The 143,314-nt window shown below is 44.4% G+C and overlaps 4 protein-coding genes, 1 long non-coding RNA gene and 2 pseudogenes across 7 annotated transcripts in view; 5 read left to right on the top strand and 2 right to left on the bottom strand.

Annotated features, from left to right (window-relative positions):
• Window positions 1-280: 280 nt before the first annotated feature.
• On the bottom strand, window positions 281-53,007 carry LOC113927502. The gene is made up of 5 exons (XR_004820234.1): window positions 52,889-53,007; window positions 4,556-4,667; window positions 4,134-4,402; window positions 3,730-3,894; window positions 281-466 (listed from the first exon to the last, which is right to left on the bottom strand). It is a non-coding gene; the product is annotated as an uncharacterized LOC113927502 (long non-coding RNA).
• On the top strand, window positions 16,416-18,044 carry LOC118357227 (annotated as a pseudogene).
• LOC113927501 (UL16-binding protein 1-like) lies at window positions 52,699-58,796 on the top strand. The gene is made up of 5 exons (XM_035728715.1): window positions 52,699-53,070; window positions 55,193-55,456; window positions 55,693-55,968; window positions 56,647-56,773; window positions 58,028-58,796. The coding sequence occupies exons 1-4, from the start codon at window positions 52,950-52,952 to the stop codon at window positions 56,769-56,771; spliced, it is 786 nt and encodes a 261-aa protein (XP_035584608.1). The 5' UTR covers window positions 52,699-52,949; the 3' UTR covers window positions 56,772-56,773; window positions 58,028-58,796.
• A 2,504-nt stretch (window positions 58,797-61,300) lies between these two features.
• LOC113928129 lies at window positions 61,301-61,399 on the top strand (annotated as a pseudogene).
• Window positions 61,400-66,756: 5,357 nt separating this feature from the next.
• Window positions 66,757-73,062, bottom strand: LOC113927500 (UL16-binding protein 1-like). 2 transcript variants are annotated; one of them, XM_027603374.2, is made up of 5 exons: window positions 72,672-73,062; window positions 70,286-70,549; window positions 69,774-70,049; window positions 69,025-69,135; window positions 66,757-67,241 (listed from the first exon to the last, which is right to left on the bottom strand). In XM_027603374.2, exons 1-5 carry the CDS (start codon window positions 72,790-72,792, stop codon window positions 67,036-67,038), a joined length of 978 nt encoding a protein of 325 aa, XP_027459175.2. In that variant the 5' UTR covers window positions 72,793-73,062; the 3' UTR covers window positions 66,757-67,035. The 2 variants fall into 2 exon arrangements, with proteins under 2 accessions (XP_027459175.2, XP_027459176.2); XM_027603375.2 differs by lacking the exon at window positions 69,025-69,135 and adding an exon at window positions 69,168-69,276 and having other exon boundaries at window positions 67,115-67,241.
• Window positions 73,063-93,515: 20,453 nt separating this feature from the next.
• Window positions 93,516-105,698, top strand: RAET1E (retinoic acid early transcript 1E). The gene is made up of 4 exons (XM_027604019.1): window positions 93,516-93,711; window positions 94,584-94,788; window positions 95,595-95,723; window positions 105,556-105,698. The coding sequence occupies exons 1-4, from the start codon at window positions 93,694-93,696 to the stop codon at window positions 105,696-105,698; spliced, it is 495 nt and encodes a 164-aa protein (XP_027459820.1). The 5' UTR covers window positions 93,516-93,693.
• A 339-nt stretch (window positions 105,699-106,037) lies between these two features.
• LRP11 (LDL receptor related protein 11) overlaps window positions 106,038-143,314 on the top strand; it is a 46,523-nt gene continuing 9,246 nt past the window's right edge. For both annotated transcript variants that reach the window (XM_027603446.2, XM_027603445.2), the window contains exons 1-5: window positions 106,038-106,982; window positions 113,544-113,701; window positions 127,356-127,497; window positions 131,526-131,651; window positions 132,597-132,803. In XM_027603446.2, the coding sequence (XP_027459247.2) occupies window positions 106,370-106,982; window positions 113,544-113,701; window positions 127,356-127,497; window positions 131,526-131,651; window positions 132,597-132,803 (1,246 nt within the window). In that variant the 5' untranslated portion in view covers window positions 106,038-106,369. The remainder of the gene's footprint in view (window positions 106,983-113,543; window positions 113,702-127,355; window positions 127,498-131,525; window positions 131,652-132,596; window positions 132,804-143,314) is intronic.

A 143,314-nucleotide genomic window follows, 5' to 3' on the forward strand; every position in this document is an offset into this window, starting at 1 on the left:
ATCTTGGAGCTCCGCCTCTGGAATAATAGTAGCCTCCCTGGTCACTGTGACAGGGGATGAGACTGGTGTCACTCACAGACCAGAATGACTGCATGGCCCCACCTAACTGCAGGTCTGCGGGGCTTTCAGGGGGAATTATATGGATGTTCAGTGAGCAGTAAATGCCCCTGAGGGCCACAGAATGAATGAGTTTGAACGAGGAAATAATAAACTTGGTTTTGGATGTTGTGTTAGTCTGCTCGGGCTGCCATAAGAAAATGCCAAAGATTGGATGGTTTAAACAATGGAAATTTATTTTCTCACAGTTGTGGAGGCCCAAAGCTCAAGGTCAAGGTGCCAGTAGCTTTGTTTTCCCCTGAGACCTCTCTCCTTGGCTTACAGATGGCCTCCTTCTTGCTGTGTCCTCACTTGGTCTTTCTTCTGTGTCCAGCCCTGGTGTCTCTGTGTGCATCCAAATTTCCTCTTCCTATAGGAACACCAGTCAGGAGTCAGGTTAGATTAAAGGCTCACTGTACCTTGATCGTCTCTTCAAAGGTTCTATCTCCAAATATAGTCATAGTCTGAGGAATGAGGGGTTAGGTCTTCAACATATGAATGAATCCAGGTGGGGGCCACAATTCAGCCCGTAACAGATGTGCTGAGTTTGACCTACTGAAGCAATTATCTCCCGTTTGCCTTAAGAATAAATCATTTTTGTTAGATGTTGGGAAGTTTTGCCCTAAATCAAATGAGTCCATTCAATCTAAGAAGCAGTGATAATAAATGTTCAGTTTTTGGCAGAATGAACAAGTTAAATATCCTAACCATGCAACAAAAGGAAAAATTCCTGTTATATAAAGAAAGAAAAACCTGACCTCTGGAATATGCACATGTTAGCGAAGAATGGCACTCTTTCACAGCTGGGAAATAAGTAATGGATTTAACCTGGCATTCATTAAAGAACTTGAAACCACACTGATGATTCTAATTAAAGTAAAATTAATCTCCATGTCACACAGTAAACACTGACAGAAGGCAACACCTCCATGCTTATTTCCTTACGGCTTTCATTAACCCATGGCTGGGGAAGCTCTACCAGAGATTTGCCCTGTCTCAGTCTACAGGCTGCCCACACTTGAAAGAACAGTTTAAAATTCAATCATGAGTAATGCATAGAATTGTCTAATCAATACATTGTCACAACTGAAACTAATATAATATCCTATGTCAACTATTCTCCAATAAAATAAAAATTAAAAAATAAAAAAATTCAATTATGCAAAGTAAGCAAAAAAACAGATGACTGAATTTCTCTCCCTTCCTTCACATATTTTGCCATCAGAGAAAAATAGCTGGTAACTAGAATTACAAGAAAAGGTGCCTCATGAACCTTCAGTGAAACTCCAGTCAGGTAAAATATCCTACTTTAGGAAAACCAGGCAAATGCACTGGGTATGTTGTGAGCTATAATTCTAAAATACACTATAAGGCCAGGGTGGTTCCTTTGTAGATCTTTTTCCATGACTGGCTCTCAAGGATGCTGCAAATTCTCCTCCAACAGCCTCTATTTCTGCCCCTACATTTCAGCCCTGCATTCTTTGACCTTGTACTTGGTCCATGTACATAGGTTGCCCCCTGCGCTTTGAGGGGAATATATCTTCCACATTTTACATCTCTCAATGCCTCCACTTAAGTCTGAACATAGCTGGCCCATGGGAAATCCATATTACTGCAACATTAGGCAATCATTTACATGTTAAATGCTTTCCAATAGTCGCTCAGTTAAATCCCCACCCCACCCCCAAGGGAGTGTGACCAAAATCATCTTTTTTTTCCCCCTACTCAGCAAGTGAAACAGGAAATTTCGAGGCCCGGCTAAGAGCCAAGAAGGCCCTGCTGGTCAGTGACTGTCTTCTTTGGGTTGCCTTCCCGTGGTATTTGTGAAGAATGTTTCATGTCGTAGGTCCAATATCACCGCCAGACCTCCAGCTACCACTAAATACATACACAGTCACGTTGCAGCATGTCATAAATGCTTGCTTATGGGGGACCAGAAGCAGTACTGAGTGTCCAAGAACCCACCTCCCAGAAGGTTACAAGTGGATAAGCCAGGGCAGGAAGGAGTGGGAATCACATCACAACTATGGTAGACTTGGTGAACGAGCAAGAGCCGATTTTGGTAATTGTTATAAAAAACCTCAGGTCCCACCTAGGCAACTTCTTTTCTGTGGGTTGAGGATCACCAGACCATGTGACTTCTCCTGTTCCACCCCACCACCCCTGCCCCCAGATCTCTGGGCAGTCAGGGACGTCCTCCCGGACGACTGGCAGAAGAAAATAAAAGCAGAGCAACAGTCAGGAGGCCATTTATGGCTACAACCCAGGGCAGAGGCGATGAACTAAGCCACCTCAGCGAAGAGAATAGACAGGACAGACTTACAGATGGGGACGGGTGGACTTGGGACTTCACAGCTGGTTGACCGTGCGAAGGGGTTCCGGACTTGTGTGTTCCAATCACATGACTGACAAGGCAAGAGGGCAGGACGTTGGTGTGGATTTCTGTCTCCAAGAGGTTGTGTGGTAAGTTCCACTTGTATGATTCTTTTTTTTTTTTAAGATTTATTTATTTATCTGAGAAAGAGCATGTGGGGGGAGGGGCAGAGGGAGAGGGAGTGAGAGAATCCCAAGCCGACTCCACACTGAGCATGGAGTCCAACGTAGGGCTCACTCCCACGACACTGCAATAATGACCTGAGCTAAAACCAAGAGGCAGATGACTAGCCAACTGAGCCACCCAGGTGTCCTTCCTATGGGAAGATTCTTAAAGATAATAAAGTAAATGGACCCTCCACTCAGAAGAGAGGCTGAGATGGAAATTTCGAGATGGGAATCATACAGACATCCAGGCTCTGGATAGGATCTCAGGCACAATATGTGCCTTGTGAGGCACCACCAGGCAATGGCATTCAGAAGTGAGGTTTGTTGGTAAATCTTCAACTGGAACATTGTGTTGTTTTTTCTAGCTCTGAGCAGATATATTAAGAAGACTTTACTGTACTAAGATTACTACTAGGAAGAAACAAAACCCAAGGCTGAAGCCAATGTCTAAATATTTTCAGTCTCTATCTTGCTGACCTAAACATTGTCCCAAGGAATAACCTTGTGTGGTGTTACTGCTTCACCATCTGTATGGGACATTTCTTATTTACCACTTTGGACCCCCTCAACCTCACCTGTCTTTTGTTTCAGCCTCCACTGGGGCACCCACTGACAGCTCCAGTCACTTCCACCTACACCTCAAGTCTCTTACCACCCAAGCCAGCGCCTCCCTGTAGATGCAAAGCAGGATGCCTCAGGAACCCACTTGGTGCCCACAAATCTCTAACTGGAAGATGGGAGAGTTAACATCTTACAGGCAAACCCACAGAAGGTGATGGAAAGTCCTTCCCCTCTCTTCCCCTGATGGGCAGTCTTGAGATGCATTTCAGATGGCTCCTCAGGGGGTCCCCATGATCCAGGGACTAGTGACCCCTGCTGCAGGCAACTCAGTAACACAGCCTTCCTTCTTTCCTGGGAATCACACTCCCCAGTAAAATCCTCAATAAGCCTTCCATTCCTCCTCTGCCTTCTGCAGTCAGCCCCATTCTTCCCCTGCCTTCTACTCTGCTGTCTCACATAGAGGCAGGTCTTGGCCCAGAATGATGTCCTGGCACAAATCCTGTTTTCAGGGATCCCTGGATGAGTCCTCACCTGGTCTCCTCTCTAGAAGGTATTGTCCGGGGACAAGAGCCTCTGTAATCCACTGCAGAGATCTGGGGTCCCTATCTGCGAAACCACCAACTCCCACATGTTCTGCTCCACCAGTCTGCGACCATTCTGTCCCCTGGATTCAGTGACTTCCAGACTTTTTTTATCCTGACCCACAGAAAGAAAAATATTTTACATAGTGTTTAGGAAACTTTATCAATCTAATTATGAACACATTTCAGAGTGTATTTTTACAGTCTTGCCGTAAAGGCCTCTAGTGAGCCATTCAAAGATTTTATTTGTGGCGGGGACATTTTATGGAAAAAGAAAATGGTTATTCTTAGACTAACAACTAAAAGAAAAGGAATGTTTGGATAAAGGTCACTAGATTCCTAACTGATACTCACTGACAGTTGGGTGGATAGGTGACCAGTATCCTTGAGCAAGTCTTAATCCCATTAAATTCAGAAAATCTTCAGTGTTTTATCAGGGATGCTAGTTTCTTCCCAGAAAGAAGTTGTAGATTCCATCACTCTGGGATCCAGGACAAGTGTTTCTTTATTGTTAGTTACAACCCAGAGAACGCTTGCATGTATCATTGAAACAGAAGTCTGAAGATAATGATTCTTGCCCTTACCAAGCTAAAAGAGTTTGAATTTTCCTCTTATTTTGTTTCCTAAAAAAAAAAAAAAAAAAAGTTTTTCTTCCTTTACAACACACTGGTGGTTCCCAATCTGCAGTATGCAAAACGCTGCTGGGAACTATTCTGCTTGTGTGCCAAGAGAAAAATAATGCAGGGACTCACTTTACGAAGTTGCGATTTACTTACAAGAATGATGGTGCTTGAAATGGTCATTGTCCTTGAAGTGTGGAAGCCTTCATTTAAATGTTTGATGTTTCCTATTACTTGTCAAGGTCAAAGTGTCTTCCAGGAGACTCATCTGAAATTATATAACAGAAGCCAACATTAAAAGAAGAAAGTTCATAGCAGTGTTACGTATGATAGGCGAAAACTGGAAATAGCCCAAATGTCCATCAACGTTAGAATGGCTGGTACAGACAGAAGAACTGTGATTAACCAAGGAATGCTCCTCACCCATTTCAAAAACAAACAAACAAAACTACTGGCACCCACAGCCAGGATGACTCTCATAATCATTGTGAAAACATAGCAAGCTAGACATGAATGAGAACACACTGTATGATCCTATTTATATGAAGTTACAGAATGGGCAAAAATAAATCAGTGGTGACAGAGTGGCAACCTCTGGTGGGGGGGAGGGGTATGGGCTCTGAAGGGGCATGATGAAACCTTCCAAGTGCTGGAAACATTGACTTTAATCTGGGTAGCAGTTCCATGGAGATAAACATACATAAAATTGTGTACTTATGTATATTATACCCCCCAAAAATTAAAAAACACAAGGAATATGCTCTAAATTCACTTTAAAGGCAACTTTTTAGGAGCGAGTATACGATCAATTCCTAAGTTTCATGAACAGCATCTCATGCTTCATAATGCCACGTGCCTTTGCAGCATGCTTTCCCTGTGGTCCCCTCATATAAATATGCATGGCTTGTTACTGGCTCATTCCATCCTCACCTTAACTCTGCATGGTGCAAAGAGTCAGGCATTCTCATTCGGATTATATAAATAAACAAAATCAGGCTCAGAAAGATGAAAAGGCTTGTTCAAAATGACAAGCCTCCTCATGACCAACCAGAACTACACCTCAGTCACCTGAATCCAAATCAAACAATCCTTCCACAACTACCACCCATCTCTCCTCCACCCAAGAATGCAAGGAAGACCCTAGGAAGACCCTCACTGTCATCTCCCTCTGATTCGCCCTGGACTCTTAAAGGAATGATTGCTGGGTGGCAATTCTCTGACAACTACTCTGAAAATGAGTAAAGGAAACCTCATTTAAAGTGGAGTCTGCAAGCCCTGAGGGCGGAGCTTTAACGCGCTAATCCTTGCCCAGAACCCAGCAGGAAGAAGCTTAGCTTGCATTTCTCAGCCGGAAGAAAGAAAAGTTTCTGCTGACCCAGCAACAACCCAGCCAATGAGAACTGCCATAACTCAGCCAATGAGAAGTCACCACAACCCCAAACTCTTGCTCTCCTCCAATGGACTTTCCTCCCAAACAGCCCCTCCCACCTATCTCCTTTCCTCTATAAAGCAAGTCCCTCTCTTTTGTTCTCTGGATTTGCCTATGGGTTACCGTACTTTGCCCGACTTGATTTGCAAATTGCTCTGCTTTTCGTGAATAAATGCATTTTTCTGCCAAATTAACTGGCTATTTTATTTTTAAGGTTGACACTATAAATAAAGCTACCACGGGTTACACACATATTCAATGCAAATAATATGTTTCCCATTGTCATGGTTGGTTTACTCCTCTCAACAAACTTATGGGTATGTTTATCACCACTTTATAATGGAAGTAACTGAGATCTACAGACACTGAGTAACTTGCCCAAGGTCATACAGCAGGTAAATGGGAGGCCCAGGATGATTCAAATTCAGGTCTGCCTGACTTCAAAATCTGAGTTTTGTTTTTGGGGGGAGGTTTTTTTTGTTTGTTTTTTGTTTTTGTTTTGGTTTGTTTGATTTTTTTTTTTTTTAACAAATCGTTTTCCCCACGGGATGAGGAAGTTTTTTGTTTTTGTTTAAGATTTTATTTTATTTATTTATTTATATTTATTTATTTATTTGAGAGAGGGAGCACAAGGGTTGGGGGTAAGCAGGGAGTGCAGAGAGAGAAGCAAACTCCCCACTGAGCAAGAAGTCTGACACAGGGCTTGATCCCAGGACCCTGGCATCATGACCTGACCCAAAGGCAGATGCTTAACTGACTGAGCCACCCAGGCGCCCCCAAAGTCTGAGTTTAAACAGTAATGCCCCTGCCTCTATTAGGACACTCCTGGTTCCTCTACCAAGTTTTAACAGGAAGCAATTTTCCTTAAATGCACACAACTGTGTCCCATCTCAAGCCTGTTTGTTGAGCTCCCGGTCTTCAGCCTGTGGACAAACTGTCACCTAGTAGATCTCTGGTGTTTGGATGCCAAGAAAAGAAATCCCTCTTGATGCACCACAAAGATATTGATGGGGTTGGAAGCAACAGAGAACTTGAGAAGGCAACACTCTTGTCAACATTTAAGTAAACCTGTTTATTTGTACACAGAGAAAAATTATTCCGTGTTCCCATACAGGCAGAACTGTTAAAATGTTAAATGCAAATCTTACCTTCCTAAAAGAATATTTATGTGTTAAAAATGGAGCCTATACTTTAGTACTGAGAGTTTTGAGGTGAGACTTTTCCATGTGCTGCTCAAATAACATCCACCTGGCTCCTGTAGGTCGTCCAAATCATGGCAGAGGCCTCCCCTCTGTGATTTGTTGGTGGGAAAGAGTGAAGCTCTAGACCTTCAGGAGCTGGCCTGACATGCACAGCTAGGCCCCGATGTTCTTCTGTTGGACATAAACAATTTCACAGAACATGGATACCAGACAAAGCCATTGTGTGACCAGGATGGAGCAAGACAAAACCAGGACCACCTCATAATCATGTCTGAACACAGACAAAAATAATAACACTGTTTCAACAAAAATGACCACCATCTTCCTGTCCCAGGTAATGTCAGTGACTGTTGCTTCCTTACCAGTCAACGCTCCAGCCTCCTCTGTTCTTTTTGCCTTCTCCATGAGAATTTTTAAGATACACAACCACAGAATTGTTCCCACTTCTTAATGACAGCATCCAATGCAAAGCAAAGCTACCCTTCATCAAACCCTCCCCAAAAAGCAATGAATGCAAGACCAAATGCTATAATTCTTTCTCATGCCCTCTCACTGAAACGCCTCAAGATTCCCAAGGTGTGGGTCCTCCCCACCACAATGAGTAACAAACCCAACCTGTTCAACCACAGGTGGGTTTCTGGTGGTCTTTGGCCAAAGAGCAATGTCATCACCTACCTGCCTTCCCTTTTCCACCATTGCAAAGAATAATAAATTTAGAAAACAAGATGAAATTATATTTCAGTATACGTATAAACTTTCTTTAAAGATTGAGACTTCGCTATAACTACATTATAAATCAATGTCAAAGGGGGTCAATGAACCAGCAAGTGCTTTTACCTATGAACAAAAACCTTAATGAGGACCTATAGAAGCAGGTTCTCCTTCCAGCTCTATGTTATGTAAAGCTCCAGATCAGATGAAGGACAGAGGGGGATGATGAAGAGGGTTCACATCTGGAGGTCAGACGCCAAGGAGGGGCACGCAGAAAGCCTAACCCAACAAATGGGCAAAATGTAGGTCCCCCACTGTTCCCCACAAGTGTGAACACAGCAGTGAGCCAGGTGGAAAATTCCTGCTCACTGGAGGTTTACATTCTCATGAAGGGTCAGATAATCAAGAAGCAAACAAATAGGTTAATGTAGATAATGAAAGGAAAATGAGATTAGGGGATAATGAGAGAGGGGCTCCCTTACATTGGGTGGGCTCATAAAAGATCAGTTCTAAATAGCTGAAGAGTTATCAAAAGATGATGAACTGTATCTTTTCTTTACGATGCATAGATGCTGGCTGGATGCCACCAGACTTCTGGGAATTTCTATGAAAAATTCTAAATAACAACACTTTTTAAAACCATACCTTATCACATGACTAGTTGGAGCTGGTTGCCCACTGGGAGCTCAGTTGGTGCCATCAACCCGGGACCCAGTCTGATTGACCACAGTTTTAAATACATGTGTTATCCACCCCTCCTCAAAATGGGTATGGGTGATGGCATGCTGCCCTGCCCTGTGACTACACAAATATTCAGCATCTAGATAACACTTCATGGTACTACAGAATTGCTCACCCTGTGGGAAAAAAACCAACACTTAGGAACACAAATGATTTGGTCATGGTTATCTGGGGTTGTACTTTTCCACAAATTTGCTCAGAATCACTTCATGTAGTTCTTCAGAATTCCAGTGTGGAAGGTCAGTGGCACGGGGCGGGGGGGCGGAGCTGCCATCCCAAGGACAGTGACAATGTGTGGGTTTAACGCGTATGCCCTACCACCCGGCAATTCCCTCACACTTACCATGTAGTCTCCTCACAAAAGGGGGTTGTTCAGCTTCCAAACCCTAAGCGAGTGAAGTCCTAACCAGAGCAGGATTCAGAGCAAACCACCACTGAGAAGCGGTGATGGGGTCAGAAGAACCCATTGTGCAGCATCACACCAAGTCGCCTCACAAGGGCCCTGACTTTTGTAACTTTCTTACTCGGAGTTCTTTTATTGGCAGTGGCCACAGCAGCCCGAAGAAGCCCAGTGGCGCCTGGTCACACTGCTGATTACCTGGATAATGTCATCATTTGCCATGAGCAGGGGGAGGTGGGCTTCTGCAGGCACCCTAACTCCAGAGTGTTACCCACAGCCTGGCCACCACTTCTTCCAGCCACCTATGGACAGGCCCAGGGCTCCCAGTGTCTCTTCATTGACCAAAAAGGAATTCCAGAACCTCCAGATCTTGGCTCAGAACTTCATTCCAACATAATTTTCTCCCAGTCCACATCAGGCCTCCCTTCGGCCAGGCTTTCTCCTCTCACTGAGCCCTGCCCTGGCTCATGCTGTGCCTTAGTCCTTGCTGTTCTCCCCACCAAGGACGTCCCACCAGGTTGACATGACCAAATCCCACCTGCCATGCTTCAAAGCCTAGTTCTCAGGCTTCCTTCCCCCCAAGGCTTTCCCCTACTGTCCCAGCCGAGATGGATCCCGCCTTCTCTGAGCCCCCGTGGCACCGGCTCTGGACCTCACTCTCTCACTTGTCACCACCTGCCTCTGTTAGGTACTTCAGCTCCGATTCCTATATGCCTCCTCCAGAGCAAATAGTGCGGTTCCTAGGCATGGTGGAGTATTTAGTAAGTACTTATTGAATAAGTAGAAGACTGCAAAGTCATTGCATCTGATAAGACACATGACACTGGAATAACGTATCCATATGCTCTCTTTACTGTTTCTTCCCTTCTTCATTTGTTCTGTTTACTTACTTGTGGTTGTCTTCCTTCTAAACTAAAATTAGCCTCTGTTCCCAAAGCTCCGCCTTTAAAGTCCACCTGTTCCAAGAAGTCTGTTTCCTTCTTCTCTCCACCTTAGTTCCATATAAAACAACAATCTTTGACAAGAACAGATAAAAATAGAAGGAATGAAAAAGCCACAGTTCAGGAGGAGGTGGGATGTTAGTAGGGGTATGTCAAGATGCCGTGAACTTTACTAAGAGTTGACAAGTGTGTTGGAGACCACGCTGGGATTCATATCAACTCTCCCCTGGTCTTTCCACCCCTGAATGTCAGGGCCCTTTCTGAGACCCCAAATCACGTCGCACGCTGCTGTCTCGTCGTTAGTTCAGGTGGCCGAGACTCAGGCTGCCTCCTCCCCTGACAGAGCAGCCTCCTCACCTGCCCTCAGGACTATTATCCCCCCAGGATCCTAAGATTCAGCCATCACCCTGCCACCTCCTCTTCCTCATCCTTTTTGCTGCCCAGGAAGCAAGCATAGATAGACAGCCTTTCTTTATAAAGTATTTTTACAGTGAGAAAACTAAGCAAACCCAGAACATCCACAGAGATTCCAGAAGTTCTTACAGCCATGGTTCCTGGTCTCTGGGACATGGCCCTTGACTTCTGAGCTTGAGCTTGGGGCTCACCTCTCCCCTCACCCTCCTCTCTCCCATGAAGGCCCACGCACCCTTGCCTCCCCCGCAGCCCCTGTTCCTAAGACAATAAAGTGGAACAGCCATCACCCCCTCCACCAAGTGGGCAATCCTTTGTCCATTTCTACTTAAGGAAAAATAATTAGAAATGAATTGACGGTTGAGCTTGAATGGGGGCGGTGGTGGAATTTGAGTTGCTACTAGAAATAATCACTCAGCTCTTACACACCGGTTACAGGGAAGAGTGGGGTCTCCTTCTCCATGAATGCAGGGGAGGGGCAGAGGGAGAGAGAGAATCTTAAGCAGACTGTACACCCAGGGCAGAGCCCGCTGAGGGGCTCCATCTCGTGACCCTGAGATCATGACCTGAGCAGAAATCAAGAGTCAGACACTTAACCAGCACCCCACCAGGAAGCCTTTTAACCTGGTAGAATGTCATGTCTCTGGAACCATTAGAGATGTCTGCCCAAAGCCAGGGAAGTAAATGAACCAGTTGTGCTATCCTCCCACTTCTCAGCAGCACCTTTTATGTTGACAGTTTTCTCTTATTTCTTTGAATATCCATTCCAGCCAGCCCAACACGGTGTCTTCTCCATCGCTGACTTGTCATAACACACGTCAAAGCTGTTGGGACTATCCCAACAGAAACACCTTCAGGAAACCAAGAGCCACACAGTGATGATTCACCTTGGCAGAGGGGCCAGTGGGTGGGCTGGCAGTCACTGAGGAAGCCGTTCCTGCCTGGATGGCTTCCCAGGGAATCAGGCAGAACAGTGCAAAAGAGGGGAGACTCTGCCCCCAAGAAGGGGAGGGTCTACCTAATCACTCAAACGTGGACTCAAGGTTCCACTACCCACCAGGTTGCAAGAACAGAGGAGCTCTGTACCCAGAGAGTCAGTCTTCTCCCTTGTGAGCAAACATGTGGACACGGCTTTAGAGAAATCTGCGGTAGGAACGAGAAATTTGAAAAGGGGAGAGAGCTTCTGTAGCACCGCAGATAAGAGTTCACAGAGCCTTGGCTGGACTCCGACTCCAGCCTTACTTCGCACCTCATCCCAGTATGAAACCTCAGGAAGCTTCATTATCCCATTTCATAAGTAAGAATAAAACAGCTCCCACTTGACAGCATTGTCATGGGGTTTTAAGGCCAGGAATCCCTGTAAAATGCTTAGCCCAGTTGCCTGCACAAAGTCCGGCTACACAAATGTTGGCTGTTAGTATTGTCATGATTGCTATGGTTATGATTTTGTCACGTATATGAGGTTCCCTGGAAGTTTCAGCTTTTGGGGGGTGGAAAGAAAAGGAGGTTTTGTCCTTGGCCTAAGCTGGGAAGTAGCAGTGAACTAAGAGAAATCAGGGGTGCCCGGGTGGCGCTGTCAGTTAAGCATCCAATTCTTGGTTTCAGCTCAGGTCTTGACCTTAGGATCTTAGGATCCTGGGACCCAACCCCTCAGCAGGCTCTACACTTAGCACGGAGTCTGCTTAAGATTCTCTCTCCCTCTCCTTCTGCCCCTCCCCTTCACTTGCACACACACCCATGAGCTCTCTCACTTGCTCTCTCTCAAATATTTTTTTAAAGATTTTATTTATTTGAGAGAGAGAGAGAGAGAGAGCACAAGTGGGGGGGCAGAGGGAGAGGAAGAGCAGGCTCCCCCTTGAGCACTTGCCAGAGGCAGGGTGGAGGCCAGAAGAGGCAGGCTAAAAGGTGGAGGCTGGTGGGGGTGGGTGGGATGCAAGCCTGAGTCCTGGGAGGTGGGGCCCCAGGCAGGGCTCGATCCCAGGACCCCTGGATCACGACCTGAGCCAAAGGCAGACGCTTAACCTACGGAGCCACCCAGGTGCCCCAATAAATAAATTTTTTTTTTTTAAAGTCAAAGTGGCCCTACACGCTCATATACAGGCCCCTGGTATCTCAGTCCCTACATTCCTCAGCTGGACTTCGTGGGACTAATGATGTCACAGTGTGATGAGAGGAAGACCTGACCTGGACAATAGCCCCAAACCTCTAAAGAACTTTCTCAGCCTTTTCTTCTCAAGGCGCTAATTCTCAAGTTTTAAAAAAAAATAACACAGTTGTAATCAAGCACCACGTTAAAAGCCTTGCATTAGGCTAGACCTCAGAGTCTCAATAAATAACCTAACTTTACACTTACCCCTGCGAGATGCTAGCAAGCCTTGGTTGGAGTAGCTGTCTCCTTTCCAGGGTAAGCAATAAACCCAGCTTTGTCTTATAAGAAAAATAAAGCAGACTTCACACACACACACACACACACACAACAGTTGGGTGTGCATTAACTCTAGGGCATCCCTGTTTCCCCGACTGAAGAGAGTCGGGTTGCCACAGCCTCCTGAAATGCCCCTCTTTGGGGCCTTGTAAAAAATATTTCCACATTCCACATCATTTTTGACAGTTTAACTATGAAATGTGTGGGCAGATTGAAATGGAGCCCCAAAACTGGTTGACTTCCAAAGAAAATGACCATAAATTGGATACCTGAATATAGCTATTCATCCGCGGGCCTTGGGATATGAATGGATCATTAATTAGAGCCAGAAAAAGAAATGGCGCTGTCTCAGACAGGATGGCAAAAAGGAAAGACTTTCCCTAACCAGCAGGAGTTCCTTGCAGGCAGGGACCATGGCTGGTGCCCGACCCTGCTCCAGGCACATGGAAGATGATCCACAAATGCGGAATGAATGAAAACAAGGTAGGTGTGCAAAAGATTTGGGTTTGAGCCCCTGCTCTACCTTTTCCAGACAGCACAATCCTAGAAAAATTCTTCCAAATTCCAAATTTTCACCTCTCTAACACAGAAACGAAAAGCAACACACATCTCTTAAAAATCATTACGAGAATTACATAGGCTAATTCAGATGAAATTTTTTGACAAGCCACCAAAAAACTTTGTAGACGAAAAGGAGAAAGGGAACTAACATTCCCTTAATGCCTGTTACTTGCCAAGCTTACTGACAAAGAGGTTTCGTGTAGGTTACCTTGTGTCGTAGTAGAACACAACGTGAATGACTACTATGTATTCATTAGTGAGTACATCTTGATTGACTTATTTTCTGAGTGGATTCAGTTCTTTCCCCAAAATTCATCATCCCTTTGCTGGTGAAGTGGCCTCAGCTCCTCGACTGGTACTGCTCAAAACCTGCCCATGGCTCCCATTACATGGCATAAGCCGCATCCGACAGTGGGGGTGCTAGGAGCTGGGGGCCTCGCCCGGGTGTATCAGGCACCCGAGCATTGGGAGGCGAGGGATAATGTGGGTAACTCAATTCAGGGGAATTGTATCATGGTTTCTCATAACATGCGGGGGGGCCCTTGGCTTCTGATGGCCTCTTTGAGATCTAAATTTGTCTCGGCAGGTGTAATGAACAGGTCAAAGTAGCTGTGAACAAACAGTGCAATAATGAGCCTGGAAAAAGATAACCCAGCTTACCTTTTAGGCTCAAACAGAACTTTTATAAAGATCTGTTTGTCTTCCTCCTCATCTCACCTGCTTTCAACCACACCCACATTCCCCTTCTAGAAGGTGGTAAAAGGATGTGCCAGCAAGTAAGATTCCTAGACTTATTCAAGAAAGGATAACTGCCCCCCACCTACCAGCAACGCTGTAAGAACTAAACGAGGCAATATATTTAGATAAAAAGAATAACTCCCATGTACGAAGCTCTTGCCATGTGCCAAGCACTGTGTGAGTTACTTTATGTGTGCCAAGGGAACCTCCATGAAATAGCTATTATCCCCATTCTACAAATAAGGAAACAGAGGTTCAGAGAAGATAAATCATTTGCCCAAGGTCAGAAAGGTGTATTAAGTAACAGACCTAAATATGAAATCAGATCTGACTCTCCAATCTGTTCTTAACCAATACCCCCACTTCTGCGGCCTGCCCAGAGCCTCTTGCACTTACAACCACTCAGTAAACATTATGTCTGCTCTGTCCCCTTGGAAATGCCAGCAAGGGAAAGCTTAATCAATTTCCCTCATGAAAACCTGCCAATCAACTTGAACGTGTGTGTGTGTGTGCATGTGTGTGTGTGTGATCACTATTGATCTCTCTGATCACTGATGTACTTGGAAATCCTTTTTCTCACAAACGTACAAACTAGACAGGGTTTGGCAGTCACTCAGATTCCAATCACTTTCTTGGGTATAGAAGAATACATAATGGTTTACAGAATCTGAGAGACCCGTTTGAATTCCGGTGCTACCTCCTCATGGCTACATCAGTAGAGTTTCCAACCACACACAAGAAAAACCATCTCTCGCAGAAAGAGCCTGTTGAAAGGGAGTCCCTCAGGACCGATGGGAGGGCTGGAAATCCAGGCTTGCCAACCGCAGAGACCAGACTGGGCAAGGCCCAGCCAGGATCCCCCCCAGAATATTCTGCTTAGGAAGCCACACTTTCCCCACTGGGCACTCGCCCCAGGCTGCTGCCGTGAGTAATCCCTGACTCTCCTTGCACTCAGGGGCCTCTCCTTCCAAGTTGGAATCCCAGGCAGAAGTATTAGTCAGCTGACTCCGGCCACAAGCCTGCCTCCTCGCTGCCAGAGAACAGGAAGACAGAACACTGTCTCCACTCTTCCCACTATGGAGCTGGATAGGTCGCTGGTGTCCCATAAACATTAACTCCCTTCCCACCTCTCCCCTCCTGGGCCCATACCAGACCCCTGCAAACAGCCCAGCCACCGGCCAGCCTCTGGGAAGAACAGGCTGGTCGACAGAGAGCCATCCCCTCTTGACACATCTCCCCTCTTAGCTAGAGTGGCCGCAGGATGCAAGATTCGCACGGTCTCTGAACAGTTTTAAACCACTGGTCACAAAGGATGTTATTAGCGTTCTGCTAGAAGTTTAATAACAGAGAGGGAGCAAATCAGTGCAGGAAGCCTCCTGAGAATTTCTTTCAGAAGTAACCAGGAATGCAGAGAGAACATTACATTTGACGTCGAGCAACGGGAGTTCAAACCCACCATCTCTGATTATCTAGCGTATTCTTTGACTTTTCATTTCACCTTTCTGTAGAGTAAATGGAGACATGGAGTAAATAATTTTCCAGACCAACTTACAAGACAAGGGCTAAGTAGGTGCCATAGAAGGAACAGCCCAAACAGGAGTTTGGCTTTGCAAGGGCGGAAATAGGATTGTGTAAGGGAAGGGCAGAGAGGTGGAAGGCACTGAAGCGTCTCTCCTCAGGCCAAAGGCAGATCCGATATTGGTTTCCCCAGGCACGTGCCCCAGCATGCCTGCATGTAAAGGCTCCTCCCTCCCCATAAACAGTGCTGTGCAGAATCCTGCCTCCTTACAAGGCTCACTCTCTCCACAGAGCTTCCAAGGGCTGGTCCTGACGCATAAGCTTTAAAAAAAAAATGTATCCTTTTGCTATTTCTTTTCCTTTCACTCAGGATATATCATACTGGGTCTCACTGTGTAATAGTTCATGTGGCGAACATGCTATAAGAGAAATTGCACTTAATCGCAAATGACCATTTACATATTCTCACCCATTCTCAGATAAATAGAGGGATCACCTTGTAACAAGAATGAGCTTCTGCCCCCCACCCCATCCTGGAACGAAGTAACCATGTTTACAGAAGAAAAACTCACAGCACCAAGGTTTGCAACTTTCTGAGGCTGGAAAGTAGTTTGATAAAAAGGAATGGCAGCTCAAATTTGAAATGGAGAAACAGCTTAGTTATTCCTAAGCATGCATTGCACTGGAGTAAAATAATATTTTTCCCCTTTTAAGATACCTCGGGCCCCCTTTTTTTTCTAGAAGCCCAACTTTTAAATTAAAAAGTAATAATAGACCGGGAAATTTAAATCGCGCCGGCCGGCTGCACGAGCCACACCATCTTTGGGGTGATCCGTGGTGGACGTTTTGAGGACAGCTGTCCTGCGGCTTGCGCACCCCGGACCGCCTCCTGTGGAAGCCTGAGCCGGCTGTGTAGCTTTCTCCCTTTGTCTCATAACCATGTCCACCAACGAGAATGCTAATTCACCAGCTGCTCGCCTTAACAGATTCAAGAACAAGGGGAAAGACAGTACAGAAATGAGGCGGCGCCGAATAGAAGTTAATGTGGAGCTGAGGAAAGCTAAGAAGGATGACCAGATGCTGAAAAGGAGAAACGTAAGCTCATTTCCTGATGATGCTACCTCGCCACTACAGGAAAACCGCAACAACCAGGGCACTGTAAATTGGTCTGTTGATGACATTGTCAAAGGCATAAATAGCAACAATCTGGAAAGCCAGCTCCAGGCTACTCAAGCTGCTAGGAAACTGCTTTCTAGGGAAAAACAGCCCCCCATAGACAACATAATCCGGGCTGGTTTGATTCCAAAATTTGTGTCCTTCTTGGGCAGAACTGATTGTAGTCCCATTCAGTTTGAATCTGCTTGGGCTCTCACTAACATTGCTTCTGGGACGTCAGAACAGACCAAGGCTGTGGTAGATGGAGGTGCGATCCCAGCATTCATTTCTCTGTTGGCATCTTCCCATGCCCACATCAGTGAACAAGCTGTATGGGCTCTAGGAAACATTGCAGGTGATGGTTCAGTTTTTCGAGACTTGGTTATCAAGTATGGTGCAGTTGACCCGCTATGGGCTCTCCTTGCAGTTCCTGATATGTCATCTTTAGCATGTGGTTACTTACGTAACCTTACTTGGACACTTTCAAACCTTTGTTGCAACAAGAATCCTGCACCCCCATTAGATGCTGTTGAGCAGATTCTTCCTACCTTAGTTCGTCTCCTGCATCATGATGATCCAGAAGTATTGGCAGATACCTGCTGGGCCATTTCCTACCTTACTGATGGTCCAAATGAACGGATTGAAATGGTTGTGAAAACAGGAGTTGTGCCCCAGCTTGTGAAGCTTCTAGGAGCTACTGAATTGCCCATTGTGACTCCTGCACTAAGAGCCATAGGAAATATCGTTACTGGGACAGATGAACAGACTCAGGTTGTAATAGATGCAGGAGCACTTGCTGTTTTTCCCAGCCTCCTAACGAACCCCAAAACTAATATTCAGAAGGAAGCTACATGGACAATGTCAAACATTACAGCTGGTCGCCAGGACCAGATACAGCAAGTTGTGAATCATGGATTAGTCCCATTCCTCGTTGGTGTTCTCTCTAAGGCAGACTTGAAGACACAAAAGGAAGCTGTCTGGGCTGTGACCAACTATACAAGCGGTGGGACAGTTGAACAGATTGTATACCTCGTTCACTGTGGCATAATAGAACCATTGATGAACCTCTTAACTGCAAAAGACACCAAAATTATTCTGGTTATTCTGGATGCCATTTCAAACATCTTTCAGGCTGCTGAGAAACTAGGTGAAACTGAGAAACTTAGTATAATGATTGAAGAATGTGGAGGTTTGGACAAAACTGAAGCTCTACAAAACCATGAAAATGAGTGTGTACAAAGCTTCATTAAACTTGATTGAGAAGTATTTCTCTGTAGAGGAAGAGGAAGATCAGAATGTTGTGCCAGAAACTACCTCTGAAGGCTATACGTTCCAAGTTCAGGATGGCACTCCCGGGACTTTTAACTTTTAGATTGTACAGCTGAGGCAGAAAGTTGTTTGTTGTGTACTCTGTTTGGTGGAAGTTTGTCTTACAGTTTCTCTACTAAGAACTCTTTTTAAATGTGTTTTGTTATTGTAGCACTTTTTACAACAAAACTCTACTTGACCAGTTCCAAACTGTACAACCTGTATGAAGCTCCTCCTCAGTGGGTTTCTTATTTCTATGTAGAATCTCCTCTCTTGCAGTGTCCTGTAAATAAAGATTAAATTCCTAAATAAATAAATAAATAAATAATAAAAAGTAATAATAATTTGTATACCCATCCACATTCTGAATTCCAAGATGCAACGTTCATATTTGCACTTTCTCCTGTGTTGTCTACTGGAATCAAATAACTTGGCAGCTGCACGTCAGAAAGGAAATAGAAAACAAAGGATCCACAATGGTTACTGGGTATCCACTGCCACTCAAGTGTGTTTTTAAAAACACAATTCTCAACAATATGGATCGTTTCAAAACCCAAACTTTAAGAATAAACAATGACCTTTCTCTGACAAGATGATATGTAGAGAGATGGGGGAAAAAAATCACTCACTGGACAATAATTTTATAAATCATCTTCAGAGAAGCTCTGCTATAAAACTTTGCCTTAGGGCAACCTTCTGGGGTCCCCTCCCTCTTCAGGAGCTTTGTACTATCACTTTACTATCGCTCAATAAACTTTGCTTTGCTGTCCTCCAAAAAAACAAAAACAAAAAAACCCTTTGCTTTATACATAGGATCAGAGACTTTCAGAGCCGAATGAAGCCTCACCTCATATCCAGATGAGCAAACTGACTTATAGAGGTCAAACGACTTGTCCCAGTGTTACCGAAACCCATGTTTGGCTGCCTGTGGCTCGAAAGGCCAACACTCAAGAGATGAGTTCTGATTGGGAAGGAATATGAGCTTTATAGAGGAGGCCAGCCACCTGCAGAGAAGGCAGACTTTTTCCAAAGACCAACTCCGAGGTTTCCGCCTGGCCCAGAGACTTAAAGGGGCTTAATCAGTTAAGGGAGTGCAGTGGTCTCTAACATTTCTTGATTACATGCAAATGATGGTGTCAGCTACAGAGTTATCCCTGGGCTCGGAGGTTGTGGGAGAAGTTCTAGTGCCTTGGTACCTAAAGAGGGGTGGGGGGCGGGTAGCGTTATGCAAGAAGGTCTGGTTCCTTGGTATCCAGGGGTTGTGCAAGAGTCCTTTGCTCTTTCTGCAAAGGAGGGCAAGGTCTACAGATATGCAAAGGAGGGTCAGTAAAGTCATTTGTGTCAACTTTAAAAAGAAAAACATTTTGCGAACAGATTGCTGGGCTAATCAGAAAGCTAGGGGGGCTTCAAACACACTTGGGGCCTCTGGCCTGGGGACATTCTGGTCCTTTATTCCCCAAGGCCAATGGTCTGCAAATCTCAAAGAAAGTAAATTAGTTCTGTTATCCTTCAAGAGCCTTCAGTCAGCAAGCAAGGAGTGTGTTACCTTGAAGGAAGGTAACCCTTCAGACCAGCCACACTGCTGTTACACAAGTCCCCTAGCAATAGTGACCAAGGGAGAAAAGGGACCCACCCACCGCTGACACTGGTGTCCCTCCACTGCCCCACCTGTGCACAGCAAGAATTAATTTATTACCACCCAACTTGCTACATGGATGGGGAGATACATCAAAGGCACTGTACCAGGACAGATGAAGCTTACCTAATAAGGAGAGACAGGTCAGAAAACATTTGGCTGGGACAGAGTCATTTCTGGTGGTGCCAGATTTTAGTCTAATTTGTAGTGGAGCAAGAAAGAGGCATGGATTCATCTTCTCTCTCAACTCTGTCAGACCACTAGCTTTTCATTGTCAGATGTACCCATTTGTTGAATGTTCTGGCCAACTCTAATTTGTGTTTATAAGTATTTCAACAATCAAGATCTTAAATTTATTTTGAACCTAAAATTGTTAATATTATTATAACCTCAACTTACAAACAGGTTGCATTCAGTTCATTTGCCTGGCATTTTTATTTTTATTTTTTTAAGATTTTTACTTTTAAGTAATCTCTGTACCCAACGTGGGGCTTGAACTCACAAACCTGAGTTTAAGAGTCACATGGTCTACCAACTGAGCTAGCCAGGAGCCTCTGCCCGCCATTTCTAGAACCTGGAACTTGCCTTCTATCAGAAACCATTCTACAAGTTAGAACTGGAGTCCCAGCTCATTCTTGCCAGGGGTCTAAATCCATATTGCACTAAAGCTGCTCCACCAGCTCACTGAGCAGAGAGCCCTGGAATATGACGCCCTCTCTTTCCCATGCCTTCATTCCTATGGAGAACAATACTATTCCCTTCCTTTCCCTCTGTCAGCCCTCACTTAAAAAAATTTCTTTTTAGGGAGCCTGGGTGTCTCAGTCATTAAGCGTCTGCCTTCGGCTCGGATCATGATTCCAGGGTCCTGGGATCAAGCCCCGCATTGAGCTCCCTGCTCAGCAAGAAGCCTGCTTCCCCCTCTCCCACTCCCCCTGCTTGTGTTACCTCTCTCGCTGTGTCTCTCTCTGTCAGATAAATAAATAAAATCTTTAAAAAGATTTTCTTTAATTAAAAAAAAAAAAAACAGAAACCGGATATGAAATTCCAACCATCTAATCAAAGCAAGAGCCAATTCTACAATGATCATGCACCAATTTTTTTCATTTGGATTCCTCCTGCTGCTGGGTGAGAAGCTCCCCCAAACTCTCCTTCTGCTCAGAAGAATGGGCCATGGACCTTGTGCATTAGAAATTGAGGAAAATTTTGTATTACAAATCTAGTAGACAAAGAAGTTTCCTGAAAATTCCACCACTTTTCTCCTCACTCCAAGATATTTAGTTAAATAGCTTATATTTGCTGCAGTGTATACAGGTATAAACCAGCATATACAGGCTTCAGAGTCAGACCAAACATGAGCTTAACTCCCTGCCCTACCGCTGTCTAATGTGCTATGTACGGACGATATTGAACACTTGGAAGCACTTAGGTCTGGCATTTGGTGTTTCCTATGGTTTGGCGCCAATCTCCCTTTCGAAATTCACCTTCCATCACTTTGCTACAAGGAGCTGTTACAAACTTTTCCCCAAACATGCTCCGTTTCTGGTGTCATTTCTTTACTTTGGCAGGAATCCCTGCCCCATCATGTTGACTTGTTGCCCAATTCCCACTCCAACTCTACCTCCCCCTAATCCTTATCTGATTTCTCCAGGCTCTCATGTTCCAATTGCATTCTAGTTGTTTATGTTGTTCATGGTTTGTTCGTTTTTGTTTTTGTTTTTTTACTAAATATCAGTTCCTTGAAGACAGAGGCTATGGCTCACATACCTTGTTCTTTCTGTAGTGGCTCGCACATGGTCTTTAATGCCATGGGTGTTCACTAAATAGCTGTTGAATTGAATTGAATCATGAATTAAAGACTCCTACTTTACACTGCAACTGGTAAATGCCCTTCACCAATATGTTCATTCCAATTAGAAAGTAGAGGAAGACCTTTTAAAAAGTACTCACCAGGGGCACCTGGGTGGCTCAGTCAGTTAAGTGACTGCCTTCAGCTCAGGTCATGATCCCAGGGCCCTGGGATTGAGCCCTGCATCAGGCTTCCTGCTCATCGGGGAGTCTGCTTCTCTCTCTGCCTCTGCCCCTTCCCCCCACTCATGCTCTCTCTCTCTCTCAAATAAATAAAATCTTAAATAAATAAATAAATAGTATTCACCAAAGGACTAGAAATTTTTCAAAGATTTCTTGCAAGTCTTAATTCTTCATGGTCTCACGGGGTGAAGAAAAGGAGTGTCAGCTCTCTTTCATAGGAGGATGGAGCAAGAATGAAGGAAAGGCAAGCTCTGGTATCCCACCCTGACTAGGACCCCTTGCTCACCCAGCCTTATTCTCATTACAGATTGGTTTCCCGAGTATGTTGAAAGGAACCATCACAAATACTTTCTGCACCTAGGACTACCATGAAAACACTTCATCTGCCTATTCTTCATCCTGTCATCAAAAGTACTTGTAAGCATGGGGGATTTTCCCTCTGCTAACTAAGAGGGTCATTCACTGAATCATGTGTGATTGTTTTTATAAACTTATCCATTCACTTCTTCTGGCAAACCCCTCTGATTTGCCAAAACTTACCTTAGATGCCACCACCTCTGTAAGGCTTTCCACGACTCCTCATTCATTCAACAAACATCCACTAAGCACCTGTGATTTGCTGATCACTGCTTAGTGCTAGAAATACAGTGCTGAGCAGTATGGACGCTGTTCTTACTTTGTGGATTTCATATCTAGTACAAGGTGACATAGAGGCTTATAACAGTGAGGTTCAACCTTGTAGGAAATCAGAGTGGGCTTCTTTGAGGAAACAGTGTTTTCTACTCTCTCTGTATTGCCCTTGCCTGTTATAGCAGTAATCACAGTTTGGGGACTAAGGACCCAATCTAACTGTGCGTCAAAGATAGGGCCACATATCAATAACATACTAACCATGGAACCTGGCCTGTGGCAGGGCCCAATATGTGAAATGAGTGACCCAGCCCTGGCCCCTACCCTTCATCACAAGTAGACAATGGTCACCGGGGAAAGATAAATATCAGCACATCACATCCCAACCACATCAAAGAGATGTCATGGGGGAGCTTTTGGGGGGACACTTAGAAACGGCTCTGTGTGACCTTGCAGCAGGCCAAGGGGAAATCGCATCCCAGTTATTTAGCTGTTAGGTCATCAGTCTCTGGTCCTGACAGAGACACAGCCACACAACAATGCCTTCAATTTGAATGGTCCAACTTTGAGATTAGAAGGAACCCACATCTCAAAAACATTAAAAAGCCCAGCATGTCCCTCTCCCACTCATTGCCAGCAGCTAAGGTCTCAGATGCAGAGCTGTTATTCTCTCCACGGCATGACTGCAGGGGGTGAGAAGTCAAGTTATTGCCCTAAGTGACCTTGCAAACTAAGGGTGTTTCTTGGCCTTTCTGGAAGCAGTCACCTTCCCATCCCAGTTATTTTATCCACACAAGGAGAGAATTCTTTGGGGCCATCAGAATCTTCTCTGAGACCAGCACCATCTCCAGAGAATTTGCTGTCTTTCTAAAGAACACACAGAATTAATTAGTACAAAATTACTTATGGAGGGCTGAAAACAATTGCCAACAGATGAGCTGCTTTGCACTGGTTTGTTCATCCTCAAACTGTGTGTTCTTCACGAGACATTGCTCCATCAGGGAACTTCCCAGCATCAGGCTCAGCATCGATTTCGAACGGATTGACTGGGCTGGAGCCAGCAGGATCTGGACAAATTCCCCTTTCTAAATATTGTTTCAGTGATGTTTGAACTCCTACCAGCTGGGCTGGTGCCAAACTGTTAAGAGCTGAAAAGAGGGAGACCTGATAAGAAGTTCTAGAGAATCACAAACCAGAATGAACTTCTCGTTTAGGGACCTACTATTTAAAAACTTTAAACATCACATCCGTTACCCGGTTTGATCTAACAATCATGCCAGGCAAATACAATGGGTATTTTGATTTCTTTATTTTTAAGTGCATGTCTTTATTGCTGAGGGACTGAGAAATTAAATCCCTTGTCCAAGTCACACAGTTGGTTAGTGGCCGAGCAGGGACTAAAATTATGGACAGCACAATGTTCTTCGTTCCCACTATATCATCTTTTTCTGAACTTTTTAATTGGCTATTGCTGGGGTTGGGAGTGGGAAGGAAGAGCCAAGGTTAAATCAAGAAGGAAGGCATATAAAGCCCAAACCACATTCATAAATTAGAAGTTTTCTCTTTGTGCTTTAGTTTCCTTGGATGTCAAATGAGATTGTTAAGCAAGAATTCCAAATGTTTCCCCTAAAGTATCACTAATGGCAGAAAAACGTGAACAAGCATTTGCTTTATATCTAAGGAACAAGAAACCCAGCCCAAAGCAGGCCTCTGCAAGATAGAAGCTTCTTTGAAATTCCGTGTGTTCACTGAAAAAAAAAATCATGTGCAGGTCTGCATTTTGCTCCATAATATACTGGATTTGTTTTTAATATTAGGAAGCTTATCCCATACAAATTTCTGGCTAAAATGATTCTCCAGGATGATACATGGCCTTTTCTTGTGTTGTGTTTTTTTTTTTTGGTTTTTGGTTTTTGTGTTTTTTTTGGTATTCCTTGTCACTCAGCAGTGTACTAACAGGTGCACACACCCCAGCATGAGATGCAAGCAATTATAAATCTCCATCCCCACATCTTATCATCCTATCCTTGGGCTTCAGATAAAAAGTGTGAAATCACACTCAAGTTTGATAATGGGTACTGAGGAGTGAACAATTAAAAGTAATGATTTTTACAAAGAAACACATTGACAATAATATAATAATAGTAGAGGACTTTAACACCCCCCTCACTGAAACAGACAGATCATCTAAGCAAAAGATCAACAAGGAAATAAAGGCTTTAAATGACACACTGGACCAGATGGACTTCACAGATATATTCAGAACATTCCATCCCAAAGCAACGGAATACACATTTTTCTCCAGTGCACATGGAACAGTCTCCAGAATAGATCACATCCTGGGTCACAAATCAGGTCTCAACCAGTACCAAAAGATTGGGATCATTCCCTGCATATTTTCAGACCACAATGCTCTGAAACTAGAACTCAATCACAAGAGGAAAGTCAGAAAGAACTCAAATACATGGAGGCTAAAGAGCATCCTACTAAAGAATGAATGGGTCAACCAGGAAATTAAAGAAGAATTTTAAAAATTCATGGAAACAAATCAAAATGAAAACACAATTGTTCAAAATCTTTGGGATGCAGCAAAGGTGGTCCTGAGAGGAAAGCATATAACAATACAAGCCTTTCTCAAGAAACAAGAAAGGTCTCAAATATACAACCTAACCCTACGCCTAAAGGAGCTGGAGAAAGAAGAGCAAATAAAGCCTAAACCCAGCAGGAGAAGAGAAATAATAAAGATCAGAGCAGAAATCAATGATATAGAAACCAAAAGAACAGTAGAACAGATCGATGAAACTAGGAGCTGGTTCTTTGAAAGAATTAATAAGATGGATAAACCCCTGGTCAAACTTATCAGAAAGAAAAGAGAAAGGACCCAAATAAATAAAATCATGAATGAGAGAGATCACAACCAACACCAAAGAAATACAAACAATTATAAGAACATATTATGAGCAACTATATGCCAGCAAATTAGACAATCTGGAAGAAATGGATGCATTCCTAGGATGTATAAACTACCAAAACTGAACCAGGAAGAAATAGAAAACCTGAACAAACCCATAACCAGTAAGGACATTGAGGCAGTAATCAAAAATCTCCCAACAAACAAGAGCCCAGGGCCATATGCCTTCCCAGGGGAGTTCTACCAAACATTTAAAGAAGAATTAATACCTATTCTTCTGAAACTGTTCCAAAAAAAGAAATGGAAGGGGAACTTCCAAACTCATTTTATGAGGCCAGCTTTACCATGATCCCAAAACCAGACAAAGACCCCACCAAAAAGAAGAATTACAGACCAATATCTCTGATGAAGATATGGACATGGACGCAAAAATTCTCACCAAAATACTAGCCAATAGGATCCAACAGTATAGTAAAAGGATTATTCACCACAACCAAGCGGGAGTTATGCCTGGACAGCAAGGTTGGTTCAACATCTGCAAATCAATCAATGTGATACAATACATTAATAAAAGAAAGAACAAGAACCATATGATCCTCTCAATAGATGCAGAAAAAGCATCTGAAAAAGTACAGCATCCTTTCTTGATTAAAACTCTTCACAGCATAGGGATAGAGGGAATATACCTCAATATCATAAAAGCCATATACAAAAAGCCCACAGCGAATATCATTCTCAATGGGGAAAAATTGAGAGCTTTTTGCCTAAGGTCAGGAACACGGCAGGGATGTCCACTATCACCACTGCTATTCAACATAGTACTAGAAGTCCTACCCTCAGCAATCAGACAACAAAAAGAAATAAAAGGCTTCTGAATCAGCAAAGAAGAGTCAAACTCTCACTATTTGCAGATGATATGATACTTTATGTGGAAAACCCAAAAGACTCCACCCCAAAACTGCTAGAACTCATACAGGAATTCAGTAAAGTAGCAGGATATAAAATCAATGCACACGGGTGCCTGAGTGGCTCAGTCGTTAAGCATCTGCCTTCAGCTCAGGTCATGATCCCAGGGTCCTGGGATTGAGCCCTGCATCAGCCTCCCTGCTCAGTAGGAAGCCTGCTTCTCCCACTTCCACTCCCCCTGCTTGTGTTTCCTCTCTTGCTGTGTCTCTCTCTGTCAAATAAATAAATAAAATCTTTAAAAAAATAAAAATAAAATCAATGCACAGAAATCAGTGTCATTTCTCTACACCAACAACAAGACAGAAGAAAGAGAAATTAAGGAGTCGATCCAATTTACAATTGCAACCAAAACCATAAGATACCTAGGAATAAATCTAACCAAAGAGGCAAAGGATCTGTACTCAGAAAACTATAGAATACTCATGAAAGAAATTGAGGAAGACACAAAGAAATGGAAAAATGTTCCATGCTCATGGTTGGAAGAACAAATATTGTGAAAATGTCTACGCTACCTAAAGCAATCTACACATTTAATGCAATCCTTATCAAAATACCATCAACTTTTTCCAAAGAAATGGAACAAATAATCCTAAAATTTGTATGGAATCAGAAAAGACCCTGAATAGCTGGAGGAATGTTGAAAAAGAAAAGCAAAGCTGGTGGCATCACAATTCCGGACTTCAAGCTCTATTACAAAGCTGTACTCATCAAGACACTATGGTACTGGCCATACTGTTTTTGTGCCAGTACAAAAACAGACACATAGATCAATGGAACAGAATAGAGAGCCCAGAAATGGACCCTCAACTCTATGGTCAACTCATCTTTGACAAAGCAGGAAAGAATGTCCAATGGAAAAAAGACAGGTGCTGGGGAAATTGGACAGCCATATGCAGAAGAATGAAACTGGACCATTTCCTTACACCACACACAAAGGTGTGGATGGATAGATGAAAGACCTAAATATGAGACAGGAATTCATCAAAATCCTTGAGGAGAACACAGGCAGCAACCTCTTCGACCTCAGCCACAGCAACTTCTTCCTAGAAACATCGCTAAAGGCAAGGGAAGCAAGGGCAAAAATGAACTATTGGGACTTCATCAAGATAAAAAGCCTTTGCACAGCAAAGGAAACAGTCCACAAAACCAAAAGGCAACCGACAGAATGGGAGAAGATATTTGCAAATGACATATCAGATAAAGGGCTAGTATCCAAAATCTATAAAGGACTTACTAAACTCAACACCCAAAGAACAAATAATCCAATCAAGAAATGGGCAGAAGACATGAACAGACATTTCTTCAAAGAAGACATCCAAATGGCCAACAGACACATGAAAAAGTGCTCAACATCACTTGGCATCAGGGAAATACATATCAAAACCACACTGAGATATCACCTCACACCAGAGTCAGAACGGCTAAAATTAACAAGTCAGGAAACGACAGATGCTGGCAAGGATGCAGAGAAAGGGGAACCCTCCTACACTGTTGGTGGGAATGCAGGCTGGTGCAGCCACTCTGGAAAACAGTATGGAGGTTCCTCAAAAAGTTGAAAATAGAGCTACCCTATAACCCAGCAATTGCACTAGTGGGGATTTACCCCAAAGATACAAATGGAGTGATCCAAAGGGGCATGGGCACCCCAATGTTTATAGCAGCAATGTCCACAATAGCCAAACTATAGAAAGAGCCCAGATGTCCTTCAACAGATGAACAGATAAAGATGTGGTGTATATATATACAATGGAATATTATGTAGCCATCAAAAAATGAAATCTTGCCATTTGCCATGACATGGATGGAACCAGAGGGTATTATGCTAAGTGAAAGAAGTCAATCAGAGAAAGACAATTACCATATGATCTCACTGATGTGAGGAATTTGAGAAACAAGACAGAGGATCATAGGGGAAGGGAGGGAAAAATGAAACTAGATGAAACCAGAGAGGGAAACAAACCATAAGAGACTCTTAATCTCAGGGAAAAAAAAAACTGAGGGTTGCTGGAGTGGAAGAGGATGGGAGGCATGGGGTGGCTGGGTGATGGACATTGGGGAGGGTATGTGCTATGGTGAGTGCTGTGAATAGTGTAAGACTGATGAATCAGACCTGTACCCCTGAAACAAAGAACACATTATATGTTAATAAAAGTAATGATTTTTAGATTTATATGAGCTCCCAAATGAGCAGACCTCCCACTTGTACCCACACCAGCCTGGCCCAGGACCCGAGTATCTCCTGAGAGAGGATCAGTCAGGTACCAGGTAAAGAGTTGTCTACTTGAAAGTCACATCTGCGCCATGCCGAATGAACGAGCATCCCATTGATCTTCAGTGTAGCATGCAACAGCTAGGACTTCAGACTAAATGTGAACCACCACTCCATCACTTACTAAGCACCCAGCAAGTCTATCGTCAACTTCTTATGAAGAACATCCATGCTTCTTTTGATAACTCTGAGTAACCAAAAGGATTTCTAAACTTGTCCTTCAGCTATTCCTTTCATGGAAGTCTCTAGTGCATGGATAGGCATCTGCTCAGTTTGGGCAATTTTCATATGTCAAAGCTACAGTTATAGTTGCTGAGACATTCCAACTTTCCAATTTTCTAAATTTGCAGCGCTGAGATTAAGATGGAGGGTGATAGTTAATGGAAACCTTTTTTAAACCCATGAGATGTTTCATTTGCCTAGATTTTCATTATTTCTGAACTGTAGGGCAGTTTAGTGTATTATAAAAGGTCATTTGCATAAAGACATTTATTTGTTCCCTTGAAATTATGTTAACTGGAAAAAAGTATAGGACAGTATATAAACCCTTATCACAGAAACAGATACCGAAAGGTAATCTGCAAGCCCTGTGAAACATTTAACATTCATGAGGTCCTGGTCTCTATGAAGTTGCTTATATTTCCCATTTTTTAAAAGTATCATCTCTGTGAGAGTTAAAAACGATTCAATGCAATCATATAATTTTAATTAATCATATTTCAATTATCACCCATCCATCTTTACCCATGTCTGATATTTATTATGGTCAAATGTGCATTTCTTTGAAACTAAATTTTCCTTGGGGACTGAACTGTGCATATCCTGCCACAAGGTTAATTCATTTCCAGGGGTCATCTCCCCTAAGTATTTTGAAAGCCTATAGCGTTGTCAAGACACTGTAAATAAGGACATTTTGTCATTCACCAAATATGAGAATCCTGGAAGCACTTCTCATTGCATGAGAATCCACAGCAAAAAAAAATAAAGTTTTTTCATTTTTGTTTGTTTTGTTTTATTAATGTGACTCATTAAGCTTTATAAGAACAGTCCAGATGAGGGTAACAAAACCATCCACAACCACTTTCCCAAGCCACGCACATGCAGGTAGCTGAGGACTGAAGAGCATTTTTTTTCACTTGGTTGCCATGGAAGACTACTTTCACCTCCAGGCCTCTGCTCACACTCTTTTCTCATCCTCTAAAAAGGAAGACTGGCTACATTCAACCTTAGTGTCTTCCACTTCACCCCTTAACAGAAGGGCCCTCTGGTGTTATTCTTGATTTTAGCAACAAAAATCATTGGCTTCTGTGTCCTGTTTCAAAGTGCTTAATGGCGGTGGTTTCATGCCGTTTCTCTTAAGTCAGCATCTAGAGATGAATTAGAAGTATAAGACTTTGAAAAGGAAGGAAGGAAGGAAGGAAGGAAGGAAGGAAGGAGAAAGAGAACGAAAGAAAGAAAGAAAGAAAGAAAGAAAGAAAGAAAGAAAGAAAGAAAGAAAGAAAGAAAGAGAAGGAAGGAGAAAGAAAAAGAAAGAAAGAAAGAAAGAAAGAAAGAAAGAAAGAAAGAAAGAAAGAAAGAAAGAAAGAAAGGAAGGAAGGAAGGAAGGAAGGAAGAAAGAGAAAGAGAGAAAGAAAGAAAAAGAAAGAAAGGAAGGAAGGAAGGAAGGAAGGAAGGAAGAAAGAAAGAAAAGAAAGAAAGAAAGAAAGAAAGAAAGAAAGAAAGAAAGAAAGAAAGAAAAGAAAGAAAAAGAAAAGTGCCTAGAAGCCAGACTGTCTAACCGACTTACTTAATAAAATGCTGATAAATATCTTTTTCCAGTGCCTCACGCTCTCCGGGAATGGACTTGGAGGTAAGACTACTCCCTCATCCGAAAGACAAAAAAAAATCAGGACCCAGAGAAATCAAATGACTTGCCAAGGTGATATAATGAGTGGGTTTATCATGTAGATCCTCTGCTACCATATAATAAAAAGAGCTAAAATGTCCTAAGTACTTATCATGAGCCAGGCACTATGCTAAGTCTTTGACACACATTCTCTTATTTGAGCCCCACAGCAAATGTTCTGAAGTAGGTACTATCATTATACCTACTTTACAGAAAGAGAAAAATAAGCTGTGGAAGAGGGGTGGAGGAAACTTATATGCTCGGGGTCACACAAGCACAGGTTTTGAATTAGATAGCCTGATTCCAGAATCTATGCTTGAAACCACTACTAATCTCATTGCCTTTACAGAAATGTGTGCATAGATGTAGATATGCAATGATATAGATAAGAGGTGTGTGGTTATGCATATACGTATATATGTGTGATATACCAAAAAGCAAGACATAGTATTATTTTGCATATTTTAAAACTTTAAACAGACAGCATCATATTTTAGAATGAAAAAAGAGAGAAACAGATGAAGGTGGAAACTCATGGATTTGAAAAGGATTTAGTGGACACAAACGGTTTTTTTGAATAGGCAACTCTAAAGGATAATGCCTGTGAATGTTTGCATTCGGGCACAAACATAAGGAAGTGACTACTTTGGGGGAAGGGAGGAGTTTAAGTCAGGATGGGGTATTGGGGGAACTGCTCCGTGGCTGGCAAACTTCTGCTTTTTTTTTTAAAGTGTTTGTTTGTTTGTTTTAAGATTTTATTTATTTGTGAGAGAAAGAGCACAAGCAGGACGATCAGAAGGCAGAGGGAGAAGCAGGCTCCCGGCTGAGCAAGGAGCCCGACTCGGGAGTCGATCCCAGGACCCTGGGATCATGGCCTGAGCTGAAATAAGCCGCTTAACCAACTGAGTCACCTAGGCGTCCCAAAATTCTGCTTCTTAACCCGGATGGTGGATACATGGGTGTTTGCCTTATAACAACTCATTCAACTCATTAAGCAACACCAAAAAATAAGTAAGTAACATGATAACTGCACGTACCTCGGGCGGATGGGGGAAGCCATGCCTAACACCCGGTCCGTCTTCTTCCTAGTGTGCCTGCCTATGCCACGGAGACATACAAACCAAAAACTCTATTTCCCAGAGTCCTTCACGACCAGAGTCCCGGATGTGATTTAGATTCAGTCAGTCCAATGTGGCAGAGTTGGAGCAGAGGCCAGGCTTCTGCTGTTCCTGCTGGCCAGCCTGGCTGTGGAGACGTGTGGTTTGTCGGTAGGAGCATCAGCAGAGGTCCTGGGCTCTGATCAGTGGCTCTGAGGAGCGGAGAGCAGGGCCCGTGGCAACCATTTGTGCGGATGGTTGCAGGCACGGTGTGGTTCTGGAAACAGCCGCAGCGGCTGTGGCCTCTGATTGTGGTGACCTCCTGGTCACAGTAGTTTCTTAGCCTTATCTTGGTGGCTTCCTAGTTGTGGCAGTCGTGGTATGGTAATGGAACCAGCAGCTTTTTGATCATAGAAGGAGTAGCTTGCTTTGTGGCTTCTGTAGGCTTTGGACAGACTCGGGGGGCACAGCAAAGGCATATTGAAGTCCAGGGCTTGCCAAGGGTTAGGGACTGATAAACCCCCTGCTCTTTGGGTGGGAGTCCTGAGAGACTGGACCCTAGGCTAAGGCGGACTGCAGGAGACTACAGTCCAGCTTCAAAGCGTCTACATAGCCAAAAATATCTCAATTCCTACAATGTAATGAAAGCGATTCTGGATTCAGAGCTACCAAGTGCTGATAGAAGTCGTTTCTGGAGGAAGGAAATAATCATCCTAGACTCCTAATTCATTCAGCAACTGTTTTCAAAATGTAATGCCCAGCATATTGACAAAGATAGCCAAGCACCAGGGGAAATAAGACAAGAATGAGAACCAGCAGAAACCTACAACAGAAACCGGAAACACACAGAAGGTCTAGATCAGTGCTCTAGTGGAACAAATGGGGGCCACATATGCAACTTTAAATTTTCTAGTAACCGCGTCGAAAAAGTAAAAAGAAACAAGTGAAATTAATTCTTAAAACTTTTATTTAAATTGGTATGTTTTAATTCAAATTTTTATTTAACCTAAATTTGTATTTCAACATGTAATCAATATAAGAATTAATAGTGAGATTGTTGACATTTTTTTACTAAATCTCCAAAAGTCTAGTGTGCATTTTACACTTAAAGTACATCTCAATTCAGACTAGCCACATTTCAAGTGTTCAATAGCCGAACGTGGCAAGTAACTACTGTCTTGGATCCTGGAGGTTTTAGAATTATCAGGCAACTATACTCACTATTCCTAAGGAGCTTTTAAAAAATGAGATTGAAAAACTTCAACATAGAACTGGAAATTATATAAAAGTGACACAGGCTATTTGAACTATGGAATAATCTGTAATTGTAAAATCCAATCCTGACGTTAAGAACTCAGTAAATGCCTTTAATAGCAGATTATACACGCCTCAAGAGAGAACTGTCAACTAAAAGGTGAGTCAGAGGAAATGAACTAGAATAAGGCACAGAAAGACCAAAGAATGGAATTCCCCATGAAATGACTCAGCCCACATTTAACTGCCATCGTAAAGGGAAAGGTAAAATAAAAGAGGAAAGAAGTCATATTTGGAGAAATAATAGCTGAGAATTTTTCAAAACTGCTTAGAACTCGGTTGTCAATTTGATTGTCTTCCCTCTGAAGGTAATCGTATCAATAGTTGCTTTTAAATTTTTTCTCCTTTCTCTCTTTGAAGATCTTGAAGATTTTCTGCAGTTTCACCATATTGTGCCTTTGAGTGAATTTATTTTTCTATATCCTACTTGTAGTTTCTTGTCTTTCCAGAAATTGAGGATTAATGTCATGAGATTCACGTCATGACATGATTTAATGTCCCTTAAGTCGTGAGTTTCCTTTGGCAGGGCTTCATCTGTAGGAAATCTCTGCAGTCTTTTGGAGGTTGTGTTCTTCTGGAGAAATATTATGTTTGATTTTACTAGACACACATGGATCTCTGCTAGCCAGAAATTATTTTTAGGTTATTTTGTGGCTTGGAGATTCTTGGATTGGTCAGGCAGAGTCAATTCTAAACTGAAAGCCAAATAAGGACAGCTTATAGTTATTAATTCTTAGGGGAGTCTTTTATTTGTTTATTTTTATACATAAGACACAGGCCAAGACAGAGAAATGTGCTTGCTGTGTCCTTTTAAATTGTCTCTTTGTGCTCCTGAGCATATTTTTTTCCTAATCCACCTTTGTCCTATATCTCAGCTTTATATGCCACCTCAGTTCCAGCTCCTCATAAAAAGCCCATAGCCTAATCTCTGGGTCCCTGAGTAGGAGTAAAGCCTATAGCCTAATCTCCGGGTCCCTGAGTAGGAGTAAAATCTAAACTTCTTGTATACTGAGGCCAACAACCTACCTTCCCTACCCTTCACCCCCGACCTCTGGGAAAACCACAGGCTCCACCCTTGGCTTACCACTCTGCTTTTCAATTCCTTTTTTCATGTTTGGCCCTTATAAATTTCCCTCTCATGTAACCTCAGTTGTGCTTATTAAAAAGGATTTATATATCCCGCTCACTCTAAACTCTAAACCTAAAATGTCATACCTCTCAATTAAAAATGGATAAATTCATCCTGAATCTTAACCAGTTAGGACACATAGGAATAGCAGTGATGAATGATTTTCTTATGGTCTTATCCAGGTTAAACTTCAAGAGAATAAAATCTAACCTGACCTATGTCAACTGAGTGGACTCTATTATAGCAACATCAACATTAGACTTTTCTCTGTATTTCCCCCTCCCCTTCTCCCCACCTAAGCAAGTAGCTTTGGAGGCCCTTTTCCTCAGGGGAGATTCATTGCAGAGTAGAAAATAAAAAAGACCCTTTTCTTTTTTCCAAAATCCTAAGCTCTGAGAGAAAGGCCTAGACAGAGTCTTCAAGAAACACCAAGAGACTTCCCCCATACCTAGAGGGAGTCCAAGGGGATGGTGATAAATGAGTCAAAGAATTCTTAGAAAAGTGCTCATGATATGCACTGCCACCTGCTATCTCTGTTTATGATTCATGTAAGTCTGCCACAGATTTCTTCCCTTTTTACCCTCTTTCTCCTCCTTCCACCCCTCCCCCTCTTTTTCCAGGGCATGTCCCTGACCACTCATACTATGGCGCAATCCCTTCTTTTTCCCACCAATGGCTACCAAACAAATGATTAGCCCTGGCTTTGTAAGAAGATGAGCATCATTTGCAGTAAACTTTGACTCAGTCATGGAGTACGAGTAGCTGGTTTAATGTTTTCTAGGAAGGGAAGCAGAGAGGCTATTAAAATTGCAAAGATGAGGGGTCCCTGGGTGCCTCAGTCAGCTGGGCGTCTGACTCTTGATTTTGGGTGGGGTCATGATCTCAAGATCGTGAGATGGAGCCCCTCGTCAGGCTCACGCTGAGCATGGAGCCTGCTTAAGATTCTCTACCTCTGCCCCTCCCCCCCATCCCGCTCACGTGCTCTCTCTCTAAAAAAAAAAAAAAAAAAATGCAAAGATGAATCTTTTTGGCTCAGAATGCAGACCGAGAAGGGTCCTTATAAAAAAAGGGAAAGGTAAGGGAGAATTCAAGTAACATCAAATAAGAACGTTCTCCAAGCAGAAACCAAACAGAAAGCAAGCACACAACTTTGAGATGAGGTTTACTGTTACAAAGAGTTAAGAAATATTTTGACAGTTATTAAAATGGATGGCATTCTCTGACAAGAGCAATTTTTGAAGTATTCAATATTGTGGGAGAAAAAATAAAGGAAAATGTAATACACAAAAAAATCAGAAAAACTGGAAAATAAAATTATCTGATTAGTTAAATAGAGGTGTAATTAAATGTTTAGTACATGCCTGCTAATAAGCAAAACATCTTCATGAAAAATGTATATTACTAGCTTTTCATTTTATGTCATATACCTTTTTATTACGGATAAATATTAATTCCCTCTATTGATAATTTTTATCTATTACTGGAGAAATCAGAGACCTAACTGTTGTCATTGTTGCCGCTGTTCTTTGCTTGTTAGTTTGTTGGGAGGAGCAGGGACCTTACCCAGAATGCTTTGCAAAAAAAAAAGATTTGAAATCATTTGATTTCTTTTTTTTAATTTTTTTATTGTTATGTTAATCACCATACATTACATCATTAGTTCTTGATGTAGTGTTCCATGATTCATTGTTTGTGCATAACACCCAGTGCTCCACTGAAATCATTTGATTTCTAACAGAAAATTTTCGTGGTTTTCTTGCTCCACTGTTGCTGTGCCACGTGGTGTCTGCCACCTGGAGCTGAACAGTCAATTATGCAGTTTCTAGGCAGAAAAATGCTCGCACTGCAAGGAAATGCCTAAGCATCCCATGGTAACTCTGGTAATATGTATTTTCATTGCTCATTTGAACCCTTAAGGGTACAATTCTCCTGACCTTACATATTTTCCTACGGTGCCACTTGCATGTTAAATCCAAAATTAGTGATTTCTCCTCAGATGCAAAGCATTACTACAATTCACACAGTTTAGGTATACTTTTTAAATGTATTTTAACCTATTTAAAGTTATTCATTAAGCTTCTGCAATAGAATTTTTAACCCATAAAAACCTAAATTTCTGGTGAAAATTAAGAAGCAAATAGGAGTGGACTGTCTCTTAACCTAGCACTCCTAGTGGATTGGCAGATTTATAAATACTTTTTACAATTTTTAGAAATGCATGCTTTCTAATAGTAAATTTTTCAGTGTGGCACAAACATGCTTTACCAACAGACCCAAATATCTTGAGTTCCTCTGCAAAAGGAAGCCACGAGTACATAAATCTATGTTCAGTAAATAAATAAACAAATAAATAAATATTTAAGATAGTTCATTAAGCTTCTGTTAAAAAAAAAAAAGCTTCTGTTAGAGCCCTACAAATATCTGGTAATATCTGATTACGTCAGCTGAGTTCGGTTTCTCAAGGTGCTATGGTTCTACAATGCGGCTATTTATTTCTCAAAACCTAAAATTAACGTAAGTGTTTCCAATGACTAAAGGGAATTGGATACTTTATTACCTATCATACTTATAATAAATCTAGCATTATGTGTGCTGATTTTATGCAATTTATAGAATAGAAAAGTGATCCTGAGTGAAAGTGATATAATCTGCCTCAACACTCACTTTGTCTCAGAGCTAAACTGTGGTCCCTGGAAAAAAAAAATCACCCTTTTTTTCCCCCTCTGCAAACCTGAAGATAGTACTACTTGGAAATAGGATTCTCTGTAGAATTTACGGGTTGCTAGGAGGATGCATAGCTAGAGTAATAGCATTCATCATTCAGATGCTTTTACTTCCATAGCCTGAGAACACACCTTAGAATTTGGCCAAATGCCCATGTGCTTCTCCTATACTTCCAAAGATAAGGGACTTGAACTATGTGCATTCATAAAGAAGGGGAGGATTGGATTGCCTATAAATTATATCTCAACAAATTTGGTTTTTATAAAAGGTGGAGGGAAGGAAACCTAGTGGTACCTGAAAAAAAGAAATCCAGCGAACGTGTCATTCCCATAAGCACATCTATGTGTCTAGTGCTTGAAAAAGTGTTGAAAATCTTTCTCCAACTCCATGAAACTACGACTGTCACCCTAGTGTAGTACAGGATCAAGCAGATGGAGGTAACAATTGAGCAGCCTTCTGGCTCCCGCCCACAAATGAACCCCGAGGAACTATAAAGGTACGAAGGAAATAGATCAACAGCAATTTTCTCAACAGCCATGCTGTTTGCAGGAGGTCCAAGAGGTACTCCCTCTCAAGTGTTGGAGGAAAAGACCTCTGGGCCTAGAATTTTATATGCTGTCATATTCTCATTCGAGTAGGAGAGTGTATGTATTCGTTTTTAATGGCAGCCACAACACATCACCACAAACTTAGCTACTTAAATCAAGATATATTTCTTGGGGCGGAGCAAGATGGCAGAGGAGTAGGAGACCTGGATTTCGTCTGGTCTAAGGAATTCCACTGAATAGGGATCAAACCATTCTGAACACCTACGAACTCAACAGGAGATCGAAAATAAAAATAGTAATAACACTCTGAACAGCAAAGCGACCACTTTCTGGAAGGTAGGATGTGCGGAGAAGTGAATCCGAGGCGATATTCGGGAGGATAGACGGCGGGAGAGGGGGCCTCCGTCGGCCACTTCTGGCAAGTGATAGAGCCGCGGAGCACAAAATTGGAACTTTTAGAAGTCGGCTCTGCTGAGGGACGTCGCTCCAGTGGCTAAGCTGGGGGTGGAACCCTCGCGGGACTGTGTGGTCTCAGGACCCTCGGGGTCACAGAAAGACCGGGGGTGCCTGAGTGCGGCAGAGCTCCCAGGTATCGGAGCAGGGAAGCCAGCTGCAGAGACAGAGCTGAGGAGCGGGCTCTCAGCTTGGGGTTACCATAAACTGTGATCGGCGAAACAGTTGGGCCACTGCTCCTCCAGCAGGGACCCAACAAGCGGCAGAGCCGGGGAGACCCCCTTCCTCCCCTGGGAGGGGTGGCACGGGAGCGCACTGCAGGGATCTGCTGGGTTTGGAGACTCCACATGGGGTCGGGTGCCAGAGATAGAAACGCCAGTCACAGGCCGGGTGAGCACGGAGTGCGGCTGGAGACCGGGGACACGGGAGTGACTGACTGCTTTTCTCTGGGGGCGCACTGAGGAGCGGGGCCCCGAGTTCTCGGCTCCTCTGGGGCGGAGATTGAGAGGCCACCATTTTCACTGTCATCCTCCAAAGCTATATGGAAAGCTTGCAGGGAACAAAAGCTCCCGAGAGCAAACCTGAGCAGATTGCTTAGCCTGGACCGACAAGGGCAGGGCAATTCCGCCTCCGGCAAAGACGTTTGGGAACCACGGCAACAGGCCCCTCCCCCAGAAGATCGGGAACAGCCAGCCAAGCCCAAGTTTACCGATCAAGGAGAATGGGAGAACTCCAGCACTAGGGAATACTGCACATAGAATTCATGGCTTTTTTTACCATGATTCATTAGTCTTTCACAGTTAATTTTTTTTCACTTTTTTTTTGAATTTTAATTTTTCCCTTTTCCAACCAACATCTTATCAATCCCTTTTAAAAAAAAACACATTTTTATTTTTCATTTTTAGAGTCATATTCTATCCCTTCATAGTAGTTACCCTTATTTTATATATATATATATAAAAGTTGTTCTCTCTTTAAAATTTTGAGATACAGTTTCTTCTAACAGATCAAAATATACCCTAAATCTCTAGTGTATGGCTATGTTCTAGTCTCCTGCCTGATCACATTCTCTCCCCCACCTTTTTTTTTTCTTTCTTTCTTTCCTTTTATTTTGATACTCTTCTATCTTTTTTCAAACATCTTCTTATCAATTCCTTTTTTAAAATTTTTTATAATTTTCATCTTTACAGTCATATTCCATCCCTTCATTGTATCAACCCTTATTTTGTACATATATAAGTCTTTCTTTCTTTCTTTAAAATTTTAGGAGGCACTTTCTTCTAACAGACTAAAATACACCCCAAATCTAGTGTGTGGCACGGATCTATGAACCAGCCTGATCATATTTGATCATATTCTAGTTTGCTTTTGTTTGTTTTTATCTTTTTCTTTTTTTTTTCTTCTTTCTTTTTTCTTTCTTTCCCTTTCTTTTCCCCTGGTTTCAGGTCTTTCCTGATTTGATTAGAGTATATTTTCTGGGGACATTGTTAACCTGTTAGCATTTTGTTCTCTCATTCATCTGTTCTACTCTGGACAAAATGACAAGATGAAAAAAATCACCTGAACAAAAAGAACAAGAGGTAGGACCGTCTGCCAGGGACCTACTCAATACGGACATCAGTACGATGTCGGACCTAGAGTTCAGAATCATGACTTTAAAGATACTAGCTGGGCTTGAAAAAAGCATGAAAGCTATTAGAGAAACCCTTTCTGGAGAAATAAAAGAACTAAAATCTAACCAAGTCGAAATCAAAAAGGCTATTAATGAGGTGCAATAAAAAATGGGGGCACTAAATGCTAGGATAAATGAGGCAGAAGAGAGAATCAGCGATATAGAAGACCAAATGATGGAAAATAAAGAAGCTGAGAAAAAGAGAGAGAAACAACTACTGGATCATGAGGGCAGAATTCGAGAGATAAGGGATACGATAAGACGAAACAACATTAGAATAATTGGGATCCCAGAAGAAGAAAGAGAGAGAGGGGCAGAAGGTATATTGGAGCAAATTATAGCAGAGAACTTCCCTAATGTGGGGAAGGAAACAGGCATCAAAATCCAGGAGGCACAGAGAACCCCTCTCAAAATCAATAAAAATAGGTCAACACCCCGTCTAATAGTAAAACTTACGAGTCTCAGAGACAAAGAGAAAATCCTGAAAGCAGCTCGGGAGAAGAGATATGTAACCTACAATGGTAGAAACATTAGACTGGCAACAGACCTATCCACGGAAACCGGGCAGGCCAGAAAGGACTGGCATGATATCTTCAGAGCACTAAACGAGAAAAATATGCAGCCAAGAATACTATATCCAGCTAGGCTGTCATTGAAAACAGAAGGAGAGATAAAAAGCTTCCAGGACAAACAAAAACTAAAGGAATTTGCAAACACAAAACCAGCCCTACAAGAAATATTAAAATAGGTCCTCTAAGCAAAAAGAGAGCCTAAAGCAGCATAGATCAGAAAGGAACACAGACAATATACAGTAACAGTCACCTTACAGGCAATACAATGGCACTAAATTCATACCTTTCAATAGTTACCCTGAATGTAAATGGGCTAAATGCCCCAATCAAAAGACACAGGCTATCAGATTGGATTAAAAAACAAGACCCATCAATATGCTATCTGCAAGAGACTCATTTTAGACCCAAAGACACCCCCAGGTTGAAAGTGAGGGGGTGGAAAACCATTTACCATGCTAATGGACACCAGAAGAAACCTGGGTGGCAATCCTTATATCAGACAAATCAGATTTTAAAACAAAGACTGTAATAAGAGATGAGGAAGGACACTATATCCTACTTAAAAGGTCTATCCAACAAGAAGATCTAACAATTGTAAATATCTATGCCCCTAATGTGGGAGCAGCCAATTATATAAGGCAATTATTAACAAAAGCAAAGAAACACATTGACAACAATACAATAATAGTGGGGGACTTTAACACCCCCCTAGCTGAAATGGACAGATCATCTAAGCAAAAGATCAACAAGGAAATAAAGACTTTAAATGACACACTGGACCAAATGGACTTCATAGACATATTCAGAACATTCCATCCCAAAGCAACGGAATACACATTCTTCTCTAGTGCCCATGGAACATTCTCCAGAATTGATCACATCCTAGGTCACAAATCAGATCTCAACCGGTACCAAAAGATTGGGATCATTCCCTGCATATTTTCAGACCACAGTGCTTTGAAACTAGAACTCAATCACAAGAGGAAAGTCAGAAAGAACTCAAATACATGGAGGCTAAAGAGCATCCTACTAAAGAATGAATGGGTCAACCAGGAAATTAAAGAAGAATTAAAAAAATTCATGGAAACCAATGAAAATGAAAACACAACTGTTCAAAATCTTTGGGATACAGCAAAGGCAGTCCTGAGAGGAAAGTATATAACAATACAAGCCTTTCTCAAGAAACAAGAAAGGTCTCAAATACACAACCTAACCCTACACCTAAAGGAGCTAGAGAAAAAACAGCAAAGAAAGCCTAAACCCAGCAGGAGAAGAGAAATCATAAAGATCAGAGCAGAAATCAATGAAATAGAAACCAAAAGAACAGGAGAACAGATCAACGAAACTAGGAGCTGGTTCTTTGAAAGAATTAACAAGATTGATAAACCCCTGGCCAGACTTATCCAAAAGAAAAGAGAAATGACCCAAATCAACAAAATCATGAATGAAAGAGGGGAGATCACAACCAACACCAAAGAAATACAAACAATTATAAGAACATATTATGAGCAACTCTATGCCAGTAAATTAGAAAACCTGGAAGAAATGGGTGCATTCCTAGAGATGTATCAACTACCAAAATTGAACCAGGAAGAAATAGAAAACCTGAACAGACCCATAACCACTAAGGACATTGAAGCAGTCCTCAAAAATCTCCCACGAAACAAAAGCCCAGGGCCAGATGGCTTCCCAGGGGATTTCTATCAGACATTTCAAGAAGAATTAATACCTGTTCTCCTGAAACTGTTCCAAAAAATAGAAATGGAAGGAAAACTTCCAAACTCATTTTATGAGGCCACCATTACCTTGATCCCCAAACCAAAGACCCCATCAAAAAGGAGAATTACAGACCGATATCCTTGATGAACTTGCATGCAAAAATTCTCACCAAAATACTAGCCAATAGGATCCAACAGTACATTAAAAGGATTATTCACCATGACCAAGTGGGATTTATCCCTGGGCTGCAAGGCTGGTTCAACATCGGCAAATCAATCAACGTGATACGATACATTAACAAAAGAAAGAACAAGAATCATATGATCCTCTCAATAGATGCAGAAAAAGCATTTGACAAAGTACAACATCCTTTCTTGATCAAAACTCTTCAGAGTATAGGGATAGAGGGTACATACCTCAATATCATAAAAGCCATCTATGAAAAACCTACAGCGAATATCATTCTCAATGGGGAAAAGCTGAGAGCTTTTCCCCTAAGGTCAGGAAGGCGGCAGGGATGTCCACTCTCACCACTGCTATTCAACATAGTATCAGAAGTCCTAGCCACAGCAATCAGACAACAAAAAGAAATCAAGGGCATCCAAATCGGCAAAGAGGAAGTCAACCTCTCACTCTTTGCAGATGATATGATACTTTATGTGGAAAACCCAAAAGACTCCACCCCAAAACTGCTAGAACTCATAGAGGAATTCAGTCAAGTAGCAGGCTATAAAATCAATGCACAGAAATCAGTGGCATTCCTATACACCAACAGTAAGACAGAAGAGAGACAAATCAAGGAGACGATCCCCGTTACAGTTGCACCCAAAACCATAAGATACCTAGGAATAAATCTAACCAAAGAAGCAAAGGATCTGTACTCAGAAAACTATAAAATACTCATGAAAGAAATGGAGGAAGACACAAAGAAATGGAAAAACGTTCCATGCTCATGGATTGGAAGAACAAACATTGTGAAGATGTCAATGCTACCTAGAGCAATCTACACATTCAATGCAATCCCCATCAAAATACCATCCACCTTTTTCAAAGAAATGGAACAAATCATCCTAAAATTTGTATGGAACCAGAAGAGACCCCGAATAGCCAGAGGAATATTGAAAAAGAAAAGCAAAGCTGGCGGCGTCACAATTCTGGACTTCACGCTCTATTACAAAGCTGTCATCATCAAGACAGTATGGTACTGGCACAAAAACAGACACATAGATCAATGGAACAGAATTGAGAGCCCAGAAATGGACCCTCAACTCTATGGTCAACTCATCTTTGACAAAGCAGGAAAGAATGTCCAATGGAAAAAAGACAGTCTCTTCAACAAACGGTGTTGGGAAAATTGGACAGCCACATGCAGAAGAATGAAACTGGACCATTTCCTTACACCACACACAAAAATAGACTCCCAATGGTTGAAAGACCTAAACGTGAGACAGGAGTCCATCAAAATCCTAAAGGAGAACACAGGCAGCAACCTCTTCGACCTCAGCCGCAGCAACTTCTTCCTAGAAATATGGCCAAAGGCAAGGGAAGCCAGGGCAAAAATGAACTATTGGGATTTCATCAAGATAAAAAGCTTTTGCACAGCAAAAGAAACAGTCCACAAAACCAAAAGACAACCGACAAAATGGGAGAAAATATTTGCAAATGACATATCAGATAAAGGGCTAGTATCCAAAATCTATAAAGAACTTATCAGACTCAGCACCCAAAGAACAAATAATCCCATCAAGAAATGGGCAGAAGACATGAACAGACATTTCTCCAAAGAAGACATCCAAATGGTCAACAGACACATGAAAAAGTGCTCAACATCGCTCGGCATCAGGGAAATCCAAATCAAAACCTCAATGAGATACCACCTCACACCCGTCAGAATGGCTAAAATTAACAAGTCAGGAAACGACAGATGTTGGCGGGGATGTGGAGAAAGGGGAACCCTCCTACACTGTTGGTGGGAATGCAAGCTGGTGCAACCGCTCTGGAAAACAGTATGGAGGTTCCTCAAACAGTTGAAAATAGAGCTACCATACGATCCAGCAATTGCACTACTGGGTATTTACCCCAAAGATACAAATGTAGGGATCCGAAGGGGTACGTGCACCCCAATGTTTATAGCAGCAATGTCCACCATAGCCAAACTGTGGAAAGAGCCAAGATGTCCATCGACAGATGAATGGATAAAGAAGAAGTGGTATATATACACAATGGAATATTATGCAGCCATCAAAAGGAATGAGATCTTGCCATTTGCAACGACGTGGATGGAACTGGAGGGTGTTATGCTGAGTGAAATAAGTCAATCAGAGAAAGACATGTATCATATGACCTCACTGATATGAGGAATTCTTAATCTCAGGAAACAAACTGAGGGTTGCTGGAGTGGTGGGGCGTGGGAGGGATGGGGTGGCTGGGTGATAGACATTGGGGAGGGTATGTGCTATGGTGAGCACTGGGAATTGTACAAGACTGATGAATCACGGATCTGTACTTCTGAAACAAATAATGTAATATATGTAAAGAAAAAAAAGAAGAAGAAGAAGATAGCAGGAGGGGAAGAATGAAGGGGAGTAAGTCGGAAGGGGAGACGAACCATTAGAGACGATGGACTCTGAAAAACAAACTGAGGGTTCTAGAGGGGAGGGGGTGGGGGGATGGGTTAGCCTGGTGATGGGTATTAAAGAGGGCACATTCTGCATGGAGCACTGGGTTTTGTGCACAAACAATGAATCATGGAACACTACATCAAAAACTAATGATGTAATGTATGGTGATTAACATAACAATAAAAAAATTATTTTAAAAAAAGACATATTTCTTATGTCACAGCTATGTAAAAGAGATGTCTGAACTGACTCAGTGAGTTTCCTGCTCTGGGCTTCCCAAAGCCAATGTCAAGGCACCGAGCAGCTGGGCTCTTAGCCAGAGACACTGGGAGGAATCTGCTCATTCGGATTGCTAAGGAAATCCAGTTTCCTGGAGTTTCTGGCCTGAGAGCCCCCACTTCCTTGCTGGCTGCCAGCTGGAGGCCCTCCTTAACTCCTGTAGGGGCCTCCATCTTGCATATGGCCCCCCTCAACTCAGGGCCAACAATAGGGCGCCCCATCTCTCTACCTCTCCTTCTGCCACATCTCTCTTGCCTCCAGTCTGAGAAAGTCTCCATTTTGAAGGGCTCATGTGATCCACTGGGCCCCTCAGATGATCTAGGATAATCTCCCTATCGTAAAGTCAACTGAGTAGCCACTTTAATTACATCTGCAAAGCCCCTTCGTAGCAGTACCTCAATTAACATTTGATGAGTGACTAACATGACACTTGGAGGAACTCTTCAGAATTCTGAATACCACCAGGTATTAAAAATATTTTTGAACATATAAAGCCTAAAGAATATTTTCCCCAGAAAGATCCAACTTGAAAATATCTTTTGAATAAAGTATTCCAATAGTAGGAGAAACACATCCAGGAGATTTAACAAGAGAAAAAAAGAATGAGTAACCAATTTTGCTAAATTTTTTATTTATTAAAGATAGTTAAAATTTTGTCTAAAAACAATTTTACATTGTTAATTTGTTACAGATTATTGCTGCCCGAAAAAGGGGGGGTGGGGCACCTGGGGGGCTCAGTTGTTAAGCGTCTACCTTCGGCTCCCGTCATGATCCCGGGGTCCTGGGATCGAGCCCCCGCATCGGGCTCCCTGCTCTGCGGGAAGCCTGCTTCTCCCTCTCCCACTCCCCCTGCTTGTGTTCCTGCCTCGCTATCTCTCTCTGTGTCAAATAAATAAATAAAATCTTTTTTAAAAAGGGGGGTGAAGGGTGAGGGGAGTTTCTATCACAGAAAAGAAAACGTATAGCAACACCTCAGAAATAAAAATCTGGGTAGTATCAGGGAAATGGAGTAGGAGGAAGCACACAGAAGAGATATGAAAACATGCTAAATAACTTTTTAGGAATGACCAAAAACAATGATAAATAAATGTAAATAAACGTTAGTATGGATCAAAGTTTAAGGGCAATGATTATGAAAAGAAAAATAGAATGAATAATGTTTAAACCAGCAGAAGAAACCTCAGTACAGTAAAAGGAATGCCGGTGCAGAGAGGGAATTTCTTAAAGCATAATAAATGAAAAAGACGATGGCTGAGATAATTTCTACTGTATTAGTAATCACAATAAAGGTAAACTCCTAAACTCTCCAATTAAAAAACTGAAATTTTTAGGTTAGATTTAAAAATAATCCACAGCACACACTGTTTTCAAAAGACACCCTGAAAATGAAAAAAAAAAAACCCAAAGATTAAAAATAAAAGGCCTAACCATCAGGGTACACTAGGTTTATTGCAGAAAGCAGAAACAACGTTCAAAGCTGAGAGGCTTAAAACTAACGTACACTAAAAATGACCCAGATGGTAAATTTTATGTGGTTTGACCATATTTACCATTTACCATATTAATTTTTTAAGTTATTTTTTAAATGCCATTTGTCTTCCTCGGGCCAAAGGTCCAGTGCAGCTCAGGAGGAAGACTCTGCTTATTAAATAGACGAATAGCAGGGCGCCTGGGTGGCTCAGATGGTTAAGCGTCTGCCTTCGGCTCAGGTCATGATCCCAGAATCCTGGGATCGAGTCCCACATCGGGCTCCCTGCTCCTTGGGAGCCTGCTTCTCCCTCTGCTTCTCTCTCTCTCTCTCTCTCTCTCCCCCCACCTCTGTCGCTCATGAATAAATAAATAAAATCATTAAAAAAAAAAAAAGACTGCAACATCCTTTAAAAAATAAATAAATAAATAAATAAATAAATAAATAAATAAATAGACGAATAGCACTGAAAACCTCAAATTTTCTAAGAATTTTACCATGATTCATTATTTCATCAAAGTTAATTTTTGTTGACTGTTTTTTTTTATTTTTCTTTTTCCCTTTTTCAATCAACATCTTATAAATCCCTTTTTTTAAAAAAAAAAAACATTTTTTATTTTTCATTTTTAGAGTCATATTTTATCCCTTCATAGTAGTTACCCTTATTTTTGGCATATATATATAAGTTGTTCCCTCTTTAAAATTTTGAGGTACAGTTTCTTCTAACAGATCAAAATATACCCTAAATCACTAGTGTATGGCTTTGTTCTAGTCTCCTGCCTGATCACATTCTCTCCCTTTTTCCTTTTTTTTTTTTTCTTAAATCTTCTTTCTTTTTTCAAACAACTTATCTTACCAAGTCCTTTTATAAAATCTTTTATAATTTTCATCTTTACAGTCATCTTCCATCCCTTCATTGTATCAACCCTTATTTTGTACATATATGTCTTTCTTCCTTTAAAATTTTAGGAGGCACTTTTTTCTAACAGACCAAAATACGCCCAAAATCTAGTGTGTGGCACTGATCTATGCACTAGCCTGATCATATTTGATCATATTCTGCCTTTTTTGTATTGTTTTGTTTTTGTTTTTATCTTTCTTTTTCTTTTTCTTTTTTTTCTTTTTCTCTTTCTTTTTTCTTTCTTTCCCTTTCTTTTCCCCTGGTTTCAGGTCTTTTCTGATTTGTATACAGTATATTTGCTGGGGACGTTGTAAACCTGTTAGCATTTTGTTCTCTCATTCATCTATTCTCCTCTGGACAAAATGACAAGACAAAAGAAATCACCTCAGCAAAAAGAGCAAGAGGTAGTACCGTCAGCCAGGGACTTACTCAATACGGACATTAGTACGATGTCGGACCTAGAGTTCAGAATCATGACTTTAAAGATACTAGCTGGGCTTGAAAAAACGGTGGAAGTTATTAGAGAAACCCTTTCTGGAGAAATAAAAGAACTAAAATCTAACCAAATCGAAATCAAAAAGGCTATTGATGAGGTGCAATCAAAAATGGGGGCACTAAATGCTAGGATAAATGAGGCAGAAGAGAGAATCAGCGATATAGAAGACCAAATGATGGAAAATAAAGAGGCTGAGAAAAAGAGAGAGAAACAACTACAGGATCACGAGGGCAGAATTCGAGAGATAAGTGATACGATAAGACGAAACAACATTAGAATAATTGGGATCCCAGAAGAAGAAGAGAGAGAGAGAGGGGCAGAAGGTATATTGGAGCAAATTATAGCAGAGAACTTCCCTAATGTGAGGAAGGAAACAGGCATTAAAATCGAGGAGGCACAGAGAACCCCTGTCAAAATCAATAATAATAGGTCAACACCCCGACATCTAATAGTAAAACTTACGAGTCTCAGAGACAAAGAGAAAATCCTGAAAGCAGCTCGGGAGAAGAGATATGTAACCTACAATGGTAGAAACATTAGATTGGCAACAGACCTATCCACAGAGACCTTGCAGGCCAGAAAGGACTGGCAAGATATCTTCAGAGCACTAAACGAGAAAAATATGCAGCCAAGAATACTATATCCAGCTAGGCTATCATTGAAAATAGAAGGAGAGATAAAAAGCTTCCAGAACAAACAAAAACTAAAGGAATTTGCAAACACGAAACCAGCCCTACAAGAAATATTGAGAGGGGTCCTCTAAGCAAAGAGAGAACCTAAAAGCAGCAAAGAGCAGAAACGAACACAGACAACAGACAGTTAACAGTCACCTTACAGGTAATACAATGGCACTAAATTCATACCTTTCAATAGTTACCCTGAATGTAAATGGGCTAAATGCCCCAATCAAAAGACACAGGCTATCAGATTGGATTAAAAAACAAGACCCATCAATATGCTGTCTACAAGAGACTCATTTTAGACCCAAAGACACCCCCAGATTGAAAGTGAGGGGGTGGAAAACCATTTACCATGCTAATGGACACCAAAAGAAAGCTGGGTGGCAATCCTTATATCAGACAAATCAGATTTTAAAACAAAGACTGTAATAAGAGATGAGGAAGGACACTATATCCTACTTAAAGGGTCTATCCAACAAGAAGATCTAACAATTGTAAATATCTATGCCCCAAACATGGGAGCAGCCAATTATATAAAGCAATTAATAACAAAAGCAAAGAAACGCATTGACAACAATACAATAATAGTGGGGGACTTTAACACCCCCCTAGCTGAAATGGACAGATCATCTAAGCAAAAGATCAACAAGGAAATAAAGACTTTAAATGACACACTGGACCAAATGGACTTCACAGACATATTCAGAACATTCCATCCCAAAGCAACGGAATACACATTCTTCTCTAGTGCCCATGGAACATTCTCCAGAATTGATCACATCCTAGGTCACAAATCAGGTCTCAATCGGTACCAAAAGATTGGGATCATTCCCTGCATATTTTCAGACCACAATGCTTTGAAACTAGAACTCAACCACAAGAGGAAAGTCGGAAAGAACTCAAATACATGGAGGCTAAAGAGCATCCTACTAAAGAATGAATGGGTCAACCAAGAAATTAAAGAAGAATTAAAAAAATTCATGGAAACCAATGAAAATGAAAACACAACTGTTCAAAATCTTTGGGATACAGCAAAGGCAGTCCTGAGAGGAAAGTATATAGCAATACAAGCCTTTCTCAAGAAACAAGAAAGGTCTCAAATACACAACCTAACCCTACACCTAAAGGAGCTGGAGAAAAAACAGCAAAGAAAGCCTAAACCCAGCAGGAGAAGAGAAATCATAAAGATCAGAGCAGAAATCAATGAACTAGAAACCAAAAGAACAGTAGAACAGATCAATGAAACTAGGAGCTGGTTCTTTGAAAGAATTAACAAGATTGATAAACCCCTGGCCAGACTGATCCAAAAGAAAAGAGAAATGACCCAAATCAACAAAATCATGAATGAAAGAGGAGAGATCACAACCAACACCAAAGAAATACAAACAATTATAAGAACATATTATGAGCAACTCTATGCCAGCAAATTAGATAACCTGGAAGAAATGGGTGCATTCCTAGAGATGTATCAACTACCAAAATTGAACCAGGAAGAAAGAGAAAACCTGAACAGACCTATAACCACTAAGGAAATTGAAGCAGTCATCAAAAATCTCCCAAGAAACAAAAGCCCAGGGCCAGATGACTTCCCAGGGGAATTCTATCAGACATTTCAAGAAGAATTAATACCTATTCTCCTGAAACTGTTCCAAAAAATAGAAATGGAAGGGAAACTTCCAAACTCATTTTATGAGGCCAGCATTACCTTGATCCCAAAACCAGACAAAGACCCCATCAAAAAAGAGAATTACAGACCAATATCCTTGATGAACATGGATGCAAAAATTCTCACCAAAATACTAGCCAATAGGATCCAACAGTACATTAAAAGGATTATTCACCATGACCAAGTGGGATTTATCCCTGGGCTGCAAGGCTGGTTCAACATCCGCAAATCAATCAACGTGATACAATACATTAACAAAAGAAAGAGCAAGAATCATATGATCCTCTCAATAGATGCAGAAAAAGCATTTGACAAAGTACAACATCCTTTCTTGATCAAAACTCTTCAGAGTATAGGGATAGAGGATACATACCTCAATATCATAAAAGCCATCTATGAAAAACCTACAGCGAATATCATTCTCAATGGGGAAAGGCTGAGAGCTTTTCCCCTAAGGTCAGGAACGCGGCAGGGATGTCCACTCTCACCACTGCTATTCAACATAGTATTAGAAGTCCTAGCCACAGCAATCAGACAACAAAAAGAAATCAAAGGCATCCAAATCGGCAAAGAGGAAGTCAAACTCTCACTCTTTGCAGATGATATGATACTGTATGTGGAAAACCCAAAAGACTCCACCCCAAAACTGCTAGAACTCATACAGGAATTCAGTCAAGTAGCAGGATATAAAATCAATGCACAGAAATCAGTGGCATTCCTATACACCAACAACAAGACAGAAGAGAGACAAATCAAGGAGTCTATCCCATTTACAATTGCACCCAAAACCATTAGATACCTAGGAATAAATCTCACCAAAGAGGCAAAGGATCTGTACTCAGAAAACTATAAAATACTCATGAAAGAAATTGAAGAAGACACAAAGAAATGGAAAAACGTTCCATGCACATGGATTGGGAGAATCAATATTGTGAAGATGTCAATGCTACCTAGAACCATCTACACATTCAATGCAATCCCCATCAAAATACCATCCACTTTTTTCAAAGAAATGGAACAAATAATCCTAAAATTTGTATGGAACCAGAAGAGACCCAGAATAGCCAGAGGAATACTGAAAAAGAAAAGCAAAGGTGGCGGCGTCACAATTCCGGACTTCCAGCTCTATTACAAAGCTGTCATCATCAAGACAGTATGGTACTGGCACAAAAACAGACACATAGATCAATGGAACAGAATCGAGAGCCCAGAAATGGACCCTCAACTCTATGGTCAACTCATCTTTGACAAAGCAGGAAAGAATGTCCAATGGAAAAAAGACAGTCTCTTCAACAAACGGTGTTGGGAAAATTGGACAGCCACATGCAGAAGAATGAAACTGGACCATTTCCTTACACCACACACAAAAATAGACTCCCAATGGTTGAAAGACCTAAACGTGAGACAGGAGTCCATCAAAATCCTAAAGGAGAACACAGGCAGCAACCTCTTCGACCTCAGCCGCAGCAACTTCTTCCTAGAAATATGGCCAAAGGCAAGGGAAGCCAGGGCAAAAATGAACTATTGGGATTTCATCAAGATAAAAAGCTTTTGCACAGCAAAAGAAACAGTCCACAAAACCAAAAGACAACCGACAGAATGGGAGAAAATATTTGCAAATGACATATCAGATAAAGGGCTAGTATCCAAAATCTATAAAGAACTTATCAAACTCAACACCCAAAGAACAAATAATCCCATCAAGAAATGGGCAGAAGACATGAACAGACATTTCTCCAAAGAAGACATCCAAATGGCCAACAGGCACATGAAAAAGTGCTCAACATCGCTCGGCATCAGGGAAATCCAAATCAAAACCTCAATGAGATACCACCTCACTCCCATCAGAATGGCTAAAATTAACAAGTCAGGGAACGACAGATGTTGGCGGGGATGTGGAGAAAGGGGAACCCTCCTACACTGTTGGTGGGAATGCAAGCTGGTGCAACCGCTCTGGAAAACAGTATGGAGGTTCCTCAAACAGTTGAAATTAGAGCTACCGTTCGATCCAGCAATTGCACTACTGGGTATTTACCACAAAGATACAAATGTAGGGACCCGAAGGGGTATGTGTACCCCAATGTTCATAGCAGCAATGTCCACCATAGCCAAACTGTGGAAAGAGCCAAGATGTCCATCGACAGATGAATGGATAAAGAAGAGGTGGTATATATACACAATGGAATATTATGCAGCCATCAAAAGGAATGAGATCTTGCCATTTGCAACGACGTGGATGGAACTGGAGGGTGTTATGCTGAGTGAAATAAGTCAATCAGAGAAAGACATGTATCACATGACCTCACTGATATGAGGAATTCTTAATCTCAGGAAAGAAACTGAGTGTTACTGGAGTGGTTGGGGGTGGGAGGGATGGGGTGGCTGGGTGATAGACATTGGGGAGGGTATGTGCTACGGTGAGCGCTGTGAATTGTACAAGACTGTTGAATCACAGATCTGTACTTCTGAAACAAATAATGCAACATATTTTAAGAAAAAAGAAAAAGAAGTAGATAACAGGAGAGGAAGAAAAGGGGAGTATGTCAGAGGGGGAGACGAACCATGAGAGATGATGGACTCTGAAAAACAAACTGAGGGTTCTAGAGGGGAGGGGGGTAGGGGGATGGGTTAGCCTGGTGATGGGTATTGAGGAGGGCACGTTCTGCATGGAGCACTGGGTGTTATGAACAAACAATGAATCATGGAACACTGCACCAAAAGCTAATGATGTAATATATGGTGATTAACATAACAATAAAAAATTAAAAAAAAAAGAATCAGGGATGCCTGGGTGGCTCAGTCACTAGTTAAGCATCTGCCTTTGGCTGCGTCAAGCATCCAGAATTACAGGGATTGAGCCCGCCTGGAGCCCCACCGTCGCCTCACCGTCGCCCCACCGACGCCCCACCTTCGCCCCATCTTCGCCCCGCCTCCAGTTCCCGGCTTCGAAAACCTTCCACCATCGAACTGACAAATCACTCCTAGACTTAACTGTGAAGCGTCCCTCGGTCAGCCAGCCTCCGCCCTTGCTGGTCCAGCCACCGCCCTGCCTGGGGCTCCGCCCAGTGGGGAGCCTGCTTCTCCCCCTCCCTCTGCCTCCCCCACGCCCCTGCTCGCGCTCTCTCTCCCTCTCTCTCTCTCTCAAAGATTAAAAAAAAGAAAATTGGAAGAATCATTGCGCACTTCCTCCTGGATGCGTGCACGTGCGGAGATCCAGAAACACTCGGATAAAAGTGTCCTGCGCAGCCCAGCCCCGGACAGGAAGCCCGATCTCCTTTCCGGCACCTGAGTTCGTTCAGAAGCCGCTCCGCTCCTCCACTTGGTCTCCTCCAGACTTGGGGTCGAGATGCAGCCTCCTGCCACCACCAGGTTCACGCTGGGCCTCCCGGTCCTGCTGCTGGTGCGCTGGGTCACGGCGGCGGCGGCCGGATCGGTCGTGGGCGCGACGAGCAGCGGGCGAGAGATACGTGAGTCCCGGGGTTTGGGAACCTCGTCGCCCGCTGGGGCCGGCGGCCCGCCGGGACTTTGTCGCCCTCTGGGACGGAAAAGCGGCGACCTGGGGGACTACGGACTGCCACCTCTGGGGGCGTGGCGCGCGGGGGAGGGGGAGGGGCGGCGGCGGGGAGTCTGCGGTCGCCCCCAGCCCCCCGCCTTCCTGTCGGGGAACCGGAGCCCGAGCCTCTGAGCCCCGGGCTATGGGTAGGACAGGGCGATCCCGCAGGGCCTGAACCCCACACAAACCCGCGACCCGACCACTCACGTCACTTCTCCATGAGTCACCATCCCCACTGCTATCCACTGGTAGACTTCCCAGGGCACCTGAGCCAAGGTTCAAGGCACATGCAGCGCCAGGCCCTCCTTCACCGGCCACATCCCAGCACCACCCAGCTCAGGGTGGGCAGCTCTGATACCCCCTGACCAGAGACCTCCTGGCTACAGGTCCCTGGACCATACTGCAGCCTCTTGCAGGCTCACTTTCCCTGCCAGAGTGTCATTGCCTCCCTCGCTCACTAGGTGGTGGCTGTACCTAACATTCCAATGTGAGGATGTCGCCAAAGGCACAGAACATTTTTCTACAGTGTCACAGGGTCCTATGGCCCAAGAAGCAGGTCCAGTCATTCATCCATATATGGTCTATGGCTGCTTCACTTTGCTAAGGCCCCAGATTCGAGTAGGTATCACAGAGACCTATGCAATATTAATATATACAGAGAACCTTTGCACCAGGCTGGCATTTCAATGAAAATAGGATAGGGTTCAAACCCTGCATCCTTACAGAGGTTTTAGGGTTGGTACTCAACTCTGTCATTCCATCCAGGGTAGGGCACTGTTTTAACATTGTATTTGGAGGAAAGAGAAGACAGTGTGAGAATATTGTACTTGCATTTCCCTGCCCCCTAGCCCCCAACCCACAAGTAATTCAACTACAAACATTTTGCACTCCTGTAACGAATGTGGGGAACGTGAAAGGACCACTACGTGGGTGCCTGAACCGATGGTGTCACTGTGAATTCTCATTCTCTGCAGCACCTCGTGCCCCGCACCATTTCAGTAACAGGGGCCATGATAACACTAGGATCCCTGAGGACGATGTCAGCTCACACACGAGGTCCACTGACAATGCCTGCATGGTCTCTGCTCCCCAGTGTATACCTACCCCTACGAATGACCACATGACCCTTTGGGGAAGGCCAGCAGGAAACATTGCTCTTGCTGTTGACCAGAGGGTCCCTCCTGATTGGAAGCTGGCTTCTGCTTCTCCTAAAGGCTTCCAGCTCTGAGAAGTGGCTCAGGTCTGGAGCCTGGGCAGAGGATCCAGACTCTCTGTTGGGTGTTTGCTTTCAGCCTCTTCCTCATCCATCCTGGGGCTTGGTCTTTGTTTGTTTGTATTGTTTAAATCGAGCAGCCTCTGGGTTGGCTGTCCAGCTATTTTGCCTCTAGGATCACTGTGTTCTGTGAGCCAAAGGGATGGAGAGCTTTCTGTGGGGCAGGCCCTGAGCAGCATTCCAAGCTCTAGGATCATTTTCAATCATGGCCGCCTCCCTGCTTCTGACAGTTGAGCGCCTGTATGTCAACTCTCTTATTTCGGGATTTTTCACCCCATTACTCCTGGGCCCCTATTTCTGCAACACCGTCTCCTACCGCCAAGCTGGGCCATCAGAGAGACGTCACTGAGCTTCTTGACAATGAGGGTGCCCTTCTCACGGTGCAGTCTTCATGAGTGCGGTAAAGAGTCCTCCTGACCTCTCCATGAGCATAGTTGGAGGACATGTTTTTAGTTTTGTTTTATGCATTTCTTGCTATATTTGTTCTGTCAAAGGCTGAGGGACGCTGGTATCAGCCTGGTAGACACAGGGGACATTTCAATGGCTATGTGGTTTCCTGCCAGGCAGAGGCCTCCTGATCCTCCTCAAAGCCGGGAAGGGCGCCACCTCTACTGCTGGGCGGCAGGGGGAGGCTGTGCAGGGACAGTCCTGATTCTGCTAGCTCAGCCTGGCACACATCCGTTGCTGTCACGTGGATGGCCGAGCGGTGCCTGCCGGTCATTGTCTTCCAACCCCAACCTCTACCTGTGCTTTCCCTTCGCAGATGCTCTCTCTCTTTCCTACAACTTCAACATCACATCTCAGGCCAGGCCTGGACAACCATGGTGTGAGATTCAAGGCCTGGTCGATGGAAACCAGTTTCTTTCTTACGACTGTCGGAGCAAGGAGGTCCAACCGGTTGGTCCTCTGGGGATGAAGCTGAGGGACACGGCGTTTTGGGAGAGACAAAAGGAAATTCTGGAAGACCTGGTGGAAGAGCTCAGAAAGAAACTGCTGGACATCAGAACAGGGATTTTCACTAAGAGCCGTAAGTCTGAAGGCCCAGCGCAGAAGGAGAACAGTTTGGTAGGGCCGGGGGGCTAGGGTGTTCATGTAAAACTTAGAAGCGGGTCCCACACACGCGGCCCAGCAGCCAGGGCTGACAAGGAGGACCGAGCAGGGCCGGGAGGGCCGAAGGGGAGCTGAGGAGTACACAGCAGGGGGGACAAAGGATTGGTCAACACCAGAGGCTGACTTGTTTCCCACGGTGGGCGCGGGGGGCAGATCCTCTCACCCTGCAGGGCAGGCTGATGTATGAGTGTGGACCGGACAGACAGCCCAGAGGATCCTGGCAGTTTGCCTTCAATGAGCAGATAACCCACCGCTTTGACCCGGAGATCAGAAAGTGGACAGTGGTGCATCCTGGAGGCCAACAGTTCCAGGGCACATTGGACAAGGACGGAGAGCTGACCGGCTTCCTCATGAGGATCTCCAACGGAGACTGTAAGGGCTGGCTCCAGCAAGTATTGGAGCACTGGGATGAAATGCTGGAGAAAACAGGTAACTCAGAAGACTGGATGGAGTGCTGCTTCTCTTGAAATGACCTCCACCTTCCCCAGTGTGTATGGGGGCGCTCGCCGGGGGGGGGGGTTGTCTGAGAGAGAGAAAGAAATTGATTCATCCATGGCAAATTCTTCTTGGCAGAATAATGGCACAGGAATGTTCTAGCATCCTTCCTTTCCCTTCTCACCTCCTGGAATCACTTCCTCGCTGCATACACCTTTGTCCTTGGGTATTGCTTGGATTTCTTGCTGGCCCCAAACAGGGAGGCATCAGACTGTTGCCAGAGATTGTCTTCTTACTGATTCCTTTTTCGGGAATCGTTGTCTTTTTCATGTCACCTGGTGGGCTGCTGGAAATCCTTCAGTGCCACCTGGACTGTTAGCTCCTGAGAGGTGGTCGCTGTCACCATCCTTGTCCTGCATCACCTCCTGTCTGTCACAGCAGGAGAGACTGGTTACATGGCAACCCCTGCTTCCCTGTTGGCTGTAGGAGCCCCCGGGGGACAGAGCACATTCCCCCCCACCCCCGACAGCAGGACTTGTCACAGCAGCTGCCACAAGGAGAGTGACAGACCCCGTCTGCCTGGTAGGGTGGACCTGGGCCAGCAGGAGCCAAGGGAGCCTCCCCCAGTTTGGGGTCCGGACCGGGGCTCTCACTCTTGCGTTTTCATTTCAGCGCCACCAACCACTCAGCAGGACACGGCCCCGGCCAGGAACACGGCCATCGGACCCGGCACCTGGATCCCCACCCTGCTCCTCAGCTGCGCAGTCCTAATTGGCATCCATGTCGGCCTCCTTTAGAGGTACAGGTCCGGAGAGCAGATTGAGAGGGAAGGGAAGGCAAATGGCCTGGGGTGAGCCCAGGGAAAGGTGAATTCCCAGCCTGCCCCCTGGCCACTCCCTGAACCTTCTCACAGGGCAATGGGACCAGGTGAATGAGAGCTCATATCACGTGTTAGCAACAGCTTGGACAAGCTCAGCCCTGAGTTCTGATATGGCCTCACTGTGAAGGCCACTGGGAAAGGGGAGGGGCCCACACCACTGCTTAAGGCCTGTTGGTGCTAAAGGGATGTAGGGAACTCAGGCCTGGCTCTCTGTAGAGAGTCAATTTGGGCCCAGGGTGGGTGGTGTGGGAACAGCAGGGACACACAGCATGAGCCGGATTCACCTTTGAGTGAGTGCAGCATGGCGGCTTCATGTGACGTGTCCAGGAGAAGGGGACTCCATCCGGGCAGTTACAAGGAGAGGGGCCAGCGTCCAACCCCAGGAGGAGGGTTGTGGGAAGGCCTCTGCAGACCGCTCAAAGGGCTGGAGAGTAGGGCCGTGTTCCCCCAGAACGTGGCTTGGGTCTTCGCATGTAAGGCAGGAAGTGAACAGTAGAGACCGTGCCTGACGGGACTAGATGGAGGCCAGTTCTCCGTGCCACAGTGGGAATCCGGGCTGAGGCTGGTGCCGTCCCTGGCGGCTAGCTTCCCGCAGACCTCAGATCCTGAGCCACTGAGCAGCCCCTGCTTTGAGCAGAGCTGGCCTGGAGATGGGGGGGAACTGAGTTGCGCTGTGTGCTCCCAGCGGAGCCAGGCCAGGAATGGATGGGATGGGGGAAGGGATCATCATACTAAGCTCTGTGTGCTGCTCGCTAGGAGGCTGACCGGGAAGGGAAAAGAAGGATCTCTGGCCACCCTGTTCCCCAAGGTTAGATGTGTCAAGGGCAGGCCTCTGTCTTCTGTCGGATGCCCCAGCAGGTCCTTTAGGGCCTGGCATGAGAGGGAGCATTAGAACGCGAGTCACGTGAGCACATTGATTTCTTACTCACTTTAGTCCTGAGCCCAGACCCTTGGTAACAGGGCCTGGGGCTGACTCAGTGATTTGGTTCAGGAGGGAGGAGGTTTGTAAAGGTGGCTGGACCCAGGGCTGGGGACATGGCTGGGGGGAAATGCATGCCCCTGGGCGCGGGCTGGGCTCTGGGGTAGGGAGTGCTGGTGAAGGGCAGCCCCAGGACAAGGGACCCAGGATTTCCTCAGCCACGGAGACAAACACCTGTTCTTTCATCCTTGCAGGACAAGGATGGTGACAGCGACCACCTCTCAGGAGCTGACAGTCCAGGTGGCAACTGAAGGATTTCCAGCAGCCCACCAGGTGACTTTTCTTAGGCTGCTGAGGCTACCAAGAAGCCCCTGAGGCGGGGACCAGCTCAGCAACTCTGCCTTGGGGCTGGCTGCCTTTGGATGAGCTGCTGTTCATTTTTAGACCATCAGCGCTCTCGAGTTTACAAATCCAGAGACCTCAGTCCGACCACGTGGTGCAGGACAGGGAACCTTCCATGTCCCTTGCATGTGGTGGCGTTCCTGTTCAGTACTTTCATTTGGCATATTTTATGCCACTTTCTCTCTTTGGTGCTAGGTGATGGTATTCTTGTGCTGAAATATTTAAATGCTTGCCCAAGAAATCTCAATGAAGAAAACGTTTTCCATCTTGTTCTTGGTTATGGAATGTCAGATTTTTCTCTGTGGGATGACCTTGTTCTTGCACAGACTATTGCCAAAAAGATATCCTTTGGAAGCTATGTAAACTCAGGGATATTTTCTGTGTCCTCACTGTTTAAAAATTTTTTAAATACTTTATTGAACTATAGTTTACATTCCTTAAAATCAACCCATTACCTCATTGCTTCTAAATGGAATCCTTTATAATGTGATTGTTTTCGGGGGCCTGGGTGCCTCAGTCGGTAGGGTGACTGCCTTCAGCTCAGGACATGATCTCAGGGTCCTGGGCTGGAGTCCTGTTTCTGGTTCCCTGCTCAGTGGGGAGTCTGTTTCTCCCTCTGCCCTCCTGCTTGTGCTCACACGCTCTCTCCCTCTCAAAAATGAATAAATAAAAAAAATCTTTAAAAAATATATAATGTTATTATTTTCTTCAGTAATTTATTTCCATATACATATATCTAAAGAAGCATATCTCTTATAAAATATTTAACTCGGAATTTGTTTTATATCCCATAAGAACTCATGGAATTTTGTTTTTCCTCCACTGTATGGGGTAAATATAAGTGTGATTCTGCTAGATTTCTTGTGGAGACAGAGAATTTAAAGATCACTGAGAAGTCAACTTTCAGGCAGTCATCTGTCAGTGTCAAATATGATCCTGACATGTCGGCATTTAACAGATATTCTGGGAATGAAGCAATTGAGAACCTTCCTGATTTCCCTAGGTCCCCCACCACAGCACTGTCTCTCCTGTCATCCTCCTTTGGTGCACAGTGAGTCTTCACAGCAGAAACAGACCTGCTTCTAACAGTTGATTTATTCCGCTCTGAACAAAGGATTGGTATCTAATATATACAAAGAGCTCCTGTGAATAAATAAGAGGTGTAGTTCTCCTAAGATTTGTGCAAATGCTTAGAGCAAGCAACAGATGGTAAATCAGCCTATGAAATCATTGAACATACCACAAATAATCAAGATAAAGAAGAAAATAGGATGCCTTACACCCACATCAAAGTGACAAAATTTTAAAGATAAGCTATAGCAAGTGCTGGCCAGGAAATGGAATAACAGCAGTTTTCTTACTTGTTGGTAGGAGTTTAAATGTAATCATTCATTTGCCCTATATTTCACCCTATCCAGACAGTGGTTGATGTGTTCATCCTACTGCATGGTAATCCTGGTGTTAGTTTCAGGCTAGAAACACATGGGAACCAAAAAGCAATGGAGATGTATGGTTGTTTACTGTAGGGCTATGTGTCATAGCAAAAACTTAGTAATATGATATCCAGCTGATGTACAATATATACAATATGTTAGGAGATTTCAATTTCTCTCTACTTAAGACTAAATCTGAACTACTGTCAAAAAATGACACAAAGATGGGTCAAAACACCAGATGAACAAAGCTTTCAAATAAATATTTGAGAAATTCTGGACAACATACACTCACAGTGGCCTCCTAAATCTAAATCTCTTCACCTACATTTAAAAATTAAACCAATCAACCAAAACCCTCATCTTCAGCACATCCAGGAGATGGAAAACACCTACGTCCATTGATCTCTTTGACCGTATTGGACATTGCTGGAACAACTTGAAGCAGAGTCTGAGGACGAGGAGGCATTCAGGTACCGTGAGACCTACTAGGAGATGATCCTGTGGTGACCCAGGAGAATGTCCTGGTTTGTGGGAAATACATCCTAAAGTGTGTGGCGTTAGAAGACCTCACGGAAACTGGGAGGACATCTGTGTGACAGCTCACTGTCATATGGTTCAGGAAGAAAAGTGTTCGGTACTAGACTTACAACGTCTTTAGAAGTTTAGGCTTGTTTCAAAAATTTGTATGGTTCTGAAAAATGGGGACATAAGAAATACTTCAATTTCAGGATTTGATGTAACAAGATAAATGACTCCAAAAAGCTCCTGGTCATTTTTTTAAAGGCAGGTCCTCCTTCTTTGTTTCCTTCTCTCTCTCTGTGCTCCAGCCTTCGGCAGCCTCTCCCTCCTCTACCTCATCAGCATGGTCAGCCCAGGCCCTTCTAGAGAGGAGAGCAGCTGAGGACTGGAATTGGGACGTGTGCACACTTAATCTCTACAGACCCCGGCCCTCACTTTGGTGGAGATGGCAGGCAACTGAATCACCCTCTAAGTCTTCTGTGAACAATGTGTTCCCAATGATTTTTCTGCTTGAAACTCATGACTGCTAAGGGATTTCTCACACAACCTCCCTGGCCCATTTCACCTCCTGAAATCTCTTCCTCTCCAAAACTCTAAGGTTCTCACCATCAACCTCCAGGCTTTCTGTTCTAGAACCTTCCTCTGTCAGGTGTTCTGGATCACACGGGCCAACAGCCTGTACCCCGTGAAAACTGGGCACAAATATCACCTGCCATTAATCTTCCTTACCCCTCTTTTTAGTCAGACTTCTCCAGAGAAATAGAACCAGTATGACGTGTAGACAGGCAGAGAGATAATAAGGGATCGACTCATGTGCCTATGGAGGCCGTCAACTCGACATCTGCAGTGTGGGCCAGCATACTGAAGCCCAGGAGACTCAATGGTGCAGACGGAATCTGAAGGCAGTCTGTGGGAGAACTCCCTCTTCTTTGCGGGAAGTCATTCTTCTTGTTCTCTTTAGGCCTTCAACTGATTTGACAAGGCCCAGCAATGTTCCGGAGGACATTCTCCTTTACTTGAAATTCACCAATTTAAATGTCAATTTTATCCAAAATACTAAGTGACCAGACAAAATTAACCATCCCACATCCTCAGACTAAATTAATCATCCTCTCTTTCCTTCTGTGGGTCCTCACAACGGAGTCCAGAGTAAGTATATCAACCTGGTATTTGCTTCAGCAGCACATATACTAGAATTGGAACAATAGAAGGTTAGCATAGCCCCTGCACAAGGATGACATGCAAATTCATGAAGAGTTCCATATTTTTGGGTCGTTGTTGCCATTTTAGTACTTTGTTCTCTTGTTCATCTATTCTTCTCTGGACAGAATGACAAGACGGAAGAACTCACCTCAGAAAAGAGAACAAGAGGCAGTACTGACTGCCAGGGACCTAATCAGCATGGATATAAGTCATATGTCAGAACTAGAGTTCAGAATAAGGATTAAAAAGACACTTAGTTGGGTTTAAAAAAAGCATAGAAGACACTAGAGAATCCCTTTCTGGAGAAATAAAAGAACTAAAATCTAATCAAAGGGTAAGGGAAGGGAAAAATAAAGTAAGGGAAATCAGAGAGACAAACTATTAAGAGACTCTTAATCATAGGAGACTGGGGGCTGCTGGAGGGGATGGTGGGGGGGGGGATGGGGTAACTGGGTGATGGGCATTAAGGAGGGCACTGATGTAATGAGAACTGGGTATTATATGCAGCTGATAAATCATTAAATTATGTCTGAAACTAATAATACACTATATGTTAATTAATTGAATTTAAATTAAAAAATGAAGAAAAAATAAAATGACATTAAATGTATGTATAATAAAAAAAAACAAAAACAAAGGCAAAGAAGCCTGTTATGTTACCTGCTCCTGAGAGAAATGGCTTTATAAAGAGGAGGTAATATCCTGTCCAGCCCCGGGAGCTTGAGGGGGTGTCTCTGGTGTGTGCCCACTGCACTCCGGCTGTGGTTTGACTGCTCTCTCCCTCAGGTCAGGCTTCTGTTGAGTTTCTCCCTGCCTGCAGTGGGGAGTGTTTGGACCTTGGCCAGAGTCTGTTTTAACTTTTAACTGGGTGTGCCTGGGTCTACTTGTTAAAGGGACCTCATGCTATTTCCACTAGAGCTGAAGCTTACAGCCCTCTAGGATCAGTAGACTTGGTGCGTGTGGGGGTTTGTGCTCGTTCTAGTGGGGGGCCCGCTGCTCTGGTTCTCAGGCACACTTGCCCTAGTGAAGAAGCACCTGCAGAGTGCAGGGGGTGGGGCGAGGTGTAAGGGGCTCAGGCCTCCACCGTGCTGCTCCCTGAAGTCAGTCCCCCTGATGGGTGGGGAGTAAAAATGGCTTCAGCCCACTCCCTCCTCCCCAAAGAGGGGAGTTTGCACCTGCCCCTGTTTGGGAAGCTCTCGCAGAAGAGTGAACAATCTCCCCTCGTGTGTCCCAGGCATCCCGCAGACGCCTGCCTTCACCCTGTCAGCGTCCAGGGCTGTCTGCCCCCCCAGAGGGGCAGCGCACCTGTGCTCTGTGCCAGGCACACCGGCCAAGTTTCAAAACTACAGACTTCAGGGACCTGGCGTGGCAGCTGATCCCTTGGGGGAGGGTCTCCCATGCTGGGACTGATGAAGCCTATCCCAGAAAGGAAGCCACACCATTGTGCTCCCCTGCCCCTTAGCATAGTGGCAGAGACACCTCCTGAGGGCCACTAACCTTGACGCTGGCTTTTGGCTGCACTTTACTCCAAACCCCAAGCTCTTTTGTGCCCTCAGAGACAAGGCCACTTCTCTCAGATGCTCTCTAAGGAGCGAGGACCCTCTTTCCCAGTGTGTCCCAGCAGATGCTCAGATTGCACCGTCATCTTCCGGGTTACCGGCCCTCCTTCACAGAACCACCGCTATGCCTGTCAGGCTCCACACCAGCCACACTGCCGACTTCTAAAACTCCAGTCTTTGAGCTCTGCTGGTTGTAAAAACTCACTATCATCAACTCATCTCGTTTTCCCAGTCAGTGGCTTTGGGGAAGTGTTTTCCTTGTGTGACCCCCTGTGTGCACCTCCTTCCCTCTGCCTCTCTCTCTCTATCACTTCTCTCCGTAACCAGGGCTCCCTCCCCTCTGCAGGGCCTGCAATGCTTTTCTACCCCAGATCAGGCCTCCGCAACTCCTACCTTCCACCATGTGGCCTCCTCTCTCCCTCTTGTTGTGTAGTTTGCTCTGTCGGTCCTCAGATCGCTGTCTTGGGTGTTCAGAGTGATTTGATATTTATCTAGCCGTGTTCGAGGGATGAGGGAAGCCTAGGGTCCTCTTACTACCCCACCACCTTAGCTCCCCTCTCTAACATTGTTTTATTTAAAAGACTTGAGGTTGTCTCTCAAAGGAAAGAATCCCCGAGGTTCTCTAATGTCATATAGTATTTTTTTAAACAATGAACAGGATCATGATGCTGACAAGTATCTCATTTCCAATACCAAAGGAGAAGTTGCACAATAGTCTCTTTGTGTCAGAATTCTTGACCTGCCACGCCGGGCCCCTAAAGTCTGTAGTTTTGAAACTTGGCCGGTGTGCCTGGCATAGAACACAGGTGTACTGTCCTGCTTGCGGGGGGGGGGGGGCAGACAGCCTGGACACTGACAGGGTGAAGGCAGGCGTCTGCAGGATGCCTGGGACACACGAGGGGAGATTGTTCACTCTTCTGCGAGGGTGATGCTTAACCAGTTAGAAGGCAAAGTGCAGGAATCCCAACAGTTAGCACCAACAGAAAATAGCATTAATGTTAAGAAAAAGTGCAGAGGAGGATTATCATGACCCGGAATGAAGGCAATGAAATGTTCCGTCTCCTCCATAATCATGATGATCTGGAGGATTCTCACTTTGCCACAAGGATTGAAGCTCCCGTTGGTTGACATGAACAGCAGGTGCAAGAAAGGCCACCCACCAGAGGGGAGAGTGGGTGAATGAGAGCACATCCTCTGGGGCTTCTTGTAGCAACTTCAGCCCCTAAAAGAGAAACAGGAGCTTATTCCAGTGGCTGAGGAAATCCTGGGTCAGTCCTCCTGCCCTCCCCCCCACTCCCCTGCAGTCACTCCTTAGCTCAAAGACTTGCCCTCACTGATGGTCACGCATCACAACCACACCTCCCCAAACCCTGGGTCCAGAGCCTGAACAGACTCTTCCCTCATTTGCACAACACAGAGTCAGCTCCAGGCTGAACAGTGGGGCCTAAGACTAAAGCCAGGAATGAATCGTCTGTTTCCTTTCCTTAGAGCTTGACCCGCCCTTTTTTTTTTTTTTAAAGATTTTATTTATTTATTTGAGAGAGAGAGAGAGAGAGAATGAGAGACAGAGAACACAAGAGGAAAGAGGGTCAGAGGGAGAAGCAGACTCCCCGCTCAGCCAGGAGCCCGATGTGGGACTCGATCCCGGGACTCCAGGATCATGACCCGAGCCGAAGGCAGTTGCTTAACCAACTGAGCCACCCAGGCGCCCCAAGCTTGACCCGCCCTTTGATCAGAAGCCATAAAGGAAGGGCTAGGAGCCCTACTCAAAGACAGGGACCTGGATCCTAGGTCCTGTATCACTGGAAAGGGTTTTAGACACAAATCCATCTTCCCCTGTCTTCAGGCTCTCCTCACCATCGTAGCCGAACACAAGTTCCGAGTGTGATGTGTGACTGCCCTTGCCCTGCCTCATTCTTTCCTGGTCCAGTTCAGGTGACGGCATCCAACTCCAACAGCTGCTCAATCCTACCTACCTCCTGAGGCACCTCTGCTCAAGGCGGGGCGGTTCAGCTGGTTTGGGCCCCGGGCTCTGCAGGACACTAGCTGCCAGGTGAGAGCACCGGGCCTGAGCCAGGTACCCCAGGGGTCCAAGGAGCTCTGGCCTTCTAATCTCATCCTGGAGAGTCTCCCCATTGGCCTTCTGTCTTACCTGCCAGTGCCCAAGCTGAGTTGTGTGTTCTACTAAAATCCTCCAGGGAGACCTGAGCCTGCGGCCTGTGGGCAGTCCTGGGCTTCGCCCTGCCCCACGAGCACAGTCCTCTTTTATACCAGTGTTACGGGACCTAGCAATTCGGAGAAACTGTTCCATGATTCTTCTATTTTTTTAAAAAATTATTTGAGAGTGAGAAGGAGAGGGAATACGGGCAGCGGCGGGGTGGGGGGTGCAGGGTGGGCAGCGGTAGAAGGAAAGCAGGGAGCAGCCTGGACCCTGAGCACTGAGCTGGAGGCCAGGCGGAGGCCACGAGGGGAGGTTTGCCTCTATCCTGCCAACCAGGGCATCCTGGGATCCTCACCTGAGCAGAAGGCAGATGCTTAATGGACTGAGCCACCCAGGCGCCCCAATAATGGCTTCTAATAAAGAAATCAGATTTTGTCATAGTCAGTAAATGAGATATCATATTTACTAAGTGACCCTTTGACCTGCATTATGTAAATGTGGAGAGGAATTGGCTTCCAATTTTAGACTAAATTTGATAAGTAAAATTTTAATGAACATTTTAAATAATGTGATATTAAAGATTTACTGTAATAAAAGATACAGAACAAATATACAGTTCAGTAATATTAACTACAGTCACTATGCTGCCCTTTAATTCCCAGAATTTACAAGCCTCATACCTGGAAGTTTGTACCTTTTAACCACCTTCGCCCATTCCCATTGTCCTTCTAAGTAGAGTTTTCTTGATTGTTTGTGAGATTTTCAATCTTTTCATAGGCTTATTTGCCATGTATTGCAGCTACGGAGAACCAGACAAGTTCCAATGTGTTTGTAGGAGCTCTTTATATATTCTGGATACTGATCCTTTGTCCATGGACAAATAAAACAACTTTTAGAAGCAGATGTTTCCTTCATGAAGACTCTCTGTGCACTGAAGGAGGTGAGTCAGAGGGGAGGTGATCAAAGGAGAATCACTCCTAGGGATGTGCGGGCCGGGGGAATCCGAATCTCATTGCTTCATTTCCAGAATTTTTCCTGCACCCAGGGTGTCAGGATCATGTTGGGACTTACAGACGATTACTTGAGTGGTGGTTTCCAAGCAATTCTTAAATTGTTTCCCCAAGAAATCTAGCAGAATCACTAGTTTTTATTTACTCCTTAACATGGAGGGAGACTGAATGCCATTTATTTCCACCGGGTTATAATGTAAACTTCTGAAATAAGTTGACCTTTATTTAATTAATATTTTATTTAAATGCTTATTTAAATATCCATTAAAGGATAAATTACTAAAGGAAACTATCAAATATAAATGTGTTCTATTTATTTATTTATTTTTAAAGATTTTATTTTATTTATTTGACAGAGAGAGACAGACAGTGAGAGAGGGAACACAAGCAGGGGGAGTGGGAGAGGGAGAAGCAGGCTTCCCGCCGAGCAGAGAGCCCGATGCAGGTCCCAGGACCCCGGGACCACGACCTGAGCCGAAGGCAGACACTTCACAACTGAGCTACCCAGGAATCCTAATCTTGTTCTATTTAAAAGACCTGAGTTTCGGGGCGCCTGGGCGGCTCAGTTGGTTAAGCGACTGCCTTCGGCTCAGGTCATGATCCCAGGGTCCTGGGATTGAGCCCCGAATCGGGGTCCCTGCTCCGCGGGAGGCCCGCTTCTCCCTCCCCCACTCCCCCTGCTTGTGTTCCCTCTCTCGCTGTCTCTCTCTGTCAAATAAATAAAATCTTAAAAAAAATAAAATAAAAGACCTGAGTTTCAAAAGAGAGAAATAAGCCCTGAGATTTTACTTTCACACAGTATTCTTTTAACAATGAACAGCTCATGATGTTCACAAGTGTCTGATTTCTAATACCAAAGGAGAACTTGGGAAATATTCTCTTTGTTCAGAATTCTTGTTCAAGGCAAAGTGCAAGAGTCCGAACAGTGAGCACCAGAGCATCAGTGTTAAGGAAAAGTGCAGAGGAGGATCATCATGACCGAGAATGAAGGCAGTGAAATATTGTATCTCCACCATAATCATGGTCTCCTGGAGGATTGGAGGATTCTGCCCTTGCCACGGGGATTGAAGCTCCCGATGGTTGACATGAACAGCAGGTGCAAGAAAGGCCACCCACCAGAGGGGAGAGTGGGTGAATGAGAGCACATCCTCTGGGGCTTCTTGTAGCAACTTCAGCCCCTAAAAGAGAAACAGGAGCTTATTCCAGTGGCTGAGGAAATCCTGGGTCAGTCCTCCTGGGCTTCTTCCTCCCCAGTTACTCCCTGGCTCAAAGCCCAGCTCTCACTGAGGGTCAAGTATCACCTTACGGTTCCCCCAACCCCTGGACCCCCCAATCTGTGGGTCCAGCAGCCTGAACACTCTTTCCTCATTACCACAAACAGTCAGGCCCAGGCCCTACTACTGAACACCCGGGCTCAAGACTAAAGCCACCAATGATTCATCTGTTCCCATTACATAGATCCTGGCTCCGCTCTGGTGGGAAGGCCTAAGAGAGTGGCTGGGAGCCCTACCCGGAGAGGGATGTGGATCCTGGTTCCTGTAGCCTTGGGGAAGGTTGTAGGCCAAGATCCTCCTTCCCCTGTCTTCAGGCTCTCCTCACCCTCGTAGCCGAACACAAGTTCCGAGTGTGACGTGTGACTGCCCTTGCCCTGCCTCATTCTTTCCTGGTCCAGTTCAGGTGACGGCATCCAACTCCAACAGCTGCTCAATCCTACCTACCTCCTGAGGCACCTCTGCTCAAGGCGGGGCGGTTCAGCTGGCTTGGGCCCCGGGCTCTGCAGGACACTAGCTGCCAGGTGAGAGCACCGGGCCTGAGCCAGGTACCCCAGGGGTCCAAGGAGCTCTGGCCTTCTAATCTCATCCTGGAGAGTCTCCCATTGGCCTTCTGTCTTACCTCCCAGCACCCAAGGAGAGTCGTGTGGGAGCAGAGCCCTGAAAGCCAGCCTTTGGTTGGGTCTACAAAGGCCTTCCCACCCCTCTTCTTTGGTTCAGACTCTGGCCCCTCTCCTGCACGCACCACAGAGAGGTCCCCCATCCCTCGGACACATCACGTGCAGGGGCCTGCCACTCTCACTCAAACCAGAGTGTTGTCCATGCCCTGTGTTCCTCCTGTCCCACCACCCCTCACATGGGCGCCTCCCCAAGTGCAAAGCTGCTCTGAGCCAGGCCTGATTTTGCTCAATCCCTTTAGCATCGACAGGACATAAAGCTTGGGGTGGGCCCCTGTGCTTTGCCACTGGCTTTTGACAGTGAGGCGCTATCAGAACTCAAGGCTAAGCTTGCCTAGGTAATTGCTATCAAGCAATGTGAGGTCTCGGTCCTGGCTCCTTTTATAGGTCAACTTGACTGGGCTAAGGGATGCCCCAATAGCTGGGAAAACATTCTTTCTGGGTCTGTCTAGAGGGTGTGTCTGGAGGAGATGAGCATTTGAATCAGTAGACTGAGTAAAGAAGACTGCCCTCATCCAGTCCCTGAGGGCCCGAATGGAACAAAAGGTAGAGGAACGGTGACTCTGCTCTCAGTTTGGCGGGGCCATCCTTCTCCTGCCCTCAGACATTGGTCATTAGCACTCCTGGTGTTTGCTTCCCCAGACCGGGACCTAGACTCACACCACGGATGCCCTGATTCTCAGGCTTTCAGGTGGGCACGGGAACCCCACCACCAGCTTCCTGTTTCTCCAGCTCGCGGACAGCGAATTGGGAGACTGGGTTTTCCTCCATAATCGTGAGCCAATCCCTTGTAATAATTATCTACCTCAACATCTACATCAACAGCTCCACATGATTCTCTTTCTTGGGAGAAGCTAGTGTAGTCCTACGCATCTGGTCTCATTTTCAGGTGAGAAGCTTCAGGCAATAGGCCAAGGGGAGGGCTGGCTATTCACCTTTCTCTGTGCTCACCCCGGGCCATCTGCCTCTCACTTCAGTTCTGCCCACAGTACCTGTTACTCAAAGGAGTCTACCTTGGATAACAATGAGGATTGAGCACATGAGGAGCATGAGGAGGGTGGAGGTGATCGGCCTGATGGCTGTGCCTTTGACTCGGACTACACCTGGGGTTGTGCCTGGTGCTCCTGAAATGGAAACACAATAGTGAAAGCCTTGCCTGGAGCCTCAGACTGGGAGGGTGAGTCCTTAGCTGATGCTGCCCCAGGTAATCCCACAGCGCAGGTATCCTCCTGCCGCCATGTCTGTGGCAGCCGCTGTGACAGGTCCTGGGGATGGAAAGGAGAGAGGGGGTGGGTCCACGCAGATCATACAGCTAATAGGGCAAGCAAGGGTTTCCATATAGACAATCACCCTTGCTATCACAAAAGAGGAGGGGTACGTATGGATGGTAACAGAGGCATCTTGTCAGAGGCTAATATTTCAGGTGGCATTGAAGGCTTTCAAGAAAGAGACCCCATGAGATGAAAAACAACAATGATGCTCAGAAAAGGGAAGAGGAAGAAGTAAATTTCTGGAAACAAAATGAGGACTTCAGGTTTGGGGCCAGCAAGAAGCTCACAGTGAGAAGACTGAAGGTATGTGCAGTAGCGAGAGGTGCCAGGAGGTCAGAAAGGAAAGGAAGGATGCTAGAACATTCGAGTGGCCCTTGTACTCCTAAGAACAACTCATCATGCCTGTAATTTACACACACAGACACACACACACTGGGGAAGGTAGAGGTCATTTCAAGAGAAGCAGCACTCCATCCAGTCTTCTGAGTTACCTGTTTTCTCCAGCATTTCATCCCAGTGCTCCAATACTTGCTGGAGCCAGCCCTTACAGTCTCCGTTGGAGATCCTCATGAGGAAGCCGGTCAGCTCTCCGTCCTTGTCCAATGTGCCCTGGAACTGTTGGCCTCCAGGATGCACCACTGTCCACTTTCTGATCTCCGGGTCAAAGCGGTGGGTTATCTGCTCATTGAAGGCAAACTGCCAGGATCCTCTGGGCTGTCTGTCCGGTCCACACTCATACATCAGCCTGCCCTGCAGGGTGAGAGGATCTGCCCCCCGCGCCCACCGTGGGAAACAAGTCAGCCTCTGGTGTTGACCAATCCTTTGTCCCCCCTGCTGTGTACTCCTCAGCTCCCCTTCGGCCCTCCCGGCCCTGCTCGGTCCTCCTTGTCAGCCCTGGCTGCTGGGCCGCGTGTGTGGGACCCGCTTCTAAGTTTTACATGAACACCCTAGCCCCCCGGCCCTACCAAACTGTTCTCCTTCTGCGCTGGGCCTTCAGACTTACGGCTCTTAGTGAAAATCCCTGTTCTGATGTCCAGCAGTTTCTTTCTGAGCTCTTCCACCAGGTCTTCCAGAATTTCCTTTTGTCTCTCCCAAAACGCCGTGTCCCTCAGCTTCATCCCCAGAGGACCAACCGGTTGGACCTCCTTGCTCCGACAGTCGTAAGAAAGAAACTGGTTTCCATCGACCAGGCCTTGAATCTCACACCATGGTTGTCCAGGCCTGGCCTGAGATGTGATGTTGAAGTTGTAGGAAAGAGAGAGAGCATCTGCGAAGGGAAAGCACAGGTAGAGGTTGGGGTTGGAAGACAATGACCGGCAGGCACCGCTCGGCCATCCACGTGACAGCAACGGATGTGTGCCAGGCTGAGCTAGCAGAATCAGGACTGTCCCTGCACAGCCTCCCCCTGCCGCCCAGCAGTAGATGTGGCGCCCTTCCCGGCTTTGAGGAGGATCAGGAGGCCTCTGCCTGGCAGGAAACCACATAGCCATTGAAATGTCCCCTGTGTCTACCAGGCTGATACCAGCGTCCCTCAGCCTTTGACAGAACAAATATAGCAAGAAATGCATAAAACAAAACTAAAAACATGTCCTCCAACTATGCTCATGGAGAGGTCAGGAGGACTCTTTACCGCACTCATGAAGACTGCACCGTGAGAAGGGCACCCTCATTGTCAAGAAGCTCAGTGACGTCTCTCTGATGGCCCAGCTTGGCGGTAGGAGACGGTGTTGCAGAAATAGGGGCCCAGGAGTAATGGGGTGAAAAATCCCGAAATAAGAGAGTTGACATACAGGCGCTCAACTGTCAGAAGCAGGGAGGCGGCCATGATTGAAAATGATCCTAGAGCTTGGAATGCTGCTCAGGGCCTGCCCCACAGAAAGCTCTCCATCCCTTTGGCTCACAGAACACAGTGATCCTAGAGGCAAAATAGCTGGACAGCCAACCCAGAGGCTGCTCGATTTAAACAATACAAACAAACAAAGACCAAGCCCCAGGATGGATGAGGAAGAGGCTGAAAGCAAACACCCAACAGAGAGTCTGGATCCTCTGCCCAGGCTCCAGACCTGAGCCACTTCTCAGAGCTGGAAGCCTTTAGGAGAAGCAGAAGCCAGCTTCCAATCAGGAGGGACCCTCTGGTCAACAGCAAGAGCAATGTTTCCTGCTGGCCTTCCCCAAAGGGTCATGTGGTCATTCGTAGGGGTAGGTATACACTGGGGAGCAGAGACCATGCAGGCATTGTCAGTGGACCTCGTGTGTGAGCTGACATCGTCCTCAGGGATCCTAGTGTTATCATGGCCCCTGTTACTGAAATGGTGCGGGGCACGAGGTGCTGCAGAGAATGAGAATTCACAGTGACACCATCGGTTCAGGCACCCACGTAGTGGTCCTTTCACGTTCCCCACATTCGTTACAGGAGTGCAAAATGTTTGTAGTTGAATTACTTGTGGGTTGGGGGCTAGGGGGCAGGGAAATGCAAGTACAATATTCTCACACTGTCTTCTCTTTCCTCCAAATACAATGTTAAAACAGTGCCCTACCCTGGATGGAATGACAGAGTTGAGTACCAACCCTAAAACCTCTGTAAGGATGCAGGGTTTGAACCCTATCCTATTTTCATTGAAATGCCAGCCTGGTGCAAAGGTTCTCTGTATATATTAATATTGCATAGGTCTCTGTGATACCTACTCGAATCTGGGGCCTTAGCAAAGTGAAGCAGCCATAGACCATATATGGATGAATGACTGGACCTGCTTCTTGGGCCATAGGACCCTGTGACACTGTAGAAAAATGTTCTGTGCCTTTGGCGACATCCTCACATTGGAATGTTAGGTACAGCCACCACCTAGTGAGCGAGGGAGGCAATGACACTCTGGCAGGGAAAGTGAGCCTGCAAGAGGCTGCAGTATGGTCCAGGGACCTGTAGCCAGGAGGTCTCTGGTCAGGGGGTATCAGAGCTGCCCACCCTGAGCTGGGTGGTGCTGGGATGTGGCCGGTGAAGGAGGGCCTGGCGCTGCATGTGCCTTGAACCTTGGCTCAGGTGCCCTGGGAAGTCTACCAGTGGATAGCAGTGGGGATGGTGACTCATGGAGAAGTGACGTGAGTGGTCGGGTCGCGGGTTTGTGTGGGGTTCAGGCCCTGCGGGATCGCCCTGTCCTACCCATAGCCCGGGGCTCAGAGGCTCGGGCTCCGGTTCCCCGACAGGAAGGCGGGGGGCTGGGGGCGACCGCAGACTCCCCGCCGCCGCCCCTCCCCCTCCCCCGCGCGCCACGCCCCCAGAGGTGGCAGTCCGTAGTCCTCCAGGTCGCCGCTTTTCCGTCCCAGAGGGCGACAAAGTCCCGGCGGGCCGCCGGCCCCAGCGGGCGACGAGGTTCCCAAACCCCGGGACTCACGTATCTCTCGCCCGCTGCTCGTCGCGCCCACGACCGATCCGGCCGCCGCCGCCGTGACCCAGCGCACCAGCAGCAGGACCGGGAGGCCCAGCGTGAACCTGGTGGTGGCAGGAGGCTGCATCTCGACCCCAAGTCTGGAGGAGACCAAGTGGAGGAGCGGAGCGGCTTCTGAACGAACTCAGGTGCCGGAAAGGAGATCGGGCTTCCTGTCTCCGGGGCTGGGCTGCGCAGGACACTTTTATCCGAGTGTTTCTGGATCTCCGCACGTGCACGCATCCAGGAGGAAGTGCGCAATGATTCTTCCAATTTTCTTTTTTTTAATCTTTGAGAGAGAGAGAGAGGGAGAGAGAGCGCGAGCAGGGGCGTGGGGGAGGCAGAGGGAAAGTTTTTCGAAGCCGGGAACCGGAGGCGGGGCGAAGGCGGGGCGAAGATGGGGCGAAGGTGGGGCGGCGGTGGGGCGACGGTGGGGCGACGGTGGGGCTCCAGGCGGGCTCAATCCCTGTAATTCCGGATGCTTGACGCAGCCAAAGGCAGATGCTTAACTACTGACTGAGCCACCCAGGCATCCCTGATTCTTAGAAAATTTGAGGTTTTCAGTGCTATTCGTCTATTTAATAAGCAGAGTCTTCCTCCTGAGCTGCACTGGACCTTTGGCCCGAGGAAGACAAATGGCATTTAAAAAATAACTTAAAAAATTAATATGGTAAATGGTAAATATGGTCAAACCACATAAAATTTACCATCTGGGTCATTTTTAGTGTACGTTAGTTTTAAGCCTCTCAACTTTGAACGTTGTTTCTGCTTTCTGCAATAAACCTAGTGTACCCTGATGGTTAGGCCTTTTATTTTTAATCTTTGGTTTGTTTTTGTTTTTTTTTTTCATTTTCAGGGTGTCTTTTGAAAACAGTGTGTGCTGTGGATTATTTTTAAATCTAACCTAAGAATTTCAGTTTTTTAATTGGAGAGTTTAGGAGTTTACCTTTATTGTGATTACTAATACAGTAGAAATTATCTCAGCCATCGTCTTTTTCATTTATTATGCTTTAAAAAATTCCCTCTCCACACCGGCATTCCTTTTACTGTACTGAGTTTTCTTCTGCTGGTTTAAACACTATTCATTCTATTTTTCTTTTCATAATCATTGCCCTTAAACTTTGATCCATACTAATGTTTATTTACATTTATTTATCATTGTTTTTGGTCATTCCTAAAAAGTTATTTAGCATGTTTTCATATCTCTTCTGTGTGCTTCCTCCTACTCCATTTCCCTGATACTACCCAGATTTTTATTTCTGAGGTGTTGCTATACGTTTTCTTTTCTGTGATAGAAACTCCCCTCACCCTTCACCCCCCTTTTTAAAAAAGATTTTATTTATTTATTTGACACAGAGAGAGATAGCGAGGGCAGGAACACAAGCAGGGGGAGTGGGAGAGGGAGAAGCAGGCTTCCCGCGGAGCAGGGAGCCCGATGCGGGGGCTCGATCCCAGGACCCCGGGATCATGACGGGAGCCGAAGGTAGATGCTTAACGACTGAGCCCCCCAGGTGCCCCACCCCCCCTTTTTCGGGCAACAATAATCTGTAACAAATTAACAATGTAAAAATTGTTTTTAGACAAAATTTTAACTATCTTTAATAAATAAAAAATTTAGCAAAATTGGTTACTCATTCTTTTTTTCTCTTGTTAAATCTCCTGGATGTGTTTCTCCTACTATTGGAATACTTTATTCAAAAGATATTTTCAAGTTGGATCTTTCTGGGGAAAATATTCTTTAGGCTTTATATGTTCAAAAATATTTTTAATACCTGGTGGTATTCAGAATTCTGAAGAGTTCCTCCAAGTGTCATGTTAGTCACTCATCAAATGTTAATTGAGGTACTGCTACGAAGGGGCTTTGCAGATGTAATTAAAGTGGCTACTCAGTTGACTTTACGATAGGGAGATTATCCTAGATCATCTGAGGGGCCCAGTGGATCACATGAGCCCTTCAAAATGGAGACTTTCTCAGACTGGAGGCAAGAGAGATGTGGCAGAAGGAGAGGTAGAGAGATGGGGCGCCCTATTGTTGGCCCTGAGTTGAGGGGGGCCATATGCAAGATGGAGGCCCCTACAGGAGTTAAGGAGGGCCTCCAGCTGGCAGCCAGCAAGGAAGTGGGGGCTCTCAGGCCAGAAACTCCAGGAAACTGGATTTCCTTAGCAATCCGAATGAGCAGATTCCTCCCAGTGTCTCTGGCTAAGAGCCCAGCTGCTCGGTGCCTTGACATTGGCTTTGGGAAGCCCAGAGCAGGAAACTCACTGAGTCAGTTCAGACATCTCTTTTACATAGCTGTGACATAAGAAATATGTCTTTTTTTAAAATAATTTTTTTATTGTTATGTTAATCACCATACATTACATCATTAGTTTTTGATGTAGTGTTCCATGATTCATTGTTTGTGCACAAAACCCAGTGCTCCATGCAGAATGTGCCCTCTTTAATACCCATCACCAGGCTAACCCATCCCCCCACCCCCTCCCCTCTAGAACCCTCAGTTTGTTTTTCAGAGTCCATCGTCTCTAATGGTTCGTCTCCCCTTCCGACTTACTCCCCTTCATTCTTCCCCTCCTGCTATCTTCTTCTTCTTCTTTTTTTTCTTTACATATATTACATTATTTGTTTCAGAAGTACAGATCCGTGATTCATCAGTCTTGTACAATTCCCAGTGCTCACCATAGCACATACCCTCCCCAATGTCTATCACCCAGCCACCCCATCCCTCCCACGCCCCGCCACTCCAGCAACCCTCAGTTTGTTTCCTGAGATTAAGAATTCCTCATATCAGTGAGGTCATATGATACATGTCTTTCTCTGATTGACTTATTTCACTCAGCATAACACCCTCCAGTTCCATCCACGTCGTTGCAAATGGCAAGATCTCATTCCTTTTGATGGCTGCATAATATTCCATTGTGTATATATACCACTTCTTCTTTATCCATTCATCTGTCGATGGACATCTTGGCTCTTTCCACAGTTTGGCTATGGTGGACATTGCTGCTATAAACATTGGGGTGCACGTACCCCTTCGGATCCCTACATTTGTATCTTTGGGGTAAATACCCAGTAGTGCAATTGCTGGATCGTATGGTAGCTCTATTTTCAACTGTTTGAGGAACCTCCATACTGTTTTCCAGAGCGGTTGCACCAGCTTGCATTCCCACCAACAGTGTAGGAGGGTTCCCCTTTCTCCACATCCCCGCCAACATCTGTCGTTTCCTGACTTGTTAATTTTAGCCATTCTGACGGGTGTGAGGTGGTATCTCATTGAGGTTTTGATTTGGATTTCCCTGATGCCGAGCGATGTTGAGCACTTTTTCATGTGTCTGTTGACCATTTGGATGTCTTCTTTGGAGAAATGTCTGTTCATGTCTTCTGCCCATTTCTTGATGGGATTATTTGTTCTTTGGGTGTTGAGTTTGATAAGTTCTTTATACATTTTGGATACTAGCCCTTTATCTGATATGTCATTTGCAAATATTTTCTCCCATTTTGTTGGTTGTCTTTTGGTTTTGTGGACTGTTTCTTTTGCTGTGCAAAAGCTTTTTATCTTGATGAAATCCCAATAGTTCATTTTTGCCCTGGCTTCCCTTGCCTTTGGCCATATTTCTAGGAAGAAGTTGCTGCGGCTGAGGTCGAAGAGGTTGCTGCCTGTGTTCTCCTTTAGGATTTTGATGGACTCCTGTCTCACGTTTAGGTCTTTCAACCATTGGGAGTCTATTTTTGTGTGTGGTGTAAGGAAATGGTCCAGTTTCATTCTTCTGCATGTGGCTGTCCAATTTTCCCAACACCGTTTGTTGAAGAGACTGTCTTTTTTCCATTGGACATTCTTTCCTGCTTTGTCAAAGATGAGTTGACCATAGAGTTGAGGGTCCATTTCTGGGCTCTCGATTCTGTTCCATTGATCTATGTGTCTGTTTTTGTGCCAGTACCATACTGTCTTGATGATGACAGCTTTGTAATAGAGCGTGAAGTCCAGAATTGTGACGCCGCCAGCTTTGCTTTTCTTTTTCAATATTCCTCTGGCTATTCGGGGTCTCTTCTGGTTCCATACAAATTTTAGGATGATTTGTTCCATTTCTTTGAAAAAGGTGGATGGTATTTTGATGGGGATTGCATTGAATGTGTAGATTGCTCTAGGTAGCATTGACATCTTCACAATGTTTGTTCTTCCAGTCCATGAGCATGGAACGTTTTTCCATTTCTTTGTGTCTTCCTCCATTTCTTTCATGAGTATTTTATAGTTTTCTGAGTACAGATCCTTTGCTTCTTTGGTTAGATTTATTCCTAGGTATCTTATGGTTTTGGGTGCAACTGTAAAGGGGATCGACTCCTTGATTTGTCTCTCTTCTGTCTTACTGTTGGTGTATAGGAATGCCACTGATTTCTGTGCATTGATTTTATAGCCTGCTACTTGACTGAATTCCTGTATGAGTTCTAGCAGTTTTGGGGTGGAGTCTTTTGGGTTTTCCACATAAAGTATCATATCATCGGCAAAGACTGAGAGGTTGACTTCCTCTTTGCCGATTTGGATGCCCTTGATTTCTTTTTGTTGTCTGATTGCTGTGGCTAGGACTTCTAATACTGTGTTGAATAGCAGTGGTGAGAGTGGACATCCCTGCCGCGTTCCTGACCTTAGGGGAAAAGCTCTCAGCCTTTCCCCATTGAGAATGATATTCGCTGTAGGTTTTTCATAGATGGCTTTTATGATATTGAGGTAGGTACCCTCTATCCCTATACTCTGAAGAGTTTTGATCAAGAAAGGATGCTGTACTTTGTCAAATGCTTTTTCTGCACCTATTGAGAGGATCATATGATTCTTGTTCTTTCTTTTGTTAATGTATCATATCACGTTGATTGATTTGCGGATGTTGAACCAGCCTTGCAGCCCAGGGATAAATCCCACTTGGTCATGGTGAATAATCCTTTTAATGTACTGTTGGATCCTATTGGCTAGTATTTTGGTGAGAAGTTTTGCATCCATGTTCATCAAGGATATCGGTCTGTAATTCTCCTTTTTGATGGGGTCTTTGTCTGGTTTGGGGATCAAGGTAATGGTGGCCTCATAAAATGAGTTTGGAAGTTTTCCTTCCATTTCTATTTTTTGGAACAGTTTCAGGAGAACAGGTATTAATTCTTCTTGAAATGTCTGATAGAAATCCCCTGGGAAGCCATCTGGCCCTGGGCTTTTGTTTCGTGGGAGATTTTTGAGGACTGCTTCAATTTCCTTAGTGGTTATGGGTCTGTTCAGGTTTTCTATTTCTTCCTGGTTCAATTTTGGTAGTTGATACATCTCTAGGAATGCACCCATTTCTTCCAGGTTTTCTAATTTACTGGCATAGAGTTGCTCATAATATGTTCTTATAATTGTTTGTATTTCTTTGGTGTTGGTTGTGATCTCCCCTCTTTCATTCATGATTTTGTTGATTTGGGTCATTTCTCTTTTCTTTTGGATAAGTCTGGCCAGGGGTTTATCAATCTTGTTAATTCTTTCAAAGAACCACCTCCTAGTTTCGTTGATCTGTTCTCCTGTTCTTTTGGTTTCTATTTCATTGATTTCTGCTCTGACCTTTATGATTTCTCTTCTCCTGCTGGGTTTAGGCTTTCTTTGCTGTTTTTTCTCTAGCTCCTTTAGGTGTAGGGTTAGGTTGTGTATTTGAGACCTTTCTTGTTTCTTGAGAAAGGCTTGTATTGTTATATACTTTCCTCTCAGGACTGCCTTTGCTGTATCCCAAAGATTTTGAACAGCTGTGTTTTCATTTTCATTGGTTTCCATGAATTTTTTTAATTCTTCTTCAATTTCCTGGTTGACCCATTCATTCTTTAGTAGGATGCTCTTTAGCCTCCATGTATTTGAGTTCTTTCTGACTTTCCTCTTGTGATTGAGTTCTAGTTTCAAAGCACTGTGGTCTGAAAATATGCAGGGAATAATCCCAATCTTTTGGTACCAGTTGAGACCTGATTTGTGACCTAGGATGTGATCAATTCTGGAGAATGTTCCATGGGCACTAGAGAAGAATGTGTATTCCGTTGCTTTGGGATGGAATGTTCTGAATATGTGTGTGAAGTCCATTTGGTCTAGTGTGTCATTTAAAGTCTTTATTTCCTTGTTGATCTTTTGCTTAGGTGATCTGTCCATTTCAGTTAAGGGGGTGTTAAAGTCCCCCACTATTATTGTATTGTTGTCAATGTGTTTCTTTGCTTTTGTTATTAATTGCCTTATATAATTGGCTGCTCCCATGTTAAGGGCATAGATATTTACAATTGTTAGATCTTCTTGTTGAATAGACCCTTTAAGTAGGATATAGTGTCCTTCCTCATCTCTTATTACAGTCTTTGTTTTAATATCCAATTTTTCTGATATAAGGATTGCCACCCCAGCTTTCTTTTGGTGTCCATTAGCATGGTAAATGGTTTTCCACCCCTTCACTTTCAATGTGGAGGTGTCTTTGGGTCTAAAATGCGTCTCTTGCGGACAGCATATTGATGGGTCCTGTTTATTAATCCAATCTGATAGCCTGTGACTTTTGATTGGGGCATTTAGCCCATTTACATTCAGGGTAACTATTGAAAGATATGAATTTAGTGCCATTGTATTGCCTGTAAAGTGACTGTTACTGTATATTGTCTGTATTGCTTTCTGGTCCATCCTGCTTTTAGGCTCTCTCTTTGTTTAGAGGACCCCTTTCAATATTTCTTGGAGGGCTGGTTTCGTGTTTGCAAATTCCTTTAGTTTTTGTTTGTCCTGGAAGCTTTTTATCTCTCCTTCTGTTTTCAATGACAGCCTAGCTGGATATAGTATTCTTGGCTGCATATTTTTCTCGTTTAGTGCTCTGAAGATATCATGCCAGTCCTTTCTGGCCTGCCCAGTCTCCGTGGATAGGTCTGTTGCCAGTCTAATGTTTCTACCATTGTAGGTTACATATCTCTTCTCCCGAGCTGCTTTCAGGATTTTCTCTTTGTCTCTGAGACTCGTAAGTTTTACTATTAGATGGGGTGTTGACCTATTTTTATTGATTTTGAGAGGGGTTCTCTGTGCCTCCTGGATTTTGATGCCTGTTTCCTTCCCCACATTAGGGAAGTTCTCTGCTATAATTTGCTCCAATATACCTTCTGCCCCTCTCTCTCTTTCTTCTTCTGGGATCCCAATTATTCTATTGTTGTTTCGTCTTATCGTATCTCTTATCTCTCGAATTCTGCCCTCATGATCCAGTAGTTGTTTCTCTCTCTTTTTCTCAGCTTCTTTATTTTCCATCATTTGGTCTTCTATATCGCTGATTCTCTCTTCTGCCTCATTTATCCTAGCAGTTAGTGCCCCCATTTTTTATTGCACCTCATTAATAGCCTTTTTGATTTCGACTTGGTTAGATTTTAGTTCTTTTATTTCTCCAGAAAGGGTTTCTCTAATACCTTTCATGCTTTTTTCAAGCCCAGCTAGTATCTTTAAATTCATGATTCTGAACTCTAGGTCCGACATCGTACTGATGTCCGTATTGAGTAGGTCCCTGGCAGACGGTCCTACCTCTTGTTCCTTTTGTTCAGGTGATTTTTTTCATCTTGTCATTTTGTCCAGAGGAGAACAGATGAATGAGAGAACAAAATGCTAACAGGTTAACAATGTCCCCAGAAAATATACTCTAATCAAATCAGGAAAGACCTGAAACCAGGGGAAAAGAAAGGGAAAGAAAGAAAAAAGAAAGAGGGGAAAAAAAAGAAAAAGATAAAACAAACAAAAAAAACCTAGAATATGATCAAATATGATCAGGCTGGTGCATAGATCAGTGCCACACACTAGATTTGGGGTGTATTTTAGTCTGTTAGAAGAAAGTGCCTCCTAAAATTTTAAAGAAAGAAAGACATATATGTACAAAATAAGGGTTGATACGATGAAGGGATGGAATATGACTGTAAAGATGAAAATTATAAAAAATTTTAAAAAAGGAATTGATAAGAAGATGTTTGAAAAAAGAAAGAAGAGGATTTAAAAAAAAGGAAAGAAAGAAAGAAAAAAAGGTGGGGTAGAGAATGTGATCAGGCAGGAGACTAGAACATAGCCATACACTAGAGATTTAGGGTATATTTTGATCTGTTAGAAGAAACTGTATCTCAAAATTTTAAAGAGAGAGCAACTTTTATATATATATGCCAAAAATAAGGGTAACTACTATGAAGGGATAGAATATGACTCTAAAAATGAAAAATAAAAATGTGTTTTTTTTAAAAAGGGATTGATAAGATGTTGGTTGGAAAAGGGAAAAATTAAAATTCAAAAAAAAAAACAGTGAAAAAAAATTAACTTTGAAAGACTAATGAATCATGGCAAAAAAGCCATGAATTCTATGTGCAGTATTCCCTAGTGCTGGAGTTCTCCCGTTCTCCTTGATCGGTAAACTTGGTCTTGGCTGGCTGTTCCCGATCTTCTGGGGGAGGGGCCTGTTGCCGTGGTTCCCAAACGTCTTTGCCGGAGGCGGAATTGCCCCGCCCTTGTCGGTCCAGGCTAAGCAATCTGCTCAGGTTTGCTCTCGGGAGCTTTTGTTCCCTGCAAGCTTTCCATATAGCTTTGGAGGATGAGAGTGAAAATGGTGGCCTCTCAATCTCCGCCCCAGAGGAGCCGAGAACTCGGGGCCCCGCTCCTCAGTGCGCCCCCAGAGAAAAGCAGTCAGTCACTCCCGTGTCCCCGGTCTCCAGCCGCACTCCGTGCTCACCCGGCCTGTGACTGGCGTTTCTATCTCTGGCACCCGACTCCATGTGGAGTCTCCAAACCCAGCAGATCCCTGCAGTGCGCTCCTGTGCCACTCCTCCCAGGGGAGGAAGGGGGTCTCCCCATTTCTGCCGCTTGTTGGTCCCTGCTGGAGGAGCAGTGGCCCAACTGTTTCGCCGATCACAGTTTATGGTAACCCCAAGCTGAGAGCCCGCTCCTCAGCTCTGTCTCTGCAGCTGGCTTCCCCGCTCCGATACCTGGGAGCTCTGCTGCACTCAGGCACCCCCGGTCTTTCTGTGACCCCGAGGGTCCTGAGACCACACTGTCCCGCGAGGGTTCCACCCCCAGCTTAGCCACTGGAGCGACGTCCCTCAGCAGAGCCGACTTCTAAAAGTTCCGATTTTGTGCTCCGCGGCTCTAGCACTTGCCAGAAGCGGCCGACGGAGGCCCCTCCCCCACCGTCTATCCTCCCGAATACCGCCTCAGATTCACTTCTCCGCACATCCTACCTTCCAGAAAGTGGTCGCTTTTCTGTTCAGAGAGTTGTTGCTGTTCTTTTCTTTGATTTCCTGTTGAGTTCGTAGGTGTTCAAAATGCTTTGATCCCTATCCAGCTGAATTCCTGAGACCAGACGAAATCCAGGTCTCCTACTCCTCCGCCATCTTGCTCCCTTGTTTGTTTGGTTTTTTTTTTAAGATTTTATTTATTTGAGAGAGAGAGTGAGAGAGCACCAACAGGGGGAAGGGTAGAGGGAGAAGGAGAAGCAGACTCCCTGCTGAGCAGGGAGCCCAACACAGGGCTCCCAGAATCCTGGCCTGAGCCTATGGCAGACGTTTAACTGAACTGAGCCACCCAGGGCCCCCCCCAACTGTCATTTTACTCAAGTAGCCCCATGGAGAATTCCTTGTGATGAGAAGCTGAGCTCGCCTGCCAACAGCCATAGGAGTGATCCAGCTTAGAAGCACCAGTCAAACCTATGTGCCCTATATCCCTACCTATAGCCCCAGTCAAACCTTCTGATGAGGACAACCTCAGTTAACCCTTGACTGCAGCCACATGGGGGATCTGAGCCAGAACCTGCCAGCTCTCCTGCTCCTAAATTCTTGACCCACAGAAACTATGTAAATAAATGGTTATTGGTGTTCTAAGCCACTAACTTTTGGGGAGATCTGTTAAGCAGCAACAGAGCCAAAGAAATATAACATAATATAATTAATATAAGGAAATAATTTTTCCATGTACCCTGAACTAGTAAGATAATATACAGGATCAAAAGAGAGTGCTTTCAATAGTCACTCTAAGAGCTGGCAATGGCCAGAGTCCCAGCTAAGAGACAGCTAGCTCCCTGGGTCCAGGAGAGAAAGAGAAGGTGAAACAATGTCTGCCCATTGTTTTGATTATTGCTGAGCTGAGTTGAGCTCTCTGGTCTTTGCATCATCCTCAGGTCTTCAGGAGAGAATCCTGTGTTTGTTGAAGGGCCTAGGGAAACTCCGGTTGGGGCCAGACTCTCCCCAGTTTCTGCACCCCTCAGACTTTCCCCCACTTTCAGAGTTAGAGAAGACCACAATTCACAGTTTCAATGAAATTCAACATCAAAATTCAGAGATTTGTGTACTTGGAAGTGGAAAAACTGTGTGGGTGGCTTTGCAAAGGAGCGGTAGGTGGATTCGGGGAGCACAGTGACATAAGAGTCAGGGAAAGCCTGCAGAGCTTTGAAGAAACTGTCAGAGGAGCCTCATGGCATCTGAGGAAGCTGTCGGTAGGGGCTCCAAGGAGAAGTGAACTATTAGGGCTCTTCTCCCCACTTCAGAGCCAAGGTTGTCCGAGATGAAATTCCTGAGGAAAAAGCAGGAGCTCTTATATACCTTGTTAGTTATAGATCAAGAGACTCAGTGAGGCAGGGTGGGGGCCGGGGGGGGCTCAGGCGAATGGAGGCATGGTTAGGGCCATGAATTGTAGGCCTGAAAGACATACAGTGAATGCTTTTGTCAAGTCCCTAACACTTCAAGGAGATGTTGTCCTCAGCACCTGCTACATCCAAAGTAATTCAATACATCAATTCCTTAAACCTTCACTGAACATCTAGGATGTTTAAGTTCTTCTCCTAGAGAGTCAAGGCTAACAAGAATGTTCCCTTTCCTAAAAGAACTAATCAACCCAGTGTGAGAGCCAGATAGATGTACACCCACCTAGAACACTGGATGGTATTCTTACAGCACCCAGAACTTTTAGAACATAGAAGAGAGGAAATTAATTCCATCAGAAATGGTTGGGGAAACTCAGATGACATTCTCTGAGCCCTAGAGGAATTTTACCACTTGTTCAGATGGAAAAAATAATCTAGACAAAAGGATAAGCAGGAGTCAGTACAAAGATGAACACCAGGGTGGGAACCAGCAAGCAGGCTGTACTGGAAGGCCTGGGTATATAATGCAAATGTGTTGATGTGCTGTCCTCCACTGGCTTAACTTTCCCCTCTTCTGTGGGGCATAGAAGCCTGGCCTTGCTCCACACAACTTCCCTCCCATAATCTCAGAAGCCAGCAAGAGGGGATTGTGTCTACACAGAAACACTGTGAAGATCAAATTAAAAGGGCTCAGTAAACTTTGAAAGCATTATACTAGCATTAACTAATATTTTATTAAGGATGAATGTGTTGTAGTTAATTGTTGATATTAATGATTTATAATAACCTGGTTATCATAAGGCTCACCGATTCCTTTTGATCACATTCAAAGGCAGACAAGAACTTTAGTTATTGACATGCATGCTGAAGCATTTGGGACACACTTTGTAATGTCTTCCACTTTGAGATGTATCAAAAATAGGGATACCTTGATGAAAGAAGGGAAGAATGAACAGGTGGATAGTCTGTGATAAAGCATGTAGAGTGCAATGTTAACTGTAGAATCTTAGGTGATCAGTATATTGGTGTTCACTATAAAATTCTATCAATTTCTCTGTATGTTTACAAATTATCTTTTAAATGTTGGGGGGAAAGCAATAACAAAGCACACTCCTAAAATTACTCTGGCACCAACATAATTCCCTTAGAGCTCTGAAGGAACAAGGTAATTTCTGCTAAATAAAAGCATAGACACCCATAACAAACAGGGTAACTTTTAGAAGGATGGTTTTGAAATGTAGAAACTTACCATGGTTGTTCATGGGAAAGAGAACCCATCTACATCTGTACGTACCAACTGTCAAAGCAAAAAGTGCACAAGACAACATTGAACAGGCCAGGAAGATTTTATTGAAGGCTATTGTAATAGGGGAGGGAGGCCAGAACTCAGCCTGAACTCCACTCCACTGAAACAAAGGGCGGGAGTTGTTTAAGAGGTGGGGACACTAGTGGGAAAATCCTGGAGGTTGATCAACAGGATGTGTTGAGCACATGGAGTTATTTCCCGAGTTTGCAAATGTTGTTCTCTGTAATTAGACCACCAGTGTTCACTAAGTGGCTCCCATCAAAGTTAGTCTCTGTTATGGAATCCACTGTGTCCCCCCAAAAGTCATAGGTTGAAGCCCTAACCCGCAGGGTAACTGTATTTGGAGACAGGGCCATTAAGGGGGTAATTAAGGATGAATGAGGTCATAAGGATGGGGTCCTGATCCAGTAGGACTGGTGCCTTCTAAGAAGGGTAAGGGACATCAGAAGTGGGTGCACACAGAGGAAAGGTCATGTGAGGACACAGCAAGAAGGCAGCCATATGGGAGCCAAAGGAGAGATATCTCAGGAAAACCAACCTGCCAGCATCTTGATCATGGACTTCCAATCTCTAGAACTGGGAGAAAATGTTTGTTTTGGTCATTGCAGAGGCTAGCATTTTCCTGTTCCTTAAAGTGGTTTTTGAGAAAAACAATAGTATTCTAGCCTGGTAGAGTCAGCTATGCAATATGGATTGACTCTAGGAAGAGTTGACTTGATAATGTAAAGAGCCTACTTAGATGTATGTAATTTTTAGTTTTGATAAATGAGAGATATCTATTTCTTGGAATTTCTATGCATAGACCAATGAAAATGTAGCTACAAACATGCACAGGTAGACAGCCTCGGCATACAAGCATAGACATGTTGACAGGACTGAAAAAATTGATTTAAACATAATAATTTCCTCTTAAGATTGAGTCTAATACAGAGAGCTAGTTTCAAAATAATCCTCAGATAAAAATTTGCATTATCATTATTGAATTAATAACTGATTGTTTCTTTTAGCCTCACTTTTTGTTTTCAAGTAGTTCTGATATATTAACTAATTTGACTAGACTTGGCCATACACAGTGGCAATGTAGCCCTCAACTATTCGATGGTTTCAGTTCAAGAAAGATGAAGGTGGCCTCAGGAGCGGCCCGATCCCAAAACTTGCGTAGCCCTTGTTGCTCGTGGGCAAACGTTAGGCAAAACCACCGAATGTCTTGGTTCCGTCCAACTCTGCTGAATGGGGGCTGGACTCACGTGTTATCTAGTCAAACAGGGGGAGCCACAGAAATACACATACACCACAGCTGCTCACCCTCCAACTGAAAGTGTGTTAATCAACTTGCAGATACTCCTATTAGAACTTGCCTTTGTTTAGATGTCCTCTAGATTCAGGAATGTATCTTTGCAGTGTTTGTATTGGTTTAGAATATCGGATTTTAAGCTCATCCAACACTGTACTAAAACATTTCGATAAAATCATGCTACTTCTTTCAAAAAAAAAAAAGAAAGAAAATGTTTCTATTGCTTTAGCCTCCCAGTTGATGGTCTTCTTGTCAAACATAGGCTCCTTTCCTCCTGCAGAGACCAGGAGGTTAGGACCCTATCTCCTTTGATGTTTACATTTGAAAGAGATTGCTCCCAGGGCCTTGAGAAAGATAATCATGGGCTATAAGGCTGGTAAGAGGAGAAAGAATTTACAAGTTTAAAAAAAAAAAAGGTGTTCTAGGGGCTCTTCGGTGGTTCAGTCAGTTAAGCTAAGCATCTGACTCCTGATTGCAGCTCAGGTCTTGATCTCAGGGTCATGAGTTCAGGCCCCCGCATTGGGCTCCACGCTGGGCATGGCGCCTACTTAAAAAGCAAAAATAAAAAAATAAAATTAAATAAAATGTTCTAAGAAAAGGGAGATCAGGAGCCTGGAGCCAGGAAGGAGATTGTTTTAAGATTTGTCCAGCTGGGAACTAGAACATTTAGGCCATCTTGGTCATGGCCACCATTGAACTGAGAGCTTAAAATACAGACAATGGCAACCTCGCAGCAGCATGCATAAGGAGGTAGAAGTTTTCTTCAGCCAGGATAAAAGGAAGTCAGGTGAGTTAGTCCCAAGCCAGTCTCCAGAATGTCAACAGATACAAAGAATAGCAAATGATGATGATGACGGTGATAAAAGGTGAGTGTATTTGTATGACATTTGCATATTAAACACGTGGGTGGAAGGCACCTGGGTGGCTCAGTCAGTTAAGCCTCTGACTCTTGGTTTTGGCTCAGGTCCTGGGATGGATCCCCTGAGTCAGACTCTGTGCTCAGCGGGAAGTCTGCTTCTCTCCCTCTCCCTCTCCCCTCCCCCACTCATGCATGTGCATGCTCTCTCTCTGAAATAAATGAAGAAATCTTCTTTTAAAAAATGTGGGTTGAAATTTATTCTCTATGTGAATATCCTGTTCCCCAAAAACCTTTCAGCCCATGGTTTTAGCCTCTATGGATGATCCTGGACTGATACCCTTTTCATTAATACTAGAAAAGGGACATTTACTGAATATACATGTATTTAATAAATATCTACTAGAAAGTGTGGCAGAGCTGAGAACAGGGAACTGGGTAGGCAGGGAAATAGTGGCAGCCCTTGCTGACCCTCTAAACTCCTCATTCAATGTGGCCCAGGCCTCTGTGCCAACTGAAGTTCCTCATCTGAACCACAGATGACAGGCACTGACTTCAGTGACTATTTCTTCCATGCTCCCACAGAGGACACAGAGCCAGAATCTGTTTAGATGCACAGATGCATAGCAGTTATTCATTACATAGAATGGATTCATTACATACCAGGGTTTTCTCCAATGAATTAGATTGATAAAGTCAGGTAGAAAGGGAATCAGTCTCCTTAAGAAAGTATTTTCAAATTGTTGCGTGCAGACCATAGGAAATTCTATATAACTGTTAAAAAAAAAGATGAAGTAGACATGCATGGGACTGGGAAGAAGATCCATGATTCACTGGTGAGTGAACCAAGGTGCTGAATAGCAGGATAGCCCTCTATGCAATTACTAAAATGGAAAACCAAGTTTGCTCGGCTATACGCCAAATTGGGGAAAGACGTTGCCCTTGGAGAGTAAGAACAAAAGATAAAAGTGGGTGAGCAAGGATGAACTTTGTGTTCCTGCTGACTTTTCAATCTGTATGTGCTTCCTTGGCAGTTGAGAACGCTGTGGAGAAAGGCTCAGGGCCCTTGCATCCTATCCGGTAGGCCAACAGACAATCCCGGAGTCCCAAAATGCCCAGAAACATTTCAACACCCTGCATGTGACCACTCCGGAGGGAGTGCCTCTGCCATCTGGAGCTGTGAAATTCCCGGTCCCTGGTGTCACCACGGAAGTCCACATAAGCTGTGCTACTCCGAAACATGACGGGGATGAGTCCCAAGCCCAGAATCCCCCACTTTTCTTCCTGTTTCTACTGCTGCTGGGGGTCTCACCACTCAAAGAGGAGCAAAACCTCGAAGGTCAAGAGTAGGAAATGGCTTCAGGCCTGGCCTCACACACTGCCTCCCTCTGACCCCTAGATGCTAATATTCTTTTTTTTTTTTTTTTTTTTTTGAGTAGGCCCCTAACGAAGGGCTGGAGCTCACAACTCTGAGATCAAGGCCTGAGCTGATACTGACAGTCAGATGCTTAACCCTCTGAGGCACCCAAGTGCCCCTGGATGATAACATCCTTGCGATGGCTTCGGCTTGCAAGCATTGCTGTGGGATGCTTCTCGGAAGGCACAGTCTCTTCTCTCTCACTGAATTCATCATCGTCCTGCAGCGCTGTGTCCTGCCAGTCCTGGAGTGAAAGTTCCTGTGTTGGTGAAGGAAGACAGGTCCTTCTCATCCTTTTCTAAATCTGGTGAAACAGATGCTTAGGGCTTTGCCTCTTTCTTTGTTCAGGCGTGTCTGTCTGTCTGTCTCTCTTCCACGTGTGTCTTAGTGGGGCTTGGATTCCCAGGGTGGTGACCACTCGGGTCCTGGAGAGCACAGCCTACTCTCTACTTTTGACTCTTATCACCCCAAAGTGTCAATCCTTCCTCACACTGCTCCCCTCACTCTCTGGACATTCTGGAAAGCACAGCCTTGATTTAGGACTCCTCCTTTGAAGCCTCTGCTCTTCACCCCTCCCACCCCCGCCCCGTGGCTAAGTCCTGCCTTCTTCACAGAAGTCCTCTGACCAGGCCACGGTCAATATCCATCAACCACATGCCCAGAAGGTCTGCCTGTTCACTTTCTGCTAACCATCCTGTGGATCTAGGTAGACTGTAAGGCTCTGAAGGGTAGAAACTGTCTTGTACTGTTGCAGCTTGCCCTCTACCCAGCCCCACACTCTGCTCATAGTAGCTGCTCCCCAAAATACTTGTCAAATGAATGTACCCGGCAGCAGTGGACACCCTCGGCGGTCTGGAGAATTTGCCATCCTCCCTGAACCTCAGACAGCCGGAGGGGAGGTCAGGTTTGGATTCAGGAGCTGAGGATGCAGGGATGGAGAAGGGAATCTCCTCCCTCTCACGGCCCAGCCCTTCAGAGGCTTCTCTGTGGTGTCACAGAGACTGGGGGACTTAAAAGGATCTTTTCTCCCCATCCAGCCCCCACCTGTCTCCCTCAGCAGTGCTCACTCTCTTTGCTACGAGTCCATGCTCATGACTCAGTCCAGACCTGGACAGCCTGCTCTCATTTTTATGCTCCACCTTCTTATTTTTTTTCTCCTTGTACTTAATGTATTGAAGAAACAAGATTGTCCTATAGAACTTTCATAACTTGGACTTGGCTGATTGCATCCCTGCACCTGTTTATATTGTTCTGGTGACAATATTTTCTATAAACCAGCTGTTAAATCCAGAGACTTGATTAGTTTTTTGATTCGATTTTGGTTTTGCAAAGCTACTTGTTAGTTGGTGTTGTAAATCAATATCCTATTACATTACATCAGAAGATTGGGCTGGCCCTTCAGGTGGGACCCTAGTACACATGAGAGCCTGTGGACCTGGGGACCTGGGGACTGGGAGGAGCTATTCAGCTGCTGTGACATCGACAGCATCCACTTCAAGGACGTCGTGGTGCTCTCGGGAAGCAGGAAGCTCAGGACCATCTTCCGGGTGGACTGAGAAATTTACTCAAGAACGGGTCTACAAAAGAAGCTTTAACTTTGGTTTATTGATAGTTTTACCTCCCTACACCTTGCAGATCAGAGTTGGTGCTTTCTACTTTTTTATGGATTCCTGTGCCAACTGAAACAAAGCATCAGAATTACCCTAAAGATGTGAAATTTTTCAAGACTTGACAAGTGAATAACATTTTCATGCAATTTCTATTTTTGAGAGCTATGACTGAAAAAAACATGTTATCTTACAGCATTACCCGAACTACTTACATAGAATGAAAAAGAATTCAACGAGCTGAATTTACAGAAGAATTTAAGGGCTCAAATGACCAAGTAACACAGCTTATCACTTTTGATATATTAGAGAAAATATGAAATTAGTTGTTATCAGAACATGAAACATAATGAAATAGAATTTCAGCCAATAAATCCATTGGATGGTCAGTCCTGAGAAGCAGAAACCAAGATGGGGTTAACGTGCAGGGATTTCAATGTGGGAAGCTCCTGTGAGAAAAAAGGCAGAAGCCTGGGGGATCTGGGAGACCATTCAGATCAATGCTGTTTGGACCCCAAGTGAAGGAGGGGCAGAGTTTGGGTGGTGGCATCCTGCCCTGCCATCTAGTCTAGGGAAGTTATCACAAGGTCTCAGGAGAGTCCTTAAGTAAAAGTTGGCCATCAGAGAAGTCCCGTGCCTCCCAGGAAGAGGCCTGCCTTAGTACCCTGTTGGGCTCAGTCACTGGCTGGGAGCAGCAATAGGGAGCATAGCCTTGGCGCATCCACAGCAACGGACTTCAGGGGTTGGCCCGGGGCCTGTGGTCAAGTGAGCGCCCTGTAGTTGAAGACCTGAGGGCCATGTTCTCACGGCCACCACAGCACAAGCCAGATAAACCCTCAGCTTGGGAAAGGAAGATTTTTTTTTTAAATATTAGTATTGCAGGGGAGAAAAAATAATTTTACCTCTACCCTTCTGAGTTCTTGGCTGAGCTCCCTGTACTGAGACACGTAAGTTTCGGGGCACCTGGGTAGCTCAGTAAGTTTAGGGCCACCTGGGTGGCTCAGTCGTTAAGCGTCTGCCTTTGGCTCAGGTCATGATCCCAGGGTCCTGGGATCCAGTCCCACGTTGGGCTCCCCGCTCCGTGGGAAGCCTGCTTCTCCCTCTCCCGCTCCCCCTGCTTGTGTTCCCTCTCTTGCTGTGTGTCTCTCTGTCAAATAAATAAATAAAATCTTTAAAAAAAGAAAGAAAGAAACATTAAGTTCATTAATATGTATACCTCATGTGTACATGGGAGAGGTCCAGGGAAAAAAATAACTCCTGAGGCAGTTTAGAATTGTTTAAATACCATCTTAATAGAGAAAGGGGAGCAGGGATATAGGCCTCTTAGGAGAGAGTGAGTACATGATTTTTAGGAAAGATGAATAGGCCCTTAGTAGAACAGATGGGAGGTGTGAGAGTTTGGGACAAAGTTTGTGTGTGGTGTCGGCTTTCAGTCTCCTCTCCTATGGCAAGAGTCAATCCTTCCTATGAGCCACTTCACAGATGAAGAAATCGAGGGGCAAAGACTCGTCAAGTGCACATCAAATCAGCAGCTGGATCTGGCTACTCTAAGGTCTTTCAGGGGGACACCTGTGAGAAAACTGACCCCTTTGGCTGCCCTTAGATGCTTCTACCAAAACACCTCTGAGGCCCTGCAGTGACTTGCCTTCCCCTTTGCAACCTTATCAGCCTGGGCAAGCAAATCAAGCCCTGTGAGCAAGCTGCATGTTCCCACCGAACTGTAGTTTTTCTACAACAGAGCTTTCTGCTGGGGGCTGATCTGACTGGGCGCTTTTCTAACTCCGGATGCCTACTGAATACATTCACATGGATTTGTGAAGAAAGCCACAAATTTGGCTTCTTGGAGCATCTGAACTGGCAAGCTTCTCCTATTCAACTCTTTTATTTTATTTTTATCTTTTTAGAGAGAGAGTGAGCGAGCAAGAGAGAGCACACAAGCAGGGATAGAGGCAGAGGGAGAAGCAGGCTCCCCGCTGAGCAGGGAAGCCCAAGGTGGGGTTCGATCCCAGGACCCCGGGATCATGACCTGAGCCGAAGGCAGATGCCTAACAGACTGAGCCACCCAGGCGCCCCTCGACTCTTTTCTTTTAAGAATCACCTGGTACCTGACCAACACCTTAATCACAGCCTTGTGGGACCCCAAGCAGAGAACCCAACCTCGTCATGCCAGACTTCTGACCTACAGATCTGTGAGCTACTGACTGAGTGCCCTTAAAGCAGATGAGCTGGTAGTCATCTGTCACACAGCAATAGAAAACTAATCACATACCTTTAGGCTGTGACAAGAGGGGCAAAGAGAATCGTTTGATGATTAAAATGAATTCCCATTGGGGCGCCTGGGTGGCTCAGTCGTTAAACGTCTGCCTTCGGCTCAGGTCATGATCCCAGGGTCCTGGGATCGAGTCCTGCATCAGGCTCCCTCCTCGGCGGGAAGCCTGCTTCTCCCTCTCCCACTCCCCCTGCTTGTGTTCCTGCTCTCGCTGTGTCTCTGTCAAATAAATAATAAATAATAAATAAAATAAAATAAAATAAAATAAAATAAAATAAAATAAAATAAAATAAAATAAATTCCCATTGCCCTAGGCTCAGCTCCATACTTTTCAAACCATGTTTCTCTTTCTCTACCCACATTTCCAAGCCGGTAGCATAGGATACATAAACATTGCAATGCATACTGTGGTTCTGTACCTTTGTATGTGACTTCCAGAGGTTCCCAAAGCAGGCTGGTCCCACTTAAAAGACTCGCAACTGGGGCACCTGGCTGGCTCAGTTGGTGGAGCATCTGACTCTTGATCCCAGGGTGGTATGTTCAAGCCCCAGGTTGGGTGTGGAGCCTACTTAAAAAACAGATTTATAAATAAATAAGTAAGTAAATAAATAAATAAAATTTAAAAAGGAAAGACTAGCAATTACTTCATGATATATGAACCTATAGGAAAATAAAACTGCCTCAGATTTGCCAGTGTTTTTATAAAAAGCCCTAACCTCCTGAGACACAGAAATGTATACAAGATAAAGATAGGAATTGCTGGATGATATTTCCCCTGGAAGAATTTTACTCATCAAATACTATGAGAATTTGAAATGAAGCCATTCATCTAGTAAATTGCTCTGTTCCCAGAGGCCAAAGGATTACAGGCTGAACTTTGACCTTAGGCTAAACCCAACGCGGGGTTTGAACTGTGTAGGGGTTACACCTGTGATGAATTAGAGTGTGGAAATCGGGTGGAGAGAGGGTGAGGGAGAACACGAGATTAGGGAGGCGGGGAGGTCAGGAGAATAGAAGGGGGGTGTATGCGGGGTGTGGGGGGGAGCAGAGCAGCTGAAGTGAGGCGACGGGGTGGGGGGGGTGGTCGGGGGAGGTGTTGGGGGAGTGTGCCGGGCGCCAGATCCCCTCTGAGCTGGACTGGAGGAAGGAGCCCTCCCGGCGCCCTCCCTGCTCCGGCTCCCGGGATCCTCCCCCGTCTCCCCAAAGGCTGCTTCCAGTGCCCGGGACCCCTTTCCCTCCCGCCCCTCCGCGAGACGCCGTGTCCTGGGGCTGGCCGCCAGGCTTTCGGGCTTTCAGGTAGCAAGAGAGAAAACCAGAGAAAACGGCGGAAACCGAAAACCCGCAAGAGGGAACTTTCAAAAAGTTCCAAGGCGTCCACAGTGACATCACACCCACCACGTCAGTGGTGGAGTCTTGTAGCAATTTCGGAGTTCTCGGCGGGCACAGGCGCTGCAGCCTCCACCGCGGCCGCGGCTTTGGCCCTGGTGGCCCGACTTGCGTCCTGGTGGCTCGGCTTGCGTCCTGGTGGCCCTGGTGGTGGTCCTTGCGCCATAGCCTCCTGGGGGAGTGGGAGTGAGCAGGGGAACCAGTGGGCAGGAAATTCCATCATCCTGGAAGCCACCAACCCTGATGATGGAGTTTGGGAATGTAGGTGAGGTCTGGAGTCCAAGACCAAGAAAGAATTCTTGAGACATCTTTGGTGCAAGATGGTGGTTTTATTAAAGCCCGAGGACAGGACCCTTGGGCAGAAAGAGCTGCCGCAGGGGGGTTGGCAGGGGTGGCTGATTATATACTTGGGTAAGTAAAAAGGGAGGTTTTCAAAAGAACTTTCCTATGCTAGAGAGGACCTACAAGATACTGGAGGCCTTGCCATTGTCAAGTTAAGGTTGTTTTTCCCTCTAGAAAGGGGTTAACAGTAAGTTATTTGTCAATGAGCTGCAGGTTATAAGGACATTTAATTTTACCTACATTTCCTTCTGGAAGTGAGGTTATTGATAAGAATGCTTTTTTCTTGTAAATCACTAAGACTTTTGTAAATTGAGGGAGACGCCTGTCCTGCAGGCCTATAATCTCTGTAAATTAACCACTTGTTTTTCCCTACCTAAGCTTTACAGCAGCCAAGAGTGCCGGATCCTACCAGGTGCTGGGGTGGAAGGGGTTGCAGGGTGTCAGCTTGTGCTTTGCCTTGGCTTTGTCCTCATCACTGAGACCTGGTGGGGGGGGGCAGTTGCCCCCCAGGGGAGGGGACCGCACTTGATAACGAAAGGGAGGAAATACCTAGATCTATTGCTTTGAACTTGCTCCTCCATCCCCTTAGAGTTCACCGCAGGCAGGTGAAGAGAGAATAGCTGATGAGGAGAACAAAGGCAAAAGAAATGTAGACAAAATTAAACGTCCTTACAGCTTGCAGCCCATTGGCAAATACTTGAGACAAGCAGAGTATGACCTTCCAGGAACTCACAACTGCCTTAACATTAACGCTTTGCTAGAGGTGAAAAGCAACCTTCCCTCGACATTAGCACTTCAACATCAGCGGGCACACAGCCCTCCTCTTTGACGCGATGAACATGACCTGGACAGTCATGAATCCTGGAGCCAGAGGCCTCGAGGAAGAGTGGGAGAACAAGGGACTGGCAGACTATTTCAGGAGGATCTCCGTGGGAGACTGCGGTCACTGGCTCAGGGAATTCTTAGAACACTGGGAGAGGGTGCTGGAGCCCCCAGGTAACTGAGCAGGGTGAGGAGGTTGCAAGTAGCTCTCTTTAAAGGTCGAATGCCTTCCTTCCCCATGTGGATAGGAGTATGTGTGTGCAATTGAAGATTTGATGAATCAGTCAGCTGACTGAGTTCTTGGTGGACTGGAGAGGCACTGACCCCCTCCCTCCTCACAGGGGCCCCTTTCCCCGCTAACCAATGATCCAGTCACCCTGGACTGCTAGGTGGTCTCCAAATCTGCAAGCTACGTTGTGCTTCCAGCCTTCTCTTCTTCCTCTGTTTTACTTATCCTTTAACCAGCACGTCCAAGGAAGCCCTCCCACTTCCCCCAGACAGAATGAAGTACCCCAGTTCTGTCACCCTCAAAAAGCTCTGCCCACAGTGACCACATCAAACTGTATGATAATCAGATGGACATCAGCTGTCTCCCTCAGTAGAAATATGAGCTCCATGAGGACAGGGCAAGACCCCCGTTCCTCCTTAGACCCCAGGATCTGATAGAATGGCTGCCACATCATGAATCAATAAATTTGGGGGTGACATGGGCTGCCTGGGGAAAGTGGGTGCTCAGGAAGGTATTTTATTATTTTTTTATTGAAATATAATTCACATACAGAATATATTAATTTCGCATGTACAATATAATGTTTCAACAATTCTCTACATTACTCAGTGCTCATCAGGATAAGTGGATGCTTAAACCCCTTTAGCTTTTTCACCCCACCACCACCTCTCCCCACAAGCATCCCATCTGGCAATCATCAGGAAGGTATTTTTTTAGGATTGACAGGGCTTTCACTTTTTGTCTGTTTTAGCACCATCAATAAATGTCCCAGATGCCGACCAGCCTTCATCCATCCTGAAAATTTTATGGATCATCACAGCAGTCTTCCGCTTAATCCTAATTTGCATCTGCCTCTACATCTGCATCTGTAACAAATCAGGTAAGTGTGTAACAGGCCAGCCCCTGGCTGTGGGGGAGGACATTGTCTGCTAAGGACTTGGGAGAGGTGAGCCGTGGGTCTCAACCAAGCCCTTGTCCACTGATCCATCGCTACACAGAAATGATGCCCTTTCTTGGTGTTGAGCCCCCACACCCCGCACTAGGGCTGGGGTCACTCTGATGTTGGGATGGTGGGGGCTGGTACAAGCAGCACGAGAGTGCAGACCGAGTGTCTACTCCTGAGGTGGGGCAGGGTCTCAGACCTACATCCTGGAAGGGGTATTGTCTGGTCGCAGTCTATCCCAGGATTCCCCAGTTTTCTGATGAAAAGAGAATAGCATGATGTACTCAACAATCTTTGTAATATCATAATAGCTGTTCCATGATTAGACGTTTCTTCTCTGGACCATGACATAGTTACAACATTAGACCAACCCTTGGTAGCAAAAACTGACATTAATGACAATCTGGCTGCCAAACCAATACGTGATCTTCTACCACAGGTGGGTTTGCTAAGAAGCTAACGAGGTTTCAGCTTCAGAACACTCCCTTTACACTGTCTCCTCCCATGGCTCTTGAAGGGGACCTTGCAATGTGTTGACTTGGTCATTTTTTTTAAATTTGCAAAAGTAAGCCATTTGCTCACGGTCAGTTAGGCCTGTCGGTTTTACTCTGATGCTCTTTACATCAGACTTCCCTCCATGTCAGGTGGGACTGGAATGGCGGCTGGCATTTTTTACAAATTCAGTTGAGAGGAAAATGAACTAGGGATTTATTTATTTTGGTTTAATGAGATATATTTATGTATTCGCACACACTTCCCTGTGCAGATGAATTATTGCTATGCGGAAACCATAGGTCCATCATGCTGACTGACTAGATGTCATAACACAAAGGTACAGGGCTACACAGCAAAGTGACATGTGAATTAACTTATCTGTTTACATATTAATATGCCCTAGTTGCAAGGATAAATAATAATGTGATATATTTACAAATGAAACACTATATAGTAATCAATAAGGAGTAAGCTGCTACACAAAACATGAATGATTCCCATAGATGGGAATTTAAGAGGAAAATGTCAGACACAGAAGAATATATACTCTATGATTCTATTTATGTAAATTTCAAAATAGACAAAACTGATCCTTGGTAATAGAAGTCAGAATAGTGGATCCTGATTGGGAAATGATCTATAACTTGATCTGACAGGTGATTATGAAGGTGCATTTCACCTTTAAAAAGACATCAAGCTGACCATTAAAGATTTATACACTTTACTGTATAAGAATATTACATTTCAACAAAATAGTTTTAAAAAAATTTTTAAGTAGATATTTCAGTTTTCATTAATGTCTTGACAAACTGGTAGTTTTCTTGTCAGGAATATCCTCAATGGTGAATTAAATTAAAATACAATATACATTTTTTCTGAATAGAATCAGATATCTATACAGTGAGAGACAGAGACACAGACAGAGAAAAGTATTACGTGACAGACAGTGCCAGACTCCACAAACTAGTCCTTTACAGATAGAGAGAACTATTACGTGACAGACAGTGCCAGACTCCACTAACTAGTCCTTTACCTATATCACTGCTCTAGGCTTACAAATTTATTGCTTTCTCCCATTGCTGTCATCATCCTTATAATGTCCTCCCCAGGTTCACCCAGACCTCACAAACTGAAATGTAAAAACTTAGATAAAGTTGGCAGTTCTGGGGTTAAAGTCACAGTTCCTGGGGCTCTCTGTGGAGTCCAAAGTTAAGATTCTTTTTTTTTTAAGATTTTATTTATTTATTTGAGAGAGAGAGAGAGCAAGAGAAAGAGAGCAGGAGCAGAAGGAAGGGCAGACGGAGAAACAGACTCCGCACTGAGCTCGGAGCCCGACATAGGGCTCAATCCCAGGACTCTGGGATCATGACCTGAGCCGAAGGCAGATGTTTAACCTACTGAGCCACCCAGGCGCTCCCAAAGTTAAGATTCTGATGACAAAAATAACCCACTCCATAATTCAGTGAGGAGCAATGTTACGGATGGGGGAAATGATTCAACTCTTTAGCTGTTCAAAAGAATACTAATGTTCAGCCTTCTCTGTTTTAAGTATGGGCCCTGGCATGAAAAGTAAGCTTACAGAATAATAGTGTCCAAACATGCTGGGCACATATAAGTAAGTGGTCAGACAGGGGGCACTGTCCAGAAAGGGCTCGTGTTGTGAATGGTACGGTAGCAGCCAGAACCCGGGCTATGTTTATACCGAGACTTGGAGTGAGGGCAGTAACACGGTGGGCCCAGCTGATCTCTTGCCAGGGTAGGGGATGCCATGCACAGAGCTACAGGTACACAGGTCTGCCTTTAACCCCTGGTGGAATGTGCCTGAGGACAGCTTACCTGCCTCAACCCAGCAGGATGGAGTTAAGGCTGCATGCCCAGCCATGAAGGGGATTGGTGAACAGGGAGGAAGGCAGAAGACCCATTTTCAAAACTAGGTTTCAACAGTGAGGGCTTATGGGCCTCCATGGGCACTTGGGGTTTTGAACTCAGCCAGCTTGTTTCTGCCTGCATGAACCTACTGTTGAAGGGCTACAGGTCTTGACAGGGACAGGGCAGGGTTCAGCTGGTGAATGTCATCACCCAAGCTGAGGCTTAGGGGAGGTGGGAGGCAGGGCCGGCCCAGGAAAGCCTGTGTTAGAGAGGAGTAAAAGAATATCCTCCTACGCTTCCTCCACCTTTGGGGAGTGCCTCCCTGCTCATCAATCCCCTTTGTGGCTGGGACGGCAGCCTCTCACAGGTCTTCCTGTAAGAGGGAGGGAGGATCAGAGGGAGGGAGGGAGGTCTTCCCATCAAAGGAAAGAGTATCAGCACCTGAGATCAAAGAGGGCTCTGTGTGCCCCTGACTCATTCCTACTTTGTTGTCTTTGGCATTTCTTGGCATTACTTTTGCTGATGAGTCAGAAGAGAGAGGAGATTAGCCAAAACTAAATGATGAAGAAAAGAGCTGATGGGAAGTGTCTTAAGTCAGGAGACATTAGGCAGAGGGTAGACCCAAGATAATCTGATCCAGAGTCTAGCATAAATACTTTTTTCTTTTTCCTCTTTAGTCTGAAGACAATTCCAGTGCCAGGAAGCAAGGCTCCACTCTCCAGAGCTCCTTAGCATCTGACAGTAGCTATTTTGCCTATTCTTTCATTCCCGTTGTGGCCCCAAAGTGTCAAGAGATTCAGAGAGAATTTGATGCCCTATGACTGTCCCAACATCTTTTCATGCTCATCAACCATTTCGAGGATTTGTGAATTTCAGGATAAAAGTTCTCCCTAATATCCCTTTCCAGGTAAACCCTCTTCCTGCTAGTGGTCCACCCTGGACATAGGCCTACTTGAGGGGACTGTAGGGCCATGCTGTAAGGATGGGGGCCGGACTCTGGGAAACAGTCTGGAGGTTCCTCAAAAAGTTGAAAATAGAGCTACCCTACGACCCAGCAATTGCACTACTGGGGATTTACCCCAAAGATACAAACAGAGTGATCCGAAGGGGCACCTGTACCCCAATGTTTACAGCAGCAATGTCCACAATAGCCAAACTGTGGAAAGAGCCCAGATGTCCATCCACAGATGAACGGATAAAGAAGATGTGGTCTATATACACAATGGAATACTACTCAGCCATCAAAAAATGAAATCTTGCCATTTGCAATGACATGGATGGAACTAGAGGGTATTATGCTAAGCGAAATAAGTCAATCAGAGAAAGACAATTATCATATGATCTCACTGATATGTGGAATTTAAGAAACAAAACAGAGGATCACAGGGGAAGAGAGGAAAAAAATAATAAGGTGAAACCAGAGAGGGAGACAAACCATAAGAGATTCTTAATCATAGGAAACAAACTGAGGATTGCTGGAGGGGAGGGGGGTGGAGGGATGGGGTAACTGGGTGATGTAATGAGCACTGGGTATTATATAAGACTGATGAATCACAGACCTGTACCTCTGAAACAAATAATACATCATATGTTAATTAATTGAATTTAAATTTTAAAATGTTAAAAAAAAAAAAAGGATGGGGGCTGGGCAGCAAAGGAACCATCCACGTAATTAGGGGGTTGGAACTTTCAGTCCCACATCCTGTCAGTCCTGACATCCGGGAAAGGAACACCAGTTGGCGGTTGAATCGATCACCGATGGCCAATGATTTAATTAATCATACCTATGTAATGAAGCCTCCATAGAAACCCAAGAGGATGGGGTACAGAGAACTCCTGGGTTGGTAGACTTGCTGGGAGACTGGTGTTCTGGAAGAGGGTATGGAAGCTCAGTGCCCTTCCCCATACCTTGCCCTGTGCATCTCTTCCCTCTGTCTCCTCCTAAATTTTATCCACTTAAACTGGTGGTGTAATGAGTAAAATGTTTTTCTGAGTTCTGTGAGCTGCTCTCACAAATTAATGAAAGCCAAGGAAGGGATTATTGGTCGGTCAGAAGCACCAATGGGTGCTTCCTGGACTTGCAGCTGGCATCTGAAGGGTGGTGAGGCAGGGACCCTTGTAGGACAGACCCCTTGACCGGTGGGAAACTAACACTATCTCCACATAAACAGTGTCAGGATTGAATTAAATTGTAGGATACCCAGCTGGTGTCTGGAGAATTGCTTGTTGGTGCGGGGACCCCCTTTCCTCCTCCATCACTGGGATTGAGTGCAGAACCCTTTCAGGGGAACTTTGTTACAGCAAGCCTAGCAAATGAACACTCATGACATACAAAAATTGAAGGCATAGGTATCACTGTGGTCTCAAAAGATGATTGCAAATAACAGCCCGGGAATTCTTGGTCAACGGGAGAAAATGGTAGAGCTGACCGGTAAATGAACTGGTGCAAAAGGGAGGATGGGCGAGTGAGCAACGGAGGGGCTTTGCTGGTGGTGTCTCCCTGGGAACCAGGCACTTCCCATCCACTGTCCCTGTCCCTTCCCCCTCACACCCCCAGACCCTCCCTCCCTCTACCATTCCTCGCCACCAACCCGATACCTACCCACCTCACCACAAGTGTGGGAGGTAAGGTAATGCAATTGTTTCTGTATTATAGATGAGCAATCTGGGGTTTAAAGAGAGTAAGTGGCTTGCCCTAAGGCTCCACAACCAGTAAGTGTCGGCCCAGCTGCTGCCGTCCTTGACCTTAAGACTGCACTATATTTAGCAGGTTGAGTTGCATGAGAGATGTTGTGCCAGTTTTTAAATATTTGAAAGACTGCCACTTGGGAGAAAGTACAGATTGCTCTGAGAGACCCCAGAAAATGAACTAGGACAAATACTTGGAAGCTACAAACCAATTATAACTGAATGTAAGGGAAAACATTCTAATGAATAAAGTAGAGTTGCCTGGAGATGGACTAGCTTTGCTATTGTGAAGTAGGATATTCCCACCCACTGTAACATGGGGATAGTCATGGTATATGCTGCGTAAGATTGAAGTCAGTGTTTGTGCAGAACTCAGAACAGTTCCTGGCAGTCCTAACACAACACCTCTTATAAGTGTTTCTTAAATCTAAAATAAAAATCAAAAGAAGTGTCCAAGCAAACGCTGGGCATTGCCTTAGTCAATGTAGAAGACAACTTTTCAGAATTGTCCCCAGCTCCTTACCACCGCCTTTCTCTCACTCCATCCTCAGTGAGGGGAGGGAAGGCAGTGCCTGCAGCCATGTTTGTACTTCATGATATCTGCACCTCTGTAATGGCACCTGGGGGGACATGGGACCAAACTGGCCTCAACAGAATCTCCCTCCTGGCACCGACCATCGCTGGTCTCAGCTTCCGTGCACTGCTGGAATTGAGGTGAGGGACACTCAGGCTTTGCACAAGGAGGGCAGAAAATGCCAGACGGAAAGAAGCAGGAATCGTGGGTGCCGAGCGAGGTGGACATCCAAGACTGCTTGGTCCTAGAAGGGAGAAGTAGCACCTGGGAGACCAGCTGCCTGGTTGCTCAGAGCTCTCCACCTTTGGGTCCAGGCCCGCTTTCAGGCTCAGCTGCCCATCCTGCCCTGCCTGTGAGTCATCTTACATTTTTATGCACAGTGGCCCTTTTTCCTCAAGCCAATTTGAAGTGGGTTTTGTTGTTTGCCATCCACAGAGATTTAATCAGGCCAAACCTGGGTCAATCGGCTGCAAGGAATAAAAAAGTCCATGCAAAGAACCCGAAGTATAAGGCCAAGGAGGCGCGCTCACAGAAGCCATCTGGGGCTCTAAAGTTGAGAGGCAACTCCTGTCTTCAGTCTGTTCCTCTCCCAGGGCTGTGTGTTCACCGTTCCCTGCTTGCCCCTCCTGAGTGCTCCATTTGTCCCCCTCTGCTGAGCAGTTTCCCTACTCTATTCTCCCCTTCCATGGAGCCCTGGAGCCCACGTGGCTTTCCAGCTGTGCTGTTCTCACTGATTCCATCTGTTTCTCAATTCTATATTGTATATTCCTGGGAGAGGGTATCTGATGGGCTCAGCTTGAGCCGGGTGCTCATTATTGGTTTCCCTGAGCGGACGGGGTCGGGTACCCGGAAGCTGGGGTTGCCCCTTCCAGGGATGTGGGCAGAGTAGACTCCAAAAGTGGCGTGGACAGAGAGGAATCATAGTATAATGACCGCCTGGCTGGCTGGTAGGTTGTAGGAGATTCAGGCTTCAGGGGGTCACACACCTTCTAATCCTGGGGAATCTCCTTCATTTCTGTGAGCGCTAGTTTTTGTACCTGTAAAATTAAGAAGTGGAACCAGAAATAATAACTAGCATTTATCGAGCATCTACCATGTGTCAGATTCTATTCTAAGCGCTTTGCACGCACCAGTTTAACTTATTTAATGCCTGTCAAGCATTTATGGTGGTCACTAGGATGACAATCTTGTTCCAGCATTCAGTAAATGGACCTACAATGTGCAAATCCCAATCTGTGGGACTTTACCCTTAGTGATCTTATAAAACTGTAACGCATCTCCATCTTTTCAGCCCACAGTCCTGACATATGTATCCTCACGTACCAATTCTTCGTCCATCGATAAGGTTTTGATGTTTAGGTTTTCAAAACAAAGATATTTTATTTCTGATAGAAATGAAAGGAGAAAAACTAGAACTTGGAGATAAATGATTTATTTCCTCTATCACAAATGATAATCAGCCCAAATCTCCCTCCTAATTCACCATGCAATGAAACCTGTTTTGTCACAGTTTTATTAAAGTGTAATTGAAGGGGCGCCTGGGTGGCTCAGTCGGCTAAGCATCTGCCTTCGGCTCAGGTCATGATCCCAGGGTCCTGGGATCGAGCCCCGCATCAGGCTCTGACCCTGATCAGTGGGAAGCCTGCTTCTCCCTCTCCCTCTGTCCGCTGCTCTGCCTACTTGTGCTCTTTCTCTCTCTGTCAAATAAATAAATAAAATCTTTTAAAAAAATAAAGTGTAATTGAAGACAATAAACTATATCCCCTTAAAGTATGTACAATCTGATGAGCTTTCGCATATGCATGCACCAGTGAAACGTCACCACAGTCAAAGCAGGAACATCTATCTGTCACCTGCTAGTTCAAGTGTCCTTGTACTTCTTTGTAATCCTTCCCTCCCACTGCACCCCAGAATTACAGGTTTCTCCACTCAGGCTGCCCAGAACATCAGCTATTCCCAGGCCTGTGCAGCTGGGAAATTGTTCTGCCTGCTTCTTTCCAGTGGTTCTTCCTCTGGCCTTGGATAGTTTCCTCACATGCATACACTTGACCAGTACTCCGGTGAAGGCCTAGGGGTGGAGGGAACCCTCGGCAGACCTCCAGAACTCTTTCTGTACAGCTCTTTCCCCTCTGGTACTCTGCTCTGTGGATTCTAGCCACCTGGCCCCCCGGATTCTCAATTCTGTTTTCTCTGCTCAGAGAGACTGCCAGGCTTCCTTTGGGTTCCCCTCCCAGGCTTGCAGTTTGGAATCCTCTCCAGGCAGGAAGCCAGGGTAGTCAGAAGGATCGCTTCCTTATTTATTTTTTTAAAGACTTTATTTATTTATTTGACAGACAAGAGACACAGCGTGAGAGGGAACACAAGCAGGGGGCGCGGCAGAGGGAGAGGGAGAAGCGGGCTCCCCACTGAGCAAGGAGCCCGATGCGGGGCTCAGTCCCAGGGCCCAGGATCATGACCTGAGCTGAAGGCAGATGCTTAACCCACTGAGTCACCCAGGCATCCCTCCACTTTTCTCAAAAGGACCCTGTTGTGAAGTTAGAGAGGGGGGATCTTTAGCAGTGCTGGCAGGTTTGGAAATAAATGCTCCTGAGAAACGCTGTCCCTCCCACTCGCCCTCATTATCTCCCCCACGGAACATGTGAGCTGGGTCTCACTATGTGCCGACTTCCCTTCCACTGTCCCAAAAGCCGGAATGAGGGTCCTGTGTCCATCTTAAAATCTCTGTGAAGGACAAACGAAATCATGTGCCTGAAAGTGCTTGGCAAACTTTGAAAACAACACAATTGTTGATCAATGCTATATCCTATTATTATCATGCATGTTTATTTTTCATATTATTATTTTTATCATAGCTACTATTTAGAAGATTTGAATGCTACCTTCAGGATCCATTTTTTTCACTTCCATTTTTATCACCAGTGACAGTTTCTCCTTATCATGAGCCTCCTGGAGCTCTCTGAGGTCTAAGGTGAAAGGAATCCTTATGTTGTCAAGAACATCCTTAAGTGGCTTCAGTTGTGCGGGTTGACTATCTCAGAGGTGGAAGAACCTGTAACCCAAAGTGGGCCACTCCCTGTAGGGCTAAGAGGCCAGTATTTCAGCTTCAGAGTCATGCATATACACAACCTCATGAACTCTATCAATTTTCCTTTTCATGGAATAGCAAGAAATATTGGACTTTTTTCTTTTTTCTTCTTTTGTATTTTTACCTTCTAGTTCTATCCTTCTCTATTCTAGATCTGAAAGCAATGGGTTCCTAAATATAAGCTCTAAAATCATATATATACGTGCTATTTTCCTATCCAATTATTTTCTCTTTCCCTCCTAAAAACGACATTGAACCATGTACAAATTACAATGTTCATGCATCCAATCAAAAAAACTTCTAGACATGCCAAAAAGCAAGAAAATGTGATACATAATCAGCAGAAAAACGAATCAATACAGACTCTGAAATAAAAAAAAAAAAAGCAGAAACCACTGGCAGGCAGTTACAACTCTCGGGTGTGGTCTCCACTGGACTGGATTTTCATAAACCTTATTATGCCATTTAAAACACTACTAAAAACAAACAAACAAACAAAAAAACACTACTGCTCTGGGGCACCTAGGTGGTGCAGTCGGCTGAGCCACCCACTCTTGATATCCCCTGAGGTCACGATCTCCAGGTCATGTCATCCACCTGCGTGAGGTGTGAGATCTAGCCGGTGTTGGGCACTGGGCTCAGTGCAAAGTCAGCTTGAGATTCTCTCTCCGTCTCCCTCTGCCCCTCCGGCTCATGCTCTCTCTCTCTCAAATAAATAAATAAAATCTTAAAAAAAAAAAACTGCTGCTCAGTTTTGTAACCGTGTATGGTGACGGATGTTCTGGTGATCCATCAACAATATATACAAGTGTTGAATCATTATGTACACCTGAAACTAACATATGTCAAGCGTATCTCAATAAAGGAAAAGGTTATCTGCTAAATTTAATTAAATAAAATACATCCTCACTAGATCTTACATGATCCAAGCTGAAGGCCTCTCTGCATGTTATATAGAGCTAGCTCATCAGGTCCTCATGATTGGCTGTGTTCAGATTTTCGGTTACGTTTGGGGAAATATGACTGCATGTGACTACTTGATTTTTATGTTTCAACAGCATTGCCCGCCTTGTGCTACCCAAGTACATCTGGGGAATCGAATGTGTCAGGCGACGTTGGAGGTGAAGGAATGGACTGTCTGAATTGGTTCCCCAGTTCAAGTCCCTTTTCTAAAGCAGACCCTCAGGTCACCAAGATTTGAGCTTCCCCTTTGGGCTGACACCCGAGCAGGTCTCCCGTGTTAATAAAGCGGAGCGGGTTTAGACACAAACCCTGCCCAGCCTCGAAGGGCCGCGGTCGTAGATGCACTCTCAGTACAGCACCGCTAGAAACCCACCCTCCAGGTCTCCCTCCCGCGGTCTCCCAGCTTGGGAGGAGCCTGCAGAAGGCGGTGTGTGGAAGGTGTCAACGCGAGCAAGGGGCAGGACAGCACGCAGGAGGGGCGGGGCTGGGGAGTCGGGGGCGGGGCCGCACGCGGGGGTGGGGGGAGATGGGCGGGGCTTGGCGCGTCTCCGCCCCCGCCGCGGCCACTGTTCACAGTCTCGGTGCTGATCCGCGCCGAGGCCGTCTTGCTGCCTCAGGAGGGAGCCCCGGGTCCCGGCAGAGAGGCGCGGGCGTTCCCCGAAGCCTCCACAAAGCACGAGCGGCGGTGCCGGGCAGGGCCGGCTATGCCTCCCGTTGCTGCGGTTCCCGCCGGCGACCGCGCGCCCGCGGCTTCGGGGGCGCAGCCGGGCCCCGGGGAGGCCGCGCTGTGAGGCGCCAGGGCCTAGCGCCCGCCGCGGCCGCGCAGGAGGGGCCCAGGGCCCGGGCTCGCCCCGCCTTCCTCGCGCTCTGCGGCCCCTCCTAGGCTCGCTGCCTCAGCTGCCGGCCGCCATGGCCTTCGCCGCCCGGGAGGGCGCGGGCTCGGGGCGCGGGCGGCCGCCGCGGCACCGGGCGCTGCGCGGGTTGCTGCTACTCTGCCTGTGGCTGCCGAGCGGCCGCGCGGCCGGCCCGGCCTCCGCGCCGCTGTCCGAGCTGCACGCGCAGCTCTCGGGAGTGGAGCAGCTGCTGGAGGAGTTCCGCCGGCAGCTGCAGGAGGAACGGCCGCAGGAGGAGCTGGAGCTGGAGCTGCGCGCGGGCGGCGGCCCCCCCGAGGAGGGCTGCCCGGGCCCGGGCGGCGGCGGCTACAGCGCCATGCCGGACGCCATCATCCGCACTAAGGACTCCCTCGCGGCGGGCGCCAGCTTCCTGACCGCGCCGGCGGCCGTGCGGGACTGGCGGCAGTGCGTGGCGGCCTGCTGCTCCGAGCCGCGCTGCTCGGTGGCGGTGGTGGAGCTGCCCCGGCGGCCCGCGCCCCCAGCCGCCGCGCTCGGCTGCTATCTCTTCAACTGCACGGTCCGCGGCCGCAGCGTCTGCAAGTTCGCACTGCACCGCGGCTACAGCAGCTACAGCCTCAGCCGCGCCCTGGAGGGCGGGCAGGAAGAGCTGGAAGCCGCGCCACGCATGGGTGAGCACTCCGCGGGAGGAGGCTGGCCCAGACCTCTGGGTCCTGCTGCCCCTGGCACCTGTGGGTGGCTGCATCCGGGAGACCACTGAGGCAGTATAGCCAAGTGAAAAATGGAACAGCCTCGTTCCAAGTTATTTTAGTTCGGGGGCATCCGGACGAGTGGCTTTGATTGCTGTTTTATGGATGCTTTCTGAGAAACCTAGAAGATTGGGCAGAGAGGGCACCGTGGCCTGCTTCTGGAATTTTTCTATCCTTGGGGAGGGAGGCTGATCTGAGAGGATTCGCAGAAATTCGATTTAAAGGAGGCGAAAAGATCGAAATAAAAAAAAAAAAGTTTATATTAGGCTCAGATTTTTTTAAGTCATGGTTTGTGTCAAGTAATCTCAGGAGCAAAATCTAATTAGGTGCCAGACTGCTCATAGCACACCCGTTTCTTAGCTTGACTCATGATTCCACGTGCAGTGGCTTTTCACCAGACAAAAATGAGAAGGGAAACTTGGTGTCAGGAATTTTGAAGTGGGTCCAGCTGACTCGCGTGAACCACGGTCCCTTTTGTAAAAAGGGAAAGGAAGGGATTTGATTTTAGTTGAAAATAAGAAAGTTGAGGGCACATCTCTTTTTAAAAGCGTTAATAATGAAGTTTTTCATTCTGTGGTTTTACTTCCTGCAGATGCTCTGAATGACAGTCAAGGCACATAGAGGAGGCACAAAAAATGTGGCAGTTGGAGATTAAAGCCATTGGGGGAAAAAAACCTTGATTGGGCCCACATGTGGTTGGCTGTGTGTTTGATTGCATTCTGTTGCTCTTTGATTTATGATAACATAAGAATGATATAGTGAGATTAGGGGTGGAGGGGGAGCCTCAGCTGCTTTGGAAATCTGGAGTCTCCAAGACCTGAAGGTTCAAAGAGAAGGGTCTGGGAAACCATATTCGCAAGGGCCCATCTCCTCACTTAACCTCCACCTGAGAGAAAGCTCAGGACCCTTGTCAGGGGAGCAGACATCAAAAGTCACCCTGGGACTGTTCAGCCCTGAGGCAGACATTGGGAAGAACCCCAGAGTTTTCTCCCTGAAGCAAAAGCAAGAGACACTTTCACTTGGACCTCCGCCAGCATCCCTGAGCCTGCCCCATGGCTGTTACACACACATCCTTCCTCTTTGCTCAAACATGGACTAAAAAAATCCCAGCAGTGAAGAAACAAAATCCCTTTCTCTTGTTCTCACTGCACATCTGGAGGAAACCAACATCACCAAAGGAAGCTTTCTTATAAGCTAGGGGAAATCAAAAGGAAAATAAGGAAAGAATATTCTCATGGAAATTAAAAAAAAAAAACTTAGGTTTACTAGTAGGAGTTTCTGAGTCACTTTTCTTCCGCTTCCTTCATTGCCATTCCCCTCCCTAGGGGGTATTTGGGAATTCAATTATGTAGATGTTAGGGATAAAAATGGGTGACCACAGGGCTTGGTCCTCCTTCTGGAAAACACTGTCATACTCACACCTCAGATCCCCAGCAACATGTAGAAGGGTGTAGCTCAGGTCCCGAGGTACCCTTATTTGCAGCTAGGGCAAAGGTTACCTGCCCACATGCACTGTGTCTGCCTTGCCTTGCTTAGGTGCTTAACCTCTTGAAGCTCTTTATGCTTCTGAAACTTGCACGTTATTCCTTCTTGCATTGCCTCTTTTTCCAACTCTTGTGAGTATACAGAGTTGGAGGCTAACTGAGCCTGAATATCATTTAGAAAAGCTCTTGCAGAGAATTAGTCAGGGGGCCATTTGAGGTGAATAGAAGCCTCGTGAAATGATGAGGGGGCAGGTGGAATTTATAGCAGAACCCATCAGCCGTGTTTGTTGCGGCCACTGACTGAGTTTGGTGCTAGACATTATTATAAGGTGCTTCGACACATGAACTCACTCTCCTCACAACAGCCAAAGATCTAGGTTCTGTTATAATCCCCAGTGTACTAGAAGGCTCTGTGAGAGAAAGTAAACTGCCCAAAAAAGCCTTGCCACACATGAGTTGTGGAGCCGTGTCCAAGTGTCTCCCAGGAAATATATAGCAGAGACCATTAAAATGGTCATTCGTTCTGAGATATTTTTATGGGAAAGTGGTCCATGCTAAAGAAAAAGTAGGAGCAAGAAAATTTATTGTGGCATTATTTATAATGGTGAAAAAATTGATAAAGTATATGTCCAATAGCAGAGGCTAAAATTAAAATGGCAACTGTGAAGTTTATGGAGTTACATGGGCAATACTAGAATATATGAATAAATATCAATAAATAGAACATATTAATGAGTTAGTAGGCTAATTCAGGATATAAATTTCTATTTCCTATAACTGGGTACACTTTGGGGACGCCCAAAGTATGTTTAGAAAGATCTGGGCTGACATCCGAACTGACAAATTTATCATTTGTATCATCTTAGGCAACTAAGCATCTGACTCTCATTTCCTCATGAGTCTGATGCAGATGATAATACCTCCCTCCCTCAGAGATTTGTGAAAGTTGAGTGACATTAAGGCTCACAAGCACTTAGCCTGGTGCCTGGTACAAAGAAATCACCCAATAAATGGCAGCTCTTACTTATTATCATCAGCTCATGTAGAGAAAAACTATAACGGTACACACCAAAAATGATGATAATCATATTGGGATTGTGAATAATCTTTTCCTGAAGTGTTACAATTAGGAGGAACACACAATGAAAAAAGAAAACCACAAAAACGAATAAACCAACCACATGGATTTTGACACAGTATCTAAGCCTCTTCCCTTAGGCAGGCCCCACTTCTGTGTCCAGACTTTAGGAGTCTCTGCTAGTTTCTCAACCGCCACTATATCCTTTGTGCCCACACAGTACGGATCCAGATTCCAGAACCTCCTTGTTATTAAGGCTCCTTTCACAGCAGTGTGTTATAAATCAGGTTACTTAACAATATTCTTATCTGTATAAAGTGTTTTAACTTGATATGCTTCATCAGAATTGGTATGAGTCTTATTTTGCCTCTGTAGCTCTGACCAAGTGTGTTTAGTTTTCAAAAGAAATCAGTGTTCCTATAGTACTTAACATTGATTTATTATTTTTATGATGAAAATTCAAATTTACCTTTTTTTACAAGATTTTATTTATTTATTTGCCAGAGAGAGAGAGAGCACAAGCAGGGGGAGCGGCAGGCAGAGGGAGAAGCAGGCTCTTTGCCGAGCAAGGATCCCAATGAGAGACTCGATCCTAGGACCCCGGGATCGTGACCTGAGCCGAAGGCAGATAATTAACCGACTGAGCCACCCAGGCGTCCCTCAAATTTACCTTTATCTTGTTCTTTATCAGCAAGTCGAGGTTTTTTTTAATTAATTTATTTATTTAGAGACGGGGCGGCGGGGGGAAGGGGCAGAGAGAGAAAATCTCAAGCAGCCTCAACGCCCTGTGCAGAGCTCCATGCTGGTCTCCATCTCACGACCCTGAGATCATGGCCTGAGCCGAAATCAAGAGTCAGACACTTAACCGGCTGAACCATCCAGGCGCCCCTTAAAGATTTTAAGTAATCTCCACACCCAACCTGGGGCTCAAACTCAACAGCCCTGAGATCAAGAGTCCCATGCTCCACCAACTGAGCCAGACAGGTGCCCCAGCAAGCCACATACTTTTAAATGATAGCATACTCCTTTCCTCTTGTTGTTTATTTTTAAGACCTGTTCCTGGGTAGATAAGCTCTGGCTTATTTCAGAATACATTTCACAGCATAATTTACCTGGACTTAAACTGAGGAGGAAATGTATCTCTTTTATTTCAGTTACAACAGTGATCAATGTGGAAGATATGAAGGTTTCGCTGTGTTCATAAATCACATCTTAAAGCTTACCTACAGAAAAGTAAACAACTAAAACAATGATTTTTTTTCTTCTTCCAGGAAAGGCAGGATTAATTAGTTTTGTAATTACGTGAGATATTTCAGAACTTACCTGATTTTTCCATCTTAAGTCTTTGGGGTTACATCTTTGAGAGCTTAAAAATATAACATGCATTCATTGTTGTTTATATCATATAGGCATATTTTAGTTTGTTTACTTACAAAAAGTATTTTAAAGTAAATTTTCATGCAGATAGTTGCTAACTATAATGTATTACTGTGAATTATAAGATAATTTCCAGAATTATAAAGTGGTAAAGCATTGTGTGGAAAGCAATGAAACTTCCAGAGCCAAAAGAAAGTTCTCTGTAACACTCTGTAAAATGGCTTATTAGTAATGAAATTGTCACCTCTTTCCTTACCTGAGAGAAGCAGAATAAAGACCTCAGACCCTAGGTCTTTGCTCAGAGATGGAAAAGGCAGAACAAATTTCTTCTTAGGCAAAGGTTGCTTGTGTGGCTTATTTCAGTCTGAGTTATTAGTCCTCATTGTTGTTTTTTTTTTAAGATTTTATTTATTGATTTGACAGAGAGAGACACAGCGAGAGAGGGAATACAAGCAGGGGGAGTGGGAGAGGGAGAAGCAGGCTTCCCGCAGAGCAGGGAACCTGATGCGGGGCTCGATCCCAGGACCCTGGGATCATGACCTGAGCCGAAGGCAGACGCTTAACGACTGAGCCACCCAGGCGCCCCCTAGTCCTCATTGTTTTAAATGACTATAAAAATGGGACTCATCTTAGGGCGCCTGGGTGGTGCAGTCAGGCATTCCGACTCTTAATTTCGGCTCAGGTCATGATCTCAGAGTCATGGGATCAAGCCCCACATCCAGCTCCATCCAGCTCCACTCTCAGCACGGAGTCTGCTCAAAGACTCTCTTTCCTCTCCCTCTGCCCCTCCCCCAGCCCCCCTTCTCAAATAAATAAGTCTTTAAAAAAACAAAACAACAACAGCAAATGGGACTCATCTTCTCAATAGACAAATGGAACCATCGGCAATAGCAAGTGTGCTTATTCCCTGTAAATAGGCTCATAAAAAAAGCCATCTCTTTTTGAGGCTACCAGCAGCATTCTCATTCAGAAAAGCCACAGCTCTAAGAGCTGCCAGCCCCTTACAGAAATTCTGGGTTTCTGGGTATATTGGGAGCATCAGTAGATGAGAAGATAGGGCTGGACGAGCAGGTCTCTCAACATCTGCAAGGTCATGGTAATTTGTTGAAGGGTTTTTCTTAAGCAGGGAAATGACCCAATCAGACTAGAATTTCAGGAAAGTCATTTTAGCTGTAGTGTATCAAGAGAAAGGACCTTTGTTGCCTAGTGACAAATAGGATTGCTGCTAGCCTCAGGCCCTGGGATATCTGGGTTGGCCCTCAGAGGTTTGCTTGGGAAGCCACCGGGGCTCTGCAGGAAGAGAGCCCTGTCTCAGCAACGTCATCCAGAGAAAGTTAAGGAAGAACAAATCCAGGCCAGAATTTGGGCAGAGCTTTGGCATGGGAGGAGGGAGGAAATAGTGGCAGCCAAAAAGGATAGATTATAAGAACCTATAGATTCCCCCCCCAGTTATATTACTTAGTTTCTTTAATATAAAAGTGCATTTGGGTAAGTTTACTAATAAGCTTAAATCAATAAAATATTCACAACTCTGCTCTTAGAAATGTTTTCTGTATGCAGCTTCTCCTATCCATCGACTATCAGTTAAAGATTAGTAGTTAGTGAACACTACTTCACCTCAGCCTTGAATTATTTAGTACCATTCCAGATCAAAGGTAAACACATACTTGTTTGCTATCATACAGAAACTCTGTGCCAGCTTCTGTTATAAAAGTTAGTTGTTAGGGGCACCTGGGGGAGGCTCAGTCGGTGAAGCACCTGCCTCCAGCTCTGGTGATGGTCCCAGGGTCCTGGGATTGAGCCCCGCATCGGGCTCCCTGCTCCCCAGGGAGCCTGCTTCTCCCTCTCCCTCGCCTGCCGCTCCCCCTGCTTGTGCTCTCTCTCTGTCAAATAAATAAGATCTTAAAAAAAAAAAGAATTAAAAAATAAAAATTAGTTGTTAGAACCTGTGAATGTTTTCTATTTTCCTAGATGAAAAATTGTATTCCGGAAAATTTCTAAGTGAGTTTTATTTTGTGTGAATCCAAGAACTTGCCTTAACTTTAATTTAGTCTCCTACGCATTGAATACTTAATATCACTTCTATTTTAAAAACTTGAGGATAAGAAAAAAAAAATCTATATCAGAGGCGGGTTTTTTTTTTAAATGTGTTTCAGAAGTTCTTTTTTGATAAATTCATTTAATAGAACTTTGAACTAAAATTATTTATGAATTAAATGAATATTTGACTCTAGAGAATAAAAGTACTACTCCAGATTGGATAGCCTAGTACGCACAAGCTTGTGGTAGCTGCTGCTACTAGCTGATACACCACACCTCCTCTTCTGCATGTGTTAAAGTCCATATTCCTAATTTGTTGCTGTTGTTTATTATGTAAAGAGAATATGATGAAAATCAATAAGAAAATAACTTTAGTTGCTATACATTCTCTTAGTAGTTGTTCACTGGACTACATCTATTCTAGCAAACAAGATACTTCTTTAAATAAATTATAAAAAAAATAGGGCCTCATCTCTCTTGTGAATAATTGATTTTCTTTTACAGAAAAAGATGAGCCCCCACTTAGCAAGGCCGGGCAGGATGTGGTCTTGCATCTACCTACAGATGGGGTGGTTTTGGACGGCCGTGAGAGCACAGATGACCACGCCATTGTCCGGTATGAGTGGACACTGCTGCAGGGTGACCCATCAGTGGACATGAAGGTAATTCATGATTCATTGTAATGACTGCAAATATTTCCATGAGGTGACTGCTCATAATGTTCTTCTACTCCTGTTCCCAAAATATCTGTAAGCTAGCAGAAGAGGTATAAAATGGAGAACGCACAAAAGTGATAGCTGAAAAAGTGGTTTATTATATGAATTTACTTTTCTACTGAGTAAACAGTGATTCTGATCCTTTGTTTTGAAGCTTACTCTTGTTCTTGCTGCTTTTTTGGCAAAACACTTCAAGGGAAAAGACTCAGGCTTTGTTTTAATGACTCAGATTACTTTTTAAATTTTTTTTTTTTGCCTTTTTTTACTTTTTAAATTTTCTTATTCCTTCTTTTTAAATTTTCTTATTCCTTCTTTCCTTAGCTCAAGGTCCAGGTAGAAAATTTGAAAAATACGAAGGAATATAAAGATAACAATAGAATAAACCAATTCGGGGAGCCTGGGTGGCTCAGTCGGTTAAGCGACTGCCTTCGGCTCAGGTCATGATCCTGGGGTCCCGGGATCGAGCCTGGGATCAAGCCCCGCATTGGGCTCCCTGCTCAGCAGAGAGCCTGCTTCTCCCTCTCCCTCTGCCCCTCCCCCTGCTTGTGTTCCCTCTCTCGCTGTCTGTCAAATAAATAAATAAAATCTAAAAAAAAAAAAAAGAATAAACCAATTCTTCACAGGATCCAGAAAGCAACCACCTCATCTGGCAATGAGGCCTGCTTGAGATAACTGAGTCAGTCAGTGAGGGCAAGTGTCCCTGTTGGTGCCCTCCCTGCTGATGTTCATCAGGCTTATGTGGGCTGATCGGAATTGCTACAGACGGAATGAGTCACTCTCCCAGTGGCTGCCTACACCCAGGAGTCTTTCTGTTATTTTGTTTTTTATTAATTGAGCTATTAAAAAACATTATATTAGTTCCAGAAGAACAACATAATGACTCGACATCTATACATATTGTGAAATGATCACCATAATAAGCCTAGTTAAGATCTGCTATCTCACATAGTAACACATTTCCTGTGATAAGAACTTTTTTTTTAAGGAAGCCTTAAAAACTTTTTTTTAAAGATTTACTCTCAGTGACTTTCAAATATACAGTACAGTATTATTAACTATAGCCACCATGCTTTACATTATATCCCATGACTTATTTATTTTATAACTGGAAGTTTGTACCTTTTGACCCCACTTTACCAATTTCACCCACCCCTCACACCCTGCTTCTTGCAGCTCCCCATCTGTTCTCTGTATATATGAGCTCAAGTTTTCTGTTTAGATTCCACATATGAGTGAGATCATACGGCATTTGCCTTTCTCTGTCTGAGTTATTTCACTCAGCATAATACCCTCAAGGTCCCTCCATGCTGTCACAAATGGCAAAATTCCTTTTTATAGCTAAATATATGTATATACCCCATTTTTCTTTATCCATTCATCCATCAGTGAACACTTAGGTTGTTTCTTTATCTTGGCTATTGTAAAGAATGCTGCAATGAACATGGGGGAGTGCATATATCTTTTCAAGTTAGTGTTTTGTTTACTTTAAAGAAATACCTAGAAATGGAATTGAGGGATCAACACAGGGTATCTTGAGTTGTGAGGCAAGTGGCTTCCAATTAACTCTGTCAGGATCCTTCCTAGATGGGAGTATTTTCTGGCTTAATTAACCACGTTAGTTGGAGGAGGAGGAAAAAGTCTGTATTGGTCTGCTGGGGCTGCTATAACAAACTAGCACAGACTGGATGGCTTAACCAACAGAAAGCTCTCACTGTCCTGGAGGCTGGAGGTCCAAGATCAAAGTGTCAGCAGGGCTGGTTTTTTCTAAGGCCTCCCAGTTGGCTGTCGACTACTTCCTGTGTCTTCACAGGGTCTTCCCTCTGTGGGGAAGCACTGATTTATATTCTTTTGGAACAAAAACAATAATCAGCCAGTCCTTCAAGACTGATTTGTGTTCTTTATTTACTCAATTATTATGTAGTCTTTGATTTGCCTGGACCCTTGATGAGCGTCTTACCCAGCCCCCATCCATCTAGGAGCCCCTTCCAGTGGTTGTCCACTCTCTGCCTGGTATTTCCAGAGATGAAAGCTCACTACTTCACGTCATGTCCTGTAACAGCTTTCATCAGCTCTAATTATTAGGCCAACAGGATATGCCTCCTATTACTACTGTGCACCGTGCTCGATCTCTTTGGAAAAGCACTGAATACATCTTTTTATTCTATTTATCAGCCACTTAAGTTTTGGAAAAAAAAAAAAAATGAGGGGCGCCTGGGTGGCTCAGTCAGTTAAGTATCTGCCTTGGCTCAGGTCACGATCTCAGGGTCCTGGGATGGAGCCCCACATCGGGCTCCCTGCTCAGAAGGGAGCCTGCTTCTCCCTCTCCTCCCTGCTCATGCTCTGTTTCTATCTTTGTCTCTCTCTCTCTCAAATAAATAAATAAAATCTTAAAAAGAAAAATGAATGTCAACCACTTGGAATGCTCTTCTCAGAACTCAACACTCCCAGTCTTTCAGATGTTCCTCATAAATTGATTTTCAGAGGGTCCCACTTACCATCCAGCCTCTTCTGGATTTTCTCAGATTCTTCCAGGCCCTTCTTAAAATCTGACATCCTGGGGTGCCTGGGTGACTCAGTCAATTAAGCATTTGCCTTCGGCTCAGGTCATGATCCTGGGGTCCTGGGATCGAGTCTCCCATCAGGCTCCCTGCTCAGCGGGGAGTCTACTTCTCCCTCTCCCTCTGCCCTTTCCTCTGCTTGTGCTGTGTTTCTCTCCCTCTCTGAAATAAATAAATAAAATCTTAAAAAAAAATCTGACACCCTTATGAACCCCATATGAAACTGTGGTTCTTCCTCACACAGACTATCACCTCCTGTGATCCAGACATTGTCTCTACTTCTACTAGTGAAGCTCAATTTACATAAACTATTTTAGTGGCTGCTTCACACAATAGATTTCATGTTGAGTTTTCCAGTAGCAGGATGACCCAAACCCTGCTTCATCTTTCTGCACGGACTGCTGCCCTGATGGCCTCTTCATCCTGTGTTTATATAATTGATTTATTGAACCTGAGTGCAGGACCTTATGTTTATCCTTTTTACAGCTCAGCCTTTTGGTTTTCACCTACAACAGAAATAATTTTGAAATTTGAGTATCATCCAGCATATTTATTATCCTTCGATGCATTGTGTCAGCTGCAAAATTAATATATCTTTATTTAATCTTTGAGAACTAAGGTTGATCAGGAAAGGTACACAGACAAGCCATTGATCATACCACTAGAGAGCTCCCTTGAGATGGACACTGACTGGTAATTGGCACTTCTGGGACATATTTGTTTAAGCAGCTATAAATCTGCCTCCATTATCATCTAGCTTTGTCTATTTGCTACTAAAAGCTTTATTCTGTAAGCAATGAATTGCATATTTGAGTGCTGAATAAAAATAATGCTGATGATTCAGTATTTAATTTATTGAAGATATCTAAAAGGCCTAACAAAATTAGGCATTTCTCATGGGCTTTTAGGTCTGACTGCTCTGCCATCAAGAGGGAAATGTGGACCAATTCGCCTGTCAAGTGTATAATGTGCTGGCAGATAGATCTAAAGTTATACAGCCATAATCTAAGTGACAAAATCTGCAATAAGAGAGCCATTTGCTACCAAACTGTGACTGTCTTATAATGGTGTACATTCATGAATGCCCGCAAAAGTAAATTCTCATCCTACTCTGACTTCATCATAACAAAGCTGTCATTGATTGAGCCATCCAGGCGGTTTAGACCTATCTGTAATCCTCAGAACAACCTCACAAGCGGGCACATCCCTACTTTGTGGATTAAAATTATAATAAAACATCATTAAAGACTTTGAAGTGGCAAGAGATTACTGAGTACCTTTCAGTGAAATGCTGCAGAGCAGGTCCTTCAAGGTTAGCATTTATAGATTGTAGAAAACAGATTGTAATGCAAATGATTCTTGTCCATAGAAATGCAAATAAATTGTTTCATATAGAGATGCAATTGACTTCCGCCCTGTGGAAAAGTGGATTTCAAGTATGATATTTTAACACCCATGGGTATTAATCTATTAATCCACGTATGTTGGTGCCTAATCACTACTAATAGGAAACTTGTTTCAGCTTTGCATCTCCTAGCAACTTCATTTAAACATTCATGGCTGCTTATTTCTGTCTGTTCCTCAGATTCTCCTTTGTCTTTTGTTTGTTTGTTTTTTTAAAGATTATATTTTTATGAGAGACAGAGAGCAAGTAGGGCGAGGAACAAAGGGAGAGAGACAAGCCGACTCCGCTCTGAGTGCACAGCTTAACACAGGCTCCATCTCAGGACCAAGATCATGACCTGAGCTGAAATCAAGAGTCCCATGCTTAACCGCTGAGCCACCCAGGGGCCCCTCAGATTCTCCTTTGAATCTATGGAATGTCTTATTGGTTTTCTCTTTAATTAATGAATTAAATAAAATCTTTGACTCATGTTCATATTAGATTTGTGTGAGAGCCATAGTTTTAACATTTTGAGAATGTTCCTTTAACAGTAATTAACATCCTTCAGGGACCATCTCACTGATCCCTTTCACTTGGGCAGCGGATTTTACACCCCAAAATTTCCTTTTTTTTTTTTAGCTTATTTGTGTTATTTATTAATCTCTATACTCAGCATGGGGCTCCAGCTCACCACGCAGTGATCAAGAGTTGGTGTTCTTCCAACTGAGCCAGCCAGGTGTCCCCACACCCCCAAGTTTCTGACTGGAAAATTGGAATGCTTAAGTCAGTTTTTTGTTTGTTTGTTTGTTTGTTTGGGCTTTGTTTTGTTTTTCTGAGAATGGGATCCAGTTGACTGGAATCTTAATTCAGTCCTTCCAGCTGTAAAACAGGGCTCAGTTGAAAGGTTGTTGGGAATGGGGGAAGAGCGATTATAGGCTAGCATAGCAAAGCAGTTAAGTTAAATCCCAGTGTGCGATACACTTGTTCTTATGTCCCTTGACCATCCCCACCCCTCAGGAGCACTCATTGGTCAGGCTTTCCCCTGAGAACATGATGTCTGCTCAAGATTCTTTTTCCCCCTTCCTCCAGCTCTGCCCCTCCCCCTGCTCATGCACAGAGAAAAACTGAAGCAAACAGGAACGTGGGTCCTTCTTGATAAAATCCAAGTTACACTGGATGGTCTATGTGAGGTCTCCCCCTTAGTCTCATTTTTAATACCATAAAATGGTATTTTATAGGGACACCTGGGTGGCTTAGCTGGTTAAGCCTGTGACTCTTTTTTTTTTTTTAAGATTTTATTTATTTGAGAGAGAGAAGGAGAGAACACAAGCAGGGGGAGCGGCAGAGGGAGTGGGAGAGGGAGAAGCAGGCTTCCTGCTGAGCAGGGAGCCCGGTGTGGGGCTGAAGCCCGGTGTGGGGCTCGATCCCAGGACCCTGGGATCATGACCTGAGCCAAAGGCAGACGTTTAACCAACCGAGCCACCTGGTCACCCTCAAGCCTCTGACTCTTGATTTCAGCTCAGATCACGATCTTAGGGTGGTGAGATCCGAGCCCCACATGGGTCTGCACACTTAGCAGGGAGTCTGCTTGAGATTCTCACCCTCTGCCCCTCCCCCCTCAAATAAACCTTTTAAAAAATGGTATTTTATAATTCAGCCTTAGAGAAGAAGTTTCTGGAAAAGGAACATAAATAGAAACAATAATTGACTTTTTTGACATAGGGCAAGAGGGCACAAAATAATTTTTGAATTTCAAATTGCACTGTCTCCTTGTAGAGGAGCCATTTGGTCACTTCTCCTCAGTCAGACTTCCTGGGATGTAATTTGGGTCAATACTGAAAATGCTCACAAAAGGAACGAATTATTACATGGTAAGGCGGTGGTTTAAAAACCTACCAAAAGACTATAAAACTTTAGGGAGCAGGATTTTCAAGGCAGCCTGCAGTTGTTTAACCAAGAGATTCCAGAGAACTTACCGTGGTCTTGAAAGATTAAACACTAACTGTATCTGTTGTTTTCTCCACATCCTCATTGATAACAGGCCAAAGAAATACATAAAATCTATAGTATCACAACAGAATTCTAACAATAATGAAAGATTCCTGTAGAAGTCTTTTCAGTGAGAGAAGGAACGATGAGCTGAAGACGGGTTTCCCTGACAGAGGGGCCCTGTCTCCCTTTTCTCCTTCTTCCCACCCTCCTTCCTTTATTCCTTTCTTGATCATTTTTTCCCTTTCTCTCCCAAAGCTTAGAACTATGCATATACTTATTAGGATTCTAATAATACTTACTAATTAATTAATTTTTTTTTAAGTAATTGGTTGCTCAGCTAACCTTTCCAAAAGTGTTCTTCTAGCCCCCAAATCTGTATCATCCTTCCTAGCACGATGGGCAGAACAACATTGCTCAGCACTCTGGGCTCATACAGCTATTTACAGAGAGCCGGTGAGTGTTGTCGGACAATTTCTTTGCACCTCGTCAAAGGAGATCCTAAGCACACATAACCTATTATTATTTCTTGGCTATTGGACAATTTCTAGTCTTCATAAAAACAAAATGTAAGGGATGCCTGGGTGGCTCAGTCAGTTAAGCGTCTGCCTTTGGCTCAGGTCATGATCCCAGGGTCCTGGGATCAAGTCCCACATCAGGCTCCTTGCTCAGCAGGGAGCCTGCATCTCCTTCTGCCTGCCTCTCTCTCTCTCTCTCTCTCTCTGACAAATAAATAAATAAAATCTTTTTAAAAATAAAAACAAATTGTAAATCACTTTAATAAAAGTTATCTCAGATATTCTAGGCCTTTGGTTGGGGGGAGTGATGGGGGGAAGATTGTTTCTAAATTTAAAAAAAAGAAGAGAAAAGTGGTAATTGGGTACCTGAGAAAGTTTCATATCACACTTAACCTATTTCCTTCCTCCTTCAAGTGAGTCAATTTGTCATAAATGAAAGAGAGCAAACAGGTAAGAATTCTAACAGAGCACCTACTTTATGCTGTGGTTTTTGAATCCCAGCTCTACCACTTCCTATCTGTGAGACAGATGGCTTAAGCCATTTGCAAGATGAAAATAAGGAGTCCTCCTGTCAAGGCGTTTATTATTGGGGTTAAACAAGGTGGTGCAGGTAAGGCCCCCGGAGCCATGAGCCAAACACAGTAGACATTCAAACATGATGATATTATTCAATTTATTATGAGATCATTTTTCCTTTGATGGTGTTCACACAATTCTTGACAGCCTTGTCTTATACCCAGGCAAGACTGTGTTGCTGCCTGGGTAATATTCTTTCAGAGATTCTCCTAAGGAAACCCAAACCACCAAGACTCACTCCATGTGCTCACCAGTGCACAAAAGGACTTTAACAGGGAACAAAACCTCCCTCCTCAAATGACCAAAGAGGCAAACTTTCAGACTCTGGTCTGAGGCCAAAAAGGACTTTAAGAAGGAGCCATTTTGACACTGAGAAAGCCAGAGGGTCTAGGTGTTTCCTGGGAATGAGAGCAAAAGCAGAAGAAGAGAAGTAAATATCACCGTAATAGTAACCTCTCCTGGAGTGCTCATGTTATGCTCTGTGGTACGCTAAGCGCTTTATTTGCCTATATAGGGTAATAATTCATAGCTGTTGTGTTTCAGTGTTGACCACGAGCTTAAATGTAGCCTACCCTCACTTACGTATGAATTCTTTTTACACAACCCTCAAGGCCTTGAATATTTAATTGCATTTTTTTCTTTAAGAAAATTACTTATACGGAAATGTTGAAAAATAATCTCTCTGGGGGAAAAAAGTGCATAATTCATGAAAAGTAAATCTGGGTAAATTGAGTTAGGAAAGCTCTATTCCAGTAAGGGCAGAAGCTTTGAAGTTCTTTGCCTGTTCAGAAACAAACACACAACTTCTCAGACAATAAATTGACAGCACAGTAGGCTTCCAGAACCCCAGGGGTCTGCAATCTATCTGTGCTTCCAGTCAGATGGGGCTTCAACCTGATTTTTTTAGAGCATTACAGCTGGCCAGTCTGTATAGAAACTGTGCCTGGGTTCTTTCTAAGAAATGGTTCTTGGAATAAGGACCTTGGAAGGCCTTCCTGGGCTGACAGAGAGGTAGGATTCTGGAACTGCTGTGCGTATGGAATTTGGAGTCAAATGACCTGGACTCAAACCCAGTTTTGCCAATTCCCTAGCAGGGTGAACTTGGGAAAATTGTTTCATTATTTAAGCCTTAGCTTCCTCAATTGTAAAGAGGATAATACCACCTGATAAGAGTTTCAGTAAGGGATCAAAATGGGAAAACGCAAATAAAGCGCTTAGTGTACCAAGGAGCATAACATGAGCACTCCAGGAGAGGTAACTATTACGGTGAATTCTAAACATCTTGAGATATAAATACTGGTCTCTTTTGACCGATAGTTTAGCTGAACTACTAACAGAATAGATTTACTCACTTGTATATAAACAAAAAATTATAAGGGCCTCTTCAAGGCAAGGAGCAAGGGAGTAAGGCACTGTGAAAAAGTTGTAAGGGATATTGCCCTCAAGTAACTTGACACCAGTTGAGGATATTAGATGTGCACCTAAATAACAATAATACCAAGTAGAAAGGGCAAGACTGTAAAAGAATGTAGATAAAATGCTACTAGAATTCAGAGAAGGAGAGATTATAATCTAGTTGAGGGAAGTCAGAGAAGACTTCGCAGATGAGGGCCCTGTGGTACATGTCTCTATAACCTTAATATTTGGACAAATAGGACTTATAAAATTATATTGACTAGAACTTTTCAGTTTGAAAAGATCCACATTCTATAGTGCAAAAATTTTGGGCATGCCTGATAGTATTTAAAGTGTGTATCCTCTCAGTATGGTGACCTAGGGCCATAAAATCAGAATCCATTCAAAATGAGAATCGGGTTTGGCTTTTCCCAGAGGACAGTTGGCCATTTGCCCAGTGGTCTGTATAGTAACATACTTTTACTTTTCTAAGAAATAATACAGAGAGGAGTGCCTGGCTGGTAGAGCATGAACTTTTGATCTTGGGATTGTAAGTTTGAGCCCCACGTTGGGTGTAGGGATTACTTAAAAAAAAAGAAAAAAGAGGGGCACCTGGGTGGCTCAGGTGGTTGAGCATTCTACTCTTGGTTTTGGCTCAGGTCGTGATCTCAGGGTTGTGAGATCAAGTCCCGTGTCAGGCTCCACACTGAGCAGTCTGCTTGAGATTCTCTCTCTCCCTCCCTCTCTGCCCTTCCCCCTGCTCATTCTCTCTCTCTCTCTAAAATAAATGAAGAAAAGAGAAAAATAATACAGAGAGATCTTGTGTACACTTTACCCATTTTACCCACATCTTGCCAAACCGAGATACCAATATTGATCTTTCCTAGTTTAGGAAGGAGAGAAGGGCAGTAGGAGAAGAAACAAGAAGGAAGCAGTACTAATCTTTTGTCTGTAGAAACTCTGCATTATGGCCAGGTGTCAAGAAAATGGATTCATGTTCTCAGGAAATGTCCTGTTCCCTTGGCAGGAACAATGAGAACGTTTGTCTTATTCTCTTTCTCCTATATATGTTTTTTACCCTAACACTTAGGAAATGTTTGTAAAATACTTTAAATCCTTTCCAATGTCATATAAATATGAGAAGATGTCCAGAAGGATTACCTGGGGCTTGAAGGGAAAATATCCATCTTACTGTTCTAAATATTCTAAATATCTGATTTCAAGGAAAGACACCCTTTGTTAGCTAAATGAATAAAAGGGGTCGAGGAAGGGATATTAATCTGAATAGATCTAAATTTAAGCTCACCCAGGACTTTGAAGGTTATCACCATGGTCTGGATCTGGATCAGTGTTTCCGACATCAGAAAGGAGGTGCCTAGGAAGGCAGAGAGAGGCATCCAAAGCCCAGGTGGATGATGACCTCTTAGGGGATGCTCTGTCCTTCCAGCCCCAGCACTGAAAAGAGGCTTCCCAAACAAACCCCAGGTCCTCAGAGTTTCAGTTTGATACTAGTGTGTTGAATGTTGACACCCAGAGAGATTAGGCACAGGCCGGGGTGATAATAGTGTCCACGTAGATGGCCCATCTAGATCCCTTGCTTCAGGGCCTCCCCAGTCTCTTAAAATCTCCATTAACTTCACCTCCACCTCACTCCTATGGCCCCACTCAGGGTCACCCTGACCTTACAAATCTCATTCTGTGCAAGCCTATAGTCTACCCTCTCCTCTCAAGTCCCTAGGCAATAAAGCCCTCAGCTGTTGGCTTTCTGCAGTCTTAGGTCTTGTCTGCATTCAGGCAAACCAGCTAGGACAGCTTCTCTCCCTTGTAGCACCTTACTCAATGCTGTAGGGCTCAGTGTGGTCATCATCTGCCACCATGTATCCGTGTGTCCCAAGAAGCAATAAGTAGTGGTCTTACCTATTACATTGCTGCCACCTAGCAAGGCCCGCCTGATTCTGAGCCAGAGCTGGAGAGAGTGAGAGTCCACCAACTGCACCAGGCTTACCACCTCCTGCCCCTTGCAGACATTGACTCTCCTTGGTTCAGCCTCACACTCCTATAGCCATAGGGAGAAGTCATAACTGACACTTATCTTACAATCATGTGGACAAAGGTGGGAGGGGAAGTTTCCGGAAGAAAAGGATGTCGGGCTCCAATCCCACTGGAGTGCAAATCTCTTGACCACTGCAGTGACTCAGGCTAGAGACAGGGTGGGCTCAGACCAGACTGGGCTCAGAGCAAGGTGGTGACAGTGACGGTGGACGTGATGAGAAGTGGTTAAATTCTGGATTTTTAAAAAAAGATGTTATTTATTTAGAGAGAGCATGTAAGGGGGGGGGGGGGTTGGGCAGAAGGAGAGGGAGATAACCCCAAGCAGACCCGTTGTGGGGCTTGTTCTCATGACCCTGAGATCATGACCTGAGCGGAAATCAAGAGTCTGACGCCCCACTGACTGAGTCACCCAGGTGCCCCTGGATGTGTTTTTAAAGTAGAGCCAACAGGACTTCCTGACGGATTGGATGGGATGTAAAAGACAACAGGCGTTCAATACGACCCTGCGGTCCCAAACCATAGTTCTTGTCTCATTTTAAATCCTACTCATCTGAATCTCTGATGTTCTCAGACATCGCAGCACCCCCTTGTTTCTGAGGATCAGTTGCCCACCCCAGACTCTGCAATTAGCTTGTCATCTTCAGCTTTCTCTCTGCATGCCCCTCGGGTAGTGTTTTAATTCTCCTAGAAGTGAACCCTGTTTGATATTCTCTTAGTGTAGCTGGGCCTGAAGTTCATGTAACCACATGGCAGTGAAAACTGCTTAACATCTCTTTGAAATAAACCACAAAGGACGGGTGGTCTTCTTTGCCAGATGTCCAGCCTACAGCTTTTGCAGGGGGAGCGATGGGACTGCTCATAGCCGGTTTTACATCTGGAGGTCTCAATTCTGCCACCATCTCAGTGAGTGAGAGTCACATTATTGAGATTTCATTTCCCTGTCTATAAAAACTGGGTGACTCAGCTTGAGATGAGAACTAACCAAGGGAGATAATGGATATATCTAAGCATTTACTATGTTTCGAGCTCTTTTGATATATATTTATAATTCTATGTAAGCCCTATATTAAGCTCTTTTTACACAGCTATCTCATTTGATACTTATAAGATAGGTGCCATTATTACTTCATTTCACAGATAAAGAAACTGAGACTTAAGTAGGCTAAGTGACTTGTACAAGGTCACATAGTTGGCACATGGTTGGACCTGGCATTCCAACCCAGCTCTGTTGGATGCCAGGCTCCACTCTTAACCACTTCACTCATTTTCTTCCATTGTATCATCTGTGTGTGCCTGTTACGTTCAGATTCCCAGATCCCACGCTCAGACCCTCTGACTCAGACTCTGAGGCTGGGCTGGGAAATCTGTGCTTAACAGGAGCTCTGGTGATTGATTCCTGAGCAGCCTAAAGTGTGGCAACAGCTGTATCTCCTTACATTGTCTCTGAGTGATTGTAAAGCGTTCTGCTTGTGTGTGTACATAGTCCTGACAAAGCCTCGAAGCCGGGGTCATGTGCAGGAATCTCAATTCTAGGATTTCATGAATACAAACCAGCAGCTGATAGTTCTAACAGGGCAGCAACTCTCTGTACTTTCAAGTCCGTTGATGCATCCCTGTAATAAACCGTGTAATGGTCAGAATTCATTTGTAGCCGATATCCAGACTAGTTCACTTAAGCAAAAAGGGATTTTTCCTAGAAAAATAGGATATTAAACCATTATAGTATCTTTGGGAGGGCTGAAAATATATAGTAGTTGGATTGAGCATCCAAAAATGACTCCCAAAATCACAACGTAGAACTGAGCCTCAGAAGCTATTGCTCTTGCCATGAGCAGGAGGCTCCTTGAAAAGTGGCATGAGATGGGCGCCTGGGTGGCTCAGTTGGTAAAGTGTCTGCCTTCAGCCCAGGTCATGATCCTGGGGTCCCAGGATCAAGTCCCACATCGGGTTCCCTGCTCAGCAGGGAGTCTGCTTCTCCCTCTGCCCCCTCTCCCCCGCTCATGCTCTCTTTCTCTCTCTCTCTCACAAAAATAAATAAAATCTAAAAAAAAAAAAAAAAAAAGATTTAAAAAAGAAAAGTTGCATGAGAAGAATAGAGGATCAAGATGGGGCCCTGGGTTTAGGAAGTGAGCAGAAGTGAAGTCCATGAGGGTGATCAGCAAGGAATAGTTGGGGAAACTCAGACACAGAAACAGAAGCCCGGGAAGTCGGGAGTTCCAGAACCCAGGAGTGGCCACATTATAAAGTACAGTAAGAGGGCCAGTGGAGGGGAGCTGGTGCAAGGTGAGGCTAGCGAGTAGCGCTGACCTTGACAACCCGGTGACCTTTGCTAGATCTGTTAGTGAGTTTTACCAGCAGTTTCAAGGGGATGGTGAGGAAAGAAAGCAGATGGGTGGGATAAAGAATAAATGGGAAACGAGCGAATGGAAGCAGCAAGTGCAACATGAACCAGGTTTTGAAAAGGTAAGTTGAAATGGAAAGGAGATATGATTTATGGCTGGAGAAGATCTTGGAGTGGAGGGTGTTTTACTTGCTGTTGTTTTGTTTGTTTTTAGGTCAAGAGTAACTTGAGCATAGTGATAGCAGAGCCATTTGAAAGAGAAGTTACTTGATGGGTCAGTGTTCTGAGGGCAGAGAGCAAAGAGGTCAGGGCCTGAATGGAGCATTGGCCTGGAGTGCAGGCAGGACAGCTCATCTTACGGGTGGGGGAAAGGAGGTGATGCCAGGTACAGATAGAGGGGCATTCCCAGCAAGGGGTGAGTGCAGGAGCCATACTCGCGGCCATAATTAGAGTCCTGATTTTCTTCTCAAAGCAGATGACGTCATCTGCTGAGAAGGAAGACACCAGGTATCGAGTGTGGAGCTTGGAGGAGTTACAGGGTGGGAACAGTGGTTGCTAAGGACAAGTGAAGGATTGTCAGTCAAGGATAGTGTCAGCCCAGATAACACTGAGGATCGTGAATTCCAAGTGGGGCAAACTGCCAAAATAGTGTATGATTTAGTATTTCACATCCTTGGACCAGGAGTGGAGAGGCGAGTCTTGGGACTACTCCAGGGATAATGGATGACGCTGGACCCCATGCCGCAGCTCTCTTAACTAAATGTGCTGTTTCCTGTTTGGGTGTCAGGTACCTCAGTCAGGAACCCTGAAGCTGTCCCACTTACAAGAGGGAACATACACCTTTCAGCTCACGGTGACGGACACCGCCGGGCAGAGAAGCTCCGACAGCGTCTCGGTGACGGTGCTCCCCGCGGCCTTCTCCGGGGGAGGTGAGGGGAAGGTCCTTCCCTTGCATTCACGGTGCCTGGTAGATACCAGCTATTCACAGAAGAATGGTATTACACTGGCATTTTATATTCTGACTGCATCTCATGGGCTCTTCCATTCTTTCTTTTTTTTCTTTTTTTTAAGTAGACTCCACGCCCAGCATGGAGCTCAACACAGGCTTGAACTCACACACTGAGATCAAGACCTGAGCTGAGATCAGGAGTCGGTCGCTTAACCAACTGAGCCACCCAGGCGCCCCTCTTCCATTCTGTTTTTGGTTGTTGTTAAATAAGAGTCTTTTCTAAAAATATGACAACAAAAATAGGCTCCATTACATTTTGGGCTTCATGGCACTGTTGGATTGGGGTGGAGGAGGCTCCAGGGGATGAGAATAGACTGTGTGAGCCACACGACCCTATAGATTCTTCATCTTTCCTGACTCGTTTTCACAAAAGACAATCATGTGGTTTTTTTAGGAGAGGATCTTGTTCAAAGAAAGGCGGTCTATTTGATATGTATGTTCAGAGAGTGCAGCTAAGAAGCGTATTTAAAACAAATTAAAATTTAAAAATTTAATAGTCCTTTTAAATTGTGCATGTGTCAGTTTAAAAGGACTATTTAAAATTTTTCATGGACACATCACGCAGATACTCTCATAATATAGCTTTACATAGATGCGATTGTTCTCATAATCTGTTGCACAATATAAACTCGCCCTCCTCATTTATCTGTGTTTCTTACTTTCCCAAACATCTACGTTTCTAAGATTAGCTCATCAAGTTTAAGAAATATACATATTGAACTTGAGAGCACTAAAAATATAGAGGTATTGCAGAGGGAACCCCCCCACAACTCACTTCTGGAGAAGTGCAGAGATAAGTGTGTATCTGAGGGTCTTGCCCTTCGGTCCGCAGCTACTCTGTGTCTGCAGGAACTCGGGGCTCTCTCCCAGGAGCTGTGCTAGGCACCGGGCGGACGGTGGTATGCTGCACAGACCCGGCCCCGGCCCCACGTAGCGAGCCTTCACAGTCGCTAGCCTCGGCTCTAGTAAACCCACAGCATGTCTTTGCCATCCCTGACAACTCAGTAATTAGATGGTAATTAAGCCAGCAGCTGGAAGAATAAGTGTAAAAGATTGGAAAATGCCTGTATGTCACCAATCTTGTCTTCCATCCGACATAGGTCAATGTGCATATGGGAAACAAAGTGAGATTTTAGAATCCTGAGAACTTGGCAACCTTGATAATTTGCCTTCCGCAGGGACAGAGAACACAAGCAGCATTCCGAATTTGGTTGGCTGACTCCCCGTCCAGCCAAGGTTCCAGCGTCCTGTGAGGAAGGAGGGTGTCTGCCCGGGGACTGGCTGGCACCAAGCTCCTGCCCACCGCTGCCCTCTGAAGCCCTGACAGCAAGCACGAGGAGCGTCCGGGCCAGGATTCTGATCCAGCCCAGATGCCAGCAGGGCCGCTGACTTAGTGCAGCTCCTAGGGACAGCCAGAAAGTTACTCAGAACAGTTTTGAGGGGCACCTGGCTGGTTCAGTTGGAAGAGTGTGTGACTCTTGATCTCGGGGTCGTGGGTTTCAGCCCCACACTGGGTAGAGAGATTACTTAAAAAAAAAAAAAAAACTTGGAAAAAAGAAAACATTTGGGGGTACCTTGGCGTGCTGGGCATGCACCAGGGCCATTGGAAACACGGGCTCGGCTCCAGCCACTCACTCCCTGTGCAGGACCGCTGAGCCCAGACAGCTGTCCCCCTGGGATCCAGGGCTCACCTGGGCAAGGAGCGAGTCACGTGCTGATTCTTGGAGGAAAGAGCTCATGGGAAGAAGGCAGGAATACCCTGCTATCCCTACAGAAGTTGGAAAGGGATTGCTTCTGTACAACCAAGGTGCCTGGGGGGAGGAAGGGATGTAAGTGTAGGTCTAAGCCACTGATTAACGCTGCACCAGCCTGGCTTATTTACTCAGACCAATTTTCCAGGGCTCCAAAGGTAAATGACCAGTTGTACATTTCTGGCCTTTCTCCGAGATGATAATAAAATGTATTCAAAGTGGCAGAAAGTTACGTGAATCACTTTTGATTACTGAAAGGCCACTTGGATATAGCTGTTATGTATGTAACTTCATATAGAAAATAAAAAAGAATGGCTGTGTTATTAACTGCTATCTGGAATCACTCTCTGGCTAGACTGGAATAACATACTATGAATTAAAGTAATAAAACACACCACATAGAGACATTGAAAACCAGAAGTGGGGCTAGAGAGGTGTTTCTCTCCCTTCTGTTATATATATAGTGGTCTTGCAGTTAATAACCCAGCTCTCATGGTAACCAAGGGTGCATTTTCTGGGGGAAGCAGACAAGCATGTCCCCCTGGTTATGTGATAATAATGTGGTTGACTCTGGGTATAGAGGCTGCATGTTTTCAAGCTTGGGGGAAGATAACCTCTTCAAATGCCAAGCCAACAAAAACTTCTAATATGATCTAGGTTAGTGGTCTCCAAAGAGGATCCCCCAGAGATCGACATTTTTGGGATGGAAAAGAAGACACCTGAACTTGCATTTTTAGTAATTTTTAATCTCCTTTACATTTTTAGTATATTTTACAACATGTTTAATATGTTAGTATAGTCGTACATGCATATTATTTATAGATGGAGCTGTGTGTTTACTACACTACACACATAGTATACAATACTATATGTGTTGATCAGATGCGTGGTCAAAAAGAATTAGAGACCACTAATCTAGAAATAAATGGATAAGTTACAGATACCAGTCTGTCTCCAAAACTACCAATGAATGAGAAAAACCTTGAGATATTCAGGATTTTTATGTCATGAACTTAAAAATGTGAGCAATAGCTATATCCTACTTGGTATTCAGGGTAACCCCAGATCCCCTTCACTTTTCCTCTAAGCTCCTTTCCTGGAACAGAAGCAGATTCCCCTCTCTGGGCCCAAAGTCTCAGTCATCGCTGAGGCTCTTTGCTTCCTCTTCTTTCTCAGGAGCTTCTACCACCACTTCTTCTCTTCTTCTTCCTGGATCAAGGTATTTTCAAACTGCCTTGTACCCAGAGGGACTCCTTTCCCAGGACCTAATTTAACTGCTTCCCAATGGAGTATGTATCCAAGATTTCGCTTGGGCTTGTATACTATGCTCAACCATTTGTTTCAGTAGAATATCATTATCTACTACTCTCCCATGTCCTGAGAGAATTGTTAGTTTCTTCTGTCCCTGGAAAATTATGGAGTTCCTTAAGAGCTACTTCTAGCCTGATAACCTTTACACTGCATTAACCAGTGTCAAAGTCACCCAGTTGTTGTATAGCTAAGTCTGGTAAAGTTGGCTTAATCTGGAGTGGGGGAATGCCTTTCAAGAAAATACAAGTAGCTCCTATGAATTACACTGTAGATTAAAAACCCCTAACGGCTCCAAAAGGGAGACAATTTCGTTATTTGAAGAAAATAAATTCATATCAGCTGGTAACTAAAGATTTTGTTTATTCTTTATAACACCAAGGATGTATGGTAGTCAGCAAATAGGGTTCAGTAGTAGAAAGTTAATCTCTGTAAAAATTATTACTTAGGAAACAAGAATGCGAGACATAGCGAGACATAAAATGGTGTCTCTAATAGAACATGGCCAGGTAAGAGTGTTAGGCTGCCCACAGAGCTGACGGGCTGAACAAAGGAATGCAGAGGGAGACCCCTGAGGGAGCAAACCCAGGGCTGGATGGAGAAGACCAGAACTGCTGCTTCCCTGCTCCCACCTCTTACGCAGGGTTGGCCTGGAGAATGGCCCTGAGAGAAGAGCCCGTGGTGATGCCTCAGAATTAAGCCAGGAGGTCAAGGAGACATCCTTCACTTTCTCGAAACATGTTGCTCCAGCTAACACTACTGGGTGTTTCCCCATTATTTGCGTCTCTATACCCCAAAGCATTTCATGGTACATTTAGTCTTTGTGACTAGAATGCAGTGAAATGTTGACTTTCCCACGCTTCCGTGACCTGAGACTGTTTGTAAACAGGGTGCTTGAAGGTTTGCTCACGCTACCACTTCTTCTGTGATGATGGCTGTTGCATTGACATCACCCTGGCTTGTGATGGAGTGGAGCAGTGTCCTGATGGGTCTGATGAGGCTTTCTGCCAAAACCGTGAGTCCACTGCATGGCCTTTTCAGGCAAGGCGGGAGAAGAGATGTCTGTATCCTCATAATAAAATGCAAGCTCAGGATTGCTCTTTTTCTACTTTAGCTATAACTGCATGTGAATAACTTCATGTGAATAAGCTATGCCTTACATTAGGTGAGCATTTACTAGGAGTCTTAATCTGAGTTATAAATGTCAAACTTTTTATATTGCTTACATTTTTCGAAAATTGCTTTCAGTTTTCCAAAAGATTCTTCCCCATCCTAAAAAAAGCTGTGTAGAATATGGTTTTTAAAGACAATAAAGTGAGTTAAGATTTTATTTTGATCAATGTATTTTGAAAATTTATGATGTACTGGGATGTGCCTAAATCAGGACTATAAATCCGTCTTATAATGTCATCCAGATACATAGAAGGGCACCACAAAAAAGAAGAAAAGCTTCAGAAAGTGTAAAGTGAAGCTTCTGGTTTGAAGAAAGATGTAGAATCTCTCAACCTTAGGTTTAAGCTTTGTTTTTGTCAATTTATGTGTGACATTTAGAAAGTCAATTATTGGAAGAAGAGAAAACAGGTTACCCATTTGAAGGGAGAGGAGTTTTTTATGGGGCTCTGACATGCCTCAGATGGTTATTATTCCCAAATATCCATGACTTTAAATCTACTGCAAATTTAGGGTTTTTTTTTTAAAGATTTACTTATTTATTTGAGAGAGAGAGAGAAAGAGGAGGGGGGAGGGGCAAAGGGAGAGGGAGGTAAGCAGACTCCCCACTGAGCTCAGAGCCCAACATGGGGCTGATCCCATGACCTTGAGATCCTGACCTGAGCTGAAACCAAGAGTCTGCCAGCCACTTAACCGACTGAGCCACCCAGGCACCCCACCAAATTTAGTGGTTTTAATTACAGTTCAGAAAAGAAACCCAACAACTAACAGTAGCTCTTCCGTGTTCCAGTGAGCCTTGACCAGAAGATGGTGACCCACACAGTGACTGCCCAGCCTAGAACCACAGGACCAAGAAAAGATGCAGCAGGAAGCTCCTTCTTGGAAAAGTCCCAGAAAGTCACTGTCCAAAACCAGCCACCAGCATTATCAAATACGGAGAAGAGGAATCATTCCATGTTTTGGGGATCAGAGAGTCAAACCGATCCTGTGATGCCAGGTAAGGAGCTGAGCAGGTGCTCCAGAAACAGCCTCATGTTCTATAGTGACGCTTGGCTTCAAAATTCAGGTTATATTTGTTTTTTGTTTGTTTTTTTGTTTTGTTTTAACTTTGTGTCTTTTTTTAAGATTTTTATTTATTTATTTGACAGAAAGAGAGACAGCAAGAGAGGGAACACAAGCAGGGGGAGTGGGAGAGGGAGAAGCAGGCTTCCTCCTGAGCAGGGAGCCCGATGCAGGGCTCGATCCCAGGACCCTGGAATCATGACCTGAGCCGAAGACAGACGCTTAATGACTGAGCCACCCAGGTGCCCCAAAACTCAGGTTATATTTGAAGAGTGTTAAGGAAATACAAGAAAGAAGAGAGTTAAAATGAAGAATTTGGCCAAAAATGAAAAAAAACTATTTGCACTGATTATTTATAGTAAAGAACACCTACTAAATACATTCATACATACTCCAGAGATACCAGTACATTTATTAGTAAGTAAGCTAGAACTAGGCAATTTCAACACCTGTATTAAGGAAACAAATGCCCTAAGTGTTAAATTTTAGGTTTTAAGTGTTAATTTTGAGATGAAGCAGCATAACCCCTATGTATTCATGTAAATCCTCTTTACACTAAGCAAGTGAATGTGAAGAAAATGTATCATATGGAAATGGTTTCATGTGCCAGTATTTCAGTGTTTTTGTCCCCAATTTAACTAAATCTGTAATTTTTTGTTCTTTCTAATAAGGCTAATAGATTTTTAAATATATTCACACTGCTGAAGCATTAGCATTCTATCATCTTAAATTTATTTTTGCACATTTGTATTTGTTGATGACATAGACAGAAATATAGAATCTCCCATTTCTGTACACTTTTGTAAATGTCCTTTCAGTACTCCAACTCTGCCTACATTATACGGAAATAATCTGTCACTATTTTAATAACTTCTTGATGACAATTTTTTGTTCATTGCAGGAGATGCAAATAATAAAAAAGGAAAATGACTTAAAACACCACACTTTACTGAAAACAGCTTTTACTATTTTGGTATATTTCTTTCCAATCTTTTGTTTATCTACTGTTTAGATTTTAAGTGCCTCTACAGATCCATGCACAAAATATTCCGCGATGGGCTCAGATTTAGGCGCTTTCAGAGCCCTGCGTTGGGTCTCTTCCTTGTTCGTACTGCCATCTGCTGGGCAGCTCAGTCAGTGCATCCACGCCTTGTTTTAGTCCGGTTTCCCCGAATGTAAGGTCTGGCTCCCTGAGGCCAGAGTCAGGGGAGACCAAGGTTCTGGGCAGGAGGGCTGAAAGGATGAGGAGCTCGCGGACAGGACTGAGTTCTCGGAGGCCAGGACCGATGGACTCCCACTGCGACTCTGCGGCAGAGAGGCTCACGCGAGGGTGAGTGGATCAGCTGACGGCAGAGTGGAGACCAAAGCCCACGTCTCCTTAACTTAGGTCCAGTCTTGGCTCTGCCTTTAGAGCCTTGAGCAAGCTGCTTCATACTCTGGACCTGTTCCCTCAGCAGTTAGGAAGGGATTTCAACCAGACGGCCTTGAAGCCCCTGTGTAACACGGGGAGTGCTTCCGGAACGATCCATAGTCCGATGCTTGTGCCCTCATCCCGGCCAGAGACTGATCCCAGTGCTGGCTCCCGGGGGGTGAGGATTCAGCCTCAGAACTTCTTTGAAAGCAATACTCCAGGCTGCACCACCACTTCATGGGAGCCAGCACTCAATTTGAAATGTCTCTGCAATCTCTGCTTTGTCCTTTTTGATAATAAGCCTCTGACTTTGGCTATAAAGATGTAAAGAATGGAGTTTCACAGATGCAGAGAGATTAAAAGTCCAGTTATGGGGCGCCTGGGTGGCTCAGTCGTTAAGCGTCTGCCTTCGGCTCAGGTCATGATCCCAGAGTCCTGGGATCGAGCCCCGCATCGCATCGGGCTCCCTGCTCCGCGGGAAGCCTGCTTCTCCCTCTCCCACTCCCCCTGCTTGTGTTCCCTCTCTCGCTGTGTCTCTCTCTGTCAAATAAATAAATAAATAAATAAATAAATAAATAAATAAATAAAACCTTTAAAAAATAAAAAAAGCCCAGCTATTCTTCATAATACATATATTGTTTTTCCTAATGATTAAAGTAATACATATTTACTGTAGAAAATTTGAAAAGTACAGAAAAATATAAAGAAAAAAATTAAAACCATCTAGCAAAATTCACCATTATTTTTTTTGCATTTTTTTCTGTTCACTTTATATGCATATGTACATGCATTTATTCACTTTTTTTTAGTATAATTAATGTACAGTGTTCTAGTTTCAGGTGCACAATAGAGTGGTTCAACAATTCTATACATTACTCAGTGTTCCTCCTGATAAGTGTGCTCTTAATCCCCATCATCTCTTTCACGCCTCCCCGACCCATCTCCACTCCGGTAACCATCAATTTGTTCTCTGTATTTAAGAATCTGGTTTTTTTTGTTTTTGTTTCATTTTTTTCTTTGTTTTGTTTCTTAATTTCAGTGAGTGAAATCGTGTGGTATTCATCTTTCTCTGTCTGACTTATTTCACCTAGCCTAATACCCTTTAGGTCCATCCACATTGTTGCAAATGGCAAGGTTTCACTCTTTTTTATGGCTGAGTAATATTCCATTGTGTATATGTACCACCTCTTCTTTATCCATTCATCTATGGAGGGGCCCTTGGTTTGCTTCCATATCTTGGCTATTGTAAGTAATGCTGCTATAAACAAAGGGGCTCGTGTCTCTTTTTGAGTTGGTGTTTTGTTTTCTTTGGGTAAATACCCCAGTAATGGAATTGCTGGATCATATGGTAATTCTATTTTAAATTTTTTGAGCAACCTCCTGTGTTGCTTTCCACAATGATTTTACCAGTTCACATTCCCACCAACAGTATACAAAGATTCTTTTTTTCCCATGTCCTCATCAACACTTGTATTACTTGTTTTTTGTGTTTAGCCATCGGACAGGTGTGAGGTGATAGCTCATTGTGGTTTTGATTTACATTTCCCTGATGATTAGTGGTGTTGAGCATCTTTTCATGTGTCTGTTGGCTATTTATATATCGTCTTTGGAAAAATGTGTATTTAGATGTTTTGCCCTTTTTTAACCAGATCATTTGTTTTTTGGTTTTTCTGTGGGGTTTTTTTGGTGTTAGTTTTATTAAATTGTTTATATATTTTAGATGTTAACCCCATTACTGGATATATCATTTGCAAATATCTTCTCCCATTCAGTAAGTTGCCTTGTCATTTTATTGATGGTTTCATTTGCTGTGCAAAGCTTTTTACTTTGATGTAGTCCCAATACGTTAATTTTGTTTTTGTTTCCCTTGCCTAAGGATGTCTCCTTATCTAGACAAATGTTTCTACAGCTGATGTTAAGAAATTACTGCCTATGTTTTCTTCTAGGAGTTTTGTGGTTTCAGATCTCACATTTAGGTCCTTAATCCATTTTGAGTTTATTTTTGTGCAGGGTATAAGGAAGTGGTCCAGTTCCATTCTTTTGCATGTGGCTGTCCAGTTTTTCCAACACCATTTATTGAAAGGACTGTCTTTTCCCCATCGTATATTCTTGCTTCCTTTGACCATATAGTTGTGGGTTTGGTTTTTTTATTTTCTATCCTGTTCCATTGATTTATCTGTCTATTTTTGTGCCACTACCATACTGTTTTGATTGCTACAGCTTCGTAATATATCTTGAAATCTGGGATTGTGATACCTCCAGTTTTGTTCTTCTTTCTCAGGATTGCTTTGGCAATCCTACAACACTGGGATTTTTTGTGGTTCCATAGAAATTTTAGGATTATTTGTTCTAGTTTTGTGAAAAATGCTATTGGTATTTTGATAAGGATTGCATTAAATCTGTGGATTACTTTAGGCAGTGTAGACATTTTCACAATATTTGGTCTTCCAGTCCATGAGCATGGAATGTCTTTCCATTTGTTTGTGTCAGTTTCTTTCATCAGTGTTTTATAGTTTTCGGAGTTCAAGTCTTTCACCTCCTGGATTAAGTTTACTCCTAGATATTTTATTCTTTTTGGTGCAGTTGTAAATGGGATTTTTTTTCTTAATTTCTCTTTCTGCTATTTCATTATTAATGTATAGCAATGCAACAGATTTCTGTATATTAATTTTGTATCCCACAACTTTACTGAATTCATTTATCAGTTCTAGTAGTTTTTTGGACATTTATTCACTTCTAACAAAATTAGGAACATGTTAGGTATACAAAACTTTTATTTTTCTCAGGAGCATATTCATGTGCTATTACAATCCATCAAAAACAAAAACTTTTTTAAAAACAAACACACAAAAAAAACAGATTCATAAGTGCAGAGAACAAACTGATGGGTGCTAGAGGGGAGGTAGGTGGGGGATGGGTAAAGAAAGAAAACACAATATTTGAAAGTCCAGGCTGAAGAAAGTGGGAAGAAAAGGCCAGAACTTAGAAAATGTTTGAAAGGGCCCTCACAACATGCGGTTTGTTGAGACAGCAACTATCTCCTCCCTCCCCCTCCCTGAGACCACCACACTAGCGTCCCCAGCCTCCAATTTCATGTGAGGTAAGGTATGCTCTACCCAGCATAACATAAATAGATTTTAAAATGCTCCACTGTTGGCAACCTGTGCCTGGGTTTTGCGAAGATCATCAGCTAGTACAATACATATGGACAAGTTAAATTTTCTGCCACTTCCTTCCCCCACAGACATGTTGTGAGGATAAAAGAAACTTAACTCAAGGCGCCTGGGTGGCTCAATCGTTAAGCGTCTGCCTTCGGCTCAGGTCATGGTCCCGGGGTCCTGGGATCGAGCCCCGCATCGGGCTCCCTGCTCGGCGGGAGGCCTGCTTCTCCCTCTTCCCACTCCCCCTGCTTGTGTTCCCTCTCTCACTGTGTCTCTCTCTGTCAAAGAAATAAATAAAATCTTTAAAAAAAAAAGAAACTTAACTCATTGAAGATTTGTTAAAGAGATACTAGGATTAATACTGATCATGTAGTACTGAAAGTGATGAAATGCAGTTTTTCATCTGTCACATTAGCAAGGTGAAAAAATATAATAATTAATGTACAGAGCACAGAGAAACAAGACTCATGCACTTTGGGTGGGATTAAAATTAGTACAATCTTGGGCGCTGGGGTGGCGCCTTTGGTGAAGCGACCGACTTCTTGATTTGATTTCTGCTCGGGTCGTGATCTCAGGTCCCTGAGATCAGGCCCTGCATCAGGCTCCCCACTCAGTGGGGAATCTGCTTAAGACTCTCTCTCCCTCTGCCCCTCCCCTCTGCGAGTGCTCTCTCTAAAATAAATAAATCTTTTTTAAAAATTTAGTACAATCTTCTAGAGGGCAGGTTCTGAAGCCTTAAATCTGCATGTGCCTTGATTCAGTTATCTCACAATTAGGAATTTCTCCAAAGCATGTTACTAAGGATCAAACCAAGGATTTGTACAGGTACTCAGTTACACGGGGAACGCATACCCCGTGCACTTAGCACCGCGGGTCGAGACTGTGTGCTCAGCACGCAGGAGCTCAATGGCTGAACTGTTAGACGTGCCTGCCTCTGCAGGGCCTGTTCCCTGGGTGGTCACGCCACTCATGAACAAGGCTGTCCTCTTCTATCTGACCCAGCCAGAGGAAAGAAATCTGACTCCTGGCACTGCAGAGTGCTAGAAAAGTGGTATATCCACGTTCACAGTGAGTCCAGTTTTTGAAACTTGAGAATTCATGTCCAGCCCAGCAAGTCAACCAGATGCCCTAAGGATCCAGACTGAAGCATGGACTTGGGAGAATGCGCGGTTTCTGTATGGACACAGGGGGCTCTGCCTGCACTTTCTCACATCCCCGCTAAACATGCTGAAGCCTTGCCCTTCAGCTTCTCTCTGGTGGTAACTGCAGTGAGCAACTGTGACCTTTGCATTAGTGTGGAAGGTGTTTTATCCAGAGAGGCTATCCTTATAAACAGTATTCAAAAGGGTTTTTTCAGGCGCCTGGGTGGCTCAGTTGGTTAAGCGACTGCCTTCGGCTCAGGTCATGATCCTGGAGTCCCGGGATCGAGTCCCGCATCAGGCTCCCCGCTGAGCAGGGAGTCTGCTTCTCCCTCTGACCCTCCCCGCTCTCATGCTCTCTCTCTATCTCATTCTCTCTCTCAAATAAATAAAATCTAAAAAAAAAAAAAAGGTTTTTTCATGTGCCCTGTATTTTTCGTGGGTATTTCATCTTTTTTTTTTTAAGATTTTATTTATTTATTCATGAGAGACAGAGAGAGAGAAGCAGAGGGAGAAGTAGGCTCCCCGCTGAGCAGGTAGCCCGATGCGGGACTCGATCCCAGAACCCTGGGATCATGACCTGAGCCAAAGGCAGACGCTCAACCATCTGAGCCACCCAGGCGCCCTCATCTTTTCATTGTGCTGGACTGTGTCTCTTTTCTTATTGAGAAAACATCCTGAAACTATAAAACAACATTTCTGGGAAGGTAGTTTGAATTTGTTGAAGCCTGATAAGCAGCAGAGCTGAATAGCCTGTTAATGCTCCAGTGTGATAGCAGGAATCAACCGTTTTCTGAAATGGATGGATCTTATCCTAGTACAATCCAGAACGTTTCCTGAAGACAGCTCCCTCTTACCCACTTTGCAGCCATGCAGTGTGCTCTGCCAGTGAATAGCGACAAAGAACAATTCTGTTGTCTGTGTCAGTCGGCAGGTGGTCATAGGAAGCCATAGAGCATTCTGGAAGGCAGGCCCGTATTGTAGCCACTTTTCCAGCTGGTATTTCCACCTTCCTTCCAGAACATGCCTGCATGTTCTGTGGTGACTGAAAATGAATTTAAAACAACTCTATCCAGCTTCCAACTCCTGCTGTGAATGCATGGCTATGCATGTACACATAGCACAATATGTCATTCAGAAAAGGGACAAAATAATTTCCTAAGACATTAACTATGTAAAAGGGTCATTAGAAATAAGCTATTTGCAGAAGCAAATGCCATCTTTGTCTTGTTTGTTTTGACTTGCCACTCTGGAGAGAGCCTACCATAGGACAGGAGGAAGTGAAGGGCTTCTCTGTGGTGTGCCATACATTGGCGTCTAGGCAAAGTGAATCAGACAGTCTGGGAAATGACAGTGACTTCCTCCCTGAAATGTAGAAAACAGAAATTCACATTTCAAATACCGACTCGAGCAGGGCAAATCCCCTGGAAATTCTAGAGTCTGTGGCAATTGTGTCTTAAGTCTCCTGTGTGCACTGCCCTCTCCCTGCCTGATCCCTCCCTGAGGACAGCTAAGAAAATACTCTTCAAAGTTGACAACTGAAGATGCAGAATGAATTTGTCCAGTTTTCCACATGAACCCATCTCCAAGGCAAGATCCCCTTTCTAAGTACAATTAAGCTCTTTCTCTGCTGCATCCTTAATAGAGCTTTGTCTCAGACTTCCTAAGGAAATATTTAAATTTGTGATTTTTGTCAAGGTATTTTGATTTCAGTAAATAAATATGGTAGATATACATTACTCTAGATATGAGTAAATAAGTACGGTATCAACTCTAAGTTCTTGGATCTGTGGCTCTGAGAACAGTATGGTTGAGTAGAAACGCTCCTGCTCTGGATCAGTCCTGGGTTCTAATTCCAGCACCACCAGTTACTAGATGCCAGGTCATTAACTGCTCTGAACTGCATTTCCTTGCAGGATAATAGTATCTTCTCACAGAGTGGCTACAAGGATTGCGTGAGACACCGTATGTAAATATAATCTAGGTCTCTCAGTAGCTGTTCATGCCTGATGACTTTTTGCTGGAGCATTCGAGGGCAGTGGCATTCACTAGGAAACTCGGGTAAGAGAGCAACAAGCCAATAAGACAGTGCAAATAAAAAAAATAAAAACAGTGCAGTGGTGGCCCCAGTACCGAGTCCCTGCTCAGAATCAGAGTGAGCAATCTCTCATCTTTGTTGGAAAGAGACAGGGGCAGGGGGGCATTGTGAATGTAGTTATTTTATATTTTTCCATTGGGTAAAAGACAAACTAGCTAATCCTCTGGAAAGAATTGAAGGTTGGTAAATTCTGATGTTTTTATTCCTGGCTCATTATTTCTAAAAAGTAGGACATGAGTTCTCAGCCATGTGATCTTCCCACTTCCAGATTTATTATTGGAGAGAGGACTTACTGAGTGCCTGTCACTGTGCACGTCTTGGGTCTTCATAGCAACCTGGTGGTGTGCAGAAATCATTAGCCACATTTTATGGTTGAAGACACTGAGACTAGGTCACACAGCTAATAAGTAATAAGGCCAGAATTTAACTTAGTGTCTAAATACCAGCCCCAGTGGGACGATGGCTTCAGCCACAAGCCTCACCGTGAGTTCAAGGACCTTTTCTCTTAGCTACAGAGATAGGAAACAGCTACAATTCCCTTAAGACCTGCTTATACAGTTCTTTCTATTAGGGCATTAGAAGCTCCGAAGGAAGAGATCTGTGGGTGCTAGAGAAGTCGGGTTGGCCACTTGTAGATCTGCATTGTAACTTTCATGGGCCCTTAAAAAAAACAAATACTATGCTTTATGACTGTGTTGGAATAGAGAGTAATATAACATAGGCTAGATTCACTATTATCGTATCCATTGTGTTCTTGTAATTTTAAGAGAAATCAAGTTGAAACATTTTTGCCGGCTCTTTACCCATTGAGCCTCGTGGACAGGCGGCCCTACCTGGGACAGGCATGAACGTTGCACTGTGCTCTGAACAGTGGGCAGAAAGAGTTTGAATACATGGAAAACAGGGTTCTAATTAATTGCATGAGCAAATGGGTTTGGGAATGACAATTATTGAAGCAGGGGATCCCAGCTACCCAAAGTGAAGGGTGTTTATCGAGAATTGAGGGCAATACAGAGGACCTCGAAAGCCCTGCTGAGGCATCCGGACAGGCGGAGTCAAGAAGGAGGGTAACCGAATTTAGTCCAGTCGAGGAAGGATCAGTACCCACCCATGATAAAGCTTTCATGCATTCATGGCAAAAATGAGAAAAATAAGGACAAAGCAGTCTTTTTTATAAGGCTGAACTTACTCCATTTAAAGAGCTGTCCTTTTTATGGATTAAATTCTTCATGTTTTGTGGGTTTACGCATTTCCTCACTTTATAATGAAGTAAAGGCAATGGCCTTCATAAATGGCCATTTCTTTCAATGTCTTGGCAAAATAAAAAATTGACAACCCCAAATTGGCCCCAAAATCATTTTGAATTTTTAATTGGTCCACAAAATCCCAAGGGGTCGAAATCACCTTGCCACGTGGAGGACAGCCCAGGTTCTCAATGGCCTCAGCGCTCCCCCAGCCCCAATGGCTTAGATTCAGTAGTCCCTGTCCCCATCCTACTGGGACCCAGGCCCCCACAGCGCCAGGCAGCCACCCCTTAGTCCGTGAGTATAGTCTCTCACCGGCTGCCCCTCTTCCTTTCCCTCCCCTCACGGCTCTGGGTGGGAGCGGGCCTTACACCACCACAGTCAAGTGGACAATAATAGCAATCAACTTGAAAAGTAAATCTGATTCTCTGGCCTACAAGAAAGTGCTTATGCCTTACTCATGTGTCTCATTCTCTTTGGGCCAGGAGTCTATGGAGGACAGCTCACATTACTGGCTATATGCCGGTGGCCGGGATGGGTCCTTTTAGAGTAACATGGAGAAGCACAGCAGAATGGAGGGAGCAAATGTGGGCCAGCCTCCTGGCACGGACACTGGGGAGTGTGGGTGAGAACCTTGGCAGACACACCCCGCCCGGGGCAGAGGTTCTTGCAGTGCTTGAGTTAAAGGTGACAGACACCTAAGGCTGTGGCCTTGAGGACAGAGAAGAGGGGCCACAGTCGGGGCTATTTCACAGGGGATCCTAGACAGGGTCTGCACTGTCCCGAGATGGATGACTGGCGGGGCTGAGTGAAAAGGAGCGTCAAGGATGCCTTAAAGAAATTAAATGTATTTGCAGTCCCTTCTCTTCAACAGCGTTAGCCCGGGGCTGCTATGATCGGTTTAAGTCATGGCTTTCTGGCTCTAGTAGGTACCCGCAATAATTTCACAATTTTCCATTTTCCTCTTGATTTTTGTGATCCTTAGTAAATCCAGGCATATCCCTTAGTACAAACTACAAAGAATTTTATAAATACTACATTTAAGTAGCCTGATTTCAGTTGCAGGAGTTACGAACGTACCTGTTGATGACCTATGAGTAAAGAAGCTTTAAAATTTGGTTTTGTTTCTCAGTAAAATTCCTCATGCCAGTTCATCATTTCTAATATATTGTCACTGAGAATTATATTATCCCACAGTCTCCCCTGAGATCACAGCAGGAGGGCAACTCCACTAGCTCGTTATTCATTATATTGTCAGTGTAATAAAGCACACAAATGTCGTCAATTCCTAGATAGGAGATGATACAATGGTATAATCGTGGCTCATCAGACCTGGGATAAAAGTCCTAAGATTTGATCTTTCTCACTCTTTGCTCTCAATAATATAATGGAA

Source organism: Zalophus californianus, chromosome 7, assembly GCF_009762305.2.
Source record: "Zalophus californianus isolate mZalCal1 chromosome 7, mZalCal1.pri.v2, whole genome shotgun sequence".
Classification (NCBI taxonomy): Eukaryota; Metazoa; Chordata; class Mammalia; order Carnivora; family Otariidae; genus Zalophus; species Zalophus californianus.

What these genes read in the sequence shown, in the direction of transcription:
- LOC113927501 (XM_035728715.1), top strand. Translation starts at nt 52,950, where the DNA reads ATGCAGCCTCCTGCCACCACCAGGTTCACGCTGGGCCTCCCGGTCCTG. An exon ending in GAGCAGCGGGCGAGAGATAC is followed by an intron (nt 53,071 to 55,192) that starts GTGAGTCCCGGG and finishes TTCCCTTCGCAG; the next exon opens with ATGCTCTCTCTCTTTCCTAC. An exon ending in AGGGATTTTCACTAAGAGCC is followed by an intron (nt 55,457 to 55,692) that starts GTAAGTCTGAAG and finishes CGCGGGGGGCAG; the next exon opens with ATCCTCTCACCCTGCAGGGC.
- LOC113927500 (XM_027603374.2), bottom strand. Translation starts at nt 72,792, where the DNA reads ATGCAGCCTCCTGCCACCACCAGGTTCACGCTGGGCCTCCCGGTCCTG. An exon ending in GAGCAGCGGGCGAGAGATAC is followed by an intron (nt 70,550 to 72,671) that starts GTGAGTCCCGGG and finishes TTCCCTTCGCAG; the next exon opens with ATGCTCTCTCTCTTTCCTAC. An exon ending in TGAAATGCTGGAGAAAACAG is followed by an intron (nt 69,136 to 69,773) that starts GTAACTCAGAAG and finishes TTTCCATTTCAG; the next exon opens with GAGCACCAGGCACAACCCCA.
- RAET1E (XM_027604019.1), top strand. An exon ending in GAGGGTGCTGGAGCCCCCAG is followed by an intron (nt 94,789 to 95,594) that starts GTAACTGAGCAG and finishes TGTCTGTTTTAG; the next exon opens with CACCATCAATAAATGTCCCA. An exon ending in CTGCATCTGTAACAAATCAG is followed by an intron (nt 95,724 to 105,555) that starts GTAAGTGTGTAA and finishes ATGTTTCAACAG; the next exon opens with CATTGCCCGCCTTGTGCTAC.